At 39.7% G+C, this 144,179-nt stretch overlaps 3 protein-coding genes, 1 long non-coding RNA gene and 1 pseudogene across 12 annotated transcripts; 1 reads left to right on the top strand and 4 right to left on the bottom strand.

Moving 5' to 3' along the window:
* Positions 1–28,706: 28,706 nt before the first annotated feature.
* LOC116628528 (transcription elongation factor A protein-like 3) lies at positions 28,707–31,267 on the bottom strand. 3 transcript variants are annotated; one of them, XM_032398915.1, is made up of 3 exons: positions 30,904–31,267; positions 29,957–30,026; positions 28,707–29,595 (listed from the first exon to the last, which is right to left on the bottom strand). In XM_032398915.1, exon 3 carries the CDS (start codon positions 29,565–29,567, stop codon positions 28,965–28,967), a length of 603 nt encoding a protein of 200 aa, XP_032254806.1. In that variant the 5' UTR covers positions 29,568–29,595; positions 29,957–30,026; positions 30,904–31,267; the 3' UTR covers positions 28,707–28,964. The 3 variants fall into 3 exon arrangements, with proteins under 3 accessions (XP_032254806.1, XP_032254805.1, XP_032254804.1); XM_032398914.1 differs by lacking the exon at positions 30,904–31,267 and adding an exon at positions 30,544–30,727; XM_032398913.1 differs by lacking the exon at positions 30,904–31,267 and adding an exon at positions 30,556–30,727.
* A 9,119-nt stretch (positions 31,268–40,386) lies between these two features.
* LOC116628546 (transcription elongation factor A protein-like 4) lies at positions 40,387–42,834 on the bottom strand. Of its 2 annotated transcripts, none has more exons than XM_032398931.1 (3): positions 42,683–42,834; positions 42,029–42,098; positions 40,387–41,689 (listed from the first exon to the last, which is right to left on the bottom strand). In XM_032398931.1, exon 3 carries the CDS (start codon positions 41,660–41,662, stop codon positions 40,568–40,570), a length of 1,095 nt encoding a protein of 364 aa, XP_032254822.1. In that variant the 5' UTR covers positions 41,663–41,689; positions 42,029–42,098; positions 42,683–42,834; the 3' UTR covers positions 40,387–40,567. The 2 variants fall into 2 exon arrangements, with proteins under 2 accessions (XP_032254822.1, XP_032254823.1); XM_032398932.1 differs by having other exon boundaries at positions 40,387–41,684; positions 42,683–42,794.
* Positions 42,835–59,634: 16,800 nt separating this feature from the next.
* LOC116628542 lies at positions 59,635–60,047 on the bottom strand (annotated as a pseudogene).
* Positions 60,048–72,562: 12,515 nt separating this feature from the next.
* On the top strand, positions 72,563–140,408 carry LOC116628534. 6 transcript variants are annotated; one of them, XR_004298632.1, is made up of 11 exons: positions 72,563–72,773; positions 73,241–73,395; positions 85,461–85,550; positions 89,831–90,003; positions 97,358–97,428; positions 111,599–111,751; positions 114,770–114,919; positions 115,632–115,756; positions 131,545–131,768; positions 135,680–135,855; positions 140,369–140,408. It is a non-coding gene; the product is annotated as an uncharacterized LOC116628534 (long non-coding RNA). The 6 variants fall into 6 exon arrangements; XR_004298630.1 differs by having other exon boundaries at positions 135,680–136,011; positions 140,369–140,405; XR_004298633.1 differs by lacking the exon at positions 140,369–140,408 and having other exon boundaries at positions 72,563–72,769; positions 135,680–137,076.
* LOC116628533 (60S ribosomal protein L35a-like) lies at positions 82,051–82,443 on the bottom strand. The gene has a single exon (XM_032398918.1). It carries the CDS (start codon positions 82,378–82,380, stop codon positions 82,051–82,053), a length of 330 nt encoding a protein of 109 aa, XP_032254809.1. The 5' UTR covers positions 82,381–82,443.
* Positions 140,409–144,179: the final 3,771 nt, after the last annotated feature.

Below are 144,179 nucleotides of genomic sequence, written 5' to 3'. Positions count from 1 at the left end.
AAGTAGACTTCATTTTTTAGAATAGTTTTGGATTCACAGAAATTAAGAAGATATAGAGAATTCCAATATGTTCCACACCCAGTAGCACCTTACATTAATATGGTACATTTGCTATAACTAATGAACCAATATTGACATATTGTCATTAGTTGAAGTTTATACTTTATTAAAATTTCCTTTTTTTTTCTTTTTTAACTAATGCCCCTTTTCTACTCCTGGGCCCCATCCAGAATGCCACATTACTTTTAGTTGTCATATCTCCTTAGGCTCCCCTTGGCTATGACAGTTTCTCAGACTTTCTCTGATTTTTTTTTTTTTTAAGATTTTTATTTATTTGACAGAGAGAGACACAGCAAGAGGGGGAACACAAGCAGGGGGAGTGGGAGAGGGAGACGCAGGCTTCCCGCGGAGCAGGGAGCCCGATGTGGGGCTCATCCCAGGAGCCTGGGATCGTGACCTGAGCCAAAGGCAGACGCTTAACAACTGAGCCACCCAGGCGCCCTCTCAGACTTTCTCTGATTTTGATAACATTTACAATATCTAATGGGATTTGGCTGGTGTTTTTCTCTTGCTTAGACTGGGATTATGGGTTTTGGGGAGGAACATCACAGAGATAAAGTACCATTTCATCACATCATATCAAGGCTACATGCTATCAATAGGATTTATGACCATGGATGTTGACCTTGACATGGTGCTTTTTATTTATTATGTAAAATTTTGTATTATTAGCATGAATTTTATAGTTCATCGTTGTATTCTTTGATGCCAGTTTTAAGTGCAAACACGAGAGCATTTGACTCATACACAGAATCACCAAAATTGCACAATTCATCTTTTGTAGCTTGTACATGCATTTGTACTTACTTCTTACTGGAATAATGGAAATGCTGCACAGAAGTAAACTTTCTATTTCTTTTCTTGATACGTGTACATATGCACATTCTACAAAAGGACTGAAAGGTGAAGAACTGTGGGTTGCTCTATTTTTCCTTTCCTTCTCTTTTTTTAAAGTTTCTTTTTAATTTAAGTAATTTCTACACCCAAAATGGGGCTTGAACTCACGACCCCAAGATGAAGAGTCTCAGGCTCTTCTGACTGAGCCAACTAGGTGGCCCTCCCTTTCTTTCTTTGTCATCATTTTCAATAGAAGTGGTTGGCAAATACAGGGAAGTTACACATGCAAGAAAGGCTGTGATTGGGTTTCTTGGTCATTTGTGTTTCTTAGAATGCATTCTGTGTTGGAAGTAAGTTCTGAATGGAACCAAAACGGTCGCCACTCCTGGCAGTTAGCAGTTATAGAAGTAACATGCTCACCATTTACTTGCTCCAGTGCATCATGTAGTATCTTTGTATGGTTTTGGTAACAGGATAATAGTGGCCTCGGATGAGTGGGGAAGTATTCTATTTTTTGGAAAAGTTTGTGAAGCAGTGGTACTCATTCGTCTTTATATGTTTGGTAGAACTCACCAGTGAAGCCATCTGGAACTAGATTTTTCCATCTCAGTGGCTTTATGTTTACTAATTCATTCTCTTATTATAGGTGTGTTCATATTTGCTATTTCATCTGGAGTCCGTTTTGGTAGTTTGTGTCTTTCTAGGAATTTGTCCATTTCATCGAAATTATCTAATGTATTGGCATACAGTTATTCATAGTATTCCTTCCTAGTCCTTTTATTTCTGTAAAGTCAGTAGATATATCCTCTCTTTCATTTCTGACTCTGGTAATTTGAGTTTTCTTTCTTTTTCTTTTCCTGGGTCATCAATCTATCTTTTTAAAAGATTTTCTTTATTTATTTGACATTGAGAGAGAGAACATAAGCAGGGGGAGCGGCAGAGGGAGAGGGAGAAGCAGGCTCCCTGCTGAGCAGGGAGCCCCGACATGACGCGGGGCTCAATCCCAGGACCCTGGGATCATGACCTGAGCCGAAGGCAGACGCTTCACCGACTGAGCCACCCAGGCGCTCCTGGGTAATCAATCTAAAGATTTGTCAACTTTGTTAATATTTGTAGAGAATCAGCTTTTGGTTCTATTGATTTTTTCTATTTTTTTTTTTTCTATTCTGTTTCATTAGTTTCTGTCTAGTCTTTTTTAATGCCCTCTTTCTATTCACTTTAGGTTTAGTTTGCTCTTTTTCAGGGTGTTATGGTGGAAAGTTAGGTTATTGATTTGAGATCTTTCTTTTTCTTTAAGATTTTATTTATTTATTTGAGAGAGAGAGAGAGAGAGAGAGAGACACAGTGAGTGGGGGGAGGGGCAGAAGGACAAGCAGACTTCCTGCTGAGTGTGGAGCCTGACGTGGGGCTCGATCCCAGGACCCTGAGATCATGACCTGAGCTGAAGTCAGATGCTTAACTGACTGAGCCACCCAGACACCCCTTTCTTTTTTTTTTTTTAATAGGCATGTACAGCAATAAATGTCCATCTAGGCATTGCTTTAGCTGCATCCCATAAGTTTTGATATGTTATATCTTCAGTTGCATTCATCTCAATATACTTTATGATTTCCCTTTTAATTTCTTCTTTGATCCATTGGTTATTTAGGAGTGGTTGTTTAATTTCCACATATTTATGATTTTCCCAAATTTCTTTCTGTTTTTGTTTTCTACTTTTATTTTGTATTAGCAGAAAACATACTATTATTTCTAATCTTTCAAATTTATTTTGGTTTGTTTTATTGCCTAGCATATGGTCATTTCTGGAGTATGTTGTTCCATGTGCACTTGAGAATATATATCCTCTTGCTGTTGGGTGGAGTATTCTATAGATGTCAATTAGGTCTAGTTGGTTTATAATGTTCAAGTCTTCTATTTTCTTTTTTTAAAGTAATCTCTAGCCCCAATGTGGCTTGAACTCATGACCCTGAGATCAAGAGTCTTATGCTCTACCAACTGAGCCAACTAGGTGCTCCAAGTCTTCTATTTTCTTGTTGATCTTCTGCCTAATTGTTCTATCCATTATTAAAAGTTGAAAGTCTCCAACTGTTATCATTGAATTATCTATTTCTCTCTTCATTTTTGACAGTTTTTCTTCATGTATTTTGATGGTCTCTATTAGGTGCATATATATTTATAACTGTTATATCTTCCTAATGGATTGACCCTTTTATTATTATAAAATTTCTCTTTGTCAAAATTTTTTATTCTAAAGTCTATTTTATGGGGCCCCTGGGTGGCTCAGTTGTTAAGCGTCTGCCTTCGGCTCAGGTCGTGGTCCCAGGGTCCTGGGATCAAGCCCTGCATCGGGCTCCCTGCTCAGTGGGGAGTCTGCTTCTCCCTCTCCCACTCCCCCTGCTTGTGTTCCCTCTCTAGCTGTGTCTCTCTCTGCCAAATAAATAAAATCTTTAAAAAAAATAAAGTCATGGGCACCTGGGTGGCTCAGTTGGTTGAGCGACTGCCTTCGGCTCAGGTCATGATCCTGGAGTCCCGGGATCGAGTCCCACATCGGGCTCCCTGCTCAGCAGGGAGTCTGCTTCTCCCCCTGACCCTTCCCCCTCTCATGCTCTCTCTCTCTCTCTCATTCTCTCTCTCAAATAAATAAATAAAAAATCTTAAAAAAAAAAAAAAAGTCATTTTGTCTGATTATTGCTATAGCCACTCCATTTTCTTGTGGTTGCTGTGTATATATCGTTTTTATCCTTTTACTTTCAATCTGTTTGTATTTTTGAATCTAATATGTGTCTCCTGTAAATAGCATATTATTAGGTTTTGGTTTTTTTATATTCAGTCTGATAACCCTGCCTTTTTTTGGATAGCTTAATCCAATCATACTTTGTTATCACTTCAATAGTTAAATTTAGATCTGCCATTTTACTTTTTGTTATCTATATGTCACATATCTTTTTTGTCCCTTTATTCCTCTTTCGCATTAAGTGAATGCTTTCTAATGTTGCATTTTAGTGTTATTAATGATTTTTTTTGCTCTATATTTTAGTTATGTCCTTAGTGTTTGCTCTAGTGCTTACCATATACGTATTAACTTAGAATCAGCTTCAGATTTATACTAATTTAATTCTAGTGAGATCCAGAAATATTACTCCTATGTAACTCTATTCCACTGATTTTATTGTTATATATAATATACCTATACATCTTGCAAACCCAACAATACACTGTTATAATTATTACTTTGTGTAATTTTACATATTTTAGAGACTCGGAGGGAAGAAAAGAAAGCAAGTATATGCTTCTAACTTATGTTAATCTTTTTTTTGGTAAAGATTTTATTTATTTATTTGACAGAGAGAGAGCACAAGTAGGGGGAGCAGCAAAGGGGGAGGGAGAAGCAGGCCCCCTGCAGAGCAGGGAGCCCAATGCTGGGCTCGATCCCAGGACCCTGGGATCATGACCTGACCCGAAGGCAGATGCTTAACCAACTGATCCACCCAGGCACCCCTGTTATGTTAATCTTCTTATGTATAATTTCTGGATCTCTTCACTTGGTTCCTTGGGATTCAAGTTACCATTGGGAGTCATTTTCTTAGCTAATATAGCACTTAATAGTGTGTCACATTTCTCTGAGGCTTTGTACCTTTTTCTTCAGCCTTTTTCTCTCTGTTGTTTAGATTGCTTAATCTCTATCACTCTATCTTCGAGTTCACTAATTAGTCTTCCAGTTCAAATATACTGTTGAATTTTTCATGTCAGTTATTGTACTTTTCAACTCCTGAATTTCCATTTGTTCTTTTAAAATTTATTTTTAATTTTTTAATTACTTTTTAAGATTTTATTTATTTATTTGAGAGAGAGAATGTGCATGAACAGTAGGGAGGGGCAGAGGGAGAGGGAGAAGCAGGCTCCCCGCCAAGCAGGGAGCCTGACACTGGGGCTCGATCCCAGGACCCCAAGACCATGACCTGAGCTGAAGGCAGATGCCCAACCTACTGAGCCTCCCAGGAGCCTCATTTGTTCTTTTTTAAAAAATAATTTCTCTTTATTGATATTCTGTATTTGATTTCACATTGTCATCATATCTTCCTTTCTTCTTCAATCATGGTTTCCTTTAATTCTGGAATCACATTTATAGTGGCTACATTAAAGTCTTTTTTAATCTGATATCTGGTCACTCTTACAGGCAGTTTCTGTTGCCTGCTTTTTTTTCCCTGATAGATGGGGCATACTTTCCTGTTTCTTTGCATATCTCATAATATTTTGTTGGAATCTGGACATTTTAGATAATATATTGTAGCAGCTCTGGGTATTGGCTCCTCCTCCCCATTGGGGGTTAGTTTTTGTTATTTTTCTGTTTGTTTGGTGACTAGCTGGATTATTTTAGGTAACTCATTTTAGATACTTCAGCTAGTCTCTAAACAAATGTCTATGTCCACACGCAGTGTGAAACCTCTAACGTTGTTCCTCAGTGGGCACAGCTTTAGCTATGCCCACAGTCAGCCTGGGATGACAGCGGTTTGGCAGGGTTCTCTATGTCTATTTCCCGGACAAACGTGCCTGTTAAACACCACTAATTGTGTGCTGATTGCCCTATTGTTTTCAGCGATGCCCTGAGGCATAAATTGTTCTACAGACGGAGATTAGTTCTGCTCCCAGGTCTTCTCTTAGCTTTCTCTTTCAGATTTTCTTTGGTAAATGAGCTGACCTACAGTTCAGTCTCTATCTCCAATGAATCTACCAGTGTCCTCTCAATTGCTTTTCACCAGGTGTGGTGTTATCTGGCACTACTTCTGACACCAAAGGCATTGTGTTTTTCAACACCATCCCGTTCTCTGATTCTCCAACACCACCTAGCTTTCCTACAGTTCAACCCAATTCTGGCACTAACTCACTAGTTAGTGCAGACCTCATAGGTTAAGGGCTCAGTTTTGCAAGAGTGCCCCACTTCAGATACTTGCCACAAATGGGGTGCCCAGGCTACCCACACTTCTGCCCAGGCAACTACAAATTTGTAGGTTCCCATGACCCCCTCCAGTTTTAGTACTTTACTAGAACAACTCACAGAACTCAAGAAAGTGCTTTAGTTACTGGTACTGGTTTATTTTAAAGGATACAACTCTGAAACAGCTACATGGAAGAGAAACACAGAGCAAGGTATTGGGGGTAGGGAATGGTGCAGGATTTCCATGTACATTGATGTGTTCGCCAACCTGGAAGCTCCCTAAACCCTGTCATTTAGGGAGGTTTATGGATATTTCATTACACAGGCATGATTGATTAAATCATTGGTCATTGGTGATTGAATTCAATCTCCAGCCCCTCTCCCTCCTGAGAGGTTGGGGGAAGGGAGATGGGACAGAAAATTCCAACCTTCTAATAATCTGTTGGTCTTTCGGGTGACCAGCCCCCATTCTGAAGCTATCTAGAGGCCTGTGAATCACTTCATTAGTATAAACTCAGATGTGGTCAAATGGGGCTCATTATGAATAACAAAAGACAGTCCTATAATTTAGGAAACCCCAAGAGTTTTAGGAGCTCTGTGCCAGGAACTGGAGACCAAGACCAAATATATATATTTTTATTATACTACACAGTACAACCTCCACTGTTTTCAAGAGCTCCTTTAGGCTCAATCTGATGTAGTTTTGGAATATAGGTGAGGTTCAGTGGGGTGGAGTCTGGAGCCGACGACCAAGAAAGAATTCTTGAGGCGTCTTTGATGCAAAATGGTGGTTTATTAAAGCACGGGGACAGGACCCGAGGGCAGAAAGAGCTGCTGCTCCGGGGTTGTCAGGGGTGGCTGATTATATACTATGGGGTTGGGGAGGTGAGGACAAAGGGGGTGGCCAGAAGGACTGTCATATGTTAAAGACTCTCAGGATACTGGAGGCCTGGTTATTGTCAAGCCAAGGTTGTTTTTCCCCCTAATGAGGCTCTAACGCGAAGACAGTTGGGAGTTTTCTGGAGGAGTGTTACATTCCTCCTATCACACTCCTTGTTAATGGGCTTCAGGTTCAAAAGAAATTCAATTTTATTTACATTTCCTTCTGCCTCAGCCTCCCTCAGTTTCACATAGGGGAGGGTGATGTTAGGGCTTCAGGAAACTGAGTTATGGGTCTCTGGAAGTTAGGTTATTGATAAGAAAGCTTCTTCCTTGTAAATCACTAGGACATTTGTAAACTGAGGGAGATCTTGTCCTGCAGGACTGTGATCTCTATAAGTTAACCATTTGTTTTTCCTTTAGGGCAGCCAGGAATGCCTGAGGAATGTCACACATAACACATGGGGGCAGGGGGGTGTAGGGTGTCAGCTTCTGCTTTGTCCTCAGCTAGCCTTCTGCTCCCTCATCAGATCTTCTCCGCACACTGTTGCAATTGAAGTCATTTCCTTTGGGAAGAGATTTAAAGCTCTCTGTTTGACAGCCTGCTTCTTCTCCCCCCAGATAAAATATCTGAGCCATGGCTCTGGAGTTTGCAGTATTTATTTTATTTATTTTATATTATCACGAAATATACCTTCAAATAATATTATATGACTTCATGGATAATGGAAGAAGTTTACAACCATGTATTTCCCCCTCTCATCCTTTTTTTCTGTTGTCTTATTTTTACTTCTACATATGTTATAAACACACAATACATTGTTGTTTTTTTATTGTATAATCATTTCTCATTAACAGTGTTATTGACTATAACTATGTAAACATAGTTTATATGCTATATAATTCACTCATGTAAAGTGTGCAAATCAGTGGTTTTTAGTATATCCATAGGGTTGGACAACCATCACCCAATCTAATTTTTTATTATCCCGGGGCTCGTGGGTGGCTCAGTCAGTTAAGCATCTGCCTTCAGCACAGGTCATGATCTCAGGGTCCTGGGATCGAGCCCCGTGTCGTTGTTGTCATCCTCATCCTCGTCCTCCTCGTCGTCGGGCAGGGAGCCTGCTTCTCTCTCTCCCTCTGTGGCTCGCACCGTTTGTGCTCTCGTTCTCTCTGTCCAATAAATAAATAAAATCTTAAAAAAAGAACATTTTTATTATCCCCAAAAGAAGCTTGGTATTCATTACCAATCATTTTCTTTCCCCACCCTACTGCCAACCCCAAGCAGCCATGAATCTACTTTCCATCTCTACAGATTTGCTGATACGGCAGTTTCTTAGAAATTGAATAATACAATATAGGGTCTTCTGTGGCTAACTTCTTTCACTTAGCATATTGTTTTCAAGGTTTATCCATGTCATAGCATGTATCAATACTTCTTCCTTTTTTTTTTTTTTAGATTTTGTTTGTCAGAGAGAGAGAGCACAAGCAGGGGGAGCTGCAGAGGCAGAGGGAAAAGCAGACTCCCCGCCCAGCAAGAAGCCTGATGTGGGACTCAATCCCAGGACCCTGGGCTCACTACCCAAGCCGAAGGCAGACGCTCAACCAACTGAGCCACCCAGGCATCCCTGTACTTCTTCCTTTTATTGTCAAATATATTCTATGATATACCACATATGGTTTAATCTACTCATCAATTGATAGACATTTGGGGTTCTTCCAATTTTTCTATTGGCTATTATAAACAATGCTGCTATGAACATTTGTGTTTAAGTTTTATGTAGCCATATCTTTTTATTTCTGTTGGGTATATACCAAGGAGTAGAATTGCTGGGTCATATGATAAGTCTATGTTTAACATTTTGAAGTACTGCCAATCTATTTTCCAAATTGGGTACAGCATTTTACATTCCCATCAACAATGTTTAAGGGATCCAGTTTCTCATCATCCTTGCCAAAACTTATTTTCCATTCTTTTCATTTTGCTATCATATTATATGTGAACTGTTACCTCCTTTTGGTTCTGATTTGCATTTCCCTAATGATTAATGATATTGAGCTTTTTTTTAAAAGTGCCTATTGGTTATCTGTGTATCTTGGAGAAATACTTACTCAAATAATTTGCCAATTTTTAAATTGGGTCATTTGTCTTCTTATGGTTGAATTTCCAGAGTTCTTTATATATTCTGGAAATTAGTTCTTTATCAAATATATGATTTGCAAGTATTTTTTCCCATTCTTTGGGTTGTCTTTTCACTTTCTTAATGGTGTCATTGGAAGCACAAAACTTTTTCATTTTGATAGTGTCTAATATATCCTATCTTTTGTCACACATACTTTTGTTGTCATATCTAAGAAAGCATTATTAAGCCCAAGGTCATGAAGATTTCCTCCTATGTTTTCTTGTAAGGGTTTTATAATTTTAGCTCTTATATTAATACTTATGACCCAGATTGAGTTAGTTTTGGTATATTATGATGTAGCGGTCTAAATTCAATCTGTGGCATGTGGATATCCAATTGTTCCACCACTTTAGTTTCCAAACTATTCTTTCCCCTTCAGTTATCTTGGCACATTTGTCAAAAATCAATTGAGCTGAAATATGAGAGTTTACTCTTAAGCTCTCAGTTCTTTTCCATTGATCTATATTATCTGTCCTCATAGCAGTACCACATTGTCTTGATTATTGTTATTTTGTGGTAAGTTTTGAAATTGGAAGGAAGAGCCAATATTATTCTTTCTAAGATTATTTTTTTCTGTTCTGGATTCCGTGAATTTGGAATTGTCTTTTTCTACATAGAAGCCAGATGGGATTTTGATAGGGGTTGCATTGAATCTGTAAATCAATTAGAGAATATTGCCATCTGAACAATACTGCCTTTCAATCCATGAACATGGGATTTCCCTTTATTTTAAGTCTTCTTTTTTTAAATTTTTTAAAGGTTTATTTATTTATTAGAGAGAGAGTGAGTGAGTGAGCGCAGGGGAGGGACAAAGGGAGAGAGAGAGAGAATCCTGAGCAGACTCCCTGCTGAGCACGGAGTCAACCCTGAGATCATGACCTGAGCCGAAATCAAGACTTGGACACTCAACTGACTGAGCCACCCAAGTGCCCCTTCTTTATTTTTTTAAAATAATATTTTGTGGTTTCAATATATAAGTCTGGCATTTTTTTTGTTAGATATATTACTAACAATGTTTTTGTTTTTGATGCCACTGTAAATGGAATTATTTTCTCAAGTTCACTTTCAGATTGTTAATTTCTAATGTAAAGAAGTACAATTGAGGGACACCTGGGTGGCTCAGTCGTTAAGCATCTGCCTTCCGCTCAGGTCACGATCCCAGGGTCCTGGGATCAAGCCCCCACATTGGGCTCCCTGCTCAGAGGGAAGCCTGCTTCTCCCACTCCCACTCCCCCTACTTGTGTTCCCTCTCTCGCTGTCTCTCTCTCTGTCAAATAAATAAATAAAATCTTAGAAAAAAGAAATACAATTGATTTTTATATATTGATATTGTATCCTGCCACAGTATTCCACTAATATATTAGTCCTCATAGTTTTTTAATGGATTCCTTAGATGTGCTATATATAAGATTATATTATCTTCAAATAGAGATCCTTTTGCTTATTTATTTCCTAACTGGATTCCTTTTTATTTCTTTTTCTTGACAAATTGCTCTGGCTAGAACTTGTAGTACAATCTGTAAAAATGGCCAGAGAGGACATCCTCATCTTGTTTCTGTTCTTAGAAGGAATATTTTTAGTCTTTCTCCCTTAAGTGTGATGTAAGTTGTGTGTGTTTTTGGTAGATGTCCTTTATCAAATTGAAGAAGTTCTTTTGTATTCCTAGTTTGTTGAATATTTTTATCATGACAGGGTGCTGGATTTTGTCAGTTGTTTTTTCTGCATCTATTGAGATGATCTTGTGGTTTTTGGCTTTCATTCTGTTAATATGGTAGCTTATATTGACTGACTTTTGTGTATTATACTAAATTTACATTTCTGGGATAAATTTCACTTGGTCATTGGGTATAATAATTTTTATATATTGCTGGATTCAATTTGCTAGTAATTTGTTGAGGGTTTTGCATCTAATTTATAAAAGGTATTGGTCTGTAGTTTTCTTATTTTACCTAGTCTTATTTTGGTATCAGGGTGATACTAGTCTAATATAATAATTGGGAAGTGTTTCTCGCTCTTTTATATTGTTAATGTAATCATAATCATATTGAAAAATTTACTATGAGGAAGAATACACTTCTAGAAATTCTGAAATATATTTATAAATTTGCCAATCCATACAATGTTAGTGTAATAGGCAGTCCACAATTGCTTACTTTTTTTTTTTTTTTTAAAGATTTTATTTATTTATTTGACAGAGAGAGACACAGCGAGAGAGGGAACACAAGCAAGGGGAGTGGGAGAGGGAGAAGCAGGCTTCCCGCTGAGCAGAGAGCCCGATGTGGGACTCGATCCCAGGACCCTGGGATCATGACCTGAGCCGAAGGCAGATACTTAACGACTGAGCCACCCAGGTGCCCCAACAATTGCTTACTTCTTAGTTTTCATTAGAAATTACAGTTTCTGGGGCACTTGGGAGGCTCAGTCGGTTAAGTGTGATCCAGGGGTCCTGGGATCAAGCCCAGGGCAGGCTCCCTGCTCAGCGGGGAGTTGGCTTCTCCCTCTCCCTCTGCCCCTCCCCCTGCTCATGCTCTCTCAAATAAAATTAAAAAAATCTTTAAAAAAATTTTAAAAATTACGGTTTCTAAAGATTAAGAATGCTAATCAATATATGTAAATTAAAAGTGCTAGAAATAATAAGGGTGAAAGGAAACAACTGTGTATGAAAAGTAGGTAAGGAAAATAGGGTATTTTTTTAAAAAATTATTTATTTGAGAGAGAGAGAGATAGCGAGCACGAGCAGCGGGGAGAGGGAGAAGCAGGCTCCCCACTGAGCAGGGAGCCAGATGCGGGGCTCCATCCCAGGCCCTGGGATCAAGGCAGACACTTAAGCTTAACCAGCTGAGCCACCCAGGTGACCCGAAAATAGGGTATTTTTAAAAATTTTTATTTAAATTCAATTTAGTTAACATATACTGTATTATTAATTTCAGAGGTAGAATTTACTGATTCATCAGTTGCGTATAACACCCAGTGCTCAGTACATCAAGTGCTCTCCTTAATGCCCATCCCCCCCATCCCCTCACCCCCTCCCTTCCAGCAACCCTCAGTTTGTTTCCAATAGTTAAGAGTCTCTTATGGTTTGCCTTCCAGTTTTTATCTTATTTTATTTTTCCTTCCCTTCCCCTATGTTCATCTGTTTTGTTTCTTAAATTCCACATATGAGTGAAATCATATGGTATTTATCTTTCTCTGACTGACTTATTTCGCTTAGCATAATATAGGGTGTGTTTCTTGGGAAAGGAAAGGTATGAAGGACTTGTTTTTGTTAAGGGAAAAAGAGAGTAATTTTGTCCTAAAGTAGAATGACTGGTAGTTCCAGAATGAGAAAGAGGAAAATACAGGACAAAAACTGAATGGATAGAAGGTTTGTGCAAAAGGAATCTTGGGAAAGGAATTTTATGTGTGGTCAAGCTGGCTATGATTAGAATAGATTTATTTATAGGTTTTTAAAGAATGAGCCTTAATATCAAAAGTACACTGGTGCAAAATTCAAATTTGTTTTTCTCTCTGTTAAAAAGACAAAGTTTTCTTGGACTATTGGTTGGCTCTTGATAAGAGATTGTGAAATGTTTTTCTTTTCCTTTTGGGTAATCTGCCTGGGAAGAAAAGATTTTGTGTCTTACCAAAATAATTTCCTGTGCTTCCTGTTGTCTTTATTGAGGTCTTTGATTACATGAAAGAACAGAGTCTTCTCAATATGAAAAGAGTTATATTTTATTTACAACATTGTAACTTTCTGTATTTGCCTTTAAAATCTTTTATTGTCACTTTGGTTAAATACATAAGTATTGTTTCATAATGATCTGTGATCCTATTTAATAAAATGTTCAAATCTTTGACATTTTGGTCAACTTTTCAAAATAAAATGTTAAATAGAGCCTTTTTTACCTCAAGGTAACTTTGAGATTTTCTAGAAGTCCCTGGAAAATCTCAAAATATTTTTCTCTCACCTTGTAAAAGAGCAATGTTAAACTAATTAGTCTTATTTGGTGTATTAAATTACATGGGAAGCATTGCCAAATAAGAAGTGATGGTAAGCCTTCTTTGGTTATATACATATGGGTATATATTACTATTATAAATATTCTAGAATTGTTTGAAGTTCATAGAAATTTGTCAGTATGCTCATTGTCCAATTATTATCTTAAATTGCTGTTTGCCACAGAGATAACTAAATCTCCTTTTCAAATAAACTCTCATCAGATCTTTAACCACAGCCATTTTTTAAGTCATTTTGTCATTTGCAGACAATTATTATTTCACTCTGATGCTTTTGCAGAAGTGTTTCACCCTCAGAGAGATTTAGGACAGGACTCTGATAAGTATTCTAGAACACATTATTCTGATAATTATAACATCATACCACTAAACTGGATAAGAATTTCTAGAACTCTAATGGAAAAATTGGATTCAAATAGAACAAGAATTAACATGGTATTTAATGAACTGGTGAGGATGATTATAATTTTTATGACTTTTTTTGAAACAACTCTGGTTCTTTGATGTTTTGTTTTCCAGATTTAAGGAAACCTTTTTGTCTTTTCTTTTAAGCTCCATCATTTGGTAAATTATTCTTTTATAAACAGAATCAAAATATTTATCTTTTTCCCTACTTGATCCTTCCAGCAAAAAACTCTTAGTCAGTTTTTTTTTTTTTTTTACTTCTGTGATAATAAAATAATTTGCATACATTCAACAAAAATCTGTTTTCCTTGTAACAGGACACATTTGAAAACATTGGTTATATTACTGAGACTTTGACTAGAATGTCATAGTTGAGAATGATCTGCATAAAATCAGATAGGACCAGACAGCTTTAAGGAACTAAGGTTGACTTTATGGAGCCAATAAAGCCCTTTGGAAAGACTGCCTGATGTCTTCCTTACAGGGTTTCCAGCTATATCAGGTAAGAAAGGTCACATCCTGAGGCCCCAGGAATACCAGGATATTTTAGGGACCTTTAGGGAAGAGAGGAATTCACCCAAATCTATAGGTTATTTCAGGGGACATCTGGCCAGTCCTTGGCTTGGCTTTCTAGCCTTGAGAGGCTTTTAAAAGTCTATAATCTGGGGGCGCCTGGGTGGCTCAGTCGTTAAGCGTCTGCCTTTAGCTCAGGTCATGATCCCAGTGTCCTGGGATGGAGACCTGCATCGGGCTCCCTGCTCCGTGGGAAGCCTGCTTCTCCCTCTCCCACTCCCCCTGCTTGTGTTCCCTCTCTCACTGTCTCTCTCTCTGTCAAAAAATAAATAAAATCTTTTAAAAAAAGGTCTAATCTGATCCAGCAATTGCACTACTCGGGGTTTACCCAAAGAATACAAAAATATTAATTCAAAGGATGCATGTGCCCTGATGTTTATGCAGCATTAGCTACAACAGCCAAATTATGGAAACAGCCCAAGTGTCCATCAACTGATGAATGGATAAAGAAGATGTGGTAATACATATACAGTGGAATATTACACATAAAAAAGAATGAAATCTTGCCATTTGCAATGTCATGGATGGAGCGAGATTATGCTAAGCGACATCAGTCAGAGAAACATAAATACCCAATGATTTCATTCATATGTGGAATTTAAGAAACAAAACAAATGAGCAAAGGGGAAAAAAGGAGAGGCAAACCAAGAAACAGACTCTTAACTATAGAGAACAAACTGATGGTTGCCAGAGAGGAGGTGGTTAGGGGGATGGGTTAAATAGGTGATGGGGATTAAAGAGTGAAGTTGTGGTGAGCACTGTGCGTTGTATGGAAGTGTTGAATCACCATATTGTACACCTGAAACTAATATTACACTGTATGTTAACTGACTGGAATTTAAATTAAAACTTTTTAAGAAGTCCAATGTGAGATTCCTTATGAATAGTTTTAGCAAGGAGACTTAAAAATAGCCGATATGGTCAACCACTATTCTTCCTGTACTTCTATAAATAACCAGGCCAAGTTTAATAAGACTAGATTTATTTTGCTAACAAATTAGTCTTACTGTGATTATCTTTGCTAGAAATATGGGTAATTGTAGAGAGAAAAGTTATGTTTCATAGAAAACTGTAACACACTTTCGTGAATATTAGATTCTAGTTCTGTTTGTCTTTTTTTGAGGTTTTGTTATCTATCTGTAAACTGGCCTAGATTATGAATTTTTCCAATTTTTCTAAATATCTGGCTACAGTTCTCCAAACTAATGTTTACAACTTTCTCCCACCTTTCTGACCCGGAATCACTAAGAACAGAGTGCCCTGGATCCGTGTTGAAAGGGATCATACTAGGTTCTCTTCACTACCGACATGGCACCAAACTTCAGGGCCTTGAACCTTAGGTCCACATCTCCCAGTTGAAAAGGGCTCTTTCAGGAGCTCTTGGGTCACTCAGTTGGTTAAGCGTCCAACTATTGGTTTCGGCTCAGGTCGTGATCTCAGGGTCATGAGATCGACCCCTGTGTAGGGCTTTTCGCTCAGTGCGCAGAGTCTGCTTGGGATTCTTTCCGTCTTCCTCTCCCTCCACCTGCTCCCTCTCTCTCTCAAATAAATAAATAAATTCTTAAAAGTAAATAAATACATACATAAATAAGTAAATAAGGGCATCTCCAGACTCTTGGAACTGCACACCAGCTGGAGATCTAATATTAACTAGGGAAGTTCCTCCCCAGAAGCAGATGGCATCTCGAGATGGACAACTCTCCCAATACCATGGGTCAAGATCTTCTTTATTTTTTTTATTTTTATTTTTAAAGATTTATTTATTTATTTATTTATTTGACAGAGACAGAGTGAGAGAGGGAACACAAGCAGGGCAAGTGGGAGAGGGAGAAGCAGGCCTCCTGTGGAGCAGGGAGCCCGATGCGGGGCTCGATCCCAGGATCCTGGGATCATGACCTGAGCCCAAGGCAGACGCCTAATGACTGAGCCATCCAGGCGCCCCAAGATCTTCTTCTTTAATATGAAAATTGTATTTATTTTTGCCTTTTAGCTACTCACTTTTTCTGTTAATGCATAGGAAGATGATGTTCTTGGGGCACCTGGGTGACTCAGTCGGTTAAAGGTGGGATAACCAAAGGGAGGGAATTATTAAAGTAATTGAACAAGAAGATCATTAGACTGAAGTGGCACTAATGACAAGCAAACCAATTGTTAATCAAACCAATACCTAAACCAGGAGTTAAGAAGAACAACCAATCACAAACAGCCAATTAGGCTTCCCAGATAATGCAGCTACTTAAGATATCCAATTAAATACTTTCCTCATTTTGCTTCTGCATCTTCTCTGTAAAAATCCTGCCCCTAGCTCCTGTCTGTGGAGCACTTCTAACCTCTTCCAATTTGGCACTGTTCGATTTGAGCTGATGTTTGCTCAAACTCTTAAAAATGTTAATATGCCTCAGTTTATCTTTTAACAATACTTTGGGAGATTTGTAAAGTATTGGCATTTACTCTTCTTTAAACATTGGTAGATGTAAAGAAAAAACACACTCTTGTGTGTCTCCTCTACTCTCAATACTCTACTACAACAACACTATTTCACTCTGACAGCAGATGTGTGGGTTTTCCACACATCAAGCAATTCTGCAACACCTGCTGGGTGCCCTGTGTGTGAGCTACTCAATTCTGACACTGTCTACCAGGAGATAGCATCATATCCCACAGAGTAGTTCTACAACCCTGCACCCATTGCCACTTCAGATGCCAGTTGCAAGTCCAGGACACCTGTGCTTCTGACTGACTGGCTGGAGATTGGAGGCTCTCATGACCCGCAACTCAGGTGTAACTAATTTGCTAGAGCAGTTCAGAGAACTCAGGAAATGATTTTACTTACTAGATTACCAGTTTATTATAAAAGGATATAACTCAGGAACGGCCAAATAGAAGAGATGCATAGGGCAAGGTATGTGAGAAAGGATGTAGAGCTTCCATGCCTTCTCTGGGAGAGCTACTCTACCAGAACCCCCATGTGTTTGCCAACTGGGAAGCTTCTTGAACCCCATATTTAGGGATTTTTGTGGAGGCTTCATTACATAGGCATGATTGATTAAATTATTGGCCATTGGCAATTAACTCAACCTCTAGCTCCCTTTCCTTCCCCTGAGGTGGGATGGGGGGGGGAAAGGATGAGCTGAAAGTTCCACCCCTCTAATTATGGTTGGTTCCCTTGGCAACTAGCCTCCATCCTCTGTTACCTAGGGACTTTTCAAAGGTCATCTCATTAATATAAACTGGTATGGTTGAAAAGGGCTCATTATGAATAATAAAGCACCTTTATCCCTCTGATCACTTAGGAAGTTCCAAGGGTTTTATTTTTATTTATTTATTTATTTTTTTAAAGATTTTATTTATTTATTTGAGAGAGAGAGAACGAGAGACAGAGAGCATGAGAGGGAGGAGGGTCAGAGGGAGAAGCAGACTCTCCGCCGAGCAGGGAGCCTGATGTGGGACTCGATCCCGGGACTCCAGGACCATGACCTGAGCCAAAGGCAGTCGCCTAACCAACTGAGCCACCCAGGCGCCCAAAGTTCCAAGGGTTTTAGGAGCTCTGTTCCAGGAACAAGACAGAGACCAAATATATATTTCTTATTATAAACCACAATATCACAGTAGAATTCACCAGTGCAGGTATCTGATCCTGGGCTTTTCTTCACAGAAAGTTTTTGGTGTTTTTTGTTTTTTTTTTTTAAATAACAAATTTCATCTCTTTACTTATTATAGGTCTATTCAGACTTTATATTTTGTCTTGACTTGGTTTTGGTAGTTTAACTCCTTCTAGGAATGTCCATTTCATCTAGGTTATGTAATTCATTGTCATACAATTATTTATAGTATTGTCTTACTGTTCTTTTTATTTGTGTAAGGTTGATAGTGGTGTCCCCTCTTTCATTCCTGATTTTAGTAATGTGAATCTTCTCACTTTTTTCTCTTTTTGTTGTTCAGTGAGTTAATGATTTGTTGCCTTTGTTGTTCTTTCCAAAGAACCAAATTTTGGTTTCATTGATTTTCTTTACTGTTTTTGTGTTCCCTATCTCATTAATTTCTACTCTAATCTTTATTATTTCCTGCCTTCAACTTGCATTGTGTTCAGTTTGGTATTCTTTTCACAGTTTCTTGAGATGGAAGACTAGGTTATTGAGATCTTTCTTCTTTTTAAAATATGGGTGTTTACAGCTACAATTTTTTCTCTAGGCTCTGCTTTAACTGTGTCCCATAAGTTTTGGTATGTAGTGTTTTCAATTTCTTTCATCTCAAAGTATTCTGTAATCCCCTCCCTTTTTGACCCATTGGTGTTTTAAGAGTGTGTTTTTTATTTCCTCAATATTTGTGAATTCCCCACATGTGTTCATGTTATTGATTTCTAATTTCATGCCATTTTGGTCATAGAACATATTTGTAGATTTCAATACTTTTAATATTTTGAGACTTATTCTACGTCTTAATATAATTATTGGGGGAAAAAAGTAGAACAAACCAAACCAAAGCAAACAGAAGGAAGGAAATAATAAAGATTAGTGTGGAAATAAATGTAATAGAGTACAAGAAAATAGAGACAATGAAACCAAAATTGGTTCTTTAAAAAGATCAACAAAATTAACAAACTGTTAGCTACACTACGAAAAAGCAAGAAGATTCTCATTATTAAAAACAGGAACAAAAGTAGGGACATCATTGCTGACCTTACAGAAATGAAGAGGATTATAAGGGAAATCTATGAATAATTACAATTCGACAAACTAGATAATCTATAAGAAATGGACATTTTTCTAAAAAGATATACTGCACTGAAGCTGACTCAAGAAGAATTAGAAAATCTGAATAGACCTATATCAAGTAAAGAGATTGAATTAGTAATCCAAAAAACCTCACAAAGAAAAGCCCAGGCCCAGACAGCTTCATTGGTTTAGTCTACTAAACATTTATTTATTTATTTATTTATTTATTTATTTATTTCTGATTTTATTTATTTGACAGAGAGCGAGAGAGGGAACACAAGCAGGGGGAGTGGAAGAGCGAGAAGCAGGCATCCCGCTGAGCAGGAAGCCTGATGCTGGGCTCGATACAAGGACTCTGGGATCATGACCTAAGCCAAAGGCAGATGTTTAATGACTGAGCCACCCAGGCACCCCTCTAGTAAACTTTTAAAGAAAAATTAATAATAAACCTTTAATATTCTTCCAAAAAATAGGAGGACACTTTTCAACACATTCTATAATGTGAGCATTACCCTGATACCAAACCAGATAAAAATATCAAAAAAGACAACTATAAAACAATATGCCTTATGGATATAGACACTAAATACTAACAAAATAATCCAGCATCATGTATAAAGGATACCATGACCAAGTGGAATTCACCCCAGGAATGCAAGCTCATTTGACATGTGAAAATCCACCAATGTAAAATGCCATATTAATACAATAAAGAAAAGAATCACATGGTCATCTCACTAGACACAGAAAAAGCATTTGACAAAATGGGAACTTCCTCAACCTGATAAAAATATAATGTAACTACATTATACGTCATGGTGAAAGATTTAATGCTTTTTCCTTAAGATCAAGAACAAGGCAAGAATTTTTTATCCCCATACTTTTATTCAATATTATACTGGAGGTTTTAGCCAGGGCAATTAGGCAAGAAAAAGAAATAAAAGGCATCCAGATTTGAAGCAAGAAGTAAATCTATATTCATAGACAGCATGATTTTGTAAATACTATTCCAAAGGTATGCACACACACAAAAGCTTTTAAAACTAATAAGTGTATTCAGAATGGTTGCAGAATACCATAACAACATACAAAATGAGTTATATTTCTATACACTAGCAATGAACTATCTAAAGATAAAACTTAAGAAAATGGAGCACCTGGGGGATGCCTGGGTGGCTCAGTTGGTTGAGCGTCTGCCTTTGGCTCAGGTCATGATCCCGGGGTCCGGGGATCGAGTCCCACATTGGGCTCCTTGCTCAGTGGGGAGCCTGCTTCTCTCCCTCTGCTTGCTCTGCGTGCTGCTCCCCCTGCTTGTGCTCTCTCTCTCTGACAAATAAATAAAGTCTTTTAAAAAAAAAAAAAAAAAAGAAAATGGAGCACCTGGGTAGCTCAATCAGTTAAGTGTCTGCCTTCAGCTCAGGTCATGATCCCAGGGTTCTGGGATCCAGTCCCATGTCAGGCTCTCTGCTCTGCAGGGAGTCTGCTTCTCCCTCTCCCTCTGCCCCTCCTCCCCGATCCTGCTTTCCCTCTCTCTGTCTCTCTCAAATAAATAAATAAAATCTTTAAAAAAATAAAATTAAGAAAATTATTCTATTTACAATAGGATAAAAAAAAGAATAAAATACTTGAGAATAAATTTAACCAAAGAAATGCAAGCACTGCACATGGAAAAATTTTTTAAATGCTCTTTAAAGAAATTAAGGAAGACCTAAATTAATGTAAAGATATTCTGTGTTCATGGATTGGAAGACTTAATACTGTTAACTTAGCAATACTTCCCAAATTGACCTGCAGATTTACTGCAATCCCTATCAAAGTTCCTGCTGACATCTTTTCAGAACTTGACAAGCTGATCCCAAAATTCTTTTGGACATCCAAAATACCCAGAATAGTCAAAACAATATTGAAAAAGGAGAAAATTGGAGGCCTCATAGTTTTGTATTTCCAAGTTTATTACAAAGCTACAATAGGGGCACCTGGGTGGCTCAGTCAGTTAAGTGTCTGCCTTCGGCTCAGATCATGATCCCTGAGTCCCAGGATTGAGCCCCATATCGGGCTCCCTGCTCAGCGGGGAGTCTGCTTCTCTCTCTGCCCCTCATCCAGCTCATGCTCTCTCTCTCTCTCTCAAATAAATAAAATCTTTAAAAAAAAAAACAAAGGTATCATAATCAAGACAGTGTGGTACTTACATAAGGATAGGCATATAGAAAAATAAAATATAATTCAGAGTCTAGAACTAAACCCTCATATTTGTGGTCAATGGATTTTGACAAATGTGCCAAGATAATTCAATGGGGGAAAGAATAGTTTATTTAGGAAATGGTGCTAGGACAGCTGGATGTCTACATGCAAAAGAATTAACTTGAGCCCCTAAGTCACATCCTATGAGAACTCAAAATGAATCATAGTTCTAAGTGTAAAAGCTGAGCCTATAAAACTCTTAGAAGAAAACATATGAGTAAACATTTATGATCATAAGTTAGGCAATATTTTCTTAGACATGACACCAAAAGTATAGGCAACAAAAGATAAAATAGATGAATTGGCGGTGTAGTCAAAATGAAAAACTTTTATGCTTCAAAGGACACCATTCAGGAAGTTAAAAATCAACCTACAGAATGAGAGAAAGTACTTGCAAATCAAATATCTGATGAGGGACTTCTATCCAGAATATATAAAGGTCTTTTACAAGTCAACAATTAAAGGACAAGTAATCAAATTTATTTTTTAAATGGGAAAATATTTTGAATATACCTTTCTCTAAAGAGGATATACAAATGGTGACTATGCCCATGAAAACATGTTCAATAATATCACCTGTTATGGAAATGTAAATCACACTACAGCGAGATACCATTTCATATCAACAAGGATAGATAAAAAGACAGACAATAGCAAGTCCTGGTGAGAATGTGAAGAAATTGGAACCTCATACATTGTTGGTGGGAATGTACAATGGTGCAGCCATTTTGAAAAATATGTGGTAGTTCCACAAAATGTTAAACAGAGAATTACCATACAACCCAGCAATTCTACTCCTAGGTGTATACTCCAAAGAATTAAAACATGTGTTCAAACAGTAGCTTTTACACAAATGTTCATAGCAGCATTATTTATCGTAGCCAAAAATGAAAACAACCTAAATGTTCATCAACTGATAAATGGACAAATAAATGTGATATACCATCTAATGGAATATTATTAGGCAGTAAAAAGGAATGGAGTACTAATACATGCTGCAACATAGATGAACTTTCAAAACATCATGTTGAGTGAAAAAGCTAGTCACAAAAGACCACATGTTGTATGATTCCATTTATATGAAATGTCTGCAATTGCCAAATCCATAGCAACAGAGAAGGTAGATTAATGGTTACCAGTTACTGGCTAGGGTGAGGATGGTGGTAAAGGAGAACAGGTAGTGTTTGCTAATGTATAGGGTTTCTTTTGGGGATGATGAGGATACTCTAAAATTAGATAGTGGTGATGGTTGCACAACTTTGTGAATATACTAATATAACTGAATTGTATACTTTAAAAAGGGCTGAATTTTGTGGCATGTGAATTATATCTTAATAAAACTGGTATCTAAGAAAGTGTAATTATTTAAATTTAAATAATTTAAAGACAAAGCACTTTCTTTCTGTGGTGGAAGAGGCCCACTGTAATCGACCTTCCCCAAGTGGATGTCTGGCACCCCCTGGAAAGGGTGCCATATTAGGGGCTTAGCATTGGCTTCTGCTATTGGCAGGTTCTGTACTCAGCTGTGACAGTAGTCAGATCAGGTTGGTAAGTGTTGCTGCACTCTGGCGTAGCTCTATTCTTGCTTCCATGGTCACTTTACGTGGGGTCATTGAGCAAACACTGGGATTGCTGGGAGGAAAAATTGATGGTCATTTTTTTTTCTTCTAATTATTGAGAGCTTTCTCTGCAGTGGATGCCCCCAGTGGATACACTCACTATCTGAATGTATAGATATGGACTATTTAGAAGGGAATGTGGCCTAGATGTCAAGATCCTCCCAGTGGTTAAAAACAGGCAGAAACTTGTTCAGGGCATCCACCATGAAGGATCCCTGTGCCCCTGTTTCTTCATGACCATCCAGATACCTTTTGTGAGCTGGTGCCTGAACACTGCCTGATCTTTCCTTCTTTCTTTTTTTAAAAAGATTTTATGTATTTATTTAAGAGAGAGAGAGCACAGAGGGAGAGTGAGAGGGAGAAGCAGACTCACCACTGAGCAGAGATCCTGACACACGGCTCGATCCCAGGACCCCAGGATCGTGACCTGAGCTGAAGGCAGACGCTTAACCGACTGAGCCACCCAGGCACCCCATCTTTTTTTTTCAATTGAGATAACTCAGTAGGTACCTTCAGACCAGCTGAGCCTGGTCTTTTCTCTTTTTTAAAAGATTTATTTATTTATTTGAGAGAGAGAGAGAGAGAGATGGGGGAGGGGCAGAGGGAGAGAGAATCTCAAGCAGACTCCGTGCTGAGGAGCATGGAGCCTGATGTGGGGCTTGATCTCAAGACCCCAAGATCATGACCTGAGCTGAAACCAAGAGTTGGATGCTTAACCACCTGAGCCATCCAGGCACCCTGAGCCTGATCTTTTCTATGCTGCCTCTGACAAATAATATTTTCCCAAGAGCCTGTGAAAACTGGTTAGCATAGGGCTCTCTTTCCTGGGTCCTAAACCCTAAATTTCTTTGGGGTTAGATGGGCAAGTCCCTCCTTGAAAAAGTAATTGAGATAACCAGACTTTTGCACAGACAGGGAGGGGCTCAGAGAGCCAAGCTTTGAACAATTTTAACCCTGTGCCATCGAGTAACAATCAGGATGTTTTAACCTTGAAGAACAGTCAGTAGACATAAACAGTCCAGAAAATAAAACCACAAAGCAAAAAAAAATTTTTTTAGAAATGAAGCTCTTAAGATTATTTATTTTGAGAGAGAGAGAAAGAGAGAGAGACTGGCGGAGGGGCAGAGGGAGAGAATCTTTCACACAGATTCCCTGCTGAGCGAGGATACCAACTCGGGCCTCGATCCCACAACCCATGAGATCATGACCTGAGCTGAAACCAAGAGTTGGACGTTTAACCAACTGAGCTTCCCAGGTTCCCCCCCCATTTTTTTTAATGAGGACACAGGCTGGCTTAATCATTTTGTGAGTTGATCACAGAAAAAGAACTTTGAATTTCTGACAAATTTTGGAAAAATTGAATGGAGGGAACACAAGCCATTAGATGTTCAGTTACTTAGTTACAAGCCACAGAAACCTGGCTAATTTGAGCAGAAAGAGAATGTATTAAAGGGTGTTAGGTGGCCTTGGGATGAGGATGGGGCTAGAAGAGGCAGATGATGATAAAGCTTAAAATTCCTACAGTTAGGAACAACATCCAGAATTACACTTGAGAACCAATCTGATTTCTGTCCCTATAGTTTTGCTTGTTCCAGAATGTCTTATAAGTGGAAGCAAACTAGAGCATAGCCTTTTTTGGTCTGGCTTCTTTCACTTAGCCTAATGAATTTGAGTCATTCATGTTTTGGCATGAACCAGTAGTTTTTTCTTGTTTATCCATTCACCGTTTGGGGGATATTTGGATTGTTTCCAGTTTTGAGCTCTTACGAATAAAGCTACTAAAGTTTTCATTTCTCTTTGGTAAATACCTAGGAGTGGGATTACTGGGTCATATGGTAAATGTATGGCTGCCAAACTTTTCTAAAGTGGCCATGCCATTTTTTTTCCATTTATTTTAAGTAAACTCTACATCCAACATGGGGCTCAAACTCATGACCCCAAGATCAAGAGTGGCATGCTCTACTGACTTGAGCCAGCCAGGCACCCCAGGCCATGCCATTTTGTATTCCCACCAACAGTGAGAATTCCAGTTGTTCCATATCCTTGCTAGGACTTTTTAATAACAGCTTTTTGTTTTTGTTTTTGTTTTTAGTTTAGCCACAAGAATAGGAGTGTAGTGATATTGCATTATGGTATTAATTTTCATTTCCCTGAAAATTAATGATGTTGAACATGTTTTCATCTGATCATTTGCCATCTTCATCTTTTCTTTGGTGGTCTATTCAAATCTTTTGCCTATTTTTAAATTGTATTTTTTTTTTAAAGATTTTATTTATTTATTTGACACAGAGAGAGAGAGAGGAATCACAAGCAGGCAGAGTGGCAGGGAGCGGCAGAGGGAGAAGCAGGCTTCCCGCGGAGCAGGGAGCCCGATGTGGGACTCGATCCCAGGACTCTGGGATCGTGACCTGAGCCGAAGGCAGACGCTTAACGACTGAGCCACCCAGGCGCCCCAAATTGTATTTTTTTAAAAGATTTTATTCATTCATTTGACAGAGAGAGACTCAGCGAGAGCGGGAACACAAGCAGGGGGGAGTGGAGAGGGAGAAGCAGGCTTCCCGCTGAGCAGAGAGCCCGATGCAGGGCTCGATCCCAGGACCCCGGGATCATGACCTGAGCCAAAGGCAGCCGCTTAACTACTGAGCCACCCAGGCGCCCCAAATTGTATTATTTTCTTATTATTTGTCTTACTGTTACTGAGTTGTAAGAATTCTTTGTATATTCTGGAGACAGATACTTTATCAATTATCTTCTTCCAGGTGGAAGCTTGTCTCTTCATTTTCCTAACATGTTAATGGCTTTTGAGGAGCCATTTAATGAGGAGCCTTCATTTAATGAGTCCATGCACAAGGGTGAAAATATTTTAATATTGATGTGGTACTATTTATAAATTTTTTTATTAGCAGTTACGTCCTTCCATGAAAGGTTTGCCTAATCCAAGATTACCCCTATATTCCTATTTTTTCTAACAATATTTTATTTTATGTATTTTTAAGGTAAAAATGTGGGGTTTGAACTCACAACCCCTTGGGCTCTGGACACCAAGATCAAGAGTTGCATGCTCCACTGACTGAGCCAGCCAGGCACCCATCTAACAATATTTTAAATTTTGTCTGCATTTAAATGTTTTATCATTAGCATTTGCCTTTTTCCATTTCTTAATAGGAAAAACTGGAACTTATTAAGTAGATAGTGGCAGAAAAATAATTTCAAAAGTCTTTAAACCACTACAACATTAAATAAGCAATATTTTACTCTGCAACTACAGATTATTCCATATTTTTCCTATTTTAAATGAAGTATTAATAATTTTAGTTTTTGCATTTTGATCTATGATCATTTGCATTTTGTATATGGTGTGAGGCAAGGGTACTTTTTTTTGTATATGGATGTCTGCTATAGACTGAATGTGTAACCCCCAAATTCATATGTTAAATCCTAACATCCAATGTGATGGAATCTGGAGGTGGGATATTTGGGAAATGATTAGGCCATGTGGTGGAGCTGTCATGAATGGGATTCGTTCCATTATAAAAGACACCCCAGAAAGCTCCTTTGCCCCTTCTGTCATGTGAATACACCTCTTTATGAACCAGGAATCAGGCCTCACCAGACGCGAAATTCGTCAGTGTCTTGGTCTTAGGCTTCCTAGATTCCAGAACTGTGAGAAATAAATGTTTGTTGTTTAAGCCACACAATCCATGGTATTTTTGTTATAGCAGCCAGAACTAAGACAACATCTAATTGTTCCAGAATCATTTGTTGAAAAGTCTGTTTTTCTCCATTGAATTACTTTGGGATCTTTTTAAAAAATGAATTGTCTATATACATATAGACCTATTTCTGGAAAGTCTGTTTTATTCCATTGATCTATATGTCTATCCTTATGCCAATACTACACAGCCTTAATTACTGTAGCTTTATGGTTAGTCTTGAAGTCAGGCAGTGAGTCCTCCAGATTTGTTCTTCATTTTCAATATATTCTGGCTATCTTATGTCCTTTGCTTTTCCATATAACTTTTAGAATCTCAATTTGCTGGGATTTCTATTGGGATGGCATTGAATTTATAGATCAATTTTAGAGAGAATTACCATATTAACACTATTAGGTCTTCTAATCCATGAACAGTTATCTCTCTAAACTCAGAGTTCCTGACTCAATCATAATTTATTAAGTATATGTGTCAAGGACAGTGTAAGGGATATCAGGATGAATAAGAAAGTATTTTGATAAAGGAAAATACTGGTGGGTTAAATAAAATACCTAACATTGAGAGTTTTTAATATTTTTTAAAGATTTATTTATTTGAGAATGAGAGAAAGAGAGCACACAGAGGGAGAGGGAGAAGCAGACTCCCCACTGAGCAGGAAGCCGGATGCAGGGCTTGATCCCAAGTCCCCGGGATCACGACCGGAGCGGAAGGCAGATGCCCAATCAGCTGAGCCACCGGGCGCCCCATAGAGAGTTTTTAGTATTTTAAAGAGCACTATTACCCTTTTCAGCTGGAATTGGTTTGCAATGGAAAGGGATATTTTCAGCTTGAAACTCAGTTGTGTAGCCCTCTCTGATTATGTGTGGACAGGTCCCTTGATTTTGTATAGCAAGCCAGCCAGGAGATTTTAGAAAACTCAGACTAAGAACGGTATGTAAATTGGGATGCCTGGGTGGCTCAGTTTGTTAAGCAGCTGCCTTTGGCTCAGGTTGTGATTCCGGGGTCCTGAGATCGAGTCCCACATTGGGCTCCCTGCTCAGCGGGGAGTCTGCCTCTCGCTCTCCATCTGCCTCTCCCCCTGCTCATGCTCTCTCTCACTCTCGCTCTCTCTCACATAAATAAAATCTTAAAAAAAAAAAAAGGTATGTAAATTTAGATATGGTTTCCTTGGGGTACTGTGGTGTAGTATTCAAACCACCATCCATTGTCTGGTCCATAGATTAGTCTCAGGACACAGCCCCCAGTGGACCCCAAATATCCGAGTCCTCTGAAAAGGAACCATAAGCAAATACAAAATGAACTAAAAATGGTCATGACTCTTCTAAGAACTATGGAATACAGGGCAGCCCGAGGAGCTGTGGGGCAGTACCACCTGAGTAGGGACAACTCACTTTATCCACACTCTTCTAGCAGTCAAGTAGGGGCTTTGGCCCTTTTTGGGGATGATAGGGAATCAGAGGGGCTTTGTCACCACGACTCCGTATCAATAGCTGTTAGCAGAGGATACAAGGCAGAGCAGAGCAGGAGTGCCCAGCAGATATGGTAGTACCCAGAGAAAGGTGGCACCCTCTTCTCAGCTGCTTGGTCTTGTTCCTGTGCACAGGTGAGACCTACCTTCAGCCTTCCCCTGAGCATTTGACAGGCCAGGGTCCTACTACTGCCAAGGTACCAGCCCAACATAGCTCACATACTCAGTATCTCATCTGATCCACTCAGCAGTATGTGAGGTTAAGTTTTAATCCCATTTCACAGATGACAAGACTGACCCTTATAGCACTGGATCTGTTGCTATAACCACCAGGTTGATTTCTCGAGCTATGAGTCCCAGAGATAATTTGAGTTTTACTTACCATTTTACATTCTGACAACAGGAATTTTAAGTGTCTTCATTGCCCTCATAAACTCACTGAACACTTCAGTTGTTTATCATGTATTTGATTTCTGGGTTTTTTTTTTTTTTTATGACAAACATAATCCATCCTTTAGGAAAAAGTGGTTAGTGAGCAAAGCAAAAAGAAAGAATTGCACAGGGGCGCCTGGGTGGCTCAGATGGTTAAGCATCTGCCTTCGGCTCAGGTCATGATCCCAGGGTCCCGGGATCGAGCCCCATGTCTGGCTCCTGACTCGGCGGGGAGCCTGCTTCTCCCTCGCCATCTGCCTCTCCCCTGCTCATGCTCTCGCTCTCTCTCTCTGTATCTCTCTGTTTCAAATGAATAAATAAAATCTTTAAAAAAAAAAAAGAATCACACATGGTGGGAGCCATAGGACGGTAGAGAACTCAGAAGAAGGAGCAGCAGTGCCCACTGACATGGTTACAACTAGAGGAAGGCATGGGGATGGGTAAGGCCCACAGAGGAATGGCATGGAGGTACCTAACCATCAGGTGATTGGACTCATGTTTGAATACAAATGAGACCTTTTTTTTGGCTAACATACAGGAAAAACCATCATCTACTTTTTAGTATACACATTTTCAGAGCTTTCTCTATGCACAAATGCATTATACAAACATTTATATTTTTACAAAAATGGTCTGATACTGTATATGTGGTTCTGAAAACTGTTTTTTCTTTATTGTTATTTTACAGTGTACCATGAACATTTCTTCCATGCACAAGGGTGAAAATTCCCTACTGAAAGACGGAGAATACTGTAGTTGGATCAAAAGGCTGCTGGTAACAAGAGTGACACCTAAAGCAAAATATCAGCTTAAGGTTAAAGCATATAGCCTGGCAAATGCCTGCCAGGGAAAGCAGCGGCAGCAATATTCTCATTAGAGAAGTTAAAATTGAAGGCCAAAGGCATTAAAGATATGGGATATCATGTAAACCCCTTTGGCCCCTACCTCCACCCCTCACCCCCCTGACACCCCGTTGCCCCCTTGGGGCAAACGGATCCTGTACATCTCTTTGCATCCAATGAAAACCACCCATTTTCTGTTTTTTTCTTAGCTCTTCCTGAGCCCTTGACATATCTCCACATTCTCTCATCATCTCCTCACTGCCCAAGTGCCTTTCCTGTAAGTCCTCCTGATAGTCCTTGGGGGAATCATCTGTCCCCCTGTCTGTTTTTCTTTTTGCTTTCCTGGGCACGTAATCTTCAGCTGGGCGCTTTTCGGCAGCCCGTGACTCACTCTCAGGCTTTGCCAGGGATTCTGGCTTGCCCTCACTGTGTGGTTTTCCCTCATTTTCAGACTTGCCCTGCTTTTCTTGCTTTCCCTCATCTTCTGGTTGTCCCTCATCATCTGGCTGTCCCTTATTTTGGAGCTTTCCCTCATGCCCTGGCTTCCCCTCCATTTCCAGCTTTTCTTCCTCATCTGATTTTCCTTCATCTTCAGGCTCTACTTCATCTTCTGGCGTTCCCTCGATTTCCAGCTTTTCTTCATTTTCATTGTAGAGTTTTTCCATGTTGAGATTTTCCCTTCTTGTCCTTGTCCTGTGGGGTAGGGTGGGATAGGGGGTTAAGAGAAGTCAAAAGAGACAAGGGAGACTGAGGACGTGGAGGTGGAGTGCAGGTGCTGATAGTACTGGCATCCTTCCCCTTGGCTGGGTTCCCCTGACCTGCCCAAGCCCTCCAAGTGTGTCTTCTGCCCACCCTTTACCCCACAATTCATCTCACACGTGAGAGCCAACCATTTCCCTGGCAGGCCCTTTGCACCATCCCTCGGTGTGGCGGGGTGGGTGCAATATACATGGTGGTGAGATGGGCAGTGGGACCCTCAAATTCTGCCCAAACTGTGCCCTCCGCACCCTCCCCCCACCGTTCCTGTCCAGTGCCCCTCCCCCCTTTCACTCACCTGCAGGAATTCTGAACAGGTTCTTCCTCCTTTTCTAGCCTTGCAGAGTGCTGGGGACAGACAGACAGACCTACACACAGGAGACAGGGCCAGGGCCTGTGCGCTCAGCCAACTCAAGTTTCTTTCCTGAACCTGGGCCCTCCTCAGGCAACATTTCCCTCTCCTACCTCCCCCACATCCCAGCCGCCATTACTTTTCAGGCCTCAGGCTCCAAGCCAGGATGCTTTCCAAACTGTTTGGGTCTCTGTATCCCCCTCCCCTGAAGGCAAGCCGCCCACCCCCACCCCCTTTCCGCGGAGGTCAGTATTTCCTTTTAGGTGCAGAGTGTGAGAGGGGGTTATTTCTAGAATATGCCTACATTTCACTGTCGCACTGCAGGGGCGCCCCCCCATTTCAGGTCCAAAAATGCATGGAGGGCGCACAGGAGGGGCGTCGAGGAGGCGGCGGGGTGCTCCCTCCCCACCTGCCCACGTCCGCACTGAATCCCCCTCCCCACCGACCTCCCGGACCCCTCCCCGCCCTGCGCAGCTCACGGATCCTACTGCCATCCACCTCCACCCCAGCCCGGGGCCGCCAGCAGCGCCCACCTTCACACTGACCTGCGGGGCCCGGGGCAGGCCTGCGCCTCCTCGGGCTCGCCGAAGCCCGCTGGCCCCTCGCCCGCCGCCCGGGCAGCTCAGGGAGCTGGTTCCGCGCGGGCGATGGGAGCGGAGGGCGCAGGGACCGGACCGCAGGGCGGGCGAGCGGGCGGGCGCGGGGGCTGCTGCCCACGTCGGCGCCCAGCCGGTCACGTGAGCGCCGCGTCACCCGAGCTCGGTCCCCCACCCCGCCCTCTCACCCTCATCCCCAAGGGACCGAGCAACCACACATGGTGGGGGGCGGGGTGGCAAAGGGGGAATCAAGGAGAGAGCAGGAGCCCGGAGGCTTCCCAACCGCAGGTGCTTTACCTGGCGCATCTCAGGTCCTCGCACAGCATCCCTCTGCGATGTACGTCATTGCCAGGTGTGACCGCTGATCACAGGGACGGTACCCGACTTTGCCAGGAGCGCTCAGCAGCTGAGTCCCACAGGCTGCTTTCAAGACCGGCTCTGCCTGACTCCAGAGCCCAGGTAGTAGTGCCCACCGGGAAGCGGTGCTACCGCCTTGAGTAGCTGTGTTCCTGGGCCTCTTCTCTCAGTCCACACGTTCTCTCTACCTGAGAGATTTCTGTTCATTTCCCTCTAAGCACAGATGATTCTCAAATCTCCATCTCCAGGCTGTTCCCTCCCCCTGAGCCTTAGATCCCTTTCTTTGCTTTCCCACCAGCAGTATAGGAGAGTGCTTGGTTCTTCACACCTTTTCCAACATGTGTTGGAATACTTTTTCATTTTCACTAACATGATAGGTGAGTAGTAGTATCTCATGGCATTTTATTTTGCATTTTTTTGGCAATTTAAATATCACTGTAAATTGTTCACCTCTTTCCACATTTTTGTTGGGTTGTTGGTCCTTCTCTCATTTTCAGTATCCTTTATACATTAACAATATTAGGCCTTTATGTTATATATGTTGCAAATATTTACTTCCAGCTTGTTAGTTGCTTTTCTACTTTGTATATGGTGTATTTCTGCCATACATTTAAAAAGTAGTCAAATTTATCAAACTTTTCTTTTATTCCATCTAGATTTTGATTCATAATTATTTTCCTCCATGAGGTCAAAGAGGAATTCACCCATGTTTTCTTTTAGTACTCATATGGTTAACTGTATTTGTCCCAAGGGCATCTGTGGTTAGGAATAGAGGTTAAGTAATACACCAGTGCCAAACTGTGTTGAATCTACTGCTGACTCAAGGCAGCTAATCAAAGACCCAAGGCTCATTACAAGGGAAGGGATTTCCTAACAAACCATCACCCATATAATGCTGGGAACCTCAAATGTTTCAGTTTAAGGGTAATAATAAACTGGAAATAAACTAGCTCTCACAGTCTTTTAGTTTGGCCTTGCAACATCTAATTGGACTAGTAAACTTTAAGCTTTGAACAAAGATTATGGTGGTTCCAGACAGGAAGAACCCTTACAAGCCCTGACCAATGCAAATAAAATCTTCTCTGGAGTAAGTGTCCATCATCCTAGGCCCCAAATTATTTCAACAAAAAATTGTTCATGTACAAAGTCCACACAGAAAGATAACTAGGAATACAAATAAAAAAAGACATCATAAATATGAAGCGGTAGAGACAACAGCCAACACAAACAGATCCATTAGTTTTGAATTATCTGAATCATCAGATACAGACTATGAAAACACAATGCTCAGTGTATTCAGATAAATAAAATCCGATCTTGAAAATTTCAACAGGGTGCTAGAAATCAGAAAAAGTGAAAAAAAAAAGGGGGAATTCTAAAACTACCAAAAAAAAAAAACTTCAGCTGAAATTAGAAATCCAGTGGATGGCTTTAACAGCAGATTAGATGCAGCTCAAAAGAGAATTAAAGAACTAGAAATTATGTTCAGAAGAAACTATCCATAAGGCTGTACAGGTAGTCAAAAAGATGGAAAATTCAGATGGGAGGGCATGATAAGATCTAACAAATGTTTACTTGGAGTTCCAGAACGAAAAGAGAAATGGAAATGTTCAGAGGCAACCTCTGAAGAGACAACTGAGGATTTTTCAGAACTGATGAAAGACACTGATCCATAGATCTAAGAAGTCCAAGATATCCCAAACAGGATAAGAAGAAACTCACACATAGATGCATAATAGTGACCTTTCAGAGAATCAAAGACAAAGAGAAAATCATAAAAGTAGCCAGAAAAATAGAGTACACCTTGAAAGGAACAAAAGTTAGGCTGATTGATGGCTTCTTAAAAGCAACAATGGAGGTATGAAGACAGTAGAATGGTATCTTTAGCAACTTGAAAGAAAATAATTGCCAGCCAAAAAAATTAAGAACCAGGAAAAATACCCTTCAAAATTAAAGGTGAAATAAAGACCTTTACAAATAAACAAAAAAGGAGAGTTTGCCATCAGCAGGCATGAACCAAAGGAAATACTGAATGCTACAGGGCATTTTTCACGTGACAGGAAAATGATCCCAGATGGAATACTGGAGATAAGAAAGGGAAAAACAACAATTAAAAAGACAAATATGTATGTAAACTTAAATCAATACTACATAAAACTAGAATGTTAATTCATATCAACAAATGACATATGAGTCAAGAGGGCTAAAGTAAAAGTACAAAATTAATATTAGCCTTTGATTAAGTCAAGACTGTATGCTCTAATTGCCAGAAAGCCATTAAGGTAAAACTTTTAAGCTAATAGAGGGGCAAAAATAAGAAAATAATCCTAAAGAAGAGAAAACTAACATACATCAGATGGGACATAGAAAAGGAACTTGCTTACAATGGTTAACTTACATCTATTAATATCAGTGAGTACATTAAATATAAATGGTTTACATGAAGCAATTAAAAGAAAGATTTTCAGACGAAAAAACACAATGTTATACTCTTTACAAAAGACATCTGAAATATAAAAATACATAAAGACTGAAAGTAAAAGTATAGAAGAAAATTATAACATGAAAATAATAACCAAAAGGAAACCATTGTAGTTAAATAACAAAATAGACTTCAAAGCAAAAAGCGTTACAAACCATAACAAGTGTCACTTTATGGTATTTTAAAATTTATATGCACTTATTAGATTGACCTCAAAATAAATAAATCAAAATTTGACAGAACTACAAGGAGAAATGAATCTTCCATTTTAGCATTAACACTTCTATCTCTGTAACTGTGGAAATATTTAAAGTGTTGAAAGGAAAAAAAAACCCACCAAATTAAAATTTTATATTCAGCAAAATTGTCCTTCAAAAGTGAAGGAGAAATAAAGATTTTTCTCAGACAAACAAAAACTGATGACCAGCAAACCTTCCCTTAAAGAAATGTTAAAAACTTTTCTCTAGACAAAAGAAAATTGATCAGCAACTCAAAATAGGTCAGCAACTCAAATCTTCATAAAGAACAGTGGAAGGGAATACATGAAAGTATAATGAAATTGTTTCCTTTTTCTTATTCTTAAGTGATACAAAAGATAAATGTTTAAAGTACTAATATTAACAATATATTTAGTGATTATAGCATATGAATAATGAATACTCTGTAATAGGGTACCTATACTACATATAAGTGAAGCAGAAGATTGTTTTTTGAAAGTAAACCTAGTTAAAAATATATATTGTAAAATTGAGGGAAATCACTAAAAATTTTTTTAAAAGAAATATAATTGATACACTAAGAGAAGACAAATGGAATCATGTAAAATACTCAGAACTAGAGAAGGCAGAAAAAGCAGCCTTGGAAACAAATGGAAAACAGTTACACATTGTTGATACTAATCCAAATATATATCAAGAATCATTTTAAATATGAATGCTCCAAATACCCCCACTAAAGACAGAAATTGTCAGAATGGACAAATAAAATCCAACTATATGTTTTGGACAAGAGGCCCATTTTAAAAGTAAAGACTGGGTGCTTGGGTGGCTCAGTCGGTTAAGCATCTGCCTTCGCCTCAGGTCAGGATCCCGGGGTCCTGGGATCAAGTCTTGCAACGGGCTCCTTGCTCAGCGGGGAGCCTGCTTCTCCCTCTGCCTGCCGATCCCCCTGCTTGTGCTGACAAATAAATAAATAAAGTCTTTAAAATAAATAAACAAATAAACAAAGACTCTGAAAGTTTACAAGGAAAGCAATGGAGAAAGATATATACCACCATATATACTAATCAAAAGAAATATGGACAAAAAAGGATGCTGGAGGGGCGCCTGGCTGGCTCAGTGGGTACAGTATTTGACTCTTAATCTTGGGGGCATGAATTCAAGCCCCACAGTGGGCACAGAGCCTACAAAAAAAATGCTGGAATAGCTATATAATTTCAGATAAAGCAGACTTGAGAACAATTAAAGTATCAGAGATAAAAAAAAGGCACTACATAATGACAAAGGGATCAATTATGGAAAAAACCAAACACATAATAATCCTAAATACGTATGTACCTAACAAAAGTGTCAAAATATATGAGGCAAAAACTGATAAAACAGAAAGGAGAAACAGACAAATCTATTATTAGAGTTGCAGACTTCAACACACCCCAGTCAGTAATTGACAGATTAAGCAGGCAAAATATCTGTACGGATATAGTTGACCTGAACAGCACTATTAATCAACTTGATCTAAATGGCATTTATAGAACATTCCATCCAATATCAGAACACATTTTTTTTCAAGTTCACATAGAACATTCACTAAGAGTCCATATTCTAGGCCATTAAATACACCTTAGCAAATTTAAAAGAACAGAAATCATAAAAGTATGCTCTCATTGGAATTAAAGTAGAAATCAGCAACAGAAAGATGGAAAAACACAAAAATTTGGAAATTAACACAATTCTAAACACATGAGTCAAGGAAAAATTCAAGAGAAATGCAAAAATATTTTGAACTAAATGAAAATAAAATTAACCTATCAAAACTTTGGGGATATAGAAAAAGTAGTGCTTAGAAGGAAATTTCTAGCTTAAATGCGTATGTGAGAAAATGAAAAAGATCTAACATCTATAATCTAAGCCTGCTTCTCCCTCTCCCACTCCCCCTGCTTGTGTTCCCTCTCTCACTGTTTCCCCAGGAGTGGGAGAGGGAGAAGCAGGCCTCCCGCCGAGCAGGGTGCCGGATGCGGGGCTCGATCCCAGGACCCTGGGATCATGACCCGAGCCGAAGGCAGACACTTAATGACTGAGCCACCCAGGCACCCCCCTTCATTATCTTCTTAATGTCCATGGAATCACTAGTGATAACCTCACTTTCATTTCTGATTTTGTTAATTTGGATCTCCTTTCTGTTTTCTATAACCTAAGTGTTCTCTTCAGGAAACTAAAGAAAGAGTAATTTTAAGCCTAGTGCAAGCAGAAGAAAAGAAATTAATAATTAGTAATCAATACAAGTAAAACAGGAAAAAATAGGAAAAAAAATCAACAAAACCAAAAGCTGATTCTTTGAAAACGTAAAAAAATTGATAAATCTCTTGCCAGGATAATCAAGAAAACAGAAAATTTTAAAGATTTTATTTATTTGACAGAGAGAGACACAGTGAGAGAGGGAACACAGCACGGGGAGAGGGAGAGGGAGAACCAGGCTTCCCGCGGAGCAGGGAGCCCAATGCAGGGCTCCATCCCAGGACCCCGGGATCATGACCCAAGCCGAAGGCAGACGCTTAACAACTGAGCCACCCAGGCGCCCCAGATAAATAAAATCTTTAAAAAAAAAAGAAGATAATGAAGGAATTCTATTAACAACTCTATGCCTACAAATTTGATAACTTAGATACAATGAACCAATCTCCTTCAATGATACAAACTACTAAAACTCACACAAGGAGAGAACAATAACCTAAATAGCCCTGTATCTATTAAAGAAATTGAATCAATAATTCATAACCTCCCAAAGATAGAAATCACCAAGACCAAATTCTACCAAACATTTAAGCATCACCAGTAAACATTTAGAGATCACTAGGGAATTCTACCACACATTTGGGTAAGAAATAATACCAATTCTCCACAATGCCTTCCATAAAACAGAAGTAGAGCGAACGTTTGATTTATTCTCTGAGGCCAATATTACCCTAATTCCAAAACCAGATAGAAGGCATTATAAGAAAGGAAAACTACAGACCAGTATCTCTCATGAACACAAACACAAAATCCTCAACAAAGTATCACAAAATCGAATCCAACAATGTATAAAAATTATGCACCTAACAAGTGGAATTTATTGTAGGCATGCAAAGCTGATTTAACATTTGAAAATAAATCAGTGTAATCCACCACATAAACAGACTAAATAAGATATATCATATGATCTTATCACTTGATACAGAAAAAGTATATGACAGAATCCAACACCCATTTATGATAAATGTTCTCAAAATAGAATTAGAGAGGAACACCTCAATTTAATAAAGAATATCTACAGGAAACCTGTAACAACATACTTAACGGTGAGGAGGACGCTTCATCCTAATATCAGGAACAAGGCAAGGTATTCTTTTCTCATTGCTCCTATTAAACATCATCCTGGAAGTCCTAGCTAGTGCAATAACACACACAAAAAAAGGAAATAAAACATAAACAGATTGGAATGGAGGAAATAATACTGTCTCTTTGCAGATGACATGATTGTCTATGTAGAAATGCCACAGCACTGACAAACTTCCTGGCTACAAGATCTGTAAGGCTGTAAAGCTAATATACAAAAGTCAATTGCTTTCTTATATGCCAGCAATGAACTGGAATTTGAAATTTAAAAATATCATAAAAAATAGTACTCCCCAGGGGCGCCTGGGTGGCTCAGTCGTTAAGCGTCTGCCTTCGGCTCGGGTCATGATCCCTGGCTCCTGGGATCAAGCCCCGCATCGGGCTCCCTGCTCTGCAGGAAGCCTGCTTCTCCCTCTCCCACTCCCCCTGCTTGTGTTCCCTCTCTCGCTGTCTCTGTCAAATAAATAAATAAATCTTTTAAAAAAAAAAAGTACTCCCCCAAATGCAGAATGCGCCTAAAGAATCTAAGTGTATTACAAATATATGAAACAACCCCACTGAAAGGGATGGAGGAATAAGGTGTTGACATAGGGTAACTTTGGGAGTGGAGTCTATAAAACTAAAGGCAAAAATTTGTCTCTATATAAATAAATATATAAAAATAATTGAAGATGAAAACATATATAAACATGCACATATACGCACGGGTTATTATGTATCAGTAGATCTCCTTGCTGTCAACTGTGAGGGCCTAGAAGCAATGATACCCCAATAGTAATGAGTACCCTTAGCACCCAGATCTTGGTTTTGATACCATTCTCTAACCAAAGGTACCAGGGCCCCTTGGAGAAATGGCAAATTCTAGGACTTGGACAGGAACTATACAAGACTACACCATCTTGTAGTGCCAGAAAGTGTTACACACACACATACACGTGCATGCCTGCACACATACACACACAGTGATGGGAGGAGGTATGTTAAATAAATACAAGAGCCAAGTGAAAGAGCTCGCAATGGCCAAGTTGGAACAATTAGAGCAATGAAAGTATGTGAAGTAGTATTAGATTATAATCCAAAGTATAAAATATTGATTGCTGGATCGTAAGGTAGTTATATTTTAACTTTCTGAGGAACAATGGAATATTCCTCAGCCATAAAAAAAGAATGAAATCTTGCCATTTGCACCAAAGTATAATGCTAAGTGAAGTCAGTCAGTTAGAGAAAGACAAATACCATATGCTTTCACTCATATTTGGAACTTAAGAAACCAAAGGGAAAAAAAGGAGAGAGAGAGAGACATAGCAAGAAACAGACTCTTAATTATAGAGAACAATCTGATGGTTACCAGAGGGGAGGGTGGTGTGGGGATGGGTTAAATAGGTGATGGGGGATCAAGGAGTGCATTTGTCATGATGAGCACTGGGTGATGTATGGAATTGTTGAATTACTATGTTGTATACCTGAACTAATATAACATTGTATGGTAACTAATTGGAATTAAAATTAAAACTTAAAGAGTCCATACTGATACCCTCAAGTAGGTGGAACCTAACATCCCACTCATTCCTTCTCAAGTATGGGCTGTGCATAGTGACTTTCTTCCAAAGAGTACAGTATGGAAAGGGAGAAATGAGTAACTTTACCATGGTGAATCCTGACAAACACTACCTCAGCCAGGTCATGAAAGTTAACAACAGTGGTAATATTGATAGTATGTACCCTTTTTTAAAAAAGTAAACTAGACACCCAACGTGGGCCTTGAACTCATGACCCCAACATCAAGAATCACATGTTCCATGGACTGAACCAGCCAGGCACCCTGTTTACACGTACCCTTTATATAATGTAGTGAGTATAGCACTTACCTATCTGGTCCTCTTCCCAAAAGCACTTAATGCCTGTGTAACCACAAGAAAAAAATCAAGCAAACTTGAATTGTGGGACATTATACAAAATACCTGACCAGTACTTCTCAAAAGTGTCAAAAACAGGGAAAGTGAGAAACTGTCACAGCCAAGAGGAGCCTATGGAGACAAGATGACTAAATGTAAGGTGGTAACCTGGATAGGATCCTGGAACAGAAAAAGGACATTAGGGAAAAACTGAGGGAATTTAATATGTACTTTGGTAAATAATAATCTATCAAAATTGGTTGTGACAAATGCACCATACTAATGTAAGATGTTAATAGAGGATACTGTGAATGGGGTATACAGAAACTGTACTAGCTTTGCAATAATTCTGAAAGTCATTAACTCCTAAAATAAAAGTTTATTAAAAAAAACACTAAAAGCAAATAAAAGACTAATGAAGAGCTGGGGCGGGGGGTGGGCGGGGGGTGGGAATCACATAGGTAGATGGATCTGTTGAAATGGTAAGGCAGGGCTTAACAGGAACTTCCTGAGAGACAATTCCTCCTAAGAAAAAAGTGTCAGCAGACAAGAGATTAACAGGTGAGAATAGCACAGCATCTGGCCACTCAGATTTTTCTGGCTCAATCTCCAGTATCAAAATCCAGTGAAGATAGTTGTATGGAAAACCACACACAAACTGACAAAAATTCCGGAAAGGAGTGTTTTCTAAAAACTTTATATCAAGGCCCAATGACAACTGGGTACTACCCACCTGAATTAGGGTAACTCTGCCGTAGGTAGAGAAGAATTCTCCACCTTTCTGTTGAGACAGTGTTGCTTTAGTCCATCATGGTCTCCAGCCCACCAGCAGCAGGGGGGGCTTCAGGAGGGTACAGAGCCCCTGAGAACGGGCACAGTGCCCAAGACACATGGCATTACCCAGGGGAGAGTGGCACCCACCTTTTATCTGACTTATTCCTGGACACAAGTGAGACCTCATACCTCCCCCAAACATCTAACAGAATTCTGGTTCTGCTAGTGCAAGGCAAAGGGTAGGAGACAGCTCAACACAGCTCATACTCATTTCCTCATCTGATCTTCTCCACAACCCTGGAAGGCAAGTTTACCCCATTCGACAGATGACAAGACTGTTTGTTACAGCAATAGATTTGTAGTATCGGCCAGGTTGAGTCTTCTAGCTTCCAGTCTCAAAGACAAGTTTTACGAAACATTTTATATCCTGACCAAGAATTTTCAGTGTCTCCACTGCATTTATGAGCAATCTGAACAGTTATTTTGATCGCTTGGTATATACTGTTTTCATGATGAAAGTAATCTATGTTTTTTAGGAGAAAATATACAAGGAACAAAAAAGAATAGGAAAAAAAAAATCACCCACAGATCACCAGGACATAGCTTTCAGAGTTTCCTCTGTACATAGATCACTAGGGTAAATACCTTTGTAGTTTTACAAAAATGGACTGATGCTATATATGGTTCACCAAACTTTTTTCTTTTTAATTTTACAATATGCCATAAACATTTTCCCATGCAAAGGACAAAAATCTGCTACTGAAACATCGAAGGCTGCAGTTGGATAACAGAGTGATAGCTAAAGCAAGTATCAGCATAAGGTTAAAGCACAGGGCCTGGGCAAATGCCTGCCAGGGGCACTACACAAAAGGAATGTCTTCAAAGCCCCTCTGTGGGGCCCTGCACCCACCCCTGAGTTCCCTTGGGCCCCTCGGGTGGAAGGGGTCCTGTAAACTTTTTTGCATCCACATAAACCCCCCCAATTTCTGTCTGGTTTTCTTCACCTCGTCCTCCACCCTGGCCATCTCGTCAAATTCTCTTATCATCTCCTCATTGCTCAAATGCATATCATGTATGGCCTCCTTATATTCCTTGAGGCACTGAGCCAGCCCCTTGTTGGTTTTTCTTTTGGCCTTCCTGGGTACATCATCCCCAGCTGGGCGCTTTCCTGCAACCCTTGATTCGATGGCTGGCTTTTCTTCTTTTGGCTTTTCCTCATTCACTGGCTTTCCCTCATTCTCTGATTTTTCTTCTTTTGGCTTTCCCTCACTCACTGGTTTTCCTTCTTCTTTTGGCTTTCCCTCACTCACTGGTTTTCCTTCTTCTTTTGGCTTTCCCTCGCTCACTGGTTTTCCCTCTTCTTTTGGCTTTCCCTCACTTACTGGTTTTCCTTCTTCTTTTGGCTTTCCCTCGATCACTGGCTTTCCCTCGCTCTCTGGCTTTCCCTCGCTCTCTGGCTTTCCCTCGATCACTGGCTTTCCCTCGCTCTCTGGCTTTCCTTCGATCACTGGCTTTCCCTCGATCACTGGCTTTCCTTCGATCACTGGCTTTCCCTCGCTCTCTGGCTTTCCCTCGATCACTGGTTTTCCCTCGCTTTCTGGCTTCCCCCCCATCCCTGGGTTTCCCTCCATCCCTGGGTTTCCCTCCATCCCTGGGTTTCCCTCCATCTCTGGGTTTCCCTCCATCCCTGGCTTTCCCTCCATCTCTGGCTTTCCCTCGCTCTCTGGCTTTCCCTCGCTCTCTGGCTTTCCATCTTTTGGCTTTGTCATACTCTCTGGCTTTTCTTTATCCTTTAGTATTTCCTCATCTTCTGTCATTCTCTCGTTTTCTAACTTTTCCTTGTCTTCCAAAGTACAAGCTACTTCTGGCTTTTCCGCATCCTGTGACTGTTCTTTGTATTCCATCTTTTCTTCATTCTCAGTCATTCCTTCATTTTCACTGCAGAGTTTTTCCATGTTGAGATCTCCCCTCCTTTTCCTGTCCTGGGGTGGGGAGGAAGAGGAGACAAAGAGGAGACAAGGGAAACTGAGGGCTTGGGGGTGGAATGCAAGTCTGGATAGTACAGGCATCTCTCCCCTTGTCAGGGTTCCCCTGACCTGGCCCGCCTTTAAGTGTGCTTTCTGCCCACCCTCTCCCCTCACACACGTTAGCCAACCATTTCTGACAGGCCCTGCCATTTTCTCTACGTTTGCTCAGCACGGCAGAATGTGTATAAACGCGTTAGGAGGTGGGCAGTGGCGCCCCATATTCTGTGGGTGCTGTACCCTCCACACTCGCCACCCCTCTGGGTCCCTGTCCAGAGACCCCCTTCCTTCACTGACCTGCAGGGATTCTGAACAGATTCCTCCTCCTTTTCTAGCTTTGCAGAGTGCTGAGAACAGACACGCAGACCTGCAGACAGACAGGAGACAGAGGCTGCGCGTTTGGGTGGATGCACAGCAACTCGGCCCCTTTCCTGCATCCCGGCCCCCCTCATCCAACGTTTCCCTCCCCCACCTCCTCCGCCCCCCGCACCCCAGCCGCCATTTCTTTTCACGCCTCGGGCGCCAGACCAGGATGTTTTCCAAACTAATTTTGGATCTCTTGTGTCCTTCTCCCCCGGAGGCAACTCGCCTCCCCACCCTCGAGGTCAACTTTTTTTCTCTACGCATGGAGTGGTAGAGGGGGTTTATTTCCACTGTCTCACCGGTGGGGCGCCCCTCAGCTCACCAGCTCCGGCTCCAAAATGGACGGAGGGCAGCGAGAAGGAGGTGAGGCGAAAAGGGGCCACGGGCACTAGGGGTGTCCGCTCTTCCCCCCCCTCCGCCGATTGGTCGCTAGCTCCCCCTTAGCCATTTTCCCACCGCCATCTCTATCTACACTCCGGCCAGCTTCCCTCAACCCGGACCCCATCCCCACCCTTTTTCCTCTCCGTGTTCGTGCCTCACCCCCCATTCCAGGGTTCCGCAGGCGGCGACGAAGGCCCTCACACTTACCTGAAAGAACCTGGAGCAATTAGGAGCTCGCAGACCGCTCCGGATCCGACCGCAGGGGAAGAGGGCGGGCTCGCGGAGTGGTGCCCACATCTGCGCCCCGGCGGTCACGTGAGCGCCGCGTCACCCGAGCTCGCCCCCCTCCCCCCGCCGCCCCGCCCACCGGCCGGCGACTGCCAGTCACCCCACTGCTCTCTGGAGCGCTTCCCCTCTCACCTCTCTGGGCCCTTTTGTCCTTTTTCTCTTCTTGAGGTGGTCAAAGGAATAATTTTAATAAAAACCACAGAGGCTTTTTTTAATGGGTTGGGCGGTCGGGGGAGGAGTCTTGACCGTGTTGCTCTTAATTTCCATTGAAAGAACTAGAGCCAGCCAATGAAATCGTATGACTGTGAACTTTAATGTGGTACATAGAATATTGCACTTTATTTTTTATTTTAAATTTTTAAAGATGTATTTATTTATTTGGGGAGGGAGGGGCAGAGGGAAAGAGAATCTCCAGCAGACTCCCGGTTGAGCTCCGAGCCCATGCAGGGCTCCTTCGCACCACCCTGAGATCAGGACCTGAGCAAAAATCAAGTCTGAGGCTTAACGGACTGAGCCACCCAGGTGCCCCAGAATATTACACTTTAGAAAAAATTAGGAAAAATGTTCCCCTCGAGATAAAATTGTTCCTTTTTCCTGACATGCGCAAACATAAATTTTCTAATTATTTAAATCTAAAAATAAAATTATATTTGAAGCAGAATAAAGGAACAATTAATTTTTTTTATAAGGGAGAGACTAAATATACAACGGACAATGACCTGACCATACATGACAATAGAACTGGGACCCACAACCTCTGCAGCAAGCAGGCCAGGAAACCAAACCATAGCCTCTGAAGCAATCTTCAGGACTTGATCAATGACTGCCAACCTTGCTATTTTTGCCTCCCCCCCCCCCCCGCAAGAGAAATCCAAATATCCTCTCCAAACCAATCATATAAGATGGCCTGCTTTTAGCTAGCCTGCTTCCAGCTTCCCCACGCCAACAACTTCCAGTTAGAGAATACTTAAAGTCTTCTCTTTGGTTCGAGCTAAAGCTTTTCCACTCCCCAGAGACTTTCAGTCTCTGCCAAACACAAGTAATGGTGGCCGACTCCCTTGTTATAACAAGTTCTGAATAAGTAGTCTCTGTTGTAAGTTTTTTGTGTGGAAGGCCTTTAAAAATATAATAACAAAGACATGAACAATTAAGGAAAACGTTGATAGATTTGACTACCTGAAAATGTGTACCAATTTCTTAAGGGATTGGGGACACATGCACTCTTCCCTGTTCTTGGTGAGTGGGACGGTAAAAAAGTGTTCTGAAAAGTAAGCTGGTAAATTGTTTTAAAATAAAAATGTTTGATATTTTGGTTCAGTAATTCCACTTCTAATATTTACCCATGGAGAGAATTAATGATGTGCTAAAATATAATCTTATGTTTTAAAAAATGCTTTGTATTATAAAAATTCCCATAATAGCTGTTTATTATGCATTTATTCTTTGCTGGAACTAGGGCTACAGTATTAATTATGTAGGCTTTGTTTACAATGAAAAAAATGGAATATCACAATTGTCTATCAGTACAAATTTAGTTACATAATCTTATTAATACATTTGTTTACATTTGGTTAAAAAAATAATTAAAATGTTGGGTTCTAAATACACAGTAGAAATTATTAACTATTTATAATCCCCAATTACTATGGGTGTTGGGACACAAAGGATAACCACAGGATGTGGTATTGACCTCTAGAGAATGCCACCTATGTGCCAGGAACTGTGTTAGCTACTTTATCTTACCTGCTGCAGAATTCATTTATACCTGATAAAGGAACTCACACTTCAAAGAAGCAGAATGATTTATAAAGCTATAAGCTTAACTCAGTGTGATATTGGAATAAGCATAGCAGGAGGAATAAAACACAGAGATCCCACTAATATACCCAAGTATAAAGGTTTTTAGTATGTGATAAGAATCCATCTCTGGTCAGTAGTGAAAAATAGGTTATTATGGAAATTATATTTGTATAATTAAATAGTTAAAGAAAAATGAAGATCCTTATTTTCTGACATACTATCAAGTTCTTATAGGCCAGTACAATGAAATAAAAGGCATCCAGATTGTAAGGAAAGAAATAAAACTTCCTTTATTTGCAGATGGCAAGACCTTGTATGTAGAAAATCCCAAGAAGTCCACTAAAGAACTATGAGAACTAATAAATGAGTTCAGATCAATATATAAAAATCAATTATATTTCTATATGCTAGCAGTGAATGATTTAAAATGGAAAGTAAGAAAACATTTCCATTTAAAATAGCATCAAAAACAACAAAACACTTAGAAATAAATTTATTAAAAAGTCTAAGATTTGTACACTGAAAACTATAAAATACTGTTCAAAGAAATTAAAAAATAAATGGAAAGACATCTTATGTTCATAGATTGGAAGACCTAATATAAAGATTCCCAAATTGATCTACAGATTCAACACAATCTCTGTCAAGATCTCAGCTGCCTTGCTTGCAGAAATTTACAAGCTGATCCCAAAATTCACATGGAAATGCAACAAACCCAGAATAGACAAAACAATCTTGAAAAAGAAGGGCAAAGTTGGAGGCCTCACACTTCCAGATTTTAAAACACTATAAAACTATAGGAATTGAGATAAGGTGGTACTGGCATAAGGACATATAAATCAATGAAATAGAATTTAGAATCCAGACATAAACCTTCACATTTACAGACATGGATTGTCAACCAGAGTCCAAAGAAAATTCGATGGTGAAAGAATGGTCTTTTCAACAAATGGTGCTGAGACAACTAGATATCTACATGCAGAAATGAATTTGGACCTCCCCTTCACACCATATACAAAACTTAACTCAAAAATAAATCAAAGTCCTGGGGGCACCTGGCTGTCTCAGTCAGTAAAACATGCGACTCTTTATCTCAGGGTCCTGAGTTCAAGCCCCACTTTGGGCGCACAGCTTACTTAAAAAAATAAAATAAGGGGCACCTGGGTGGGTCAGTTGTTTAAGCGACTGCCTTCGGCTTGGGTCATGATCTCAGGGTCCTGGGATCGAGCCCCACATCGGGCTCCCTGCTTGGCGGGAGGCCTGCTTCTCCCTCTCCCACTCCCCCTGCTTGTGTTCCCTCTCTCACTGTCTCTTTCTATGTCAAATAAATAAATAAAATCTTTAAAAAATTAAAATTAAAAAAATAAAATAAATCAAAGTCCTACATGTAAAAACTGAAACTATTAAACTCTTAGAAGAAAATAGAGATGTAATTCTTCATGACCTTGGATTAGGCAATGGTCTCTTAGATATAACACCAAAATCTCAAACAACAAAAGAAATATAAATAAATGGGACTCTATCAAAATGAAAAATTTTTGTAATTCAAAGGACAACATCAAGAAAGTGAAAAGACAACCCACAGAATGGAAGACAATTTCGAAAGTAATGTATCTGATAAGGGACTTATATCTAGAATATATAAAGATCTGTTGCAACCCGATAAGAAAACAGATAACCCAATTTTACTTTGGGGATTTTGAGGCTTTTTAAAATTGAAATATATTTGACCTATAACATCACTGAAATTTAAGGTGTACAACACGTTGATTTAGTAAAGTATATATTATAATGTGGTTGCCACTGTGGCGATAATTAGCACCTGTATCATGTAACATAATTATCATTTCTTATTAGTGGTTGGAATAATTACAATCTAGTCTCTTAGTAAGTTTAGTGATTATAATCTAATATTGTTGTCTATATTCACTGTACTGTGCATTAGATCTCTAGGACTTAATTACTATTCATTGTAAGTTTATAACCTTAGACAATATCTGTCCTATCCTCTCACCCCCCAGCCCCTAGTAAGCACTATTTTACTCTCTATTTTTGCAAGTTTGGCTGTCTTAGATTCCACATATAAGTGATATTGTACAATATTTGTCTTTGTCTGACTTGTCTTACTTGGCATAATGTCCTCAAGATCTATCCATGTTGTCACAAATGGCAGGATGTCCTTCTTTCTCATGGCTGAATAATATTCCATTGTATAAATATACCACATCTTCTTTATCCCATTCATTTTCTGCACAGAAAAAGAAAAAAACAACAAAAAGAAAAAATAGCCTACAGAATGAGAAAAAATATTCACAAGCCATCCATCAGATAAGGGGTTAATATCCAAAATATATAAAGATCTCATACAATTCAAAAACAAAGAAACTCAAACAATCTTATTTAAAAATGGACAGAGGAACTAAGTAGACATTTTCACAACTGTCCAAATGGCCAACAGATACATGAAAAGATGCTCAGCATCACTAACCATCAGGGAAATGCAAATCAAAACCATAGTGAGATATTCCCTCACACCTGTTAGAATGGCTATCATCAGGAAGACAAGAGATAAGTGTTGGTGAAGATGTGGAGAAAAGAAAAGACTTGTGCACTGTTGATGAAAATGTAAATCAGTTCAGCCACTATGGAAAACAATGTGGTAGTTCCTCAAATATTTTCTAAAAAGTTAAAAATAGATCTAGCATATGATCCAGCAATTCTACTTCTGGGTATATACCTAAAGAAAATGAAAACAGGGGGCGCCTGGGTGGCTCAGTCGTTAAGCGGCTGCCTTCAGCTCAGGTCATGATCCCAGCATCCTGGGATTGAGCCCCATGTCTGGCTCCCTGCTCCGCGGGGAAGCCTGCTTCTCCCTCCCCCACTCCCCCTGCTTGTGTTCCCTCTTTCGCTGTGTCTCTCTCCATCAAATAAATAAATAAAATCTTAGGAAAAAAAAGGAAAATGAAAACAGGATATTAAAGAGATATCTGCACTCACTTGTTTATCACAGCATTATTTACAATAGCCAAGATATGGAAACATCCTAAGTGCCCATCAACTCAATTTTGAAATGAGCAAAGGATCTGAATAGATATTTATGCAAAGAAAATATAAATATGGCCAATAAGCACGATGTGTTCAACGTCATTAGCCATCACGGAAATGCAAATCAAAACCACAATGACTAACACTTCATACTCACAGAAAGACAGATAATAGCAGGTGTTGACAAATATGTAGAGAAATTGGAACCATCACACACTGATGGTGGAAATGTCAAATGGTGCAAGCACTGTAGAAAACAGTGAAAGAACCCAGTCACAAAAGACTACATATGGTGATTTCACTCATATGTGGAATTTAAGAAACAAAGCAAATGAACAAAGAAAAAAAGAGACAAACAAACAAACAAAAAACCCAGACTCTTTTTAAAGATTTTTTATTTATTTATGCAAGAGAGAGAGAGTGAGCGAGAGAGAGAGCACATGAGCTGGGACAAAGGGAGGAGGAGAAGCAGAATTCCCTGCTAAGCAGGGAACCTGACGCCGGGCTTGGTCCCAGGACCCTGGGATCATGACCTGAGTGGAAGGCAGACACTTAACTGACTGAGCCACCCAGGCGCCTCTAGACTCTTAAATATATAGAACAAACTGGTGGTTACCAGAGGGGAAGTAGGTGGGGGCAGAGGTGAAGGAGATTAAGAAAGAATACCTTATCATGATGAGCACCGAGTAATGTATAGAATTGTTTAATCACTATATTGTACGTCTGAAACTAATATAACACTGTACATTAATTATACTGGAGATAGATAGATAGATAGATAGATAATTATAACCTCCCAGACACTCCACACTAAAAAAAAAAAAAAAAAAGATGACATATGGTATGATTCCATTAATATGAAACATCTAGACTAGGCATATTCTTAGTGAGAGAAAGATTAATATTTGCTTAGGGCTTGGCTGGAGGAAGTTAGGGGAAAATGAGTAGTGACTGCTAATGAATATAGTTTTTTTCTGGGGTGATGAAAATGTTCTAAGATAGATCGTGGTGATAGTGGCACAACTCTGTGAATAACTAAAAACCATTGAATTATGCACTCTAAATGGATGAATTATATGCTATGAGAATCAAAGCTGTTATAAAAAATCTGTCATAATTTTGATGATTTCAAAGTATTTTATTATATAGATTTTCTATTCAACAGATTGAATTAAGCTCACATAATTTTTTTCTCTATTAGGGATGTTTTTGTATTTATATATTGGTGCATTTCTCTGGTCATTTTCTTTGGATTTACTCTTTTTTTAAAAGTAAACTTTAAAAAATAAAATAAAATAAAATAAAATAAACTCTACACCTAATTTGGGGCTTGAACTCATTACCAACAGATCAAGAGTTGCATGTTCTACCAACTCAGCCAACCAGGCACCCCATCTTTGGATTTAGTCTAAGAAATTGAATTGGCAGATCAAAAGTTATGAATAATTTAAGGTTTCTTAATACACATAGCTAAAATTTAACTATGTTGTTAATTATAAAAATTTCAGGGGCACCTGGGTGGCTCAGTCAGTTAAGTATCTGACTCTTGATTTCAGCTCAGGTCATGATCTCGGGGTCCTAAGGTTGAGCCCTGTGTGGGGCTTAGTGCTCAGTGAGGAGTCTGCTTCCCCTCTCGCTCTGCCCCTCCCCCTGCTTGTGCACTCTCTCTAAAATAAATAAATAAATCTTTTAAAAATTTTTCAGAAAAATATAAACATATATAATGTAGAAAGTAGATCTGTATGCTATGTATTAAATTTTTCTATGTTTATTTCATACACACAATTTCTATATTTAATGGAATTATACCATATATATTGTTCGACTACTTGATTCTTCCACTTAAAAGTGTATCTTCAGCTCACACAGTTCACTGTGCGCGTGTGCTCTCGGCTCCGCAATTGGCAGCTCGCTACGCTTGTGCTAGATGTAAACCTTGTGATCCTCACCGCCACTACTGTAATAGTTTAGAAGGCTTGATAGAATGAGTGCATTAGTCTGAAGAGTATACATTGGATAGGAAAGAATTTCCTTCTTTTGTTTCTCTAAAATCTTTCCGCCTTATTTAGCTTGAGATCTTTGCAGCTTGGTTCATGGATTCCAGCCTTGCCCGTTGCACAGTATATACTGATCCAGCTGATAAACCAGTGAACTATGTCAAAAGCACTCTCAATATTACATTTGGCAAAAAGTTTTGTACTTTTCACATAGCTTGTTGCCATGTAAAAGGGTTAACAGCACAATATTTTAAAAATAAATTAAGAAGTATTTATAGGAAAAAAAAAAGTATATCTTCAGCACATTCCCATGTCAGTATACATAGAACTACCTATGCATTTCAATTGTTGCATATGATTCTATTCTTTAGGTTTATCACATTTTATTTAATCAAACCCCCATTGATTAACATTAAAAATGTTCCATACTTTCACTATTAACATTGCTCCAGTGAACACACACACACACACACACACACACACACAAAGATAGCCTTTTCAGAGAAAGAACTGTAGACCATACAAAAATAGAACTTGGGGTGCCTGGGTGGTTTAGTCGGCTAAGCATCTGCCTTTGGCTCAGATCATGATCCCAGAGTCTTGGGATAGGGTCCTGCATCGGGCTCCCTGCTCAGCGGGGAGCCTGCTTCTCTCTCTCTCCTCCCCGTGCTCTCTCTCGTTATCTCTGTCTCTCTCTCAAATAACTGAAACCTTTAAAAAAAGAAAAACAGAACTGCATTTTACTAAGTCATTTAATTTCTATCATACTAATTACTGCTGCTTTAAAATGCCCATGTTTGTCAATATGACATACAGATGTTCTTCAAAGTTATCTGGACATATTGGTCTCATACACATTGTATTATGTAAAAAGTCATTTTAAGAACTTGAATCCATTAGGATATGTGTGTGTGGGGGGGAGGGTGCATGTGTGTGTGTGTGTGTGTGTGTGTGCCCGCTATGGATGTTTTGCATTTGTAATTTCAGATTTCAAATGGGAGCACTAGGAGAACAACATTAAAATGCACCATAATTGGGCTGTGGATGGGACACTCGGAGTGAAAGTGTGAGAGCCACATATGAAATCTGGGAAAGAGAAAGGAAGATGAAGTTTGATGTTGAAGACCAGAGTGGGAATTGAATACATCTGATTAGTCCCTTCACTGGTGATTGAGGAAAAAGGAACCTAGTGAGCAATCATGGTGTAATGCTGTGGTTACTGAGATGAAGTAAGGGGATGGCTACTGCTTCACTAACAAAGTATAAGCAACAACACGGGGGAAATAGCAGTAATAGGACAGACATACACAAATCAAACTTTTTCAATGCTATTCATATTGTGAAATTCTTTGAAAAGCATAAGCAAGGACCCAAACTCAGTACAGAAATATCTAAATCCAAAAGTTCAAGAAACAACAAGTATTCAGGACCCCTCCCAACTGAGGCTGCTACTCTTAACTCATTCAGATTTATCTGACTTTGTTCTTTTCAGGCTATAACCTTTTGTTCTTGAAAGGTCAGAACTTAGTTACTTACAACCCTATGGGTATTGTGGAGCATCCGATTAGTGCAGCCCCACGCTTCTGAATCAGCCTCTGATGGACCTGCAGCCTCTGAGCCACAGCCATTGGCCCTATACGTGAGGAGGTGTCTCAAGATGAGCCAATACGTGTCTTCCTTGGTTATTCCACCTGGGAGATTGAGAGGGAAGCACCTCCGAGTTTTTTTTAATGAGCTCAACCTGTTTATTCTTAAATTCAGCAGCCATAAAGCCACTCTGTCAGATCGCTGTCGAGGTTTGTAAATGTTTCTTCCAATTTCTGTGTTTATGCTGTTGTGGGAGGGTAACAGTTTGTGGATCAGCACCAGCCCAGGGGTGATGGAAGATGAAGCGACTTGCCTGAAGGGTGCTCAGTGTGAGCATCCGAGGAGGGGCTTATTACTCCAGGTACAGAAAGACTTGCTCCCCCTGCAAGCCTGCCGCTGAATCTACCTGAAGTTTGTCTTTCCCCCTGTAGCCATGGACAGAAGGAGGTCCCTGAGGTGGGCAGGAGTCCTTCAAACACAGCAATGGAGACATCACTCCCTATTCTCCTCATCTCCCCAACTATGGGCACCCGCTATTTCTGTTTTATGTCTCTATGGATTTGCCTGTTCCGGACATTTTGTAAGAATGGAATCATACAATATGTAGTGTCTTCTGACTGGCTCCTTTCACTTGCATAATATCTTCAGCTTCATCCATGCTGCAGCATGTATCAGTACTCCATCCATTTTTTTAAAAGATTTTATTTATTTATTTGACAGAGAGAGACAGCGAGAGAGGGAACACAAGCAGGGGGAGTGGGAGAGGGACAAGCAGGCTTCCTGCGGAGCAGGGAGCCCGATGTGGGGCTCGATTCCAGGACCCCGGGATCATGACCTGAGCCAAAGGCAGCCGCTTAATGACTGAGCCACCCAGGCGCCCCCCCATTCATTTTTTAAAAGATTTTATTTATTTACGAGGGGGGCGGTGGGGGGGAGGAGCAGAAGGAGAGGGACAAGCAGAGTCTGTGCTGAGCACGGAGCCCAAGGCGGGGCCTGATCTCAGGATGCTGAGATCATGACCTGAGCTGAAACCAAGAGTCAGACGCTTAACTGACTGAGCCACCCAGGCACCCCAGTACTTCATTCATTTTTATTGCTGAATAATATTTAATTTATACCACATTTGTTTTTCCATTCATCAGTTGATGGCCATTTGGGTTTCTCTCCACTTTTTTGGATATTATAAACAATGCTGTTATAACCATTCTTTTATAAGATTTTATGTGGACATAGATTTTCATTTCTCTTAGGTCTATATTTCAGAAGGAATTGGCGGGTTACATGTTAACCCTATGTTTAACCTTTTGAGGAACTGTCAGACTGGTTTACAAAACGGCTGCACGATTTTACTTTCCCATCAGCAACAAAGGAGAGTCTCACTTTCTCTTCATCTTCAATAACACTTTGCTATTGCCTCTGCTTTTGATTGTAACCATCCTAGTGGGTGTGAAGTGCTATCTCACTGTGTTTTATTTTTTTTAAAGATTTTATTTATTTATTTGACAGAGAGAGACATAGCGAGAGAGGGAACACAAGCAGGAGGAGTGGGAGTGGGAGAGGGAGAAGCAGACTCCCAGCGGAGCAGGGAGCCCGATGCGGGGCTGTATCCCAGGACCTTGAGATCATGACCTGAGCGGAAGGTAGACACTTAATGACTGAGCCATCCAGGCGCCCCCTCACTGTGTTTTTGATTTGCATTCCCAGTGACTAATGATGTTGAACATCTTTTCATGTGCTTAGTGGACATTTGCACATCTTCTTTGGAAAAATGTGCATTCAGAACCTTTGCCCATTATTTCATTTGGTTATTTGTCACTTTATTACTGAGTTGTAAGTGTTCTTTATATATTGTAGATACAAGTCCCTTATCAGATATATGCACATATATTTGTAAACATTTTCTTTAAATCCTCAACAACACTTAATATTTCTTGTCTTTTTAATTCTGGCCATTATGAATGGAGTAAGGTGATATCTCATTGTGATTTTGATTTGCATTTCCCTGATGATGAGTGATGTTGAGCATCTTTTCATGTGTGTATTGGCCACCTGTATGTCTTTGGAAAAATAGCTATTCAGGTCCTCTGCCCACTTTAAATTGGATTATTTGTTTTTTTGCTGTTAACTTTTATAAATTCTTTATATATTTTGGGTATTAACCCCTTCTTGGATATATTGTTTGAAAATATCTTCTCCCATTCAGTTGGTTGCCTTTTTGTTTTGTCAATGGTTTCCTTCACTATGCAAAAACTTTTTATTTTGAGATAGTCCTAATAGTTTATTTTTGCTTTTGTTTTCCTTGCCTTAGGAGACATATCTAGGGTAATGTTACTATGGCTTATGTCAAAGAAATTACTGCCTATGTTCTCTTCTAGGAGTTTTATGGTTTTAGATTTTACATTTAGGTCTGTAATACATTTTGAATTTAGTTTTTGTGTGTGGTATAAGAAAGTGGTCCAGTTTCTTTCTTTTGAATGTAGCTGTCCAGTTTTCCCAGTGGCATTTATTGAAGAGACTGTCTTTTCCCCATTGTATATTTTTGCCTCTTTTGTCATAGATTAACTAACCATATAAGTGTGGGTTTGATAGATGAATGAATAAAGAAAATCTGGCATATATACTGTGGAATATTACTTAGCCATAAAAAAGGATGAGATTTTTGTCATTTGTAACAACATGGATGGACCTAGAAGGTATTATGATAAGTGAAATAAGTCAGGCTGAGGGGTGCCTGGTTGGCTCAGTAATTAAGCATCTGCCTTCGGCTCAGGTCATGATCTCAGGGTCCTGGGATTGAACCCCGCATCGGGCTCCCTGCTCTGCAGGAAGCCTGCTTCTCCCTCTCCCACTCCCCCTGCTTGTGTTCTCTCTCTCGCTGTGTCTCTGTCAAATAAATAAATAAAATCTTAAAAAAAGAGAAATAAGTCAGACTGAGAAAGATGAATACCATGTGATTTCACTTATATGTGAAATCTAAAAAACAAAACAAATGAATAAGCAAACAAAAAGCAGAATCAGACCTATAAATACAGAAAACAAACTGATGGTTGTCAGAGGGGAGGAGGTAGGGGGATGGCAAAATGAGTGAAGAGGAGTGGGAGATAGAGACTTATAGTTTGAGAATGAATAAGTCATGGGAATAAAAGGTACAGCATAGGGAATATAGTTGATGGTTTGTTATTTTTTTAGTTAATGGTTTTATAATAGCATTATATGGTGACAGATGGTAGGCACACTTGTGGTGAGCATAGCATAAAGTATAGAGTTGTTGAATCACTGTGTTGTACACCTGAAACTAATGTATCATTGTGTGTCAACTATATACAAATAAAAATAAATAAAATGCCCCTCTCATGACTTTTTTTTGAGATATATATTTTTCATATTAATTTACAATTTAGCTTTATATGACATAATGGTTTTTTTATTGTAAGTTTTAAATTAATCAAAATAAATACATTAAAATTCTCCATTTTAATATTTAATACAGTAAATTTTGACAGATACGACCCACATAAAAAAAATTAAACTCCATAATTTTTAAATCTTAAAGTGCTCTGAAACCAAAACTGCTCCAGGTATTTGCAGTGTAATCATATCACCTGAAAATAACTGGCCTCTTTTTCAGTGTTTTTTCTGCAAGAGGAGATGGCTGTCCCTTCCCTGCCTCATAAGACAAAGTTCATTTGCATATTTGTAGACAGGAATTATTTCCACTGCTCTAAGTTGCCCAAAGCTGGCAGTTATAAAATAACTCCCATAGAATCAAAGTCAAATAACACAGAATGGTGTACATATAATTTTCCTTTGAAGAACAATTTTTCCCTATCATCTCTCCAGTTTTGATAAACAATAATCTCAAAAATTATTCTTGATCACAAAATAAGGCTGACCTGATTAGATTTGACTTTATTGTTTACTTAGTTGCTGCAAGAATGCTAATTTACTATGTAGCCCTTCTTTAGTTATCTTTGCTGAAAGTTTTCATGCTAATTATCACATTAGATATTTTTTTATTGTGGTAAAATAGACATAACATAAAATTTAACATTTTACCCATTTTTTTGGTGTACAGTTCAGTGGCATTAAGAACATTCACATTGTTGTAGGCAGCAACCTCTTCGACCTCAGCCGCAGCAACTTCTTCCTAGAAACATCACCAAAGGCAAGGGAAGCAAGGGCAAAAATGAACTATTGGGACTTCATCAAGATAAAAAGCTTTTGCAAAGCAAAGGAAACAGTCAACAAAACCAAAAGACAACTGACAGAATGGGAGAAGATATTTGCAAATGACATATCAGATAAAGGGCTAGTATCCAAAATCTATAAAGAACTCATCAAACTCAACACCAAAAGAACAAAGAATCCAATCAAGAAATGGGCAGAAGACATGAACAGACATTTTTCCAAAGAAGACATCCAAATGGCCAACAGACACATGAAAAAGTGTTCAATATCGCTCGGCATCAGGGAAATCCAAATCAAAACCTCAATGAGATACCACCTCACACCAGTCAGAATGGCTAAAATTAACAAGTCAGGAAATGACAGATGTTGGCGGGGATGCGGAGAAAGGGGAACCCTCCTACACTGTTGGTGGGAATGCAAGCTGGTGCAGCCACTCTGGAAAACAGTATGGAGGTTCCTCAAAAAGTTGAAAATAGAGCTACCATATGATCCAGCAATTGCACTACTGGGTATTTACCCCAAAGATACAAAAGTAGGGACCCGAAAGGCTACGTGCACCCCGATGTTTATAGCAGCAATGTCCACAATAGCCAAACTGTGGAAAGAGCCAAGATGTCCATCGACAGATGAATGGATAAAGAAGAGGTGGTATATATATACAATGGAATATTATGCAGCCATCAAAAGAAATGAAATCTTGCCATTTGCAACGACGTGGATGGAACTGGAGGGTATTATGCTGAGCGAAATAAGTCAAACAGAGAAAGACATGTATCATATGACCTCACTGATATGAGGAATTCTTAATCTCAGGAAACAAACTGAGGGTTGCTGGAGTGGGGGGTGGGGTGGGAGGGATGGGGTGACTGGGTGATGGACACTGGGGAGGGTATGTGTTCTGGTAAGCGCTGTGAATTGTGCAAGACTGTTGAATCTCAGATCTGTACCTCTGAAACAAATAATGCAATATATGTTAAGAAAGAAAAAAAGAAGAAGAAGAATGTAGCAGGAGGGGAAGAATGAAGGGGGGGAAATCGGAGGGGGAGAAGAACCATGAGAGACAATGGACTCTGAAAAACAAACTGAGGGTTCTAGAGGGGAGGGGGTTGGGAGGATGGGTTAGCCTGGTGATGGGTATTGAGGAGGGCACGTTCTGCATGGAGCACTGGGTGTTATGCACAAACAATGAATCATGGAACACTATATCTAAAACTAATGATGTAATGTATGGGGATTAACATAACAATAAAAAATTAAAAAAAAAAAAAAGAACATTCACATTGTTGTAAAACCATCACAATGATCCATCTCCAAAACTTGTTCATCTTCCTGAACTGAAACTGTAACTTCCCATTATCCCCCCTTCCAGCTCCTGGTAACCACTTTTCTACTTTTATCTCTATGAATTTTACTACTCCAGGTACCATGTATAAGTGGTATGCAATATCCAATATAAGTGGTATACAAATACACAATATTTTTCCTTTTGTGTCTGGCTTATCATAATGTCTTCAGGGTTCATCTATATTGTATTATGTGTCAGAATTTTATTCCTTTTTAAAGCTGAATAATATTCTATGGTATGTACATACCACATTTTGTTTATCCATTCATTCCTTGATAGATACTTGGGTTGTTTGCACATTTTTGCTATTGTGGATAATGCTGCTATAAACATCAGTGTATAAATATCTATCTAAACCCCTGCTTTCAATTCTTTTGGGTATGTACCTAGAAGTGGAGTTGCTGGATCATATATTAATTGTATGTTTAATTTTTTTAAGATTTTATTTATTCATTTGAGAGAGGGAGAGAGAGAGAGAGCACAAGCAGGGAGAGAGGCAGAGGGAGAGAGAGAAACAGACTTCCCACTGAACTGGGAGTCCAGCTCGGGGCTGGATCCCAGGACCCGGAGATCATGACCTGAGCTGAAGGCAGACGCTTAACAATCTGAACCACCCAGGTGCCCCTGTATGTTTAATTTTTGAGGAAACACCATGATGCTTTCCACAGTAGCTGCACCATTTTACATTCCTGTAAGCAATACACAAGGTTTCCAATTTCTTCACATCCTCAACAATACTTGTTATTTTCTGTTTTTTTGATAATAACCATCCTAATGGGTATGAAGTGGTATCTTGTTATTGTTCTGATTTGCATTTCCCCCATGATTTGTAATGCACATCTTTTCATGTGTTTATTGGTCATCTGTATATTTTCTTTTTTTTAACTTTTTTTTTAAAGATTTTATTTATTTATTTGTCAGAGAGAGAGCGCACACAAGCAGGGGGAGCAGGAGAGGGAGAGGGAGAGGGAGAAGCAGGCTCCCCACAGAGCAGGGAGCCTGATGTGGAACTCAATCCCAGGACCCTGGGATCATGACCTGAGCCGAAGGCAGATGCTTAACTGACTGAGCCACCCAGGCGCCCCCATCTGTGTATTTTCTTTAGAGAAATGTCTATTCAAGTCCTTTGCCTATTTTTAAATCTGGTTCCTTGTTTTTTGTTGTTGTTGAGTTGTACGAGTTCTTTATATACCCTGATATTAACCTCTTATCAGATATCTGGCTTGCAGATATTATTTCCCATTCAGTAGGTTGCCTTTTCACTCTGTTGATTGCTTCCTTTGCTGCACAATTTTTAAGTTTGATGTAGTCTCATTTGTCTATTTTTGCTTTTGTTGCTTGTGCTTTTGGTGTCATCTCTAAGAAATAATTGCCAAATCCGTGTCATGAAGATATTCTCCTATGTTTTCTTCCAGGAGTTTTATAACATCAGGTCTTAAATTTGGGTCTTAAATCCATTTTGAATTAATTTTTGTATGTGGTATAAGGTAGGAGTCCAACTTCATTTTTTTTGCATATGGATATCCAGTTTCCCCAGAACAATTTGTTGAAAAGACCATTGTTTTCTTATTGAACGGTTTTGGCATTCCTGTCAAAAATCAATTGATCATATGTGCGAAGCTTTATTTCCGGGTTCTCTGTTCTATTTCATTGATCTAAAGGTCTGTCTTTATGCCAATGCTACACTGTTTTGATTATTGTAGCTTTGTAGTAAGTTTTAAAATCAGGAAGTGTGAGACCTCCAACTTTTTTTTTTCCAGATTATTTTCGTTCTTTACGTCCCTTGAGAGTCCATAATAATTTTAGGATAAATTTTTCTATTTCTGCAAAAAGCATCAATGGAATTTTGATAGGGATTTCATCAATCTATAGTTCACTTTGGGTAGTATTGACATCTTAGCAATATTAAGTCTTCCAAACCTGATTTTTATGTATTGATTTCATATCCTACCACTTTGCTGAATTAGTTTATTAGTTCTAACAGGTTTTTTTGTGGAATATTTAGGTTTTTCTACATAATAGAGCATGTCATCTGTGAACAGAGATGATCTTACTTCTTCCTTTCCAATTTGGGTGCTTTTAATTTATTTTTCTTTTTTTTAAGATTTTATTTATTTTTTTGACAGAGAGAGAGACAACGAGAGAGGGAATACAAGCAGGGGGAGTGGGAGAGGGAGAAGCAGGCTTCCCGCCAAGCAGGGAGCCCGATACAGGGCTCCCTCCTTCCCAGGACCCTGAGATCATGACCTGACCGGAAGGCAAACACTTAAGGACTGAGCCACCCAGGCGCCCTTTAATTTATTTTTCTTACCTAACTGCCCTGGATAGAACTTTCAGTACTATGTTGAATTGAAGTGGTGAAAGTGGGCAAACTTGTCTTGTTCCTGATCTTAGAGGAAAGGTTTTAGTCTTTCACCACTGAGTACAAGGTTAGCTGTGGGTTTCCACATTGTACTTTTAAAAGCCTCTTATTATTTACCTATCCTAAGGCTAGCAAGAAAAGCCAAGAAACTCTCTCCCCCAGACTTCACCTCCAAGATGTGTAAATTGGGGGAAATTCTTTTCTCAAGGTTACCAAACTATCTCAGAGTTCCTGGCCAGCCTATAAGGCAGAGTTCCTTTCTTACCTAAAAGACTGGACACCCTGTTAGCCAAGTATCAAACCAGTTTTCTTCAGTGGGTTCTTTAGGGTCAACCTTAATTCTCTAACTATAGCTGGCCATACCTGATTAAATGAATATCATTCTCAAATATGGTATTTCAGGCAAGGCCTTAGTTGCATAACCAAAGTTTCTAATTATATCCTGTTAAAAAGGAGCATGCATTTTTTTTTTGGCTGGTCTCCAGAGCATTTATTCTTTCCCAGTAGGGAGGGTGCAGGGGTCCAGTGGTCTGAGGGGTCCAGGTCCCTACATGTACCACATGAAGCCATGGTTGGCATTGAGTATCTCCTTGTTCATGCCCAGCCCATGAGCTCACCCATCATGGGGGGTCACCCAGTTCACTGTGTGAACACAGACTCACCCACCTTCCAGTCAGGCATGTCCTTCATGATGATGGCCTCCTTCTCCAGGTTCTCCAGAAGCATCTTCAGGACCCTCCCATCCTTCTCTACTTGCAACAGAGGCCTCCAAGTCCTCAATCTGCAGTCACCTGCCTTCATGGTTCCACTTCATCCTGCTCTAGTATCCTAAGAGCAGTGTCCCAATGCCCACAGCAAACATCCTGTCACCCAACAGGTTCTACTTGTAGTCGATGGGGCCAGAGCCCCCCCCCCCCCCACTGGCGGGGGCATGTCCTATTTCATCTTCATTGCTACCATGCTCCAAGGAGCACACACTATTACTGAATCTGTGCAAATCATTATATTGCAATTAAAAGTAAGAAGACCCAATTAAAGTTTGTAAATTCTACAGAGGGTTGGGGGTCAGTGAGAAAAAAAGTCATTTACAAATGTTTTATTTCAATTTACAAATGCAAGATGTAGTAAATTGTTAAAGGTTATAGATAGTGTCAGAAAGATGTAGGGCCACATTATATATCCAGAACATAGATGAAAACAGTATCAACAATATTCCAAACAAAAACTACAAGCGTCCCTCATCAGGTCATTCAGTCCTATATAATTAACTCTTGTTCTGCTGGATCTTGGGTTAGTAGTCTCATGGACCCACCTGCTTCTGAACTAAAAAAGCATTCTGGAAATCAGGACTCAGTCCATTGGTATGGTTTAAGTTGCTGAAACAAAGACTTCAGAAGTCCATATCCACAAATGTACTCTTTCAAGTCTCAGTAGGCTAAAATAGTCCTTTTTGGGGAAACAGCTCCTTTCTAGCACCACAATAACTTTGCATGTATCCACATCGGCCATGTAGGCTAAGACTCAAACCTCAGCTCATCTGAGTCATGGAAGAATGCATTTTATTGGTTTTCCAGAGCATGAGAGCATGGAAGCCTTCTGAGAAGCTGTTACCACAGCATTTCTCACTTGCCTTCTTCTCTAGCAGGAGGTTATCCTAAGAGTTTCTTGTTGCCTCCTGGATTCTGATGAGGTGTGAGTCTTTCTGCCTCTCTCTTTTGAGGTACAGCTATAGGCTATAAAACTGTGGAGCTGCAGGACAGTATTGACTCCCCAGAAATAGGGTGTCCTATAATCCATGTTGCAGTCTTCTGGCCCCTTTTTGCGTTTTTTTCCCCGATACCAGGGACAAGAAGAACTGTTACCTTTGGCTACTCATCCTTTTAATGTCTATGTAAGTAACGCACTGTCTGAATCTTAAAAGGGCTCACTCATAGTTTTCTTTACTAGGCAAATTTTCATCCTCTTTGTGTTGAAATCGATTTCTGCCAAGCTCTGAAGCAGTCCTTTCCTGAAGACGTGAACTCTGGCCTGTAGCTGATTTCAGAGTCTTTGGGCAAGCATCAGAGTAAAAAAAAAACTATTTACAGATATGACATTTTGATTTATAATATATATTTGGTCTTCGTCTCTGTTCCTAGCACAGAGCTCCTAAAACCCTTGGAATTTCCTAAGTGAAGAGAGCGATAATAGTATCTTTTGTTATGTTAATGAGTCAATTTGGAAAGACCTGAGGTAACCTAAGGGTGGGCTGGTTGCTAGGGGAACCAATCTTGTGATTAGAGAGTTGGAACTTTCTGTCCCACCCTGCACCACCCTTTGGGGAAGGGAGAGGGACTGGAGATAAGTGTTCAATAACCATTGGCCAGGGGTTCCTGGCTGGCTCAGTCAGTAGGGCAAGAGATTCTTGATTTTGGGGTCGTGAATTTGAGCTCCACATTGTACGTAGAGATTGCTGAAAAAAAAACCTTAAAAAATAACCAATGGCTAGTGATTTAATCAATCGTGCTTACATAAAGAAGCCTCCATAAAAACCCAAAAAGATGGGGCCCAGAGCTGTTCTGGTTTGGTGAACACACGGAGATTTGGAGAGGGTGGTGCCCTTGGACATGGTAAGAAAGCTCTGCACCCTTTTCCCTATACCATCCCTTATGCATCTCTTCCATCTGGCGTTCCTGCGTTATATCCTTTTATAATAAACCAGTAATCTAGTAAGTACAATGAGTAGGTAAAATAAGTAAATAAAATGTTACTTTGGAGGTTGGAACCTCCAAATCTATAGCTTATTAGTCAGAGGCATAGGTGACAACCTGGACTTGAGATTGATGTCTGAAGTGGGGGGGGGGGGCTATCTACTCCAGGTAGATAGTGTCAGAATTGAATTGAAATGTAGGACACCCAGCTGGTGTTGGAGAATTGTTTCATGGTGTGGAAAAAACATGGGAATTGGAGTCGGAATTGAAGTACATGACAGAGGCTTAAAATGGCTGTGGTAATTCATTTTATTTATTTTTTAAAGATTTTATTTATTTATTTTAGAGAGAGTGCGAGTGGGGTGAGGGGCAGAGGGAGAGGGAGAGAGAGAATCCCAAGCAGACTCTGTGCTGAGTGAGGAGCCCAATGCAGGGCTCCATCCCAGGACCCTGAGATCAAGACCTGAGCCAAAACCAAGAGTCGGACGCTCAATCCACTGATTCACCCAGGTGCCCCTGTGGTTAATTTATTGATGGTAATTTTCTAAAGGGAAAAAGCTGAGGAGCTTATAACAAGAATAATATAATTGACAAGGAAATTTTGTTTCTGTGGCATACAAAACAATGATAACAAAGACAATTCACAAAGTTTTAGACAGAATGTGTTTAAGGACCATTATTATGCATATTTTCAATGAAGACAATGAATGTTACATCTGATTTGCAAAAAATAGATGAACATAATTTTTATAAAGGAACAAAAATCTCAAGATTTATAATAATCCAGGGCACCTGGGTGGCTCAGTAGGTTAAGTGTCTGACTCTTGATTTCAGCTCAGGTCATGATCTCAGGGTTGTGAGATCAAGCCATGTCAGGCTCCATGATGGGTGTGGAGCTTGCTTGGGATTCTCTCTCTCCCTCTCCCTCTGCCCCTCCCCCACACCTGCACTCCTGCTCGTGTGCATGTTCTCTCTCTCTCTCTCTCTCAAAAAAAAAGATATATAATAATCACAGGACATAACATACACAATATACCATGAATATACCAAGCATGCAGTAAGAATATACATCAAGGGGATGTCTAATAGATTCGGTAAGTCTAGAGTAGGTCCTAAACATCTATATTTTAATAAAAATTCATAGGTAAGTCTTTACATTCCTTACTATATGTGAGACCTGATGCTTAGTTCCTGAACCTGTTTTGAAAGCATAAACAGAACTATAGTTGTATTAGTTGCATTATTAACTTAGCTCCACATTTTGTTTTGTTCCCTACTTATGCTTTATGCACCTCTTAACCTCATGCACAACCAATCATTAATTTTGCCTTTTTTACCCCTAGTCCCTGTTTACCCACTGATCATGGAAACCTAGTGGGGACTGGACAGTAACATCTGTCTTGACGAATCTGATCGTACCAGGTCCCAAATATCACCTCATTGTCTGCAAGAATGCTTACCTCCAGATTGTTTCCAGGTCTTTCCCCACCCTCAAAGTTTCAAGAAACCCCTCTTCTCATGTATATAAGCTGTCCCTAGGCTCAAGGCAAGGCAGCTTTGGGAATGATCCCCTGCCTTCTCATTGGGCTGCCCTTCCGATAATAGTTTTCTTTACCTCAAAACCAGTGTCTCAAATATTGGCATACTGCACACTGGGTGTACAAACGAGTTTGAGTTTTGGTAACATATGTATGTGGGTTTACCTAGGTATCATTGTATAACTTGCAGTTTCCACCACATATTTTGTTTCTGAGATTCACCTACATTCTATTTTTGACTGGTATATTGTATTTCATTGTATGATTGTACCATGATTTATTTATCCAGAATAATCTGTTGATGGATGTTTGAGTTATTTTCAGATTTGTGCTTTTAAAAAGAGTGGTGTAAAGGCCTTTCCTGTACGGGCCTCCCTGGGCACACATGACAGTGATTCTGGGTCCATTTGAGGTGTCATCAGATAGGCACAATCTGCTAGATATGATCAAATTGCTCTGTAAATTGATGCAAGATTATAATCCAACAAATTGTGTATGAGAGTCCCCATTGCTCTGCATAGTCCATCTAAAGAGGAGGTGGAGTGCCTGGTTCCAAACACAGGACTTTGAATCAAGCACATGGGGATTATGATAGCATTTCTTTATCTTAGTAGTTGTCTGGCCCTGGCACGTACTTAACCTCTCTGAGCCTCACTCTTATAATCTGTAAAAGGATATCCTGATACCAATCAGAATATCTAGAATGTATAGAAGAGACTGGCAGCACATGTTTCTTTCTTTCTCATTCCATCTTTTCCCCTTTTTTTTTTCTTTTTAAAGATTTTATTTATTTATTTGACAGAGAAATTGAGAGCACAAGCAGGGGAAGCTGCAGGCAGAGGGAGAAGCAGACTCCCCGCGGAGCAAGGAACCTGATGTGGGGCTCGATCCCAGGACCCTGAGATCATGACCTGAGCCAAAGGCAGTCGCTTAACCGACTGAGCCACCCAGGCGCCCTATCATCTTTTCCCCTCTTTAAGAGAAATTTCATTTTCCTTAAGATTGTCACTATGTCTTAGGGAGAATTTTGAGAATGTTAAAAGAAGAAGGAAAACAGACACCCTCAGCTACATTATATAACAGATTTAGGGTCATTTCTGTGATAAAGAATGCTATAGAATGAGTTGTCTGTTGGAGTGGAGTCAGAGAAAAAGACTTAGTATTTTCTACTGAATGATTATGCCTTTGCTGTGGCCTTTTTGGGTCCAGTAGGTTCAGTTCAGGTGTATTCATGAGCTGGAGGCTGGGACCTTCTTGGAGCTCCAGAAAGATGAGGCATTTGGTGGCAATGGATCCACAGGGAGGGACCTGGGGCAAGAGTCAGAAGCGCTGTCTGAGTCTCAGTGCCTGAGCCTTCACCGTTGACAGGACCTTGTGTGAGTTATCGCCTCTCTTCCCTCCTCAGCTACCAAAGAGAATTGTACCAGGGGGCCAGGACAAAGAGGGTATGGTACCTGGATTGAGTAACAACTATATTCCAGGCACTATGCCATCTGCTTTACTTGCATTTTTCCCTTTTTGTCAAGCACTTTTGCTCAAGTGGCCTTCATGGTGCAAAATCCAGCATCTTGTGAAAGAACAATATTGGGGATCTAATTCAGATGGTAAGGAGGTAAAGAAATCCTCTCTGAGAAATTACATTTAAAGGGTAACCTGAAGTGTGAGTAGGAGAGAGCTAGGGTGGGAGAGAATTCCAGGCGGGGAGGGGCAGCATGTGCAAAGGCCCTAGGGTGGGAAGTAGTTTGGCCCTTTTGGAATGGAGAGAGGCCAGTGTAGCAGAGTGAGTATGAGAGACGGAGTGGCCCCAGATAGGACTAGTAAGGAAGGCAGGGGCCAGAGCACACAGGGCCCTCTAGGCCATGGTCAGGAGTTTGCATTTTACCTGCAGAGCTCTGGCAAGGCACTGGAGAGTTTGGAACCAGGTGAGAGTCCACTTGCTTTTTGGTAGCCAGGAAGTTATTGGACTCTGAGAGTAGAAATACCATCCTTCCTTGCAAACAGAGCAGAGCAGCCATGAAGAGCAGGCTTGTGGATAGAGCCTGTGTTGCTGAGGTGACAGGACTGTGTCCTTGTTACTATGGAAACCTGATGTATGGCTAGTGACAGGCTGTGGGCTGGCAAGTGAGACTGCTGATTCTCCCACCCCTGTGAATGTATTGCATAAGGTAAAGAGGTCTGGGGGGCTGCTGATCCTTCATCAGTCTATAAGCCTTGCTAAGGGAGGACAGAGGTCACTGAGACACACAGCCCCCTTTCCTTGTCTGGGTCGGAAACACCTAGAAATTCCTTTTTCAAAAAAAGATTTATTTATTTATTTATTTGAGAGAGAGAGAGAGAGGTGGGGAGGGGCAGAAGGAGAGGGAGAGAGAGAATTCCCAAGCAGATTCCCTGCTGAGTGTGGAGCCCCAAGTGGGGTTCAGTCCCATGACCCTGAGATCATGACCTGACCTGAAATCAAGAGTTGGACGCTCAACCGTCTGAGCCACCTAGGTGCACCTGAAACACCTAGAAATTCTTATGTTCATGACAAGAGACCCATATTCCTTTACGACATTTTTTCTATTATAATAATAATACTCAGGCACAGTTCCTGATCATTTGATGTTCTTTAAAAGATACTATTATTATTCACTCAGGGCATAACATTTTCCCTTAATGAACTGTAATTCAGAAGGAATATAGACCACATTTATTTAAATTTTAGCTGTATCCACTGAACATTGTATTTTTTGCATTTTTTTCTATCATAAACTATGTGAAGCTAGTTATCATTCCTACATTAATTTTAGTGGAACAAAGAGTTAGACAAATATGTTTTAAGTGTATTTTGAATACCATTTTTATACTTCTCCTCAGTACCCTTACTGCCTATCAGAATACCTTCCACATATGCTATTTCATAATGGATTATAAATAGAAATAATTTATGTGCTGTTTAAAATGCCTCATAGCCACAGTGAAAGTCTCTTACCTGACCAGTATTCCTCCATCCTGTTTCCCAAAGGTAGTCACTGCTATCATTTGATTTTACTTGGTATTCATTTTTCTATGCATACTGAAATATACATACATGAATAGATACATTGCTCTTTTCATCAATTGGTTTATTTTTCAGATATGAAGTTGGAATCACAGAATTAACACTGATCTACTTATGTTCTTCATTTAACAAATGACTATTTTTTTAAAGATTTTATTTATCTTTTTGACAGACAAAGAAACAGTGAGAGAGGGAACACAAGCAGGGGGAGTGGGAGAGGGAGAAGCAGGCTTCCCACCAAGCAGGGAGCCCGATGCGGGGCTCGATCCCAGGACTCTGGGATCATGACCTGAGCTGAAGGCAGATGCTTAACGACTGAGCCACACAGGTGCCCCACAAGTGACTATTAAAATTATTTTCATTAAGTTATGATTTAGAAGAAAATTCACTCCTTTTTGTATACAGTTCCATTAGTCTTGAAAAATACATACAGTTGTGTAACCATCACTACAATCAAGATATACAAGAGTTCCATCTTGTCAAAAAATTCCCCTGTTCCCTTTGTAGTCACCCATTCTCCCCATCCCAACCCTGACAACAAACAATTTGTTTTCTGACCCTGAAATTTTGATAGCTGTAGGTTTTCATTTTGTCTTTTCATTTAAATTATGTTCCATATATTTTTTTATTTTTCTTGAGACTTACTATTTGACCCATGAATTAATTAGATATGCGTTGTTTCCAAGTTTTTGGAGATTTTCCTGTGATCTTTCTACTACTGATTTCGAGAGTTTCATTTCATTATTGTCAGATAACACATTCTGTTTAATTTCAATTCTTTAAATTTGTTAAGGTTTGTTTTATGATCCAGGATATAGTCAATCTTGTTGAATGTTCCATGTGCATTTGAAAAGAGTGTGTATTCTGGGTGCCTGGGTGGCTCAGTCGTTAAGCGTCTGCCTTCGGCTCAGGTCATGATCCCAGAATCCTGGGATCCAGCCCCGCATCGGGCTCCCTGCTTGGCAGGAAGCCTGCTTCTCCCTCTCCCACTCCCCCTGCTTGTGTTCCTGCTTTCGGTCTCTCTCTCTGTCAAATAAATAAATAAAAATCTTAAAAAAAAAAAAAGAGTGTGTATTCTGCTGTTTTGGGGTGTTCTATAAATGTCAGTTAGATCCAGTTGGTTGATGGCGGTATTCAGTTCATCTATAATCTTGCTGATGTTTTGCCTACTAATTCGGAGAGAGGAATGTTGAAGACGCCAATTATAATTGTGGATGTGTTTATTCTATCACTTTTGCTGCATGTATTTTGAGATTGTTGTTAGATATAATACAGTACACATTTAAAATTATTATATCTTCTTGGTGAATTGACTGACCCTCTTTGTCTCTGGTAATTGTGTATGCTTTCAAGTCTAAATTGTCTGATAACGTAGATGCTCCTGCTTTCTTTTGATCGATGTTTGCATGGTATATTTTCATTCATCCTCTTACTTTTAAGCTACCTGTATCATTATATTTGAAAAGAGTTGCTTGTAGACAGCATATAGTTGGGTCTTCTTTATTTTGTTCTTTAAATCAATTCTGACAGTCTCAGTCATTTGGTTATGTATTTAGACCATTGACAAATAATGTAATTATTGATGTTTCAATTTAGATCTATTACATTTCTATTTTTTTGTCCTCTTTGTTTTTCATTATCCTGTTTCCTCTTTCTTGCCTTTTGCCTTATTTGAATGCTTTTTAGTATTGTGATGTTGAATATATCTTTGTATAACATTTTTGCGGATGTTCTATGGATTACAAACTACCTACTTAATTTCTCATAATCTATTTAGAATCAATACTTTGCCACTTCAACTGATAATAGAAACCTCACCTTAATGGTCCCCTTACCCTCCCCCTTTATGCTATATTAGCTTTATTTATTATATCTACACTGAAATCTACACAGTTATCAATTATACCTACGTTATTGAAAACTCCCGTCAATGTTATATTTTGCTGTGTTTTTCTAATATTTACCATGTTTTTTGAAGCCCACAGAGCAGTATCTCCACATTCACTTCCTCCCAAGATCTCCAAGAGACCCAAATTGGGGTAGTAAGCAGTGGGAATGAAGACTTGCCTTTCACAGTGGTTTAAAATTCACAATAATATCTGGGACTCCTGGGTGGCTCAGAAGGTTAAGCATCTGCCTTAGGCTCAGGTCATGATCCCAGGGTCCCGAGATAGAGTCCCACGTTGGGCTCCCTGCTGAGCAGGGAGCCTGCTTCTCCCTCTCTCTCTGCCTGCTGTTCTCTCTCTCTCTCTCTCAAATAAATAAATAAAACCTTTTAAAAAAACAAATAAAATTCACAATAAGAGTATAATTTAAAAGTAACAGAGGTCATTATTAATAAGTTAAACAACACTTTGGGCAGCATCAAATGTCAGTGCCCAGAGAGATTAGAGCATTCAGAGCCTTGGCAGCTTCAGGACACAATGGGGAAAATTTTAGAGTAATTCCAGGTTCCACTACCGAACAGGCTTTCAGAGCAGTTTCCCCGATTTACTTAACCTCTCCTAACTTCTTATCATGATCTGAATTACAGGATTAAATTGGTAACTTGAATAAGTGTTAAGATTAAAGGAGAAACTACAGGGTGCCTGGCTGGCTCAGTCTTGATCTTGGGGTCTTGAGTTCAAGCCCCCCATTGGGTGTAGAGCCTACTTAAAAAAAAAAAGATTAAAGGAGATTACAATTTAGAATACCACTTGTTTACATTAATTTTATAAACATTAATTTCGTACCCTCCATATCCTCTTTCCCAGAGAAAACACCTGTTCTGACTGATCCTTTTCTATTTATCATCTTAAAAACCAACAACAATCCACATAGCCAATTCTCTTGATCTTTGGTGCAGGATTTCATTTCTATAATCATCATCATCATCATCATCATCACCATCACCGTTACCATCGTTGTCACCACCAAGAGTGATTGTTGAGTGACTACCCATGGGGAAGTTTAAATGACCTGTCCCTAACTCCTGGTGGCCCATCAGATACATAAAAGGTCACTGTGTATATGAAGTGTTCGTCAACCTTCTTTCATTATCGCCCCCCTCAAGGAGTCTTTTCAGACATTTTCTTGCTGAATCACCTGCAACCCCACTCCCCAGTGGAATATGACATTTTTAAGACCACAAATGTAGTTTATCTGTTTGTATACTGTGGTCCCTTGAAGGTTCACAGACCATTGTAATATCTATGAAAATTCTACCCCCAAGAACCAATCTTGAGCCCCTTGGGGGGCGATGTCACCTCTGTTGAGAATGCATGATATATTGTAATTAGGAGAAAAGCTGGAATCCCATTCTTTCTTCATCTATCTCTGGATCCATACTAGAAAAATCTATCACATCTAGATGCCCAGCCTTGATGGACCATCCACAGAGTCACACCCTGTGTTTATGGAGCACAGCTTGTGTACCTACTCCTGAAAAGACCTGTAGACCTCCAACCTCTTCCCTCTCTGAGAGAATACTTCCTTCTCCGTGTCCTCACAGGCCTTTTCCTCCCTACAAGGTACAAGCAGCCCAATCATTTCCATAAATTTAACTTTTCACAAAGGATGAAAGAAACACAGGCTTCAGACAGCTTCTGCTTCCAGTCCCCTCACCAACCTCCCCTGAAGCAGGGGAAAGAGGCACCAAGCCTGGCTCCCTGCAGCAAGGAGGTAAACACCAGGAGAACAGAGATTAACCACCTCAACAGAATGTGTCCTGATACCTTTGCTAAAACTTGCCACCAGCGACTAACAGTGCCCAGACTGCCAGGTCCCATCCCTGACTCTGGCAGTGGGCATGGGGAACAATCTCTTTGTCATCTGTGTCTGTGCTTAGGAGCCTGTGCTTTGGAATAACATACATCTATGAAGAGAGAATAGTGATACCTCACTAGCAGGGCTATTGTGAGATTAAATCCCGCCACTAACATGAAGAACCTGGATCTTGGCCCCTCAAAACAGTCTGTTCCATAAATAGTAACTATCTTTCCTCTTTGAAACAGGGAATTGGTCCTGACCTTCCCTGTCACCCAAGGCCCCTTAACCAGATTGTACCTCAGAATCACTTTGGGGATCCTTTTCTAAACCCTCACACGAATTTCCCTTGTTGGTAAAAATAAGACTTCTGTATTAAGGCCGTTCAAATCATTAAGTCATAGTAATATGGGCCTCAGAAAATGAATATGTTCATTTGACATAGGCTCCTCTCCTAGGGTTGCCAGATTTAGCAAATAATGTACAGGATGCCCAGTTGAACTTGAATTTCTGGTAAACAAAGTGACATTGCATGTGAAATACTTACACAAAAATTATTTGTTAGTTATCTATAATTCAAATTTAACTTGGTGTCCTGATTTTATCTGGCAACCGTGCACAAGTAAGACTCTGTGGAGGAGAACCAAGGTGCCCCAGTGAACAGCCCCAGCTGAATCCCCAGCAACAATGAACACCAATGGCCCACGTGAGTGATTGGATGTCCCAGCTGAGTGGAGCCTCCGGATGACTGCAGCCCCGGGTGACAAATATCACATGGAGCAGAAAACAACCTAGCCCACAGAATCCTGAGGGATAAAAATTGGCTATTGGTGGTGTTTGTTAAACAGAAATGGATATCCAAAACGTGCTTTTGGTGAACTCTCTTTTTTTTTTTTTTTTTTTTGTGGTCTATAATCATTGGATATGACAGGGATTTGGTTATTCTTGAAAGTTTGGTAGGACTTAGTTATAATTTTGGCTATGGTTAGTGTGTGAGTTTAAGTGTGGGTATAGATTTTGAACATTTCCTCAATTCCTTCTTGAAGGGATTTCCAACAAAAATTTTCATGATGTATGATTGTCATCCTATTCTTGGAATTTAGAAATTTATTCCAATCCCCTTCTACAAGAAGAGATTCCCCTGCAATCATGCTTGTCAAGGAAATGATAGGGTAATGCTTCAAGCTGCTCCCTGAGACACATGGAGAACCATATCCTCAGAAGGTGGCTTGGTGAGTACGTAATTAGAACAAGGACTATTTAATCATCTCAAGAAATTTTCTCAAAGAAACTGTCCTGAAATACTTTTTCCTGCTACAGAGAGAGCCTCGCAAGGAAGCCACTCTTCTTGAATACACATAGAACTCCTTCATCAGACAGCAGATACATATGCATTGCAGTCCTTGCCCTTTCCGACTGTCCTTGTGCAGCACTGCTGGATAGTAATGTTTGCCCAGTTCTGGGGTTCATTAATAGGAAGCCTAATTCCCTTGTGGCAAATCTAAGCCACATTCTCCAATATCATCTTTATAAAAAATAAAGTAGATATACTTTTATCCTTATTATTTTTATCACATTTTCAGGTGGTTTAGAACCCAGATATGGAGAAGGGGTGTATTTTGGAGATCCCTTAAAGGCCCAAACATTTTGGAACAAGACCATAGGAACACTTGGGGAGACAAGACACAGAAAAGGGGAGAAGAGCTGGGAGTCTATTTTTAGACCCATCCTTGAGGGCAGAGGAAAATATGTGCTCCATAAGGGCAGCTTGCTACAAGAGTTTTGAAGGGAGAGGGCTTGGGCTGTGCAACCCATTTGTCCTTCCAACCTCATTAATCAGGTAAGTGATTCTCTTGAGACGGAAGCAAGTGTGTTTGGTTATAGATGTCCCTACACCTGGAAGAAAATATGGGAAATGGAGGATAAGAATTCTCCAGGAAAAACAATGCATGGTACAACTGACTAGGTGTCTGCCTACTAACTGACTATAATAGTTTAGGCCCGCCTCCCTGAAATTACTGAGATTTCTGAAATGACATTATTTGCATATGTATCTAGATCATTCAGTCACATTATTATAGACAATCTTTCAGTTTTCTGCCACAGATGGCTAACGGCTTAGCGTGGCCCTGATTTTCATGTTTACCCTCCAAGGTCTAGCTTATCTTCAAGAACCCTAGGATATCTCCCTGGGGTTCTGTGTACTCATAATACTCCCCCAGTGTTTCTTCAAAAGAAGCAAAATTCCTGAAGACAGGGACATGCTTTGTTCCATCAACAAGGGGAGAGTTCCACGAACTGTTCGAGACCAAGTCTGGTGCCTCTAATTACTATGCTTTCTCACGTGACGACCTGAAGAGTCAGGCGCTAGCTTGCAGCTATGGGCGAGGGGCGGAGGAGTGTGTAGAAGCAGGCAGATGCGGAGGACTAGCCCACGCTTCGCGGTTGCCATAGAAACCTGACGTCAATATGGCGACCGTGACGACTTTTTAATAGAGACGGACGTGCCCTCGATAGAACAACAGGATTCCGCCTTCAGGTGTTTGGGGCTCTGCTGAAAGTGTGGGTCCTCGCGCTGGGGGCTGAACCGCCCTGAGGTGTGAGCAGACAAAGGGATCCAGATCCAAGCTGATTCTTTCCCGCGTTGGGAGTCGGTGCCATGGCTGTCTCGTAGGTAAAACCATTGGGATCTCGCCCGGCCCCAGTTAGTGTGGGTTCTGCTCGAGGGGGTGTCCTGTAGATGCTTTCCTTTAAAGACAGGGGCGCAGGAGGTAAGACAAATAACGACCCTGAGCCCCAGCTTTCCCGTCTGTAAAATGGGAATGAGAAAGCTTCACCCACAGGATCGCTGAGAACAGTGATACACATGAGCAAGCCCATGGCCCGGTGGTTACTGTGGGATCATGAATGTCTGTATGAATTAAGGCCACTTCTCACTCCTTTTCACCTTTGATGTTGGAGGATAAACTAGGAAAGGAGGAGAAAAAGGCTCTGTGAGAAGCCTATTAAAACGTGGTGGTTACGATCACGATGCAGTTTGTATCAGTGTCATTGCCACTAACCCAGTGCCTGGCATGGTGCTGAGCACATACTTAGGCCAGTAAATCATAGTGATTGCTGGATCTGTCTCTCCCTGTGCAGCTCTTCATGCAACTCATATCAGGTGCTTGAAGAAGGCAGGTTCTGAGGATCTGTGTCCTGATGGCTGTAGAAACTTCTACTCCAGATTCAAGGGCAGCAGTCCTCAGGAGACCCCAACACTTCACTCTCCTGGTGGAAATTGATGCCTGGCTCAAGTGAGTGCATAGATCTGAACAAAAGCATGCTGTGGAATAGCTCTTGTGAGGTTCACAAACTAGTCTAAAAATAGAGAGCTATTTTGATCTCATCATGGCAGAAGAGGTTTAACAGGTGGAATTTTATTCCTTCAGTGTCTACAGGCTGTGTAGTAACTCCTGAGGTTCATCTTAGAGAAGCCTTTTTTTTTTTTGCTGAAAAATAATTGTCTAGTTGGTGAAGGAAGTTGCTCTTTTTTTTCAAAAATTTTTTAAAGATTTTACTTATGTATTTGACAGAGAGAGCGAGCACAAGCAGGGGGAGTGGGAGAAGCAGGCTTCCCGTGGAGCAGGGAGCCCAATGCAGGGCTCGATTCCAGGACCCTGGGATCATGACCTGAGCCCAAGGCAGACGCTTAACGAATGAGCCACCCAGGCACCCCTTTTTTCAAATTTTTATTTAAATTCTAGTTGTTAACATATAGTGTAGTATTGATTTCAGGAATAGAATTTAGAATTTAATTCATCACTTAGATACAACACCCAGTGCTCATCACAAGTGCGCTCCTTAATATCCTTCACCCATATAGCCCGTCCCCCAACCACCTCCCTCCAACAACCCTCAGTTTGTTCTCTATCATTAAGAGTCTCTTATGGTTTGCTTCCCTCTCTTTTTTTCCCTTCCCCTACGCTCATCTCTTTTGTTTCTTAAATTCCACATATGAGTGAAATCATATGGTATTTGTCTTTCTCTCACTGACTTATTTTGCTTAGCATAAGACACGGTAGCTCCATCCATGTCATTGCAAATGGCAAGATTTCATTCTTTTTGATGGCTGAGCAATATTCCATTGTATGTACGTGCCACATTTTCTTTATCCGTTCATCAGTTGATGGACACTTGGTTTCTTTCCATAGTTTGGCTATTGTTGATAATGCTGCTATAAACATTGGGGTGCATGTACCCCTTCGAATCAGTATTTTTGTAGCCTTTGGATAAATACCTAGTAGTGCTATTGCTGGATCTCAGGGTTAGTTCGATTTTTAACATCTTCAGGAACCTCCATACTGTTTTCCAGAGTTTGCATTCCCACCAACAGTGTAAGAGGGTTCCCCTTTCTCTGCATCCTCACCAACATCTGTTGTTTCCTGTGTTGTTAATTTTAGCCATTCTGACTGATGTGAAGTGATAGCTCATTGTAGTTTTGAGTTGCATTTTCCTGATGATGAGTGATGTTGAGCATCTTTTCATGTGTGTGTTGGCCATCTGGATGTCTTCTTTGGAAAAATGTTTATTCATGTCTTTTGCCCATTTCTTAACTGGATTATTTGTTTTTTGGGTATTGAATTTGATAAGTTCTTTATAGATTTTGGATACTAACCCTTTATCCAATATGTCATTTGCAAATATCTTCTTCCATTCTGCAGGCTGCTTTTTAGTTTTGTTGATTGTTTCCTTCACTTTAGCTTTTTATCTTGATGAAGTCCTATTAGTTCATTTTTGCTCTTGTTTCCCTTGCCTCTGGAGATGTGTCTAGTAAGAAGTTGCTACAGCCAAAGTCAAAGAGGTTGCTGCCTGTGTCCTCCTCTAGGATTTTGATAATTTTCTGTCTTACATTTAGGTCTTTCATCCATTTTGAACTTATTTTTGTGCATGGTGTAAGAAAGTGGTCTAGTTTCATTCTTCTGCATATAGCTGTCCAGTTTTCCCAACAGCATTTGTTGAAGAGATTTTTTCCATTGGATATTCTTTCTTGCTTTGTCAAAGATTAGTTGACCATATAGTTATAGGTCGAAGTTGATCTTTAACATGCATTTGCAATAAATATAAACATATTTTTCTCATCATATAAATAATAATTGGTAATTCCCATGTACCTCATAGATGGGTGTGGAAATGTGCAGTTGTTAGATCTTCATAGCAATTTGACATTGTAATATAGACTTTTTTCCCCCGGTGGCTATAGTTTTTTTCCCATTATGTAATGACATTTTTTAATGGGCCAGAAGCCAGAAATTTTCCAGGTGTTTAAAATGTCAGTGACTAGAACATAATATTTTATTTTTGTGTGTGTGTTTTGTTTTGTTTTTGAGAGAGAGAGTGCAAACGGGGGAGGGGCAAGAGGGAGAGAAAGAATCTTAAGCAGGCTCCACCCCTAGGACGGAGCCTGACATGGGGCTCAATCTCATGACCCTGAGATCATGACCTGAGCCAAAATCAAGAGTTGTATGCTTAACAGACCGAGCCACCCAGGTGACCCTGTTTTGTTTTTTAAGTAGGCTCCAAACCCAATGGTGGGGCTTGAACTCACCACCCTAAGATCAAGAGTTGCATGCTCCACCAACTGAGCCAGCCGGGAGCCCCTAGAAATTAATATTTTAAAAATTATTTGTTACCCTAGAGTTTGCCCTATTATAATGATATGCAGCCATGCCACGTTCCCTAAAATAACCCGTTACTCTTAGATATCATTATGATCTTTATTTTTTTTTAAAGATTTTATTTATTTATTTGACAGAGAGATACACAGCGAGAGAGGGAACACAAGCAGGGGGAGTGGGAGTGGGAGAGGGAGAAGCAGGCTTCCCGCCGAGCAGGGAGCCCAATGTGGGGCTCGATCCCAGGACCCCGGGACCATGACCTGAGGCGAAGGCAGACGCCCAATGACTGAGCCACCAGGCGCCCCGATCATTCTCCTAATATATACTCTTTTCTGTATTTTGGGAGGAAATGGACATCAACTTTCCCTAAATATTTGGATATATTTCATTGGAAGTGATTATTTCTCTTTTGGTTCTATGTACCATGGACCAATTTGACAAGACATAGTGTGGATCTGTTAATACTGTAAGAACATAATGGTGGGACTCTTTCATCTAATTAATTGCATCACAGAATTATGAATATATAAATATTCTACAAATACTTAATTCAGGTATGATTAACATGCAATATACTATACATATTTAAAATTTTTGCTTTAATAAGTTTTAATATGTATGTACCTGTAAATCCAATACTACAGTCAAGATAATGAACATATCCATCACCTTAAAAAGTTTCTTCATACCCCATTGTAGTGCCCCATCCATCTCTCTCCAGTATTTCTGTCCTTGTTACTCTACCCCATTCCCGGACAGCCACTGATCTTCTGTCACTATGGATTAATTTTTTTCCCTATAATTTTATATGAATGGAATCATATATTGTGTATTCTTTTTTGCCAATCTTCTTTCCTTCAACCAAATTATTTCTAGATTTATCCATTTGTTACATGTGTTAATATTTCCTTCTTTTTTGTTGCCTAATATTCTGCTTTATGGATATACCACAATTTGTTCTATCTGTTGACCTGGTAATGGATATTTGGATTATTTTCAGTCTTATAAATAAAGCTGCTATGAATATTTGGGTATAAGTCTTTGCTTGGACATATGTTTTCTTTCTCTAATACTGAGGTGTATTTACTTAAAGAATTTGTAAAATTAACTTTGTAGGAGTGCTAAACTGTTTTTCCAACATGGTTGCACAATGTTTCATTGTCACCAGCAGTGTATGAGAGTTCCATCCTCCACAACTCTGTCAGGACTTGGTATGGTCACTGTTTTTATTTTAGCCATTCTCAGAGGGATGTAGTGGGATTACATTTCCCTAATGACTAATGATGTTCAGCATCTTTTCATTTGCTCATTTGACATTTGTATTCCTTCTTTGGTGGAGCATTTTTTCAAATCTTTTGCCCACTTATTTACTGGAGTGTCTGTTTTCTTTCTTTCTTTCTTTCTTTCTTTTTTTTTAAAGATCTTATTTATTTATTTTTCAGAGAGAGAGAGACAACATACAAGCAGGGGGAGTGGCAGGCAGAGGGAGAAGCAGGCTTCCTGCTGAGCAAGGAGCCCAATGCGGGACTCAATCCCAGGACCCTGGTATCATGACCTGAGCCAAAGGAAGACACTTAACCGACTGAGCCACCCAGGTGTCCCTGGCGTGTCTGTTTTCTTATTGATTTTGCAAGGTTTTTTATTCTGGACACAAGTCCTTTATAGATATAAGATTTGCAAATATTTCCTTGCAGTCAGAAGCTTGTCTTTTAATTCTCTCAACAGTGTCTTTGAAAGAACAGAAGTTTTTAATTTTGAGGATTTCTAGTTTTTAATTTTTCATTTATGGTTTTGATTTTGCTTTTGATGTCATATCTAGGAAATCTTCACCTAACCTAAGGCCACAAGAATTTTTTCTTGTGTTTTCTTCTAGAAGTTTTATAGTTTTACCTCTTGTACTTTTGTTAGTGATTCATTTTGAGTTGATGTTTGCATATGGTACAATATATGGATCACCATTTATGTTTGTGTATATGGATACATACTTGTCCCAGAACCATTTGTTGAAAAGACTGTCCTTTCTTCACTGAATTGCCTTTGTAGGTTTGTTGAAAACCAGTTATCTATATATGTGTGGGTATCTGTGGACTCTTCATTTTGTTCCTTTGATATACATTTCTACCTTTGTCCCAATATTACACTATATTGATTACTGGAGATTCATAATGAATCTAGAAATAAGGTAGTGCTTATTTTCCAACTTTCTTCTTTTTCAAAGTTATTTTCATAGTCTAGGCCCTTTGCATTTCCACATGAGTTTTAGAAAAAGCCTGTCAATTTCTTCTAAAAAAAAAGTATGCTAGGATTTTTTTTAGAATTGCATCAAATCTATAGATCACCATGGGGAGAATAGACATCTTTTTTTTTTATAAAGATTTTATGTATTTATTTGACAGAGACACAGCGAGAGAGGGAACACAAGCAGGGGGAGTGGGAGAGGGAGAAGCAGGCTTCCCGTGGAGCAGGGAGCCCAATGTGGGGCTTGATCCCAGGACCCTGGGATCATGACCTGAGCTGAAGGCAGACGCTTAATGACTGAGCCACCCAGGTGCCCCAAGAATAGACATCTTAATGATACTGAGTCTTCTGACCCTTGAAGATGGTATGTCCCTCCTTTATTTCGGCCTTGTTTAATTTGTCTCAGCAATGTTTTACACTGTTCAGAGTATAGTCCTTACACATCTTTGGACATAGCTGTGCTACATAGATTACCTCTGTGTAGTTCATACTTTCTGATGCTGTTGTCAGTGGCAGTATATTTTAAACAAATTTTGCCTGTCCCCTCATCCCTCTCCCCTCTGGCAACTACCAGTTTTTTTCCTCTGTATTTATGGGTCTGTTTCTGCTTCTTTTGTTTGTTTGGTCATTTGTTTTGTTTTTTTATATTCCACATATAAGTGAAATCATTTGGCATTTGTCTTTCTCTGACTTATTTCGCTTAGCATAATATTCTGTAGGTCCATCCATGTTTTGACAAATGGCGAGATCTCATTCTTTTTTATGGCCAAGTAATATTCCATTGAGTGTGTGTTTGTGTGTGTTTCTGTATACCACATCTTCTTTATCCATTCATCTATCAATGGATACTTAGGTTGCTTTCATATCTTGGCTATTGTAAATAATGCTGCAGTAAACATAGGGATGCATATCTTTTCGAATTAGTATTTTCATTTGGGGGTATAAATACCCAGTAGTGGAATTCCTGGATTGTATGGCAGTTCTGTTTTTAATTTTTTGAGGAGCCTCCTTACAATTTTCCACAGTGGCTGCACCAATTTACATTCTGACCAACAGTGCACAAAGGTTCCCTTTTCTCCAGATCCTTGTCAGCGCTTGTTATTTCTTGTCTTTTTGATACGAGGCATTCTGATGGATGTGAGGTGATACTGCGTTGTGGTTTTGATTTGCATTTCCCTGATGATTAATGACTTTAAGTATCTTTTGATGTGTCTGTTGGCCATCTGTATGTCTTCTTTGGAAAAATGTCTTTTCAGGTCCTCTGCCTGTTTTTTAATTGAATTATGTGTTTTTGTTTTTGTTTGGTTGGTTTTTTTTTGCTGTTGAGTTGTATAAGTTCTTATATATATTTTGGATATCAACCCCGTATCAGATATATTATTTGCAAATATCTCCTTCCATTCAGTAGGTTGTCTCAATGGTAATTTTTTTAAAAGATTTTATTTATTCATTTGAGAGAGTGAGAGAGAGAGCGCAAGAAAGCACAAGCCAGAGGGAGGAGCAGAGGGAGAGGAAGAAGCAGACTCCCCACTGAGCAGGGAGCCAAACGCGGGGGGGCTTGCTGTCAGGACCCCAGGATCATGATGATGTGAGCCTAAGGCAGGTGCTTAACTGACTGAGCCACCCAGGTGCCCCTCAATGGTAATATATTTTTTAAAGACTTTATTTATTTATCTGTCAGAGAGAGAAAGAGAGCACAAGCAGAGGGAGAGGCAGGCTCCCCGCTGAGCAAGGAGCCTGATGTAGGACTCGATCCCAGGACCCTGGGATCATGACCTGAGCCGAAGGCAGATGCTTAACGGACTGAGCCACCCAGGCGCCCCAGTGGTAATATTTTTATTATACTTTTCAAGTATTATATTTTCACTGCACTGTCAGTATTCAAATGTTGCCAGGAATCTTTTCAGTTGAAAGCACAAGTTACTCTGGGATGGAAAGGATACTTGATGCTTAGCACCTGTATTAGCCAGGGTTATCCAGAGGAACAGAACGAATAGCATATTTATATATAGACAGAGATTTATTTTAAGGAATTGACTCATGAGATTGTGGAGGTTTGGCAGGTCCAAAATCTGATAGGGGAGGTTGGCAGGCTGGAGACTCCGGAATGAGTTACAGTTGGAGTCTGAAGGCTGTCGGCTAGAGAAACATGAGATGCTGATGTTGTGGATAAATTCCAAAGACAAGTCTCCTGGCAGAATTCCCTCTGGCTCAGGGGAGATCAGCCCTTTATGCTATTCAGGCCTTCAAGTGATTGAATGAGGACCACCCACCTTATGGCTGGCTGCTTTACTGAAAGACTACCCATTTAAATGTATATCTCATTCAAAAGTTGTCTTACAGAAACAACCTGAATGATGTTTGATCAAATATTTGGTCACAGTGGCCCTGCGAAGTTGATGCATAAAATTTATCACCACAATATTCATTTGCCTAGCTTTCCATATTAGCTTTTAGATATTACTGACAAAGTACTTAATCTAGGGAGAAAAATGTTCCAGAGAAAATTCTATAGGTCATCTCCAGAAAAATAGTCACTAAAATGAAATAGATAAGTAACGTTCAGCCTTATATGTGTGGTTAAAATTGAATTGTGGTGTTTTCCTTCTTTATCCCCAAATAAATCCACCTCGATGAATTCCTGGGATCTTGGGTGGTAAGAAAAAGAGGGAGAGCATATGTATAACTCTGTGTATGTGTGTGCACGTGCGCATGTGTGCGTGTGCATGTGTGTATGTGTGTATTGTTGAAGCTGGAAGGAGTATTTCTTGTGAGGAATATGTGTGGTGAGTTACTGTGAGTTATGTCAGTCCTCCTCAGTTCCTAGCACATGTTAGGAGACAAATCAGGATGGTTGCTATATGCTTTTTCCCAGGTTTCCTTGGCCAGCATGGTTACCATGGTGACTCAATGACTGCTGTGGGACTTGATACAGCCTGAAAATCCATTTATGATTCTTGCTTGAATCACTCATTACTATGATCGTTATGAAGTGTTGCTTTTATAATTCTGTCATTCCTTCTAGATTTATTAATTGATGTTCAAATGTTGGGTAGAGCTTCCCACTCTCCCCTACGGTTTATTTATTTGTTCATCCATTTATTTAACTACTATGACTCATAGATTCCTATTTTGCTGAAAGGGTTACCACCTAACATTATAATTATTTATTTTGTTCGTCACATTGTCACAGAATTGGCCAGTGTTTGCCCCTTCAGGTTGGCTTCTGTGTCCATTTGTCACCTCCCTAGAATTCTTTGAGCATGGACTTTGGTCTGTGAGCTTGAATATCTCCCAGTCTGTAGAAAGGAAGTAATGATGTCCCTCAGAGCATTGCTTAGAGGATTTAAAGTAAAAAAGTCTGAAAATAACAACGTACAGCATGGGACATCTAGTAGGCCCTCAAAATGTTAGTTCCTCTTCCCAATTTTGCCTCCTTCATTCTGTCAAGGCAGTGTTTCTGACATGAACATCATAGCATGAGTACCGGAGACAATACTTGGACATGGAGCAGCAAGCAGGGATGAGCCCACATTTCCATGATGTGAGAGCTTCGGTGTCACTGCTGTGTGCGGGAGGGGACTGTGGGATGGAGCTGGGGAAGAGGCACAGCATCATTGGACAGCTTCCAGTGACCTGAGTGGGGACAGGCAAGCACATGCTCACCCATTGCCCCTGTGTTTCATGTGCTCTCCCTTTCTCTCACTTTCCTCTCTATTCCATGTGCTGTCTGTCAGGTGTTGTCGGCCTGATCCACCCATTATTAAATTTCCAATCCACTTTTTAACTCGGGTTTTTTGTAGCTTCTTAAAGGTAATTGCCTAGATTTACATTTCTTTAACAGCTGTAAGGAGTGATGTTTTAATTCTATAATTTCTTCATTTTTTGGTTAGAATTCTTCTATGAAACAAACTTCCTCTCAACAACTACATGGTTACACTGAGGTATGGTCCACACAGAAGGGAAGGATGAACGCTTATTTCTTTTTCACTACTTCCACATTTTTTTTTACAAGAGAACAAATGTATGCCTTTATTTATTTACTTTTCATTAAGTTTAAATCCTTGAGAAGTACAGCATCACACAGATTCTGTGGCCAATGGCTTTAGCAGGAAGGTTGCTTTGGAATTTGGCACGAACCATGCCACTGTTCCGATGAGCACGAGTTACTTTTCCCCAGATTACTCTGGTTTTGTTTGGTTTGCCACCAGGAGTCACTGTGTTGTTCTTTGCTTTGTACACATAAGCACATCTCTTGCCTAGATAGAATTCCGTTTCATCTTGAGCATAAACATCTTCGATTTTAAGAGCTGTGTGTTCCCTCTGGTCCTGGAGACCCTGCTTATAGCCAGCAAAAATGGCCTTGGACCACAGCCTTCCAGACATTATTTGGCGTTTTAGGAGTCCTGTTCCCAGCAGGCCTCCACAGGCTCCAAGATGGCAGAAAGAGCTATTTCCACTTTTTAGAATAAAGAGTTGTTTCGCTTGGATCCTCCAAAGTTGAACTATGAGTTTGTTTTGTGTGTTGTTTTCTTTAAGTGTGTCATCATGAGCTCTAGATGTTTATATACTTGAGGTTGTGATCTATTGCAGCCATTAATGTTTTTGATGTTCAATTGGTCTATCTTAGGCCTGTGGGAGTCCATTTGGGTTGGCTTTTGTGTCTTTGATATCCTTTCTGGCATGAGCTGTTTGGTCCAGGTCATCTGGTACAATCCCTACTCAGCCCTGGAATCAGCTATTTCTTCAAGGAAGCCTGGTTCTTTTAGGGGGAAATATTTTTTTAGAGGATTCAGTCTGGGAACTAGAGATGCTCATTGCTACTGTGTTGGTCACTGTTGATTGTCCTTTCTACTACCTGGAGCCTGTAAATATGTATTATATTTTTTATGGGAATATACATCATCTCCTATCCTGGGCTTATAGGTTCCTCTGTCACCTTATAGGTAATAATTTTTATCAGTTGTGTTTTAACCTTCCAATTTTAAAACATACAGTAATTTACAATATATATATTAGTTTTCTCCCCTGTTCATTTGTAAAAGGTGGCATGTTCTACACCAGTGCTCTGTAATAAAAATTTCTGCAGAAATGAAAATGTTCTGTATCTGTGCTATCCAACTTGGTAGTCACTAGCTACATGTGGGTGTTCGGCATCTAAGATGTGGCTACTGCAACTGAGGAACTGAATTTTTGATTTCATTTAATATAACTAATTTAAATTTAGGGGCGCCTGGATGGCTCAGTTGGTTAAATGTCCAACTCTTGGTTTTGGCTCAGGTCATGATCTCAGGGTCCTGGGACCAAACCCTGGGTCCAGTGGGGAGTCTGCTTTCCCTCTCTCTCCCTCTGCCCCTCCCCCTGCTCTTGCTCTTTCTCTCTAAAATAAATAAATCTTAAAAAGATAAATTTAAATGGTTCTGTGTGTCTATGACTATCATATTGGACAGAAGCAGCTCTATACATTTTTCTGTACCTTGCTTTTTTCACTGAACAATATAGTCAAAGCAGTACAGAGAGGGAGTCCTCATTGCTTTTCTTTTTTTTTCTCATTGCTTTTTAAGCTGCATAGTACACCAGGATGTAGATGTGCCATAGCTTATTCATCCAACCCCCTATTGGTGGACAGCTGTCTTGTTTCTAGTTTTCTGCTGTTATGAAGTTTTCTTTAAGGAATGACCTTGTACTTACACCTTTTCATTTTTTGTATTATTGCTTTAGGATAGATTATTAAAAGAGAGATTACTGGTTCCAAGAGGAAATACATATGTAATTTTATTAGATAGCATCAAATCCCATCCACAGGGTTTGAACCATTTCATATTACCTTCAGTGATGCATGGGAATGCTGATTTCTTCACAGACTGACTGGTGAGAAGAAGTAGTTATTTTTTTCTTTGAATGTCTTATTATGAGTTAGGCTGAGCAATTTTTACATCTTTAAGGCACTTTTTTTTTTTGGTGAAACACATGTTTGTATGTATTGCCCCTTTTTCTTTCCTGGTGTTTTTTGGGAGTATTTTTGTCTTCATTTTTTTTCATAACTCTATATATTATGGATATAACCATTTGTGATGTAAGTTGTAAATATTTTTCCCAATTTGTAATTTTTCATTTTGCTTTGCTTTTTTTTTGGATTTTGCCATGTAATTTTTAAATGAAATTAAATACATAACTCTTTCCCTAATTGCTTCTAGATTTTTAGGCATAGCTGAAAAGTTTCCTCCGCCTCCAGGTTATAGAGGGATTCCAGTGAGTGTGCTTCTGTGGACAGGAGAGAGATGAGAGAAGTGAACCATATTGGGGTGTCAGGCATAGGAGGAACAGTTGGGGAGGTGACCATATTGTGAGAAATCTGTGAAAACCATGTCATTAAGTCAGGAGAATTAGATGCTGGTCAGGATCCTGGTCTTGGGCTTGTCTTGAGAACTCAGTCTCTCTTCTTTCTCCTGTGGATGTGAGTCCAGACCCACACAACTGGGAGATGAGGTCTTTTATGAAGCGGAAATTCCATGTCACCTTAGATGGATCCCTCACAGGTCTAAATGAGAGGACCACCCTCCTAGTGATAAGGAGAAACACAAAATCATTTCCAAAATCTTCCACATAACTTGGCCACAGACTAAAGAGAAAGTAAAACCTTTAGTTTACAACCATGAGAGAACCAAGACTGAAACCACACAATTGTTACCTTGTCCTTCACTCTCTTTCTGGGAATAAGGTCTCCTCAGGAGAAGGTCATAGCCTCTTAGTGCTATTCAAGATGATGGAGGTGTGTGTTACAAGTTGCCTTTTCCCAGGGTATAGCATCTCTCTGCTCAACCACCTTATTTCCTGCTTAGATGCTGGGTTTTTATCTTGACTCAGGGTCAGGGTTGGGCTAAAGTTGCTTGTAATGGAGTCTGTTAGGGTCATACCTCACGATCCCTGGGTTTGACACTAATATTCACCTTGTGGCCTGTGGATATTTCTAGATCTCCAGTCTAGATATCAAGAGAGGGAAGATGTGGATCCAGATGTGGAATTGGATGGACAGTGTCTGTCACACAGCAGACATCTGATTCACATTTAGTAAACATGAGATGTAGATATAAAGGCATGAGTAGGATATAAAATGATGTATATGTCCTTTCATCGTTTTTATATAAATGTTTTTCGAGGAGCATTGGGATCACAACACAGTTACTGATTTTGTAATCTGCTGTGAAGGAAACATCTATGTTTCTGTTTCTAAAAATTATGTCTTTTCATTGGGAAAAAATAAGCTGTAGAAAATGAAGAAAGATGCTTCTAAGTAGATGCATGTGATCCTGTAGTTGGTCATCTGTAGAATGGGCAAGTTGGTACTTACCTCACAGAGCTGCTGTGAGGAGAAATGAAGAAACCAACAGGAAGTATCTGATATGTAATACTGTAAAACTTTGACACATATATATATCATCTCTCCTGTGTTCTCTCCCCAACAGAGGAGATGACTTTACCATGAACAACTCATAGAGCCCACTGGGATTTGAAGGAGCATGGAAGCAAATATATATGTTACAAGTATATATCCGGTATGTATTCTCTTTCAGAGCTTCTAAAATAGACACACCCATTTTCTCACTTTACATGCTATAGGAGCTCTAACAGAATTGGCAGATAGGATATTATTTTCAGGCATTTTTTTAAAAAAATCAGCTTTGTTTAGTCTTAGAGTTCCCAGGGTCCAGCTAGCCCAAAACATTGTCAGGTGTCTCCTGAACCTGAAACATCTTCCTTTTTCCAGGCCTAATTTTCTGGCTTTTATTCACACTGTTACTCATTTAGGCCTGTACATCTGGAACCTGATCTGGGCCATCCTGGTGAGAGATGACAGTGACTGCAGGGAGTTCATTTTCTTGTATCCAGACTAACATCCACATCCCTACGTTCATTGAGGGTTAGAGGTGTTTTAATCCACGTGTGTTGGTTGCCCTGGGCCCTGGGCTGAAGGAGCCTGTGACTAAACTTCCCCCTGAATCCCGCTGTTGAAGCATCTCCCTTCTGGAAGCTGTGGGCTGAGAGCACTGAGCAATCTCCTGCTCCCTCCCAAATTCCCTCCACTGTAGGTTCCCTGCTTAGCTAAGTGGGAGATTTGACCCATGAGCCTGCTTTCAGTTCAAGGGGCTTTATTTAGAGAGAAGAGAAAGAAGCATGCTGTGAAACTACTTTCCTCTCATGACCTTTACTAAGTCCTGGGGAATGGAGACATCGGAGGACTTCTCCAGCGTAAGATTTATTTGAGCAGCATGCTTGCCCTTCCCCTAGGCATCTGCGGTGTCCCTGACACTGTCGTGTAGATTCAAAAATTAGTTCTGAGACCAACTAGTGCATAATTCCCTTGGTTTAGTGATGTTCCCCATTCTGATGCTGAGCCACTCTCCTATGGGGAGGTCTAGGGAAATTTATTCATTCTTACTATTTTTCACCTTCAAAACCAAGACACTTTTATGGTAGTTAAAAATGGATACTGCTCAAAAGGAAAAAAAATCATTAAATACCCTTGAAAGTCTATTTCCCATGGATAAGCACTGTGATCATTTGTATATTTTTTTTTCAGAAATTTTACCATACATGTATAATCATGCATTTTTAAGATTAGCAATGACATGACCATCTACTTATAGTTTTGTAAATTACTTTTTTATGATAAACACCATATTATTAAAGTCAATTCAAGCCAATCAGTATAAGTCCACATAATAATAAAAGTGGCCCTAAAATCTCTAATGATCCATTCTGGCATGATAATAATGATAAGAAAGGTCAGTATTACTACTGACCCCTTTTGTGCCCCATGCTATTGTACGTGATAAACCTGTACTTAATCATCACCGCAGCCTATGAGGAGGAGCTGCTGTTGCCTGACTTTAAACATCAGGGAACTGAGGCGAAGTGAGGGCAGGGCTAGCAGGTCACAAGACCAAGATTTGAACAGATTCTGTGTGGCTGCTGAGGCCCTACATTTAACCAGTGTGCATTGACCCTCAGTCTTATTGTCGATTACATTTAAAGGGCCATTGAAGTCACACTACATGCCATATACTCTAGGCAGGTTTTCTTTTTCTTTTCTTTTCTTTTTTTTATTAAGTTCAATTAGCCAACCTGTAGTACATCATTAGTTTTTGACGTAGTGTTCAGTGATTCATTAGTTGCATAACACCCAGTGCCCATCAGATCACGTGCCCTCCTTAATTAGGCAGGTTTTGTTATTTACTCATTGGGACAGCTCTGTGACAAAGGTCTGGTGAGTCCCATTTCACGGGTGACCAAGCTCAGACTGACAGAGCCTACTTAAGTCACCTCTCTAGATCAGTGACAGGATGGAAATGAGGTTCCATCCCTTGCCCTCCCTGGAGGACACAGAACAGCCTCCCTTGCAGAAGATGGGCTTCCAGGGCTAGAGAACTGATTAGATCAGCTCCTCTACTATTGTGGCCCTGCAGGTACTCACTAAGCAACCCCTCTGGTTGATGAAGATAACAGAGGAGATGAAATTTCACCCTATGTGCTAAGAGACCCGGGTATCGGGCCACATGTGTTGGCTGATCCTCGAAGTGCTGACTTAGGCTGGGGGCAGAAGCACAGATCAGATAGGTGATCTAGAGGGAAGGGAAGCAATATGTACAGAGCTACTTTAAGCAAATGTATTTTATATTTAATTTCCTTTAATCTTAATAGCTATTCAAAATATGCATTATTCAAATCAGGGTACTGACTTTAAGGGACTTCAAATGAATTAGGAAAACAACTTATTTTCTTAGGATCAACAGCTAACTGTGGTATTATTTTAAAGTTTTTCACCTTTTGTCTTGAATCCTCCTGGGCTCTGAATGACTAAACCCTAGGGGCTGCCTTATATGGTCTCTATGTGTTACTTAATTTTTAGAATTGTGTGCTACGTAGTTTTTGTCACAATATTTTTGAAATTTAAAACACATTCTAAATGGAAAATATACTAAGAATTGTGTGTAAACATGGGAGAAATCATTTGCAAACTACAACTCATCTACTGGATTAGTGTCCATAGTTTGTGAAACACACTTAGTAACAAACAAAAATTGGCTTATAATTTAAACAGTAAATTCATGTAAAATTCTAAATGAACAATAAATATGTCAAAATGTCAAAATATGCCCAAACCACAAACATTAATAAGATGCAAGTATAAATACTTAGATTCATATTGAGTGGAAAATATAATATGCAAAAGATGAGAAATGTGATTCGTTTTTTGGAAAAGACCCTGTTTGTGCGTGTGTGTGTACGTGTGCAAGCATCTATTTTCATGTACCCTTCACCTAGAGGGACACATCTGGAGAGGAGGCACCATTCTATGACAACAGACCCCTTTGAGTCAGGCGGTAGGACTGCGGCTGGTGAGAAATGCAGGACAGTTTCAGTTTATAAATGTACTTTCATATGTTGTTTGAAATATAGTATTCAGGAAAAATAATTTGATGAAAATTTGAAAGCAGAATATACTTATAAACAGATTCAGGAAAGTAATGTACACATGTATTCATTACTTTGGAAAAGCATTTCGTTTTATTAAATTAAAAAAATGAAGTAGGAAAAAATAGAATTGGAAGAGTTTCTCCCTGTACCTGTGTGTGTTTATTGGTCTCTCTAGCTGTATCACCCCAAATACTCACATTCACAAGTACATCTTTATCTTCAGTTCAAACCAAAGCTGGACAGCTAATCTCAGGTCTAGACAGCCCAGAAAATGATGGTGATACAGCTGGATGGCTGCGTGGGTTAAAAAAATTCCATTAAACTCTGGCTGAAACCATTAGATCGAGATTCAAACTTCCATCCCTTTCTTCCCCCTTGCTGAGCCCCCAGGTTTGAGACTCTCAGAGCTGACATCCTGGATCTGGCTACCTGGTGGCATCCATCTCCATTTTTCTTTTTGCTTTTTTAAGGAAAGGAGTGCATTTAGCAAAGGGGAAGAAATATCAGATGGTTTATTTACTAAGACACACCACTTGGCTCAGTTAAGCATCTGCCTTCTGCTCAGGTCATGATCCCGGGGTCCTGGGATTGAGCCCCGCATCGGCCTCCTTGCTCAGTGGGGAGTCTGCTTCTCCCTCTCCCCCTGCTCATGCTCTCTATCTCTCTCTCAAATAAATAAATAAAATCTTTTAGGAAAATTCATATGAATACTAAAACAATTCCATCCACAGTTGACCCTAAATCTACTTCATGTTCATTGATGTATTTCTTCCCTCCTCAGTGTGGGTTGACATGTCCACACTGTAGAGGGTCTCTCCCAGAGAGCAGGGCATTCACCCTCCATTATCCCATCCTTGTAAGGCTGCCAGGCCTTCTTCCACCCCCTGTCATCTGTCCATGACACAGCACACAGCTGTCCAGAGCCTGCCCAGAGGCCCCATCCTCTCAGGTTCCTCCCTCCTGCCCCAGCTGCCTTTTCACGTGCTGCTTACTGCCAAGGCACGCTACTGCCACCTAGTGTTTCATCATCTGCAGGCCCTGGAGTATGTTTTTAGAATCTTTTACATCCATCAGTTTTCTCAGACAGAATTAGAATCATTTTTTTTTAAAGATTTTATTTATTTGACAGAGAGAGACACAGCGAGAGAGGGAACACAAGCAGGGGGAGTGGGAGAGGGAGCAGCGGACTCCCCGTGGAGCAGGGAGCCGGATGCGGGGCTCGATCCCAATCATGACCTGAGCCGAAGGCAGATGCCCAACGACTGAGCCACCCAGGCGCCCCAGAATTAGAATCATTCTGAACATGGATTCAAAGGCTGTATTTTAAATGACGGTATTGTGTTTTTTTTGCTCCTAGCTGACCTTTCTTTGTAGAGAAGTTTAATGATGGTGGTGAGTTGGTGCCATCTTGTGACAAAAACCTGAACTGCAGCTTGAACTTCGCGGAGCAGGAAGGTGGGAGGGAGGGGCTGTGGCCCCAAACCAACCAGAGCTTTCTGGAAGTCTGCGTGGAAAGGGGACATTTCCAAGGTATGGGGGTACTGAGGACCTTCGGGCAGAAAGTGTAGCCTCTTGTGTGGAAAAAGCTCTGTGTGAGTGGAGGTAAAGATCCTTTTAATTTTTATTTTATTGGCCCACGAATTGACAGAAAGATTAATGTAACAATAGAAAATATGACATAGGCCCAATTGCATTTAAAAAACTAGAATATGACTAAAGCAGCATTTCAAATCTGTGCAGATACAATGGATGATTAAGAAGTGGTATTGAGATAGCTAGATAACCAGAAGGTTAAAAAATAGATAGGGTCCCATTTCTCTATCTTGAAACAGCAGGATAAATTCCAAACGATTCTGAATGAAATATAAAAAAAATCCATACAAGTATTAGAAGAAAACATAGGTGAATTATTCTATAATTCTGGGTGGAGGAAAGTTTCCTCAATATGAATCAGTATCCAGGAGCATTAAGGAAAAAGATTGATATATTTGACAGCATAAAAAAAAACAATGACAACTCTGCATGGCGAAAACATGCTAGCCAATTAAAGACACTGGAAGAAACATTTGCAGCTAACATCTTTAACAAAGCATTGATATCCCTCTTATATAAATGCTTATCAATATAGAGGCATGAAAAAACAACAGCCCTATCAGAGACATGTAAGAAATTAACAATTAACAGAAAACAAGTTGTCTTTAAATGTATGAAAAGTCTACAGCTTGCTTTAATTAAGAGAGATGCAATTAAAACTACACTAAGATATTGTCTCTTAACTGTTAGATTGGCAAAGATCCAAATGTTTGTCAATATACTCAGTTGGTGAGAATGTGGAAAAACATGTCCTTTCACTCCCTGCTCACAGAGGTGCAAGATGGTATAATCACTGGAGTAGGCTTAATAGTGGTCCCCAAAGATACTAGGTCCTAATCCCTGGAACCTATAAATATTGCTTATATGGAAAAGGTTCTTTGCAGATGTGATGAAGTTGATGCTTTTAGATGTAATAATAAATATAGATATAGCTATTTACTCTGGCACTATCTGAATAGCAAAAGAATGGGAACAACCTAATGGGGGGTTATCCTGGATTATCAAAATGGGCCCTAAATGCAAACCCAACTGTCTTCATAAGAGAGAGACAAAGGGAGAGTTGACACAGACAGAAGAAGGGAAGGCAGTGTGACCAGGGATGCAGAGGTTGGAGTCATGCAGCTATAGCCAGAGAATGTTGGTAGATATCAAAAGCTGGAAGAAGCAGGGAAGCTTCCCTACAGTCTCCAGGAGTGAAGCACTGCTGCTACCTTGATTTTGGCCCCATAAAACTAATTTTGGACTTTTAGCCTCCAGAACTGTGAGAGAATATTTCTATTTAATGACACCAAGTATGTGGTAAATTTTGCAGTAACCATAGGGAACTAATATAATCATTATGGTGGGGAATTTGAAAATATCTTGCAATGTTATATATGGCCTTACTTTTTGACTCAGAAATCCGATTTCCAGAACTATCCTAAAGATATACTGGCAGTGACACAAAAATATTTTTGATATAGATATAATAATAAATACAGATACAGATATTCACTCTGGTACTATTTAAATAGCAAAAGAATGGGAACAACTTAAATGTTTTTCAATTGTGTAATGGATGAAGAAACTATCACACAGTCACACAAAGTGTACGCTAAGTATGGTATAAAGAAGACTAATGAAAATCTCCACATAAGGCTGTGGAGGATCTCCAGAATATAATGTTAAGTGAAAAAGTCAGTGTATATAAAGATGTAAATAGCATGGTACTTTTTATCTAGGAAAGGGGGAATGCAAATGTAAAAATGTTTTACTTGTATTAAAAGTCAAAGGACTTCTCTTTTGGGGACCAGAAGGAGTAGATACACTTCTTCCTGTTACTCCTGCTAGGTGCAGCTGAAATCTCTGGATATTATATGGGCAACCAATACAAGACTCTGAAAGGTGGAGAGGAAAAAGGCAGACTGACTTGGGACTTTGGGACCCAACTAATGACACACAGTGAATTCTCTTGGTTGTATTTTGCCTCATATACGCCAGATACACCATATACTCCAGACTGGGTGCTGGAGGAGTAGGGAACCAAAAAAATGCCAACCGGAAAAGACAAGAAGAGCCCCGAGAAAATCTTTTCTCTGGACAAAGAACCAGACAAGGGGAAACCTAGCAAGAAAGAAAGTTTTTAGACAACAACTGCTCTTACACCATAGAATTGAAGCATAGCTCTACCTCCACCATACCAGCAAAGGCTGAGTGGGGAGCATGGATTCCATGCCCACACGATTGTAATTAGGCATCCATCCTTACCCTTGGGGGATATGAGAGAAGAACTGCATGTAGAACAGTGACTTTCATCCCAACCTGGGGGTAATGAGCACCCCTCCTCATGGTGGCAGTGGAGATCATGCGGGAGCCTACCTTCCACCCACACTCAGTGGTCATGAGGTACCTTCTTTTCTTCTCTTGGAAGTTTCATGACCATCCAATGAGGAGGAGGCCTCCTCCCCTCCACAGCATCAGGGGAGACCACATGGAAGGCAGTAAGGAAGTGTCTTCCCCACCTGCCAGGGTGGTGTCAACGGAGGCCTGGTGGGGCATCAAATCCTACTTCTACCAAGCAGTAACAAGGCACCCCTTCCCTTCCACTCCCATGTGTACCCACCTCCCCCATGTCAGTGGAGGCTGAGTAGGAACCTGAACTTTTATCTTTTTTTGCCATCTGTCTCTGGTTAGGAACACATGCTTGAAATTGCAAGCATCCACGAAGGGAGGATAGTAACACCTCATAGTAAGTTTGTGGTAAAGAACTAAATCTAGTCAACAACATGAAGAACCTATCCATAGGTCCTGCTTAACTAAATGCTACATAAATACTAGCTGTCTATACCCCCCAGATCAGATAACTCAGGTAGCTTCTTTATCTGCTCCCTCAGATAGGGGCCCTGAACCTGGACACAGGTCAGAATCACCTTGGAATCCTTTTCTAAACTCTCACCTGAAACTCTCTGGTTGGGGGAAATGGGACTTCCCATATCAAAGGCCTTTCAAGTTACTCAGCTGTCATAACATGGGCCTTAGACAACAGATATGCCCATTTGACATAACACTGTATGTGAGAGTCTATTTCCCCTCCATTCATCCAACACCAGGTGTTACCATCTTATGTCTTTATTGCTAATATGGTTGCTCATATCCCCAGACTTACTCCATTGGAAGGGTGATCACAGGCAGCTAGTGGTGGTGGTCTAAAGAGTGAAGGTGTTTTGCTTTTGGCGAAAGGGGACCTAGCGTTGTATTAGGCACATAGTTACTCCAGTAAAACACATTGATTGCTGATTCTGTCTCTCCCTGTATCGCTCTTCATGGTGGTGGCCCAGCTCCTATCATGTGCCTGAAGGAGGCAGGTTCTGAGGTTCTGTGTCTGGATGGCTTCTACTCCAGCAGTCTTCAGGAGAGCCCATCACCTTACATCCCTGGTGGGATATGGTACCTGGCTGAAGTGAGTGCATAGATCTGAACAAAAGCATGTTGTGGAATAGCTCCTGTGAGGTTCACAAACTAGCCTAAAAGTAGAGCAGCTGCTTTGATCTCATCATGGGAGAAGAGGTTTAGCACGTGGAATTTTATATCATCAGCAGCTATAGCCTGTGTAGTAGCCCTTGGGGCCCATCTTAGAGACACTTCTTTTTTTCCTGAAAAGCAATGAATCATCCAGTTTAGGAAGGAACTTACTTGGTCTTTAACATACATTTGCAATAAATATACCTGAATTGTTCTCACCATATAAATAATAATCAGCAATTCCCATGTCTTTCAGATGGGTGTGGAAATGTGCAGTTATTAGATCTTCCTAGTAATATGACATTGTAACAGATTCTTCTCTGGTGCCCATGATTTTTTCCTATTATATAATGAAATTTTTTAAAAAGCCAGAAAATTTCCAAGTGTTAGTTAAAGATATCAGTGACAAGAAATTATTGTTGTTGTTATTGTTATTGTTATTATTATATTATTTTAAAGATTTTTATCCACCTGTTCCAGAGAGAGAGCAAGGGGAGTGGCAGAGGGAGAGGGACAAGCAGACTCCTCACCGAATGCGGAGCCCAATGTGGGGCTTGATCCCAGGACCCTGAGACCAGGACCCCAGCCGAAACCAAGAGTCAGACACTCAACCGACTGAGCCACCCAGGTGCCCCTAGAACTTAATATAAAAAAGATAATTATTACTCCAGAGTTTTCCCGCTTATAATGATACTCAGCTACATTCCCTAAAATAACCAGTTACTCTTAAATATCATTATGATTATTTTCCTAGAATAGAATATTTTTATTTCCATACTTTAGAAGGAAACAGACATCACCTTTCCCTAAATATTTGGATATATGTCATTAGAAATGATTATTTCTATTTTGATTATATGTAGCATGGACCAATTTGATGAGACATAGTGTGGATCTGCTAATGCTACAAGAACACAATTGTGGGAATCTTTCACCTGATTTATTTAATTGCATTAGAGAATTATGAATATATAAATATATGTAAAATACTTTATTGATATATGACTGACATATAATACACTGCATATTTAAAGTATATGTTTTTTTTTTAAGGTTTATTTATTTATTTGACAGAGACAAAGCGAGAGAAGGAACACAAGCAGGGGGAGTGGGAGAGGGAGAAGCAGGCTTCCCGCTGAGCAGGGAGCCCGATGCGGGGCTTGATCCCAGGACCCTGAGATCATGACCTGAGCCGAAGGCAGACGCTTAACGACTGAGCCACCCAGGCACCCCAAAGTATATGCTTTGATAAGTTTTGATATATGTATGTACCTGTGACTCCAATACTACAGTCAATCTAATGAACATACCCATCACCTTAAAAAACATTCTTTGTGCCCCTTGGTAATGCCCCCATCTACCTCTCTCCAGCCTCTTTCTCTCCACATCACCCCACCCCGTTCCCAGGCAACTACTGATCTTCAGTATGGGTTAGTTTTCTTTTCTTATAATTTTATGTGAATGGAATATACAATGTGTATTTTTTGTGTCTTGTTTCCCGCAACCTAATTATTTCTAGATTTATCCATTTGTTGCGTGTATGAATAGTTCCTTCTTTTTTTTATGATTGACTAATATTCCATTATATGGGTATACCACAATTGTTCTATCCATTGACCTGGTCGTGGATATTTGGGTTGTTTCCAATTTGGGGCTCTTATAAATAAAGCTGCTATGAATATTTGTATATGAGTCTTCATTTGGACATATGTTCTCTTTCTCTAGGGTAAATACTTAGGAGTGCAATGGCTGGGACATAGAGTATTGTAAGATTGACATTTTAAGAAACTGCCAAACTGTTTTCCAAAGTGTTGGCACCATTTTTCATTGCCACTAGCAGTGTATGAGAGTTCCATCCTCCACAACCCTGCCAGGACTTGGTATGGTCAGTTTTTTTAATGTTGGCTATTCTTAGAGGGGTATAGTGGTATCTTGTAGGTTTTATTTACATTTCCCTAATGAATTTGAATATCTGAGAAAAGGTGTTTAGCATCTTTTCATGTGCTTATTTAACATTTATGTATCTTTTTTAATGGAGTGTCTATTCAAATTTTTTGCCCATTTATTTGTTAGAGTAACTGTTTTCTTATTATTGACCTTTGTGAGATGTTCTGTATTCTGGAAACAAGTCCTTTATCAGAGTTCTGATTTACAAATATTTTCTCCCAGTCAGTGGCTTGTCTTTTAATTCTCTCAACAGTGTCTTTGGAAGAGCAGAAAATTTTAACTTTGAGGAAGTCCAGTTTATTGATTTGTTCATTTATTAATTATAGTTTTGATTTTGCATCTATGAAATCTTCACCTAACCCAAGGTCACAAGGATTTTCTCCTTTGTTTTCTTTTAGAAGTTTTAGGTTTTATATTTAGGTCTATGATCCATTTTGAGTTGACTTTTGTATATGGTATGATACATGGATCACTCTTTGTGCATATGGATACTCACATGTCTCAGCTCCATTCGTTGAAAAGGCTATCCTTTCTCCACTAAATTGCCTTTGCAATTTTGTCAAAAATCAGTTGTTCATATAGGTGTGAACTCCGGGCTCTATTCTGTTCCTTTGATCTACTTACTGTCTACCTTGATGCCAATACCACAGTGTTTTGATTACTGAAGGTTATCATAACTCTTGAAATCAGGTAGTTTTGATCCTCCAACTTCGTTCTTTTCTAAAAAAAATTTTTTGAGAAGTTGACACACAATGTTACTTTAGTTTCAGGCGTACAACATAGTGGTTCAAGAAGTTTATACATTATTCTGTGTTCATCACAAGTGTAGCTACCATCTGTCACCATACAACACTATTACAAAGTCATTGGCTGTATTTCCTGTGCTGTGCCTTTTATGCCCGTGACTTATTCATTCCATAGCTGGAAGCCTGTATCTCCCACTCCCCTTCACCCATTTTGTCCATCCCCCAGCCCCCTCCCCTCTGGCAACCATCAGTTTGTTCTCTGTATTTATAGGTCTGATTCTGCTTTTTGTTTATTCATTTGCTATTTAGATTCCACATATGAGTGAAATCATATGGTATTTGTCAGTCTTAGTCTGACTTATTTCACTTAGCATGATACCCTCTGGGTCCATCCATGTTGTTGTAAATAGCACAATCAAATTTGTTCTTTTTCAAAGTTGTTTTTATAATCTAGATCCTTTGCATTTCAATATGAATTTTAGAATCAGCCTCTCAGTTTCTTAAAAAACAAAATGTGTGCTACGATTTTTATTAGGATTACACTGAATCTATAGATCAGTTTGAGGAGAACAGACATCTTAACAATACTAGTGTTCTGACACATGAAGATGGTATGTCCCTCCGTTTAGTTAGATCTTTAATTTCTGTCAGCAATGTTTTGTAGTGTTCAGTGTACCTACCTTACACATATGTGGAGAGATTATTCCTAAGTATTATGTACTTTTTGGTCCTATCATGAATGACAGTATTTTTTAATTGCAATTTACACATATATTTTCACTAAATTGTCAGCAGCCAGAATGTCAAAAAATAGCCATTGAGGAATTTTTTTAGTTGAAAGTTCAGGCTATTTACTCTACAATGGAAAAAGTACTTGATGCATAACATGCATTTGTTTATATTTCTATATCAGCTTTTAGAGGTTATTGGCAATGTATTGAAACTAGGGAGAAAAATGTTCCAGAGACAAGTCTACAGTTCATCTGAAAAAAAAAAAAAAAACCCATCACTAAAATAGTTTAGTAGTTTTCAAGTTTATATGTGTGTTTAGGATTGAATCCATTGAATTGTAGTGTTTTTCTTTTTTTACTCCCCAGCTATTGCACTATAATGAATTCCTGGGATCTTGAGCTGGGGAGAGAAGAGGAAGAAGCATATATGAATGTGGGTACGTATGTATGCACGTATGTATGTATTGCTAAAGCTGCCAGGAATATATTGTCAGGAATACTTAAGGGGTGAATTACTGTGTGTATGTCAGTCCTGCTCAGTTCCTAGCACATGTTAGGAACCAAATCAGGGTGGTTGCTGTTTGATTTTTCCTAGCTTTCCTTGGCCAGTATGTTTACCATGGTGACTCAGTGACTGCTGTGGGATTTGGTGCAGACTGATGCACTCAGGTCTGTTGCCTGAATCATTTGTTACTATGATAGTTATCAAGTGTTTCTTTCCTTGTTTTTACAAGCTAAATTTTATTAATTTCATACCTTATGTAAGACTTATCTTTTTTATCATTTCATTTTATTTTTTTTTCATCTGATAAGTGTACTCTTTAATCTCCATCCCCTATTTCCCCCACCCTCCTCCCACCTCCCCTCTGGTAACCATCAGATTGTTCTTTTTTTTTTTTTTTAATTTTATTATGTTATGTTAGTCACCATACAATACATCATTGGTTTTTGATGTGGTGATCCACGATCCATTGTTTTCGTATAACACCCTGTGCTCCATGCAGTACGTGCCCTCCTTAATACCCATCATCGGGCTAACCAATCCCCCCTCCCCCCTCCCCTCTAAAACCCTGTTTGTTTCTCAGAGTCCATAGTCTCTCATGGTTCATCTCTCCCTCTAATTCCCCCCCCCATTTTTCCCTTCATTCTCCTAATGTCCTCCATGTTATTCCTTCTGTTCCACAAATAAGTGAAACCTTATGATAATTGACTTTCTCTGCTTGACTTATTTCACTTAGCATAATCTCCTCCAGTCCCATCCATGTTGATGTAAAAGTTGGGTATTCATCCTTTTTGATGGCTGAGTAATATTCCATTGTATATATGGACCACATCTTCTTTATCCATTCATCTGTTGAAGGGCATCTCGGCTCTTTCCACAGTTTGGCTATTGGGGACATTGCTGCTATGAACATTGGGGTGCGTATGGCCCTTCTTTTCACTACATCTGTGTCTTTAGGGTAAATACCCAGTAGTGCAATTGCTGGGTCATAGGGTAGCTCTATTTTTAAATTTTTGAGGCACCTCCACACTGTTTTCCAAAGTGGCTGTACCAACTTGCATTCCCACCAACAGTGTAAGAGGGTTCCCCTTTCTCTACAACCTCTCCAACATTTGTTGTTTCTTTCCCTGTCCATTTTTGCCATTCTAACTGGTGTAAGGTGGTATCTCAATGTGGTTTTGATTTGGATTTCCCTGATGGCTAATGATGATGAACATTTTTTCATGTGTCTGTTAGCCATTTGTATGTCTTCTTCAGAGAAGTGTCTTTTCATATCTTCTGCCCACTTTTTGACTTGATTATTTGTTTTTTGGGTGTTGAGTTTGAGAAGTTCTTTATAGATCTTGGATACCAGCCCTTTATCTGTAGTGTCATTTGCAAATATCTTCTCCCATTCTGTGGGTTGCCTCTTTGTTTTGTTGACTGTTTCCTTTGCTGTGCAGAAGCTTTTTATCTTGATGAAGTCCCAAAAGTTCATTTTTGCTTTTGTTTCACTAGCCTTTGGAGATGTATCTTTTTTTCTTTTTTTTAAGATTTTTTTTTTTAATTTATTTATTTGAGAGAGAATGAGAGACAGAGAGCATGAGAGGGAGGAGGGTCAGAGGGAGAAGCAGACTCCCCGCTGAGCAGGGAGCCCGATGCAGGACTCGATCCCGGGACTCCAGGATCATGACCTGAGCCGGAGGCAGTCGCTTAACCAACTGAGCCACCCAGGCGCCCCTGGAGATGTATCTTGAAAGAAGTTGCTGTGGCCGATGTCAAAGAGGTTACTGCCTATGTTCTGCTCTAGGATTTTGATGGATTCCTGTCTCACATTGAGGTCTTTCATCCACTTTGAGTTTATCTTTGTGAATGGTGTTAGAGAATGGTCGAGTTTCATTCTTCTGCATGTGGCTGTCCAATTTTCCCAGCACCATTTATTGAAGAGACTGTCTTTTTTTCCATTGCATGTTTTTTCCTACTTTGTCAAAGATTATTTGACCATAGAGTCGAGGGTCCATATCTGGGTTTTGTATTCTGTTCCATTGGTCTATATGTCTGTTTTTGTGCCAGTACCATGCTGTCTTGGTGATCACAGCTTTGTAATATAGCTTGAAACCGGGCAACGTGATGCCCCCAGCTTTGTTTGTCTTTTTCAACATTTCCTTGGTGATTCGGGGTCTTTTCTGATTCCATACAAATTTTAGGATTGTTTGTTCCAGCACTTTGAAAAGTGTCATTGGAATTTTGATCGGGATGGCATTGAAGGTATAGATTGCTCTGGGTAGTGTAGACGTTTTAATAATATTTATTCTTCCGATCCATGAGCATGGAATATTTTTCCATCTTTTTGTGTCTTCTTCAATTTCTTTCATGAGTGTTTTGTAGTTCCTAGAGTATAGATCCTTTACCTCTTTGGTTAGGTTTATTCTGAGGTATCTTATGGTTTTTGGTGCTATTGTAAATGGAATCATTTCTCTAATTTCTCTTTCTACAGTTGCATTGTTAGTGTATAAGAAAGCAACTGATTTCTGTGCATTGATTTTGTATCCTGCCACATTACTGAATTGCTGGATGAGTTCTAGTAATTTGGGGGTGGAGTCTTTTGGGTTTTCCACATAAAGTATCATGTCATCTGCAAAAAGAGAGAGTTTGACTTCTTCTTTGCCAATTTGAATACCTTTTATTTCTTTTTGTTGTCTGATTGCTGTTGCTAGGACTTCTAGTACTATGTTGAACAATAGTGGCGAGAGTGGGCATCCTTGACGTGTTCCTGATCTTAAGGGAAAGGCTCTCAGCTTTTCCCCATTGAGGATGATATTTGCTGTGGGTTTTTCATAGATGGATTTTATGAACTTGAGGAATGTTCCCTCTATCCCTCTACTCTGTAGAGTTTTAATCAGGAAAGGATGTTGTATTTTGTCAAATGCTTTTTCTGTATCAATTGAGAGGACCATATGGTTCTTCTCCCTCCTCTTATTAATGTGTTCTATCACATTGATTGATTTGCGAATGTTAAACCACCCTTGCATCCCGGGGATAAATCCCACTTCGTCGTGGTGGATGATCCTTTTAATGTATTGTTGGATCCTATTAGCTAGTATTTTGTTGAGGATTTTGGAATCCATATTCATCAGGGATATCAGTCTGAAATTCTCCTTTTTGATGGGGTCTTTGCCTGATTTGGGGATTAAGGTAATGCTGGCCTCATAGAATGAGTCTGGAAGTTTTCCTTCTGTTTCTATTTTTTGAAACAGCTTCAGGAGAATAGGTATTATTTCTTTGAATGTTTGGTAGAATTCCCCAGGGAATCCATCAGGCCCTGGACTCTTGTTTTTTGGGAGGTTTTTGATCACTGCTTCAATCTCGTTACTGGTTATTGGCCTATTCAGGTTGTCAGTTTCTTCCTGTTTCAGTCTTGGCAGCTTATAGGTTTCCAGGAAGGTCTCCATTTCATCCAGATTGCTCAGTTTATTGGCATATAGTTGTTGATAATAATTTCTAATAATTGTTTCTATTTCCTTGGTGTTAGTCGTGATCTCTCCCCTTTCATTCATAATTTTATTAATTTGGGTCCTTTCTCTTTTCTTTTGGATAAGTCTGGCCGGTGGTTTATCGATCTTATTAATTCTTTCAAAGAACCAACTTCTAGTTTCGTTGATCTGATCTACTGTGTTTCTGGTTTCTAATTCATTGATTTCTTTTTTTTTTTTTTTTTTTAAAGATTTTATTTATTTATTTGACAGAGAGAGACACAGCGAGAGAGGGAACACAAGCAGGGGGAGTGGGAAAGGGAGAAGCAGGCTTCCCGCAGAGGGGAGAGCCCGATGCGGGGCTCGATCCCAGGACCCCGGGATCATGACCTGAGCCGAAGGCAGACGCTTAACGACTGAGCCACCCAGGCGCCCCTAATTCATTGATTTCTGCTCTAATTTTAATTATTTCTCTTCTAGTGCGTGGCTTAGGCGTCGTTTGTTGCTTTTTCTCTAGTTCTTTAAGGTGTAGAGTTAGTTGGTGAATTCGGGATATTTCTATTTTTTGGAGTGAGGCATGGATGGCTATGTATTTCCCCCATAGGACCGCCTTTGCAGTATCCCATAGGTTTTGGACCGATGTGTTTTCGTTCTCATTGGTTTCCATGAATTGTTTAAGTTCTTTGATTTCCTGGTTAACCCAAACATTCTTGAACAGAGTGGTCTTTAGCTTCCAAGTGTTTGAATTTCTGCCAAATTTTTTCTTGTGATTGAGTTCCAGTTTTAAAGCATTGTGGTCTGAGAATATGCAGGGAATAATCTCAATCTTTTGGTATCGGTTGAGACCTGATTTGTGACCCAGTATATGGTCTATTCTGGAGAAAGTTCCATGTGCGCTCGAGAAGAATGAGTGTTCTGTTGTTTTAGGGTGGAATGTTCTGTAAATATCTATGAGGTCCATCTGGTCCAATGTATCATTCAAAGCTCTTGTTTCCTTGTTGATTTTCTGCTTAGATGATCTGTCCATTGCTGAGAGTGGAGTATTGAGAGGTCTCCTACAATTAACGTATTGTTATCAATATGACTCTTTATTTTGGTTAACAGTTGGCTTATGTAGATGGCTGCTCCCATGTTGGGGGCATAGATATTTACAATTGTTAGATCTTCTTGTTGGATAGACCCTTTAAGAATGATATAGTGTCGGGCGCCTGGGTGGCTCAGTTGGTTAAGCGACTGCCTTCGGCTCAGGTCATGATCCTGGAGTCCCGGGATCGAGTCCCGCATCGGGCTCCCTGCTCGGCGGGGAGTCTGCTCCTCCCTCTGACCCTCCCCCCTCTCATGCTCTCTCTCTCTATCTCATTCTCTCTCTCAAATAAATAAATAAAATATTAAAAAAAAAAAAAAAAAACAAAACAAACAAAAAAAAAAAGAATGATATAGTGTCCTTCTGTGTCTCTAATTACAGACTTTAGATTAAAATCTAATTTGTCTGATACAAGAATTGCTACCCCAGCTTTCTTTTGAGGTCCGCTGGCATGGAAGATGGATCTCCATCCCTTCACTTTCAGTCTGGATGTATCTTTAGGTTCAAAATGAGTCTCTTGTAGGCAGCATATGGATGGGTCCTGTCTTTTTATCCAATCTGCAACCGTGTACCATTTTATGGGAGCATTTAGGCCATTCACGTTGAGAGTGATTATTGAAAGATATGAATTAATTGTCATCATGTTGCCTGTGAAGACATTGTTTTTATAGATTGTCCCTGTAAATTTCTGTTGTATATCACTCTTGGGGTCTTTCTCCTTTTATAGAACCCCCCTTAATATTTCTTGCAGGGCTGGCTTAGTGGTCACATATTCTTTCAGTTTCTGCCGGTTGTGGAAGCTCTGCATCTCTCCATCCATTCTAAAGGAAAGCCTTGCCCGATAAAGTATTCTTGGCTGCTTGTTCTTCTCATTTAGTACCCTGAATATGTCTTGCCAGGCCTTTCTGGCTTGCCAGGTCTCTGTGGATAGGTCTGACGTTATTCTGATGTTCCTCCCTCTGTACGTAAGGAATCTCTTCCCCCTAACTGCCCTTAAGATGGTTTCCTTGGTTCTAAGATTTGCAAGTTTTACTATTACATGCCGGGGTGTTGGCCTGTTTTCCTTGATCTTAGGAGGGGTCCTCTCTGCCTCCAGGACACGAATGTTTGTTTCATTCCCCAGATTAGGGAAGTTCTCAGCTACGATTTGCTCAAATACATCTTCTAGTCCTCTCTCTCTCTCCACTCCCTCCGGGATTCCAATTATTCTGACATTGGAATGCTTCATGGTGTCACTTATTTCTCTGATTCTATTTTCATGGATTCTGAGTTGTTTTTCCCTGGCCTCCTCTTTTCCCTTTTTATCTATTACATTGTCTTCCAGGTCGCTTATTCGCTCTTCTGCCTCAGTTACCCTAGCTGTTAGATTATCTAGATTGGATTGGATCTCATTGATAGCATTTTTAAGTTCTGCCAATTCACCTTTCATTTGTGCCCTTAGAGACTGTATGTTGCCATTAATTGATTTCTCCATTCTAGCCATTGTCTTCACAATTGCTAGCCTGAATTCCATCTCCAACATCTTGCTTATATCTGCATCCATTTGTAAATCTGCAGCATAAGTCATAATCTCTGACTCTTTTCTATTTTGGGGGCTCCTCCTCCTAGTCATTCTGTTGATGGGTGGTTGAGGGAATGTATAGAGTCCAAATTATTGACCAGAACCCAAGCAAGATGCACCTGTTTTCTAGGGACCTTAGGGTTGCTGGCCTCTTGTTTTCCCAGCCTGTCTTCTGTGGGAGGGGCCTGCTGCGCTGTTACTCAGGCAACCCTGTTTGGGCGGAGTTGCCCTGTGCCCCTGTGGCGGGGGATGGGCTCAGTGGGAATCAGTCTTTGGGGCTTTTGTTCTCTGGCGGCTTTCTCTGGTGGCTTTCCGCGTCTCTTCTGTGAGTCAGAGCAGAAGAGACCGTTTCCAACCCTCTGCCTCAGAGCAGAGAGACCGCAGTCTGTTCTTCAGTGAGCTCTCCAGGCCACACCATCTCCGTTTCTGTCCGTGCTGCTATAAACTGCAGCGGCCTGGGTTGTGTGCCCCTCTGCAGCGCCCCCAGTCCTGCCTCCAGGTCGGGGCACGTCTCTGCCCTTTGTGCTTCTTAAACCACCAGCCGCTCCCAGTTCGCGTGCCTGACCCCGCCGCTCCGGGTTTCCGCCCCGGGGGGCTGCAGTTCGCCCCCGTGACCCCGCCGCTCTTGGTTTCCGTCTGGGGGCTGCCCTAAAGTCCTTAACCCCACCGCTACCGGTCTGCGAATCTGTGCCCCGTCCGCAGCGAGCGAGGCTGTCACTCACCGGCGGTATAGGTTCCCTACAGCCAGGCTCCCTCCCGCTGCCGTTTATCCTCCGATATCTGCCCACGGAATCACGGCTCCCCGCTTCGTACCTCAAAACCAACCGCCTGCGATATTCTGCTTGTAGAGATCCAGATCTTCTTACATCTCAGGCTGGTTTCGTGGGTGCTCATAGTGGTCTGGTAGATATCCAGCTCAATTCCCGGGACCAGTTGAAATAGGGTCCCCTACTCCTCCGCCATCTTTCCCAGATTGTTCTTTATACTTACAAGTGTATTTCTTGGTTTGTTTCTTTCACTTTTTTCTTCCTTTGCTCATTTGTTTTGTTTCTTTTTTTAAGATTTTATTTATTCATTTGTGAGAGAGAGACAGAGAGAGCACAAGAAGAGGGAGAGGCAGAAGCAGACTCCCCAGTGAGCTGGGAGCCCAATGTGGGGCTCAGTCCCAGGACCTGGAGATCATGACCTGAGCCGAAGGCAGATGCTTAACCATCTGAGCCACCCAGATGCCCCTCTTTTGTTTTGTTTCTTAAACTCCACATATGAGTGAGGTCATATGGTGTATGTCTTTCTCTGACATATTTTGCTCAGCATTATACTTTCTAGCTGTATCCATGTTGCAAATGGCAAGATCTCATTCCTTTTTATTGCTGAATAATATCCATTGTATATGTATCTATATATCACATCTTCATTATCCATTCATATATTGATGGACACTTGGGCTGCTGCCATAGTTTGGTTATTATAAATAGTGCTGCAGTAAACATAGGGGGTACATGTATTCCTTTGAATTAGTGGGGTTTTTTTTGTTTTTTGTTTTTTTTTGCTTTTTAAGTAGACTCCACGCCCAACGTGGGGCTTGAACTCATGACCCTGAGATCAGAGTCAGATGATCTACTGACTGAGCCAGCCAGGTGCCTCTGTTTTTGTATTTTTGGGGGGAAATACCTGGTAGTGTGATCCCTAGATTGTAGGGTAGCTCTATTTTTAATTTTTTTGCAGAGCCTCCATACTGTTCTCCAGAGTGGCTGCACCAGTTTGCACTCCCATCAACAGTGCAGGAGGGTTCCCTTTTCTCCACATCCTCACCAACACTTGTTTCTAATGTTTTTGATTTCATGTATTGTGACAGGTGTGAGGTGATATCTCATTGTAGTTTTTTTTTTAAAGATTTTATCTATTCATTTGACAGAGAGAGAGAGAGAAAGAGCACAAGCAGGGGCAGCAGCAGGAAGAGAGAGAAGCAGGCTCCCCGCTGAGCAGGGGGAGCCCGATGCGGGGTTGGATCCCAGGACTCTGGGATCATGACCTGAGCCAAAGGCAGATGCTTAACCAACTGAGCCACCCAGGCGCCCCCTCATTTTAGTTTTGATTTGTATTTCCCTGATGATGAGTGATATTGAGCATCTTTTCATGTGTGTGTTGGCCATCTGAATGTCTTCTTTGGAGAAATGTCTGTTCATGTCTTCTGCCCATTTTTTAATTGAATTTCTTGTTTTCTGGGTCTTGAGTTTTATATATTCTCTATATATTTTGGACACTAACCCTTTATCAGAGATGTCATTTGCAAATATCTTCTCCCATTCCATTGGTTGCCTTTTAGTTTTGTTGATTGTTTCCTTCACTGTGCAGAAGCTTTTTATTTTGATGTAGTCCTGATAGTTTATTTTTACTTTTGTTTCCCTTGCCTCAGGAGACATATCTAGAAAGAAGTTGCTATAGCCAATGTCAAAGAAGTTACTGCCTGTGTTCTGTTCTAGGATTTTTATAGTTTCAGGTCTCACATTTTGGTCTTTAATCCATTTTAAATTTATTTTTTTGTGTATGGTGTAAGAAAGTGGTCCAGTTTCATTCTTTTGGATGTTGCTGTCCAGTTTTCCCAACACCATTTGTTGAAGACACTGTCTTTTTCCCACTGGATATTCTTTCCTGCTTTTTTGAAGATTAATTGACCATGTAATTGTGAATTAATTTCTGGGTTTTCTGTTCTGTTCCTTTGATCTATGTATGTATCTATTTTTGTGCCAGTACATACGTTTTTTTTTTTTTTAAGTGGGGTCCATGCCCAACATGGGGCTTGAACTCATGACCCTGAGATCAAGAGTCCCACACTACTGATGAAGCTGGCTAGGTGCTCTCCAGTACCGTACTGTCTTGATTAGTATAGCTTTGTAATATAGTTTGAGGTCTGGAATTGTGATGCCTCCAGCTTTGCTTTTCTATTTCAAGATTGCTTTGACTATTTGGGATCTTTTGTGGTTTGAGACAAATTTTAGATTATTTGTTCTAGTTCTGTGAAAAATGCTGTTGGTATTTTGATAGGGAGTGCATGAAATGTGTACATTGCTTGGGGTCATAATAGACATTTTGACAATATTTGTTCTTCCAATCCACGGGCATAGAATGTCTTTCCATTTCTTCGTGTCATCTTCAATTTCTTTCATCAGTGTTTTTTAGTTTTCAGAGTACAGATCCTTTACCTCTTTGGTTAGGTTTATTTCTAGGTATCTTATTATTTTGGGTGCAATTGTAGATGGGATTGTTTTCTTAATTTCTCTTTCTGCTATTTTGTTTTTGCTGTATAGAAATGGAACAGATTTCTGTACATTGATTTTATATCCTGTGACTTTACTGAATTCATTTATAAGTTCTAGCAGTTTTTTGGTGGAGTCTTTATGGTTTTCTATATATAGTATCATGTCATCTGCAAATAGTGAAAGTTTGACTTCTTCCTTACCAGTTTGGATGCCTTTTATTTCTTTTTGTTTGATTGCTATGGGTAGGACGTCCAGTACTATGTTAAATAACAGTGGTGAGAGTGGACATCCTTGTCTTGTTCTTAACCTTAGGGGAAAAGCTCTCAGTTTTTCCCCATTAAGTATGATGTTAGCCTTGGGTTTTTCATAGATGACCTTTATTATGTTGAGGTATGTTCCCTATAAACTGACTTGGTTGAAGGTTTTTATCATGAATGATATTGTGTTTTGTCACATATTCTTCATCTATTGAAATGATCATAATGGTCTTATCCTTTCTCTTATTGTTGTGATGTATCAGGTTGATTGATTTGTGAATATTGAACCACCCTTGCAACCCAGGAATAAATCCCACTTGATCGTGGTGAATGATTTTTTTTTTTAAAGATTTTATTTATTTATTTGACACAGAGAGAGAGAGACAGCGAGAGAGGGAACACAAGCAAGGGGAGAGGGAGAGGGAGAAGCAGGCCTCCCGCTGAGCAGGGAGCCCGATGTGGGGCTCGATCCCAGGATCCTGAGATCATGGCCTGAGCCAAAGGCAGACACTTAATGACTGAACCACCCAGGCACCCCGGTGAATGATTTTTTGAAATGTATTGTTGGATTTGGTTTGCTAGTATGTTGTTGAGGATTTTTGCATCTATGTTTGTCAAAGATACTGGCCTGTAGTCTCTTTTTTTGTGGTGTCTTTATCTGGTTTCTGGTAATGCTTGCCTCATAGAATGAGTTTGGAAGTTTTCCTTCCTTTTTTATGTTTTGGAATAGTTTGAGAAGAATGGGTATTAACTCTTCTTTAAATATTTGGTAGAATTCGCCTGTGAAGCTGTCTGGTCCTGGACTTTTGTTTTTTGGCCGTTTTCTGATCAGTGATTCAATCTTTCTGTTCAAATTTTCTTTTTTTTTTTAATTTTTTATTGTTATGTTAATTACCATACATTATATCATTAGTTTTTGACGTAATGTTCCATGATTCATTGTTTGCGTATAACACCCCAGTATCCATGCAGAACGTGCCCTCTTTAATACCCATCACCAGGCTAACCCATCCTCCCACCCCCTCCCCTCCAGAACCCTCAGTTTGTTTCTCAGAGTCCATCGTCTCTCATGGTTCGTCTCCCCCTCCGATGTCCCCCCCTTCACTCTTCCCCTCCTGCTCTCTTCTTCTTCTTCTTTTTTTTAACATGTATTATTTGTTTCAGAGGTACAGATCTGTGATTCAACAGTCTTGCATAATTCACAGCACTCACCATAGCACATACCCTCCCCAATGTCTATCACCCAGCCACCCCATCCCTCCCACCCTCTGTTCAAATTTTCTATTCCTGCTTTACTTTTGGTAGTTTATATGTTTCTAGGAATTTATCCATTTCTTCAAAGTTGTCCAATTTGTTGGCATATAGGTTTTCATATTATGTTGCAATTGTTTATATTTTTGTGTTGTTGGTTGTTATTTCTCCTCTTTCATTAGTAATTTTGTTTGAGTCCTCTCTCTTTTTTTAAATGACTTTTGCTATAGGTTTATCAATTTTGTTGATCTTTTGAAAGAACTGGCTCCTGGTTTCACTGATCTGTTCTATTGTTTTCTTTTTTAGTTTCTATATCATTTATTTCTACTCTAATCTATTATTTCCATCCTTTTGCTGGTTTGAGGTTTTGTTTGTTCTTCTTTTTCTAGCTCTAGGTTAGGTTGTTTATTTGAGATTTTTCTTGCTTCTTTTTTTTTAAATTTTATTTTATTATGTTAGTCACCATACATTACATCATTAGTTTTTGATGTAGTGTTCCATGATTCATTGTTTTCATATAATACCCAGTGCTCCATTCAATATGTGCCCTCCTTAATACCCATCACTGGGCTAACCCATCCCCGCAACCCCCTCCCCTCTAACATCCTCAGTTACTTTCTCAGAGTCCATAGTCTCTCATGGTTTGTCTCCCCCTCCAATTTCTCCCCTTCATTTTTCCCTTCCTACTATCTTCTTTTTTTTTTTTTTTAACATATAATGTATTATTTGTTTCAGAGGTACAGGTTTGTGATTCATCAGTCTTACACAATTCACAGCGCTCACCATAGCGCATACCTTCCCCAATGTCCATCACCCAGCCATCCCATCCCTCCCACTCCCCACCACTCCCGCAACCGTCAGTTTGTTTCCTGAGATTAAGAATTTCTCTTATCAGTGAGATCATGTGGATACTTGTCTTTCTCTGATTGACTTATTTCGCTTAGCATAATACCCTCTAGTTCTATCCACGTTGTTGCAAATGGCAAGATTTCGGTTTTTTTTGATGGCTGCATAATTTTCCATTGTGTGTATATTTTATATATATATATAAATAAAACACATCTTTTTTATCCATTCATCTGTTGATGGACATCTTGGCTCTTTCCATAGTTTGGCTCTTGTGGACATTGCTGCTATAAACATTGGGGAGCACGTGCCCCTTCGGATCATTACATTTGTATCTTTGGGGTAAATACCCAGTAGTGCAAATGCTGGATCGTAGGGTAGCTCTATTTTCAACTTTTTGAGTTGAAAAACTCTGTTTTCCAGAGTGGCCGCACCAGCTTGCATTCCCACCAACAGTGTAGGAGGGTTCCCCTTTTTCTGCATCCTCGCCAACATCTGTCGTTCCCTGACTTGTTAATTTTAGCCATTCTGACTTGTGTGAGTTGGTATCTCATTGAGGTTTTGATTTGTATTTCCCTGATGCTGAGGGATGTTGAGCACTTTTTCATGTGTCTGTTGGCCATTTGGATGTCTTCTTTGCAGAAATGTCTGTTCATGTCTTCTGCCCATTTCTTGATTAGATTATTTGTTCTCTGGGTGTTGAGTTTGATAAGTTCTTTATAGATTTTGGATACTAGCCCTTTATCTGATATGTCATTTGCAGATATCTTCTCCCATTCTGTTGGTTGTCTTTTAGTTTTGTTGATTGTTTCCTTTGCTGTGCCAAAGCTTTTTATCTTGATGAAGTCCCAATAGTTCATTTTGCCCTTGCTTCCCTTGCTTTTGGTGATGTTTCTAGCAGGGTCTTGTTTTTTTTAAGTAGGCTCCACACCCAGCATGGAACCCCATGTGGGGCCTGGACTCAACGACCCTGAGATCAAGACCTGAGCTAAGATCAAGAGTTGGACACTCAACTGAATGAGCCACCCAGGCACCCCGGGTCTTGTTTTATTTATCCACTCTGTCACCCTTTGCCTTTGATTGAGTGTTTAGTCCATTTACATTCAAAGTAATTATCTATATCTATGTATTTATTGCCATTTTGTTACTTGTTTTGTGTTTTTTTTTCTATAGATTTTCTTTGATTCTTTCTTCTCTTGCTCTCTTTCATGGTTTGTTGGCTTTATTTAGTGATATACTTGCATTCCTTTCCTTCATTTTTTGCGTCTCTATTACTGGTTTTTGATTTGTGTTTGCCATTAGGTTTGTATATAATATCTTCTGCATATAACAGTCTATATTATGTAGATGGTTGCTTAAGTTTAAGCTCATTCTTTACTCCTCTTCCTCCCATGTTTTAGGTATATGGTGTCACATTTTATATCCTTTTGTTTTATGAATTCCTTGACTGATTTTTATAGAAATATTTACTTTTATTGCTTTTGTGTTTTTTACTTTTCATACTCTCACTTATGGTTTTCCTTTGTACCCAGAGTCCCCTTTAATATTTGTTGAAGGGCTGGTTAGTGGTCATGAACTCCTTTAGTTTTTGTTTATCTGAGAAACTCTTTATCTCTACTTCTATTCTGAATGATAACATTGCTGGATAGAGTATTCTTGGCTGCATATTTTCCCCATTCAGCACTTTGAATATATCGTAACACTCCCTTCGGGCTTGGAAAGTTTCTCCTGAAAAATCCACTGATAAGCTTATGGGGATTCCCTTTTTTTTAAGATTTTATTTATTTATTTATGGAAGGCAGAGAGAGAGGGAGGCAGAGGCAGTGGGAGAAGCAGGCTCCCCACAGAGCAGGGAGCCTGACGTGGGACTCGCTCCCAGGACCCTGGGATCAGGACCTGAGCGGAAGGCAGATGCTTAACCGACTGAGCCACCCAGATGCCCCATGGGGATTCCCTTTTATGTAACTGTCTTCTTTTGCTGCATTACTTTGAGGATTTAAGGAAAAAAAGTCTAAAAATAACAACCTATACTGGGTGGCATTTAGTAGGCCCTCAAAATGCTAGTCGCCTGTTCCAACTTTGCCTCCTTAATTCTGTCAATGTGATGATGCCTCTGATATGAACATCATAGTATGACTACTAGTGACAATACTTGGACATGGAAGAGCAAGCAGGGATGAGGCCACATTTCCATGATGTGAGAGCTTCAGTGTCACTTGTGTTTGTGGGAGGGGGCTGTGGGACGGAGCTGGGGAAGAGGCACAGTGTCATTGCACAATTTCCAGTGACCTGGGTGGGGACAGAGAAGTATATCTTCACCCTTTCTCCCTTTGTTTATGTTCTTTGCCATACTCTCTTTCCTCTCTATTCCATGTATTGTCTGATCCCCCTGAGTCTCCCTTCTAGTAGAATATCAGAGAAAGGTGTGGACTGTGAGCCCTCCAAATAGGAGCTGATAGAGAAGAACCAAGTATAATGTCCAGTGTCCTAGACAGTTTCCTGGAGCAATAATGAAGACATTGGATTCCCATCATTGGGAAATGTTAGGTAAGTCACTACCCTTCCACCAGCCTCATCTATACGATAGTAAAGTGATACCCAATTCCTTCCACTATGCAGGAATATTGTTGAGTTTAAGTGTGATTCCATGTGGGAAAGCAATCTGTGGTCATAGGTGGGAGGGAAGGACCAGTGCCCCCTTTGAGTAATTATGTTAATGGAGATGCCCCTCATATCACATAACTCTGCATGGTAGGCATTAAATTAAAGTTCCACAAATGTCGGATGTTTAGGTCAGGATTTTGCCAAGTGTGGTTCATGAACCACTTCATCAAAATCATCAAGGAATGTTTGTGGAAACTGCAGATTCCTGGGCTCAGCCTAGGTCTCCTGTATCCCAAACAGGGAGGTAGGTGGGAAGGCTTTACATTTTGAATAAATTGGTTCAAGTAGTTGGTTCTGGCTCATTACAATTTGAAAAGAACTCTAGATTTGCAACAAAGTGTTCCTAAAATTTTGAATCTTTGGTGTCTAATTTCTTTGTCAAATATCTGCATCTGCTCCTGTGTGTCAAATAGGTAATAATTCCTTCATTTAGGTCATGTTTTTAGTGATTTATATATGAGGCCCTGAACTAGGTGCTGGGAACATAGCACAGAGAACAAGACAGGCAGAGTCCCTGGAGCTTTCATTCAGCTTTGGGAAAACTGGCAGTACACAGTTAAATCATAAGTGGGTCAATTCCATATGGGCTTTAGGAAAATAAACACATAAATAGAATAGGAAATGATGGGCCAGGGATTACTTAGATTGGGCTGTCCATAAAGTTCTTTTTCAGGAAGTGATATTTGAGCTGAGTCCTGAAGGACAAGAGGCAACTTGGCCTAGGCTGCCCTTTTGATTTGTGATGTGTGTAGCATCAATTGTTCCAGGAGCAGATGATGAGCTTGAGTGGCTGGAGCCTGGCAGACAGAGTACAGATGGTAGGAAGTGAGGTCAAAAGGGCAGACGGAAGCCAATCCAGTGACTATAAGGAGAAGTAAAATATTCACAATCAGACACTTTGTAAGTGGTAGAACTAGGGTTTGGCCCTAGTCTGTCTCCACAGGCCACATTCCTAACCAGTATACTTAGGAAGAATTAAAAAACATGTATTGAGGGCTCCTGGGTGGCTCAGATGGTTAAGTGCCTGCCTTCCAGCTCAGGTCATGATCTCTCCGTCCTGGGATTGAGCCCCGTGTCAGGCTCCCTGCTCAGTGGGGAGTCTGCTTCTCCCTCTCCTCCTCCATGCCCCCCCCCAACCGCTGCTCCTGCTCTCAAATGAATAAATAAAATCTAAACAACAACAACAACAAAAAAACATGTGTTGAACTATGTCAGCCCACAGTGGGTGATGTTAGGCCAGGGCCATATGGTGGTTTTTTTAAGTTTATTTACTTATTTTTTTTTAAGTAATCTCTATACCCAATGTGGGACTCGAAACCATGACCCCGAGATCAAGAGTCACATGCTCTACCCACTGAGCCAGCCAGGTACCCCCAGGGCCATATCTTTTTGGGTGAAAGCTATGCTTCAGTATGCATTTTTTTTTAAATATACAGAGGGTATTTATTTAAGAAAAATGAGAAGGTAGTAATTATAAAAAACAAAAAATAATTATCACAGTTACTATGCATTAGACAACTTGTCTATTAAAATAATTCCTTGGACTTCCACTATGAATTCTTTTTATGAACTTAGAGTGCTCTTTAGATGAGAATGACATTATTTTGTGTCTGAGGCCTTGCCGGTTGGGTGGCAGATATGATTTGACCCCTTTTAACAGGTGAGGCAAGCAGAGGTGTGGTGATTTACCCAAGGTCACCTAGAGTTAGTGGGTTAGGTCTGGTGCAGGGCCAGGTATATCTGCTGTCTTATACTCAGTTTTCTGTCCATCAGACATGGTACTATATGTAGTGAACCACTTTTCAAGAGCTCAGAGGATATGTCCTTCTCTGAGGTTATTCTGAAGGTAATATAAGGGGACAGTAAATACCTTCAAATGAAAGAAAATGAGGTGTTGATTTTCCTCTTCTTTCTTAAACTCAGTTGGGAGATTAGAAGAAAAAATTTCTGGAATCATACAGTATGTACTCTTTTGTGTCTGGCTCCTTCAAATCAACATAATATGTGTGTGTTTGTACGTGTGTGTGTGTGTGTGTGTGTGTATTTGTGATTTACATCATCATTGTCTGTAGTTGCAGATCATTCTCATTGGTGTGTAGTATTACATTGTAGATATTTTAATATATATATCTGTTATGGGGATTTGGGTATTTTCTAGTTTTTTACTTAATAATGTTGCTATGAATGTTCATACTTGTACCTACCTTTTGGATGGATACTTATTTTCCTTTCAGGCATTTCTGAGTCATAGTGTGTGTGTATGCTGAGCTCAGTACTGCCAAACACTTTTTCAAAGTGGTTGTTTCAGGCTATATTCCCAATCTCGCCATACTTGGTATCTTCCATCTTTTCCGTTTTTGTCATTTAGGTAAGCATGTGGTAGTATCTCATTGTGGTTTTAATCTTAATTCTCTGAAGTCTTCAGTGGCTTTTAATGTAAAGAAGGTCCCCTTCCTCTTCTTTTTTTTTTTTTAACCTTCCAATTATCTGCTTAAGAAATTGCATCTTTTGTTTTGTGGAGTTTTCATTCTAGATTGTGTTGATTGTATCCCTGTTGTGTTGTTTATGTATTTTTGTCCCTTCTACCCTATTTCCTTTGAATCGAGTAGATTTAGGGACTTGATCTAATTCATATTTTTGGCAACAGTACCTCAGATGTGGTATTATACTTCTCATAACATTACACCAAGAGACTCATTGTGTCTAATGGTCTCTCTTATGGCACTAAGATTGATCACTGAGTTCAGGTGTTATTAGCCTGATCTATCCATTACAAAATTTTTCATCTGCTTTTTACCTCATATTTTTTGCAGCCTTGAAGATCATTGCCTAGATCTGCATTTCATTAAATGTTGTAAAAGGGTGATGTTCTAATTCTATAATTTCTTCTGCATTTATTAGCTGGAATTCTTCTATAAGAGGAACTTCCCCTTCATCAACAATTACACTATGCTGAGGTACTGTTTGCACAGGAAGGGAAGGAGGAATGTTTAATTCCTTTGCAATATTTCCACCTTTCAAAATAATGAGTTTCCCTAGGATTCTTCAAAGGTGAGAAATGAGTTGGTTTTATTTGTGTTTTGCTTACCTTTTTTTTTTTAAGATGTATTTATTTATTTTAGAGAGAGAGCGGTGGGAGGGGCAGAAGGAGAGGGAGAGAGAGAATCTCAAGCAGACTCCGCATTGAGGACAGGGCCTGATGCAGGGCTCCATCCCAGGACCCTGAGATATGACCTGAGCTGAAATCAAGAGTCAGCTGCTTAACCAGCTGTTGCTTTCCTTTTAGAATGTCATCATGACTCATAGATGTTTGTATATTTGATGTATACTAACTAGTCCATTGTAGTCCTTATTTTACTTGGCATCAAATTGTTCTATCTGGCCTGTGGGAGACACTTCAAATTGACTTCTGAGTCATTTTGACATGTTTTCTTGTAGGAGAGTTTGGTCCAGACACATCTGGTACAATTTCTGTGGAGCTAGAATCAGTCATTTCTCTAGAGGAGTCTGGACCCTTTTAGTGGGAAATGTGTTTAGAGTGTTTAATCTGGGTGCTAGAATCATGCATTGTTATTTGATTGGTCATTGTTTCTTGCCATTTTTACATGAAGTCAGTAAATATAATATTTTTAAGAGAATATACTTCATTAGCTTCCATCCTGGGCTGCTTCCCATTTCCATTTAGGTTTTTATCATTTTTTTAACTTTCCAGTTTTTAAAATATAAGCAAATATAACATGTATTTTTTTCTCCCACTTCATAGGTAAAACGTGGCATGTTCTACACAAGTAAAGTCCAATAGAAATTTCTGTGGAAATGAAAAAATATTCTGTGTCTACATTTTCCAGTAAAGTAGCCATTAGATACCTGTTGAACACCTGAAACCGGGTGAGTGTGAATGAGGTCAATTTTAATTTCATTTAAATTAAATTTAAATAGCCACGTGTGGCTGGTGCCTACTGTATTGGACAACAGTGTCTCTATACATTTTTCTGACCTTCCTTTTTTAAAAAAAAAATTTAATTTAAATTCAGTTTAATTAATACAGTGTATTATTAGTTTTAGAGGTGGAATTTAGTGATTCATCAGTTCCGTATAATACCCAGTGCTCATTACCTCAAGTGCCCTCCTTAATGCCTGTCACCCAGTTACGCCATCCTCCCAACCACCTCCCCTCCAGCAACCATCAGTTTGTTACCTATAGTTAAGAATCTCTTATGGTTTGCCTGCTTCTCTGTTTATATCTTAATTTATTTTTCCTTCCCTTCCCCTATGTACATCTGTTTTGTTTCTTAAATTCCACATAAGAGTAAAATTATATGATATTTGTCTTTCACTCACTGACTTATTTCACTTAGCATAATACCCTCTAGTTGCATTCAAGTCGTTGCAAATGGCAAGATTTCATTCTTTTTGATGGCTGAGTAATATTCTACTGTATATATATACCACTTCTTTATCCATTCATCAGTCCATAGACATCTGGCCTCTGTCCATTCTTAGCTATTGTGGACGTTGCTGCTATAAACACTGGGGTGCATGTACACCTTTGAATCACTACGTTGGTATCCTTTGGATAAATACCTAGTGGTGCAATTGCTGGGTCATGGGGTAATTCTATTAACTTTGTGAGGAACCTCCATACTGTTTTCACTCGAGTGGCTGCACCAGTTTGCATTCCCACCAACAGTGTAAGAGGGTCCCCTTTCTCCACATCCTTGCCAACATCTGTTATTTCCGGTGTTGTTAATTTTAGCCATTCTCACTGGTGTGATGTATCTCATTGTGGTTTTGATTTGTATTTCCATGATGCCAAGTCGTGTTGAGCATTTTTTCGTGTGTCTGTTGGCCATTTGTATGTCTTCTTTGGAGAAATGTCTGTTCGTGCTGTCTGCTCATTTCTTAACTGGATTTCTTGTTTTTTTGGGTGTTGAGTTTGATAAGTTCTTTATAGATTTTGGATACTAGCCCTTTATCTGATAAGACATTTGCAAATATCTTCTCCCATTCTGTAGGTTGCCTTTTAGTTTTGTCGACTGTTTCCTTTGCTGTGCAAAAGCTTTTTATCTTGGTGAAGTCCCAGTAGTTCATTTTTGCTTTTGTTTCCCTTGCCTTTGGAGACGTGTCTAGCAAGAAGTTGCAGTGGCCGAGGTCAGAGAGGTTGCTGCGGCCGAGGTCAGAGAGGTTGCTATCCTGTGTTCTCCTATAGGATTTTGGTGGATTCCTGTCTCACATTGAGGTCTTTCATCCATTTTGAGTTTATTTTTGTGTGTAAGAAAGTGGTCCAGTTTCATTCTTCTGCATGGCTGTCCAATTTTCCCAGCACCATTTGTTGAAGAGACTGTCTTTTTTCCTTTGGGTATTCTTTATTTTTTTTTTAAGATTTCATTTATTTACTAGAGAGAGAGTGAGCATGAGCAGGGGGAGGGGCAGAGGAAGAAGCAGGCTCTCCCTGAGCAGGGAGCCCAAAATGGGGCTCGATCCCAGGACCCTGGGATCATGACCTGAGCCAAAGGCAGACGCTTTAACTGACTGAGCCACCCAGGCACCTCTCCATTGGGTATTCCTTCCTGCTTTGTTGAAGATTAGTTGACCATAGAGTTTAGGGTCCATTTCTGGGTTCTCTATTCTGTTCCACTGATCTATGTGTCTGTTTTTGTGCCAGTACCATACTGTCTTGATGATTACAGCTTTGTAATACAGCTTGAAGTCTGGAATTGTGATGCCTCCAGCTTTGGTTTTGTTTTTCAACATTCCTTTGGCTGTTTGGGGTCTTTTCTGGTTCCATATAAATTTTAGGATTATTTGTTCCAGCTCTGTGAAAAATGTTGATGGTATGTTGATAGGGATTACACTGAATGTGTAGATTGCTTTGGGTAGCGTAGACATTTTTACAATATTTGTTCCGCTAATCCATGAGCATGGGATGTTTTTCTATTTCTTTGCATCTTCCTCAATTTCTTTCATAAGTGTTCTATACTTTTCAGAGTACAGATCCTTTACCTCTTGGGTCAGGTTTATTCCTAGGTATCTTATGGTTTTTGGTGCAATTGTAAATGGGATAGATTCCTTAATTTCTCTTTCTTCTGTCTCATTGTTAGTGTATAGAAATGCAACAGACATCTGTGCATTGAATTTATATCCTGCCAACTTGCTGAATTCCTGTATGATTTCTAGCAATTTTTTGGTGGAGTCTTTCAGGTTTTCTACATAGAGCATCATTTCATATGCAAAGAAAGGAAAGTTTGACTTCTTTGCCGATTTGGATGCCTTTTTGTTGTTGTTGTCGGATTGCTGAGGCTACGACGACTTCTAGTACTATGTTGAGCAACAGTGGGGAGAGTGGACATCCTGCCGTATTCCTGACCTTAGGGGAAAAGCTCTCAGTTTTTCCCCCATTGAGGATGATATTTACTGTGGGTCTTTTGTATATGGCTTTATGATATTGAGGTATGTTCCCTCTATCCCTACACTGTGAAGAGTTTTAATCAAGAAGGTATGCTGTACTTTGTCAGATGCTTTATTTTGCATTTATTGAGAGGATCATATGGTTTTTGTCCTTTCTCTTATTTATGTAGTGTATTGCATTGATTGATTTTCAAATGTTGAGCCAACCTTGCAGCCCAGGAATAAATCCCACTTGGTTGTGGTGAATAATCCTTTTAATGTACTGTGGGATCGTATTAGCTAGTATCTTGGTGAGAATTTTTGCATCCGTGTTCATCAGGGATATTGGTCTGTAATTCTCCTTTTTGGTGGGGTTTTTGTCTGGTTTTGGGATCATTAAGCCTGGCCTCATAGAATGAGTTTGGAAGTTTTCCTTTCAGTTCTATTTTTTGTTACAGCTTCAGAAGACTAGGTTTTAGTTCTTCTTTAAATGTTTGGTAGAATTCTGCTGGGAGGCCATCTGGTACTGGACTCCTGTTTGTTGGGAGATTTTTCATTACTGGTTCAATTTCTTTGCTGGTTATGGGTCTGTTCCAGTGTTCTATTTCTTCCTGTTTCAGTTTTGGTAGTTTATATGTTTCTAGGAATGCATCCATTTCTTCTAGATTGCCTAATTTTTTGGCATATAATTGCTCATAATATTCACTTATAATTGTTTGTATTTCGGCAGTGTTGGTTGTGATCTGTCCTCTTTCATTTATGATTTTATTTGGGTCCTTTCTCTTTTCTTTTTGATAAATCTGGCTAGGGGTTTATCAATCTTATTAATTCTTTCAAACAACCATCTCCTGGTTTTATTGATCTGTTCTACTGGGTTTTGTTTTGTTTTTTTGTTTTTGTTTATGTTTTCTGTATCATTGATTTTTTAAAAAAAATTTATTTGAGATAGAGTGAGAGAGGAAGTGAGAGAGCATGAACGGGGTAAGGGCAAAGGGAGAGAGAGAGGGAGAAGCAGACTCCCCACTGAGCAGGAAGCCTGATGCGGGGCTTGATCCCAGGACCCTGGGATCATGACCCAAGCTGAAAGCAGACTCCCAATTGACTGAGCCACCCAAGCGCCCCTCTATCATTGATTTCTGCTCTAATCTTTATTATTTCTCTTCTTCTGCTGGATTTAGGTGTTATTTGCTATTCTTTTTCCAGCTCCTTTACGTGTAGGTTTAGGTTGTGTATTTGAAACCTTTTTCTTTCTTGAGAAAAGCCTGTACTGCTATATACTTCCCTCTTAGGACTGCCTTTGCTGCATCCCAATGGTTCTGAACTGTCAAGTTTTCATTTTCATTTGTTTCCATGTATTTTTTAAATTCTTCTTTAATTTCCTGGTTGACCCATTCATTCTTTAGTAGGATGCTCATTAACCTCCATGTATTTGTGTTCCTTCCATACTTTTTCTTGTGATTGAGTTCATGTTAAAGCACTGTGGTCTGAAAGTATGCCTGGTATAATCTCAGTCTTTTGGTACTGGTGAAGACCTGATTTGTGACCCAGTATGTGATCTGTTCTGGAGAATGTTCCATATACACTCAAAAAGAATGTATATTCTGTTGCTTTAGGATGAAATGCTCTGGATATAACTGTGAAGTCCATCTAGTCCAGTGTGTCATCCAAAGCCTTTGTTTCCTTGTTGATCTTCTGCTTAGATGATCTGTCTATTGCTGTGAGTGCGGTGTTGCTGTTCCCTACTATTATTGTATTATTATCAATGAGTTTCTTTAAGTTTGTTATTAATTGATTCATATGTTTGGTTGCTCCCAAGTTGGGGGCATAAATATTTACAATTGTTAGATCTTGTTGTTGGATAGACCCTTTTATTATGATATGGTGTCCTTCTTCATCTCTTATTACAGTCTTTGATGTAACATCTAGTTTGTCTGTATAAGGATTGCTACTCCAGCTTTCTTTTGATGTCTATTAGCATGATAGTCTCCAACCCCTCACTTGCAGTCTGGAGGTGTCTTTGGCTCTAAAATGAGTCTCTTGGAGACAGCATATGGATGGGTCTTGTTTTTTTATCCAATCTGATACCCTGTGTCTTTTGATTGGAGCATTTAGTCCATTTACATTCAGAGTAATTATTGAAAGATGAATTTAGTGCCATTGTATTACCTGTAAAATTGCTGTTCCTGTAGATTGTCTCTGTTCCTTTCTGGTCTTTGTTACTTTTGGGCTCTCTCTTCATTCAAAGGATCCCCTTTAATATTTCTTCCAGGGATGGATTAGTGCTCATGAATTCCTTTAGTCTTTGTTTGTCCTGGAAACTATCTCCTTCTATTCTGAATGACAGCCTTGCTGGATAGTATTCTTGGCTGCATATTTTTCCCATTAGCACATTGAATATATCATGCCAGTCCTTTCTGGCCTGCCAGGACTCTGTGGATAGGTCTCTGCCAGCCTTATGTTTCTACCTTTGTAGGTTAAGGACCTCTTGTCCTGAGCTGCCTTCTGGATTTTTTCATTGTCTCTGAAATTTGCAAGCTTCACTATTTTATGTTGAAGTGTTGACCTGTTTTTATTGATTCTGAGACGGGTTCTCTGTGCCTCCTGGACTTGAATGCCTGTTTCCTTCCCCAGATTAGGGAAGTTCTCAGCTATAATTTGTTCAAATCTCTCTCTCTTCATCTTCTGGGACCCCTGTTATCTGGATATTATTTCACTTTATGGTATCGCTGATTTCTTGCAGTCACCCTTGGTGATCCAGTAGTTGTTTTTCTCCTTTATTCTCAGCTTCCTTATTTACCATCATTTTGTCTTCTAGATCACTGACTCACTCTTCTGCCTCATATATCCTTGCTGTTAGAGCTTCCATTTTTGACTATATGTCAGTAATAGCATTTTTAATTTCAGCCTGATTAGATATTAGTTCTTTTGTTTCTATAGTAAGGGATTTTCTCATGTCATCTGTGCTTTTCTTTTTTCTAGCCCAGCTAGTATCTTTTTTATTAAAAAAGATTTTATTTATTTATTTGACAGAGAGAGATAGCAAGAGCAGGAACACAAGAAGGGGGAGTGGGAGAGGGAGAAGCAGGCCTCCCGCTGAGCAGGGAGCCCGATGCGGGTCTCGATCCCAGGACCCTGGGATCATGACCTGAGCCAAAGGCAGACGCTTAATGACTGAGCCACCCAGGAGCCCCCCAGCTAGTATCTTTTTAATCGTTGTTTTGAATTTTTGAATTCTAGCTCTGGCATCTTAATTATATCCATATTGATTAAATCCCTGGCAGTGAGTACTTCCTCCTTTTCTTTCTTTTGGGGTGAGTTTCTCTATCTCGTCATTATGTCCAGAAAATAATAGAAGAAAGAGAGAGAAAAGACAAAAATATCAACAAGACCAGAAGAAAAGAAACAAAACTAACTAGAAGAGAACAGAAACAAAACAAAATAAGAAAAAATCAAACAAGAAGTAAATCAGAACAAAACAGTAAACTAGATCTTGGGTATATTTTGGTCTGTTTGTTAAGAGAAGCTAGATCTCAAAATAGAAAATAAAATAAAAAAAAAAATATATATATGTATCTATATATATATACACACACACACACACACAAATAAAATAAAATATAATGAATGGAAACCAAAAATAAAATAATATATATAATTTATATGTAAAAATAAAAATTAAAAAAGAATAAGAAATAGAATTGATAAAGTAAGTAAATAGGTAAAAAAAATAAAACTGAAAGACTAAATAATAATAATAAAACCTGTGGGGATTCGTAATGCCTGGCTAGATAAGATTTAATAAGCATATGCTTCCCTGGGTAAGACTAGTTGAAAAGCAAAGGAGTGTCCAGAAAACTGGGCCTCTTTTAAGGTTTCTGGGCTGAAAGCAGCCGGAGTCGCGGCTCAATGTACTCATCCAGGGAGTAAATGCTTAGGAGAAACATTTATCTTTGGTGGTCACGTACTCCCTGCCTGCATGTGCATCACGAGCACAGCTCATTCTAATCACACGATACTACCTATGTCACTGTCCTGATTATTAAAACTTCGCACTCCTTTTTGTTTCTCTTATTCCCTTGATGTATTGATAACATTCACAATAAAATTAGAGGCAGAGCTTGGTTCGGGACCTTTTACCACTAGAGCATCTGGTCCCCTCGCCCTCTCCTTTCTTCTGCTTAGGTGTCTGGAGTAATCTTTTCATTCACCGCCTCAGGGTTTGCTGGCCAAACCAGACAAAAACCATGAGTGTTATATACTGTTTTTCCCCAAGAGCTGAAATTTTGCAGTTCTCTATGATAAGTAAACTTGGTGCTAGCTGGTTGTCCCTGCTGGTGCCTGTGTGCTGATTCTCAGTGCCCTTGCCCTGGTGGAATTGCACCCCCCCCTTGCCAGGGGGCCGGGCTCAGTGTAAGAGGCTCTGGATTGCAGTATGTGGTGCTGTTTTGCTCCCTGAAGGCTTTCAGCACTGATGGGGGTGCAAATGGTGATGCCCTGATCTCTAGCCCAGGAGCTGCAAGTTCGTGCCCCTGACTCTTCAGTGAGTCATCACAGAAAAGCAGTCCATCACTCTTGTCTCCCTGGTTTCCGTCTGAACTCTGTGTTCACCTGCCTGTGACTGAGCATTTTTATCAGGCACATGACTGAGTTTCAAGTCTCTAAACTTTACAACTTTACAACTCCTATGGCACGGTCCCACACTGTTCCTCCCGGGGGGAGGGGAGGGATCTCGCTGCACTTCTGCCTTTTGCTGGGCCCCTGCCTTGAGAGTGGTCACACGACCACGCATTGATTGGCAGTTTATGGCAACACCGAGCAGAAAGCTGTTGCCTAGACTAGCTGTTTTCAGCCGGCTTCCCCGCTCTGATGCCTGGGATCTCTGCCACACTCAGCAACCCCTTCCCCCCCCCCCCTCCGCTTCTTGTGACTCCAGGGATCCTGAGACCTTGCTTTCCCACCTGGTATTCTGCCCTGCTTCACCACCTGAGCACCTTTAAGCCAGGGACGTCCGGCACTGTAGCAGACCTAAAAGTTCTGATTTTGTGCTCTACCGCTTATTATACTTTGCGATAGCCTCCTTAAGAAGGCTCCCTCCCCTTGCAGTATCCTCCCACATATCGCCCTGGATTCATGTCTCCACACCTCCTACCTTGCAAAAAGTGGTCGCTTTTCTATTTGTAGAATTGCAGCATTTCTTTTCTCAGATCTCCGATTGATTTCACAGGTCTTCAAAATGATTTGGTAACTATCTAGCAAAATTCCAGGGACCAGGTGAACTTAGGGACCCCTACTCCTCTGCCATCTTAATGCTCTAAATGCAACTTGCTTTTTTCACTCAATGACATATCTTGGATATCATGCTATAGCCCTACAGAGAGGGAGTCTTCATTGCTTTATTTAAATAATTTTTTTGAGTTAAGTTAAAACACACATAAAATTTACCACCTTAACCATTTTTAAGTGTATAGTAGTGTTAACTATATGCATATTGTTGTGCAACAGATCTGTAGAACTTCCTCATCTTACAAAACTGAAACTCTGTTCCCATTGAACGCTTTCTCCTTTCCCCAACACCCTTCCAACTACCATTCTGTGTTCTGTTTCTACAAATTTGACTACTTAGACACTTCATATCTGTGGTATCATGTAGTATTTTTATCTTTTTGTGACTGGCTTATTTCACTTAGCATAATGTCTTTAAGGTTCATCAATGTTGTAGTAGCATATGACAGGATTTCCTTTTTTAAGGCTGAATAATATTCTATTGTATGGATACGTTACATTTTGTTTATCCATTCATCTATGGATGAACATATAGTTTGCTTCTACCTCATGGTTATTGTGAATAGTGCTTCAGTGAACAAGAGTACAAATACTTCTTCAAAATCTTGTTTTCAGGGGTGCCTGGGTGGCTCAGTCGTTAAGCGTCTGCCTTTGGCTCAGGTCATGATCCCAGGGTCCTGGGATTGAGCCCCGCATTGGGCTCCCTGCTTAGCGGGAGGCCTGCTTCTCCCTCTCCCACTCCCCCTGCTTGTGTTCCCTCTCTCACTCTCTCTTTCTGTCAAAAAAAAAAAAAAAAAGATCTTATTTTCAGTTCTTTGGTATATATACCCAGAAGTAGAATTGCTGGATCATACATTAATTGTATTTTTTTTTAAAGATTTTATTTATTTATTTGACAGAGTGAGAGCACAAGCAGGGGGAGCAGCAGAGGGAGAGGGAGAAGCAGGCTGAGCCACCCAGGCACTCCTAATTATATGTTTTAATTTTTGAGGAACCTCCATACTGCTTATGATAGGGGCTACACCATTTTATATTCACACAAGGGTTCTAATTTCTTTATATCTGTATCAATACTTTTTATTGCTGTTTTTTTTAATTGTGGTCATCCTAATGAGTGTGAAGTGATATCTCATTGTGGCTCTGATTTGCATTACCCTGATGATCAGTGATGTTGAACATCTTTTCATAGGCTCCTTGGCTATTTGTATATCTTCTTTGAAGAAATGTCTACTCAAGTCCTTTGGCCATTTTTTAAATCTAGTTATTTTTGTTGTTGTTGACTTATAAGAACTCTTTATATATTCTGTATATTAACTCATTATCAGATATATGATTTGAAAATATTTTCTCTCATTCAGTAGGTTGCCTTTTCAGTCTGTTATTTCCTTTGCTGCACAGAAGTTTTTAAAATTTTTTAAGATTTTATTTTTAAGTAATCTGTATACCCAGTGTGGGGCTTGAACTTACAACCTCGAGATCAAGAGTCATGCTCCACCAGTTGAGCCAGCCAGGTGTCCCAGAAGTTTTAAAATTTGATGTAGTCTCATTTGTCTATTTTTGCTTGTTGCCTGTACTTTCAGTGTCATGTCCAAGAAATCATTGCTAAATCCATTGTCATGAAGATATTCCCCTATAGTTTCTTCTAGGAGTTTTATGGTTTCAGGTCTTTAATACATTTTGAGTTAATTTTTCTATATGGTGTAAGGTAAGGGTCCAGCATTTTTTTTGCAGCTGTGTATCCAGTTTTCCCAGTATCATTTGTTGAATTAACTATGCTTTCCTCATTATGTCACCTTGACATCCTTGTCAAAGATCACTTAACAATATATGCAAGGGTTTACTTCTGGGCTCTCTAGTCTGTTTGGTCCATAGGCCTGCATTTATGCCAGTGCCATACTGTTTTTGAAAACTGTAACTTTGTAATATGTTTTAAAATCAGGAAGTGTGAGGCCTTCAGCTTTGTTTTTCGTTCTCAAGATAGGCTTTCCCAAGTTTTGGCTATTAGCGGGTCCTTTGAAGCTCCAAATGAGTTTTAGGATTATTTTTTCTATTTCTGCAAAGGATGGCATTGAGATTTTGGTAGTGATTGCGTTGATTCTGTAGATCACTTTGGGAAGTATGGACATTTTAACAATTTTAAATCTTCCTCTCCATGAACCCAAGATGTCTCTCCATTAATTTGTGTCTTTAGTTTCTTTCATCCATGTCCTGTGGTTTTCATTGTATAAGTCTTTCACCTCCTTGGTTAAATTTATTCCTAAGTATTTTATTCTTTTTTGATACCATCTAAAATGGAGTTGTTTTCTTAATTTCCTCTTCTAATTGTTTATTGTTAGTGTATAAAAATGCAAGTGACTTTTGTGTGTTGATTTTATATCCTGTAACTTGCTGAATTTGTTTATTCTAACAGGGTTTTTTGGTGAAATCTTTAGGATTTTCTACATGTTTATGTCATCTGTGAGCAGAGATAATTTTATTTTTCCTTTCCAATTTGGATGGCTTTTATTTCTTTTTTTGCCTAATTACTCAGGCTAGGACTTCTAATACTATGTTGAATGGTAGTAGTTGGCGTCCATGCCTTTTCCTGATACTGAAGGAAAAGCTTTCAATTTTTCAATGCTGAGTTTGATGTTAGCTGTATGCTTTTTATATACAGCCTTTATTATGTTGAGGTGATTTCTTTCTATTCCTAGTTTGTTGAGAGTTTATCATGAAAGGGTTTGGATTTTCTCATGTTTTTTTGTGCATCAATTGAGATGATCACATGAGGTTTTTTTTCCTTTATTCTATTAACGTGTGGTGTATTACACCGATTGATTATCATATGTTGAAACATCTTTGCATTCTGGGAATAAATCCCAGTTGGTCATGGTATATATATGTATTTTCCTCTCTGGTGTATATTCTTTTTAATGTGCTCTTGAATTTTGTTTGTTAGTATTTTGTTGAGGACAAAGCAACATTACATCAATGTTCATCAGAGATATTGTTCTATAGTTTTCTTGTGTCTGTGTTTTGTTTTGGTGTCAAGGTTATGCTGGACTCATGCAATGAGTTTGGAAATATTCTCTCCTCTTCAACTTTTTGGAAAAGTTTGAGGAGGATTGGTGTTAATTTTTCTTTAAATATTTGGTAGAATTATCCTGCAAAGCCATCTGGTCCTGGCTTTTTTTTGTTGTTGTTGGGAGTTTTGTTTTTTTAAGATTTTATTTATTTACTTGACAGAGCGAGAGAGCAAGAGAGTGCACAAGCAGGAGGAGCAGCAGGCAGAGGGAGAGGGAGAAGCAGGCTCTCCACTGAGCAGAGAGCCGGATGTGGGACTCAATCCCAGGACCCTGAGATCGTGACCTGAGCTGAAGGCAGATGCTTAACCGACTGAGCCACCCAGGCACCCCTGTTGGGAGTTTTTTGATTACTGATTCAATCTCCTTACTATTTATAGACCTGTTTAGATTTTTTATTTCTTCATGATTCAGTCTTGGTAGTTTGTATGTTTCTAGGAATTTACCCATTTCTTCTAGGTTATCCAATTTGTTGTTGTATAATTATTCATAGAAGTCTCTGTGATCAGGGTGCCTGTGTGGCTCAGTCAGTTAAGTGTCTGACTCTTGATTTCAGCTCAAATCATGATCTCAGGGTAGTGAGATCAAGTTCTGCGTCAGGCTCCGCGGAAGGCATGGAGCCTACTTAAGATTCTCTCTCTCCCTCTGCCCCTCCACCCCTGCTCATACTCTCTCTCTCTCAAAAAAAGTCTCTTGTGATCCTTTTTATTTCTGTGGCATAAGTTGTAATGTCTCTCATATCTGATTTTTATTTGAGTCTTCTCTCTCTTTTTCTTAGTTAATTTAGCTAAGGGTTTGTCAACTTTGCTGATTTTTTTCAAAACACCAACTCTTAGTTTCATTGATTTTTTAATACTGTTTTTCTATTTTCTATTTCAATGATCTCTGCTCTAATCTTTATTTCTTTCCTTCTGTTAACTTTGGGTTTAGTTTGTTCCTTTTTTTTCCATTCCCTGGAGGTGTAAAGGTGGGTCTTTGATTAGAGATCTTTTTTGAAGTAGACCTTTATTCCCATAAACCTCCCTCTTAGTATTTGCTTTTGATGCATCCCATTTTGTTTTCATTTTCATTTGTCTCAAGATATCTTCTAATTTCCTCTGATTTCTTCTTTGGCATATTGGCTGTTCAGGAGTGTATTGTTTAATTTCCACATAATGGGAATTTTCTAGTTTTCCTTTTGCTATTGATTCCTAGTTTCATTCCATTGTGATCAGGAAAGATATTTGGTATGATTTCAACCTTCTTAAACTTGTTAAAAATTTGTTTTGTGGCCTACTACATAATCTGTCTTGGAAAATGTTTCATATGTGCTTGAGAAGAATGTGTATCCTGCTGTTGTTGGTTGGAGTATTCTTAATATATCTGTTAGGTGCAATTAATCTATAGTGTTCAAATCCTCTTTCCTTATTGATCTTCTGTGTGGTTTTCCTATCCATTATTGAAAGTGGTCTATTGAAATCTCTTACTATTATTGTGCTTCTGTGTATTTCTTCCTCTAGTTTTGTCAACGTTTGCTTCATATATTTGAGTGCTGTGATGTTTGGTGGAAATATTTATGATTGTTATAACATCCTGTTGACCCTTTTATCTTTATATATCTCCCCTGACAATTTTGATTTAAGGTCTATTTTTTCTTATTTAACTGTGGTCATCCCTACTCCCTTTTGGTTACAATTAGCACAGAATATCTTTTTCTATCTTTTCACTTTCTGCCTATGTGTATCCTTATATCTAAAGACAGCATACAGTTGGGCTTATTTTTTTTTTTTATCGGTTCAGGTGCTCTATATCTTTTGGGGAGTTTAGTCCATTTACATTTAAAATCATTACTGGGGCACCTGGCTGGCTCTGTTGGTAGAGAGTGCGACTCTTGAGCTCAGGGTTTAAGTTTGAGCCCCACATTGGGTGTAGAGATTACTTAAAAATAAAATCTTAAACAAATAATCACTGATAGGGAAGGACTTACTATTGCCACATTGTTAATTGTTTTCTGTGTGCATCTTACATTTATTCTGTTCCTCTTTTCCTCTCTCCCAGGCTTTCTTTGTGTTTTATTGACTTTTTTACTGTGATATGCTTTCTGTTGTCGTTTTGTGTATGTTCTATAGGTATTTTCTTTGTGTTTACTATGGAGATTATATAAAACACTTTGTAGTTATAACAGTCTATTTTAAACTGATAAAAACTTAATTTCAATTGCATATAACAACTCTACTCCTTTATGTCCCCCCCACTTTGTTATTGATGTCACAAATTACATCTTTTTATATTTTGTATCCATTAATGTAGTTTTATAGTTATAATTATTTTTGTTCTTTTATCTTTTAAATATTATACTAGAATTAAAGGAGATCTATGCAATACCATAATCAATTCAATTCAATTCAATTAATGTGTTTTTCAGCCATAGAATTTTGGTTTGGTTCTTTTGTCTAGTTTCTATCTCTGTACTGGTATTCTCATTTTGATCATGTTTCTTTTTCTGATTTTATTTAGTTGTCTGTGTTCTCTTGTAACTCACTGAACTTCCTTCAGATGAGTATTTTGAATTTTTTTGTCAAATAATTCATAGCTATTTATGTATTTATGATTAGTTTCCAAGATTTATTTTGGAAATATGATGGGGTCATATTTCTCTGTATGCCTTGTTACTTTTTGATGAGATTTATACATTTGAAAAAGCAGCCTCCTTTCCCAGTCTTTATGGACTGGTTTTTTACAGAGGAAGATCTTTACAAGTCAGCCTGGCTAGAAATTGTGGGGAACCTCTCAAATCTTCTTTGGGGGTGCATTTTCTCTGGGCTTGTTCATGTAATTTCCCAATCAGAGTGACTTGTTGGGTTTTTTTTTTTTTTTTTCTGAGCTCGGAATCTCTTGTTCCTTCTGGTCTGTGGTACTGCAGGTTCTCTGGTTTTTCATTAGGCTACAGAGCTCTCATTTGCTCTCATTGGCCCCTGTCAGCATTTTGGGTCAGATGACACAGAAATCAATCCCTTGGGAAGCCCCTAAAAAGCCAGAACCTTGGATGTACGTATCACTCTTCTCTTTTGCTCTTGAAGGCGAAACTGCAAATTGGGTATTTTCCCCCAGTTGCTCTGAGCTGTGCTGGCTTGGGTGAGGGGCTAATGTGGGAGAAATGCAGTGGCTTTTCTTACCTGTATTAATGTAGTTCTTCTTGGTTTTGTGATTTCTAGGGTATAACAACTTTTTAACTGGTTTCTGGGGTTCTCATAAAGGCCTTTTGGAGTGCATATTGTTACATTATTGTCTCTGTGGGGAAACAAGGTCTGGGCCTTTGTATTCTGTTACCTTTTGCCAGGAGGAATCCCCCATGCTTTTTATTTTTAATTTTAACTTTTTATGTAGTTTTAATTACAGTTAGTTAACATATAGTGTTACATTAGTTTCAGTTGTACAATATAGTGATTCAGCAATTTCATTTATCACCCAGTGCTCATCATGACAAGTGCCCTCCTTAATCCCCATCACCTATTTCATCCACCCACCCCATATACCCTCTGGTAACCATCAGTTTGTTCTCTATAGTTAAGAGTCTGTTTCTTGGTTTTTCTTTCTTTCTCTTTTTTCCTTTGCTCATTTGTTTTGTTTCTTCAATTCCATATATGAGTGAAATCGTATGGTATTTGTCTTCTTCTATTTTGTTTAGCATAATACTCTCTAGCACTATCCATGTTATTGCGAATGGCAAGATTTCATTCTTGTTTTAAAAGATTTATTTATTTTAGAGAGAGAGCACAAATGGGAGAGGCAGAGGGAGAGAGAGAGAGAATCTGAACCAGACAAGCCCGACAAGAAGCTTGATCTCATGACGATGAGATCGCAACCTGAGCCAAAACCAAGAATCGGATGCTTAACTGACTGTGCCACCCTGGCACCCCAAGATTTCATTCTTTTTAATGGCTGAATAATATTGCATTATATATACATATATATACCACATCTTTCCCTCATGTTTTTTATACTTGCATTGTACTCTAGGATGTAGACGTACTATAGGTTATTCAACCAGTCCCCTATTGGTAGACATTTGTCTTGTTTCTTATCTTCTACTATTATGATTGTTTTGCTAGTAATGGCCTTGTACTTATGCTTTTTGGTCTTTTTGCATTGTATCTTTGGGATAGATTCTTAGAAGATAAATTGCTGGTTCCAAGAGCAAATATTCTAGTAATTTTACTAGATAGTATCAAATCCCCTTAATATGAATTGTAATATTTTACATGGTTTTAGCCTTTCTTTCTTCAAATACTTTTTATCCATGTACCTTTTCTCCTTTCTTTCTAAGATAACCATGTCACTAATTTCAGATTTTTGTATAGTCCCACAGGTCCCTGAGTTGTCGTTGTCTTTTTTTGTTTTTAATCTGTTTTCTCTCTGTTGCTCAAATTCGGTACTTTCTATTGTTCTGTTTTCAAGTCCATTGATTCTTTTCTTTTTCCTCTCCATTCAGTTGTTGAGTCCATCCACTGAGTTTTAAAATTTTCAGTTATTGTATGTTTCAGGTCTAAAATATTGATATTATTCTTCTATCTATCTTCTATTTCTTTCCTGAGAATTTCTGTTCCTTAATTTATTTCAAGTATAATTATAATTACTCTTTGAAGCATTTTGAGAATGACTACTTTAAAATCCTTATCAGATAATTCCAACATCTGTGGCATCTTGTTGTTTTTATATGTTGACTGTCATTTCTCATTCAAGTTGAAATTTTCATGGTTTTTGAAGTAATGAGATATTTTTTATTTTCTTTATGCTATGTGTAGGATTTGGTACCATTTCTTGTAGGATGAGTTACTTGGGGATGATGGGAAAGAGGAAGCATATCATCTTCTCTTTACTTTTTACTTCGTCTTCTCATCAAATTTTTATTTGATCTTTACTTTCTGATTTTCTTTTTTATTGTCCATTTTGACATTGGAATAGCTGGCCCCATTGATCTCCAGAAAGGAAACAGTACAGAATAAGAGAGTATGAAGATGGGTCTGCAACACAACTGACTGGGAACAGGAGACCTGCATCCAAAATATCAGTTAAATTCTTGCCTACAGGACCATCGGTAGTCACTTCCTCTTTGCCGACCTCAGCCCTGACACAGAAAAAGATTATATGTCCCAATGGATAGGGACATGGGCTTTGTGGAATGTGATGTAAGCTTGGGCATGTTTAATTGCTGGTTTCATGATCTTCATAAAGCAAATTATGAGTCTTCATATCTAGGAAACCCACATGTGATGTATATACATTATATATGCATGCATAGAGAATATAATAGGAGGAAATGAACAAATGTGACAATATATTTTTTTAGAGAGGGAGGAGGGGAGAGAGAGGGCGGGGGGAGGGACAGAGAGAATCTTTAGCAGACTCCATGTCCAGCATGGAGCCTGATGTTAGGCTCGATCTCATAACCCTGAGATCATGACCTGAGCCAAAATCAAGAGTCGGATACTTAACCCACTGAGTCACCCACGTGCCCCTGACAATATTTTTTATATTAATGGGTGGTTGGTTTGCTGACTAATTATGTATGTATCACTGGAATTAACCGTGCTTGCCAAAATTTTCAAATTAGTATGGATCATTGCTTACAGCATATATAAACTCATCGAACAGTGATTGTTATGGTATTTCCCACATACAAAAAGTTATAGAAATTATATAATGGAGTTCAGTATACTCATATTAAGAAATAAAACATTACATACCTCATTTGAATTCTTTTCTGATTGCATTAGTCTCCTTCTTACCTAGGGGTAACTACTAACAAAACATTGGATTTTTCATTCTTAATACATTTCTCTATAGTTTTATTACATATGTATATATTCTTTACAAAAAATATGGTATTGTTGCATATGTTTATCCATAGATGCTTGGCTGTCTCATAGAAAGTAAAAAGGAAGAAATATGAGAAAAACTAATCCACATTCACATTTCAACAGTGTGACCTGCCTTATAAGCCTCCTTGCTATATGTATTTATGTATTTTCTTTCCAAGCTTCTAAAAATAGACACACCCATTTTCTCAGATTATATGTTATAAGGAGCATGAATAGATTTCGGACATAATATTTTCAGTTACTTTTTTGTGTGTTATGTTCAAAGTCGTAGAGTTTGTTAGATGCCGGCTACTGTGAAACAGTACCTGAATGTATCCTAAATGCAAAGCATCTTCCTGTTTATCCAGGCCTAATTTTCTGGCTTTCATTCACACTGTTACTCATCTAGGCCTGTAGATCGGAGTCTAATCTGGGCCACTCTGGTGAAAGAAGACAGTGATTGTAGGGAGTTTGTTTTCCTGTGTACAGACTAATGACCAAATCCCTAGGTTGGTTTAGGGATGCATTCCATTTTGAACTTGGGCTGATTTCTATTACAAGTGCTGGACACCTGTATATTTTCCTTTCCTTTTACTATTTAATGCTTCCCTAACTGGGAGGTTAAACACATGGGCCTGCTTTCCACTCAGGGGGCTTTATTTGGGAGATAAGAGAAGCATGTTGTGAAAATAAAAGTAGAAACATTGTCTGTGTGTAGAATGAAAGGCTTATATGAGCAACATGCTTGCTTTTCCCCTAGGCATCTGTAATTTTCCCGAAGACACCCTATTGGAACTGTCATGTGGTAGATTACTAAATTAGTTCTAAGACTATCCTATTACCTAATTCCCTTGGCTTAGTGATATTACCCATTCTGATCCTGGACCACTTTCTTATGGGAAGGGCTAAGGATATATATTTCTTTTACTTCCAAAATCAAGACATTTTTTTAAAAAAGATTTATTTATTTATTTTAGAGAGAGAGAGAGAGCGTGAATGGGGGACAGGGCAGAGGGATAAGGAAGGAGAGAGAGAGAGAGAGAGAGAGAGAGAGAGAGAAGCAGACTCCTTGCTGAGCATGGAGCCTGACCTGGGGCTTGATTTCATGACCCTGAGATCATGACCTGAGCCGAAATAAAGAGTTGGATGTTTAACCGACTGAGCCACCCAGGTGCCTGTCAAGACATTTTTGTTGTAGATAAAAATGCAAAATGCAGGAGATGAAAAGATTGTTAAGAACCCTTAAAAGTCTACTCATGAGTAACCACTGTTATCATTTGAATATATGTTTTTTCAGAAATTTTATGGTATGTCACTGTATATTTAATAACAGAAATGAAAGAATATCCTACTTAACAGTTTTGTAAACTGCTTTTTTACAACAAATATATTATGAAGATCAATCCATGCCAATTGGTGTACATCCATATAGTAATAAAAATGTCAGTAGAATCTCTACTGCGTTCTGACATGATAATAATGATAAGAAAGGTTAATATTTCTGACTGCCTCAGTGCCCCATACTGGTGTCAGTGCTAAGCTTTCACTTATTTCATCCTCACCACAACCTATGAAGTAGAGCTACTGTTGCTGGACTTTGAAATCAGGGAACCGAGGCACAGCGAGGACAGGGCTAGTAAATCATTGGAACACGGGCTTGTGGCTCCTGAGGCACTTCATCTAACCAGTGAACGGTACTGCCTCTCATATGGTAAGACTGTCAACCTTACTTTTAATCAGGGCGAAGACAAATGAAACAAATTAGGGTACCATGTTTTTCCCCAGTTAACTAAGCAGAGATCTAAAGTATTGATCATAATTACCGTAGTTTGGAATTTGGGGAACTATGTCCTGTTTTACTGTAGAAGGGGCTCCCCCAGTATCTTCTTTCCCTTCCTGTGCCTTGGGGATGTCCTGTGCCTTGGGGATGTCCCTGTTCTTAAGCTGATGGCTTTCCTGTAGGTGGGCTGAGAATGCTTAAATTTTACTGCTGTTTCATTGTTTTGTATAATTGCAAGAGTATTTATTGCGAGGTAAAAATTAGATAATGTAAAAAATACTAACAATTAACATAAAAAGGGAATAATTTTACCCTCAAACATAGCCACCAGAAGAAAAGCCCTGCTAAGGTTTTCATCTGCATTATATCCTTTCAGAAATTCTCTTGTGCTGGTACTTACACATTTATGCACATATGCATGTATTCATGTACAAAAGGTCTCATCCTACATTTAGTTTTGTGACCTGCTCATCTTTTTTTTTTTTAAGACTTTATTTGACAGAGAGAGGGAGAGAGCACGAGAGAGAGAGAGAGAGAGAGAGAGCATGAGTCAGAGGGAGAGGGCAGAGGAGCCCAATGCGGGCCTCGATCCCAGGACCCTGGGATCATGACCTGAGCTGAAGGCAGACGCTTAACCGACTGAGCCACCCAGGTGCCCCGACCTGCTCATCTTCTAACTACGTACCTCTGAGGTCATTGATTGTGAATAAACATTAGTGTATATCATAGGGATAGTAGAGATACTAATGGCCAATAAAGATAGAGACAAAGACATTAAAATGACTAAAAGGTATTATGTAACAAGTACTTGATATGTATTGAGTCACTTATGCTCACAGAACTATTAAGAGTTAGATATGTTGTTAATCCCCATTTTACAGATGAAAAGCTGAGGTACAGAGAGAATAAGGATTTGGCCCAGGCCTGCACAGTTAGGGAGTAGTACAGCTTGGGTTTGTACAGTACCTCATGGTCTAGAGCCTGGAAACTCAGATTTGTGAAGTGACAGAAGCAGTTTGCACAAGCATGAGTGTTTTAGGTGGTCATTAAAAGTAATATTCATATATTTATAGTTTTATACAAAATTAGTGGACCTAGTGACAAAAAGTGGCTTGTAACCTTGGTGAGACCATGTTCACTGCAATCGTGGGGACAGAGCCGTAGTGCAGTAGAAGGAAGAGTTAGAGGGAAGTAAAGAATGTTAACAAGAAATGGAGGAAACTCTTTCTGGAACTTTGATGAGGAGACCAAGGAGGGATTTTTTAAAATCTACAATTCCTTGAAATTCGAGCAAGTTTAAAAGTTAATGGGAAGGAGCTATCTCATCTCAGATTTAACCCTTGAGTTTGCTCATATACTCATAAGCTCAATATATATATTTATTAGTTATTAGTGAATGGAGGAATGGATAATTGTATGTCAAAGAAATGCTAATAATTCTTGAATTTTTGTCTCCTAGGAAAGCAGTAAATGGGTGATATCTTAGTATGGTGTGGCTGAATATTGCACTGGTGACTTCAAGATGGGTCCAGAATTTTTCCATAAATGTATTAGGATATGGAGCCGTCCAGGAGCAACAGTTCAGCAAACACCACAGCTTGCTGCCCTGGTGCCATCGCCCCCTGAGCTCACCAGGTGAATCAAAGACAAGCCTGTTTTCCCAGTGTGGGGAGCTGCATTAGGTTCTGCTCACAAGCACGATGGTGAGCAGCTGTTAGGAGCTTCAGAAACATCCGGGGAAGTAGAGCACCTTCTGTCGCCAAACCTTTGACCTCAGGCCATGTCAGAGAGGTATTTGCTCCTCTCCTCTACATGTCTGTAACCTCATTAGGGGAAACAATGAGAAACAACTTTTCATGAAGCCTGCCTTAGCCCTGAGGCTCAGCCAATGCCTACTGCCAGATCACAACATTTAAAGGGCCAAGAAATCCCACTACATACTGTATCCTCTGGGCAGGTTTTCTCACCCCTTGGGACTGCTCTGTGACAAAGGAATCTGGTATCATGAGTCTCAATTCACAGATGACCAAGCTCAGGCTGACAGAGCCTAAGTCGTCACTCCAGATCAGTGGCAGGGTGGGAATGACGTTCCATTCATTGCCCTCCCTAAAGGACATGCAGCAGCCTCCCTCTAGAAGATGGGCTTTCAGGGCTGGAGAAATGGTTGGTCACAATTTCCTGCTATTGTGAACCCCGGGGAACCCAAGCAGCAACCCCTTTGGGTAATAAAGATGATGGAGGAGTTGAAATCCCATGCCTCGTGCCCACAGATCTGGGTGTCAGGCTACATGCATTGGCTAATCCTTGAAGTGCTGAATCAGGCTGGGTCAGAAGCATAGGTGGGACAGGTGATCTAGAGGAAAGGAAAGTGATATGTACGGAACTGCATTAAGCAAATACATGTTATATTTCATTTCCTTTAATCCTAACAGCTATTCAAGTTACTTATCATTATGACCATTATTCAGATCAGGGTACTGACTTTGGGGAGTCTAATTAGTCAGAGAGATAACTTTGTTATGTCTTGATCAGCAGCTCACTCTGGAATTAAAATGTTTTTCCATTTTGCCTTGAACCCCATAGGGAAGTATAAATGGTTTGTTAACTTTACTCACATAGTTTTTCTGTACTGGTGGACATTTAGATTGCTTATATTTTTCTTTTCTATTTCATGTAATGCTGTAGCAAATAATCTCTTGCCTGCTTCCTTTTGCACATATGAAAAAATTTCTCTGCATTACATGCTTAGTGGTCTTCCCTGGAACTTGATTTCAGTAGTTCAAACTCCCTCAAAAAGTGTCTGAGTGTTCTCATTTCTTATTTTTTTTAAAAGATTTATTTAAGAGAGAGAGCACATGTAGGGGGTAGGGGCACAGGGAGAGGGAGAGGGAATCTCAAACAGACCTGCATGGAGCCCAGGGCAGGGCTCAATCTCATGACCCTGAGATCACAACCTGAGCTGAAACCAAGAGTCAGAGGCTTAACCAACTATGCCGCCCAGGTGCCCCAAGTGTTCTCATTTCTTACCCACCTCTATACTTGTTCTTAGTAATTAAATTGGTCTCTGTGTTTCCATTTCCTTGACTCCTGAAATTGAATCTCCCTCTAACACACACACACACACACACACACACACACACACAGAGCCAGTTTTCAAATTTTTGTTTGTGAATTTTAAATTTTTATTAATTTTTCTCTATATATTTTCACTTTTATTTTTTATTTATTATTGAAGTATAATTGACACACAATTTTATATTAGTTTCAGGTATACAACATATTGATTCCACAATTCTATACATTACTCAGTGGTCACCACATTAAATGTGGTTACCATCTGTCACCATACAATGTTATTACAATATTATTGATTATATTCCCTATACTGTACTTTTCATCTCTGTGACTTTTATATTTTATTTTTTTATGTTTTTTCCTCCAAATTTTTATTTAAGTTCCAATTAGTTAACATGCACTGTAATATTAGTTTCAGGTGTAGAATTTAGTGATTCATCACTTACATACAACACCCAGTGCTCATCACAAGTGCACTCCTTAATCCCCATCACCTATTTAACTCATCCCCCCATCCAGTAACCATGTTTGCTCTCTATAGTTAAAAGTCTGTTTCTTGGTTTGCCTCTCTTCCCCCCCATGTTCATTTGTTTTGTTTCTTAAGTTCCACATATGAGTGAAATCATATGGTATTTGTCTTTCTCTGACTTATTTCGCTTCGCAAAATAGCCTTTAGCTCCATCCACATTATTATAAATGGCAAGATTTTATTCTTTTTGATGGCTGAGTAATAGTCCATTGTATATATATATACTACACCTTCTTTATCCATTCATCAGTCAACGGACATTTGGGCTCTCTCCATAGTTTGGCTAGTGTTGATAATGCTGGTATAAACATCAGGGTGCATGTGTCCCTTCCAATCTGTATTTTTGTATCCTTTGGGTAAATACCTACTAGTACAATTGCTGGATTGTAGTGTAGTTCTATTTTTAACTTTGTGAGGAACCTCCATACTGTTTTCCAGACTGGCTGCACCAGTTTGCATTCCCACCAACAGTATAAGAGGGTTCCCCTTTCTCCGCATCCTCACCAACATCTGTTGTTTCCTGTGTTGTTAATTTTAGCCATTCTGACTGGGATGAGGTGATAACATCATTGTAGTTTTGATTTGTATTTCCCTGATGATGAGTGATGTTGAGCATCTTTTCGTGTGTCTTTTGGCCATTTGTATGTTTTCTTTGGAGAAATGCCTGTTCGTGTCTTCTGCCCATTTTTTAAAACTGGATTCTTTGTTTTTTGGGTGTTGAGTATTACAAGTTCTTTATATATTTTGGATACTAGCCCTTTATCAGATATGCCATTTGCAAATATCTTCTCCCATTCCATAGGCTGCCTTTTAGTTTTGTTAGTTGTTTCCTTCACTGTGCAGAAGCTTTTTATCTTGATGAAATCCCAGTAGTTTATTTTTGCTTTTGCTTCCCTTGCTTTTAGAGACATATCTTGCAAGAAGTTGCTATGGCCAGTGTCAAAGAGGTTACTGCCTGTGTTCTCCTCTAAGATTTTAATGATTTCCTGTCTCACCTTTAGGTTATTTTATAACTGGAAGTTTTATAACTGTGAATGGGGAGATGGGCAAAATAGATGAAGGGGATTAAGAGGTACAGATTTTTTTTCTGTATTTAATATATTTCAGATGGTAGGTAATAAAAGGATATTTAGATGATTTCATTTGTATTCTTTAAATTATTAGTGATTTAGAACATATTTTCTTCTGATTATTGACCATTTGCATTGCTTCATCTGTGAACTATTTATACATTTTGTCCATTTTGCTATTTTGTTATAGGAACTCTACATGCATTAAGGGTAATACTCTACTGATTCATGGATTTCTGATTTCAATAAATTTTTATTGGATGAATACTATTTGCCAGAAATTCTAGTGAAAATCCATGTCCCACATCCCTCATTTGAGATCTGAATGCTTATATTTACTGGAAATGTCCACTTGGAGAAAATATTAGTGCCCATCCATATATGCACAGCTTGTCAAGGAGAGCATCTACAGACAATTCAGAAATACTTACCTCTAAGCTTTGCATGGCCACAAAGTAAAAAGGATGCATTGTGGGGGCGCCTGGGTGGTTCAGTGGGTTAAGCGTCTGCCTTTGGCTCAGGTCATGATCCCGGGGTCCTGGGCTCAAGCCCTGCATCGGGCTCCCTGCTCAGCGGGGAGTCTGCTTCTCCCTCTCCCACTCCCCCTGCTTGTGTTCCCTCTCTCGTTATGTCTCTCTGTGTCAAATAAATAAAATCTTTTTATTTTTTTAATTTTTTAAAAATTTTATTATGTTAATCACAATATATTACATCATTAGTTTTTGATGTAGTGTTCCATGATTCATTGTTTGCGTATAATACCCAGTGCTCCATTCAGTACGTGCCCTCTTTAATACCCATCACCAGGCTAACCCATCCCCCCACCCCCCCTCCCCTCCCCTCTAGAACTCTCAGTTTGTTTCTCAGAGTCCATAGTCTCTCATGGTTCGTCTCCCCCTCCGATTTCCCCCCCTTCATTTTTCCCTTCCTGCTATTAAAAATAAAAGAAAAAAAGATGCATTTTGTTATATGAGGAGAATATACCACCTCAGGATTAGAATTTCTGTGCTCCCTGCTCAGCAGGAAGCCTGCTTCTCCCTCTCCCACTCCCCCTGCTTGTGTTCCCTCTCTTGCTGTGTCTCTCTCTGTCAAATAAATAAAATCTTAAAGAAAAAAGAAAAAAGAAAAAAAAAAAGGATGCATTGTGTTATATGAGGAGAATACCACCTCAGGATTAGAATTTCTGTGATCTTTACACATATGGCAAGATTTTTAGAAATTACATAATATTTCTGAGTTTGCCTTTTCTCATGTATAAAATGGAAAGCCTTTATAGCTGATATGAGATCATTGTTGAGGAGCAAAAGAGCAAAATCAAAACCATCACCCCATTTCACTTTATTTCATACACTTTCCCATCCCACCTTTCTTGTTTTTTTAGAGATGGAAGCGGGGGGAGGGACAAAGGGAGAGGGGGAGAGAGAGAGAATCTTTTTTTTTTTTTTTAGAGAGATTTTATTTACTTATTTGACAGAGACACAGCGAGAGAGGGAACACGACTAGGCGCTGAGAGCAAGAATCTTAAACAGACTCCACACCCAGTGCAGAGCACAATGCAGGGCTGGATCTCACAACCCTGAGATCATGACCTGAGCAGAAATCAAGAATTGGATGCTTAATGGACTGAGCCACCCAGGCGCCCCTCCCATCCCACTTATCATCTGTGTTAGTTTCTCAAGAATAGTATATACAACGTAACTCTGAAAGAAGAGGCTCTGCAAAAGGACCCTGTAATAGAACACTGGGAACTCTTTGGGTAAGTCATTTCCCCTCTGCTGGCTGGCTGTTTTTTGGATGAAACCTTTCAGATGGGAATAGAGGTAAATGGAATTCCATTTAGGAAAGCACTTTTGGGGCACCTGGGTGGCTCAGTCCGTTAAGCGTCTGCCTTGAGCTCAGGTCACGATCCCAGGGTCCTGGGATCGAGTCCCACATCGGGCTCCTGGCTCAGCGGGGAGCCTGCTTCTCCCTCTGCCTGCTGCTCCCCCCTCTGCCTGCTGCTCCCCCCTCTGCCTGCTGCTCCCCCTGCTTGTACTCTGTCTCTCTATGTCAAATAAATAAAAAAAATTTTTTTTAAAAAATTTGAGACCTTAGTTGGGAAGGAAGGAGCAGTGATTTCCGGGTAATCACTTTCCGGTCTTCACTGCAGCTATTATCATACTCTGTATTGGATGAACTCAGTTAAGGTCTCATAGTGTTTTATAATTGAATGACCATTTGTGCACGGTCATAGAGTGGTTGGAACTTAAAACTCTCACAAAAAGCAGGACTCCTGCCCTCAGGAAACCATGGAGGACTCAGTGGTCCTGAATGCAAGCTACCATTTTGTCTCATGTTTTTCCCACAACATTCTGGGGAGGCTGAGGATGTGATTTTCACACCATTTTGGACCTAGTAAAATGACACTGTTCAGAGGTTAAGTAACCTGGTTGGAGGTCCCACTGCTGCTAAGACTAAAAGCAGAGAGTACCACCTTATATGTGCAAATGCAGACTACATGATGCTCAGCTGCACATCACACCATCAAGAAAATCTTGGTTTCCTGTTAATCTGTTTCACTTCTGAAACCTGTATTTTTATTTCTGATTCCAAGATGCTAGTCCTGTCTGTATTTCTGCAAGTCAGTGAAGCTATTTCGACCTCAATTTCCTATTCTGTAAAAACAAGGGAATATGAAAGGAACACAAGGAAATTTTTGGAAGTGCTGGGTATGTTTAGGCCCTTGGTTGTGGTGATTGTGCTATGGGTATATGCATAGGTCCAAGCTCATGAAAATGTACACATTAAATGTGTGTAAATTTTATATATCATTTATACCTTAATAAAGCTAAAAAAAAAAAAAAAACCCAAGTGAATATGTTTAAGACGTTTTTTGAAGGTAGAGTGCTCAGGCAACCTATATGGTAAGGAATATGCATTCTCTAATAGAGGGACAGGTGTCATGCTGAGGATGAATACTTGAAGGAGCAAGCCCCAAATACAGACTGGGAGTACACAGACTTTGAATGGACATTGACAGCTCAACCTAGAAAGAGGTTGTAGTGGGCGCCTGGGTGGCTCAGTCGTTAAGCGTCTGCCTTCGGCTCAGGTTATGATCCCAGGGTCCTGGGATCGAGCCCCGCATCGGGCTCCCTGCTCAGCGAGAAGCCTGCTTCTCCCTCTCCCATTCCCCCTTGTGTTCCTGCTCTCGCTATCTCTCTCTGTCAAATGAATAAATAAATTCTTAAAAAAAAAAAAAAAAGAGGTTGTAGTTACTGACATCCCCACCAGCGGTATCAGGGCTGTAGGCTTCCCCACATGCATACCCACACTGGGATTCCTCAACAGTTTGTTATACTTTGCTAACATAATAAATGGAAAATCTATCATCATCATATTTAACTGAATATTAAGGTTATTTAAAATAAAAAGCTTTTCTACTATATATATATATATATATACATATATACATATGTATATATATATATACAAAAGACTCTGTTAACCACCATTGTCATTATTCTTTTAATGCGAACAGGTCCAGTTACATATGCAGCCTAACAACGAGTGACAGCCACATAAGCCTGCAGGTTCTAGGACTACTGCGGGCTTGTAGGCTCCAGGGTCTGTGTGTGCGTGTTTATGTAGCCTCTGGGGGTTCCTAATTACAGCATGTATGCCTAGAAGGAGATGAGGAAATCTCCCTGTGATACATGTTGAGTTCAAATTTGGGGAGGAGCTGGATCTGCTCTTCCTTGAGACTTTCTGAATGGCACAAGAGCCGAACCACAGCATGTTTCTGAGCAGACTGTCATCCCATACCCTTGATGGAAGGCAAGCCTGTCTTTCTGCTTGGGGCAGGAGCCCTCCAGGACTTGTGTGGCAGTCTGCCTAAACCTGCTTCTGAACACTGAAGTTGAGGGCTCCCATCTTGCACCATCACTTGCAGAGTCATGAGAAGCTGTATCCTCTCAGCTACCCAACACGACCGGTTCATCAGTTGAATGAAGAGTTCTGTCCTGAGACAAAAATCTCTAACTTCCCAGCATACATTTGACATCTGCATCCATCCATGCATCCAGCCAACAGGCATTAACACCAAACTCTACACCATTCCTTTGGTTAAGTTTCAGGCTTCTCCAGAATAGAAACAAGGAAGTAAAATGTGGAAAGGGTCGAGTGGGAAATTCAGATGGTACATTTTTTTTTTAAAGATTTTATTTATTTGACAGCGAGAGAAAGCACAAGCAGGGGGAGCAGCAGAGGGAGAGGGAGAAGCAGGCTCCCCATTGAGCAGAGGGCCTGATGCGGGGCTCAATCCCAGGACCCTGGGACCATGACCTGAGCCAAAGGCAGATGCTTAACGAACTGAGCCACCCAGGTGCCCCTTCAGATGGTAAATTTAAGAAAAGATGGCTCCTTCCCAGTAAGCTTTCAATCTGCTCAAATCTCCTATAATTGATGATTTCAAAACACAGTTTAATGCTTTGAACCCCTCTCTACATCTCTAGTTACTGCCCCCTTTACATATATTCTCCCCTTTGCCCCAAAGTTCTATAAAGAATTCTTTTTTTTTTTTTTATTTAGAGAGCGCGGCACGTGCGAGCATTGGGGGAGGGGCAGATGCAGAGGGAAAGGGAGACAATCTCAAGCAGACTCCACACTGAGCTCAGAAGTTGATCCCACAACCCATGAGATCATGACCTGAGCTGAAATCAAGAGTTGTATGCTTGGGGCGCCTGGGTGGCTCAGTCGTTAAGCGTCTGCCTTCGGCTCAGGTCATGATCCCAGGGTCCTGGGATCGAGCCCTGCATCGGGCTCCCTGCTCCGCGGGAAGCCTGCTTCTCCCTCTCCCACTCCCCCTGCTTGTGTTCCCTCTCTCACTGTGTCTCTCTCTGTCAAATAAATAAATAAAATCTAAAAAAAAAAAAAAAAGTTGTATGCTTAACGGACTGAGCCACCCAAGTGCCCCCTCTACAAAGAATTCTTGACACATGCCCCTACACTTCTCCTCCAATTTAATCTTTTCTCGCCCCCAATTCAATCTTTGTCCCTCATCTAACAGAGCTGTGTTCCACCATGCTTCCACAGACATTAACCTTGGCAAGGTCAACAACCACTCTTTGTCACATTTATAGATCAAGATTGTTGAAATGAAGATTCAAAGGAGACAAGTAGGTACTTCTCCAGGAGGTATTTCCGTCCTAAGGACAGAATTCATTTGCTTGTTTATAGACAAGGATTATATTGCAGTGCTACCAGTTACCAAAAAAGTTGTAAAATACCTTCCATAGAGTCAGATGATG

The sequence above is a fragment of the Phoca vitulina genome, unplaced genomic scaffold, assembly GCF_004348235.1.
Source record: "Phoca vitulina isolate PV1807 unplaced genomic scaffold, GSC_HSeal_1.0 scaffold122, whole genome shotgun sequence".
Lineage (NCBI taxonomy): Eukaryota > Metazoa > Chordata > Mammalia > Carnivora > Phocidae > Phoca > Phoca vitulina.
This window is presented reverse-complemented; position numbering and strand designations above follow the sequence as displayed.

What these genes read in the sequence shown, in the direction of transcription:
- LOC116628546 (XM_032398931.1), bottom strand. Translation starts at nt 41,662, where the DNA reads ATGGAAAAACTCTGCAGTGAAAATGAAGGAATGACTGAGAATGAAGAA.
- LOC116628528 (XM_032398915.1), bottom strand. Translation starts at nt 29,567, where the DNA reads ATGGAAAAACTCTACAATGAAAATGAAGAAAAGCTGGAAATCGAGGGA.
- LOC116628533 (XM_032398918.1), bottom strand. Translation starts at nt 82,380, where the DNA reads ATGTCTGGAAGGCTGTGGTCCAAGGCCATTTTTGCTGGCTATAAGCAG.